This window comes from Aegilops tauschii, chromosome 5 (genome assembly GCF_002575655.3).
Source record: "Aegilops tauschii subsp. strangulata cultivar AL8/78 chromosome 5, Aet v6.0, whole genome shotgun sequence".
NCBI classification, from domain to species: domain Eukaryota; kingdom Viridiplantae; phylum Streptophyta; class Magnoliopsida; order Poales; family Poaceae; genus Aegilops; species Aegilops tauschii.
In genome coordinates, this window is record NC_053039.3 from 551,071,348 (window position 1) to 551,215,526 (window position 144,179).

A 144,179-nucleotide genomic window follows, 5' to 3' on the forward strand; every position below is an offset into this window, starting at 1 on the left:
TTTAAGCTTAGGGGAGTTGATACGTCTCCAATGTATCTACTTTTCCAAACACTTTTGCCCTTGTTTTGGACTCTAACTTGCATGATTTGAATGGAACTAACCCGGACTGACGTTGTTTTAAGCAGAACTGCCATGGTGTTATTTTTGTGCAGAAATAAAAGTTCTCGGAATGACCTGAAAATCCACGGAGACATGTTTTGGAATTAATGAAAAATATTGGTGAAAGAACCAGCATCAGGAGTCCACACCCTCTCCACGAGGGTGCAGGGCGCCCCCCTGGGGCGCGACCCCCTGCCTCGTGGGCCCCCTGGGACTCCACCGACCTCAACGCCAACTCCATATATTCACGTTCGGGGAGAAAAAAAATCAGAGAGAAGGATTCATCATGTTTTACGATACGGAGCCGCCGCCAAGCCCTAATCTTCCTCGGGAGGGCTGATCTGGAGTCCGTTCGGGGCTCCGAAGAGGGGAATCCGTCGCCGTCATCGTCATCAACCATCCTCCATCACCAATTTCATGATGCTCACCGCCGTGTGTGAGCAATCCCATCGTAGGCTTGCTGGACGGTGATGGGTTGGATGAGATTTACCATGTAATCGAGTTAGTTTTGTTAGGGTTTGATCCCTAGTATCCATTATGTTCTAAGATTGATGTTGCTATGACTTTGCTATGCTTAATGCTTGTCACTAGGGCCCGAGTGCCATGATTTCAGATATGAACCTATTATGTTTTCATGAATATATGTGAGTTCTTGATCTTATCTTGCAAGTCAATAGTCACCTACTATGTGTTATGATCCGGCAACCCCGAAGTGACAATAATCGGGACCAGTCGCGGTGATGACCGTAGTTTGAGGAGTTCATGTATTCACTAAGTGTTAATGCTTTTGTCCGGTACTCTATAAAAAGGGGGCCTTAATATCTCTTAGTTTCGAATAGGACCCCGCTGCCACGGGAGGGTGGGACAAAAGATGCCATGCAAGTTCTTTTCCATAAGCACGTATGACTATATTCGAAATACATGCCTACATTACATTGATGAACGGGAGCTAGTTCTGTGTCACCCTATGTTATAACTGTTGCATGAGGAATCGCATCCGACATAATTATCTATCATTGATCCATTGCCTACGAGCATTTCACATATTGATCTTTGCTTAGTTACTTTTCCATTGCCACTGTTACGATTACTACAAAAACTGCTACTGTTACTTTTGCTACCGTTGCCGTTACTTCCATACTACTTCGCTACTAAATACTTTGCTACAGATATTAAGTCTTTCAGGTGTGGTTGAATAGACAACTCAACTTCTAATACTTGAGAATATTCTTTGGCTCACCTTGCGTCGAATCAATAAAATTGGGTTGAATACTCTACCCTCGAAAACTGTTGCGATCCCCTATACTTGTGGGTTATCACAATGCACCGCATACCGGGCATGTGTTCAAATCCTCGTACGCACCGCCGTAGAGGATGCAGTCATTAGGGTATGCATGTATCTTCTGCACCTCCAATCCTAGAGGGCATACGACCTTCTTTGCTGCGTACGTACTGTCGGGCAATTCGTTATCCTTTGGAAGCTTCTTCTTCAATATTTTCAGTAGCTTCTCAAATCCTTTGTCAGGCACATCGTTTTCTGCCTTCCACTGCAGCAATTCTAGTATGGTACCGAGCTTTGTGTTGCCATCTTCGCAATTGGGGTACAACCCTTTTTTGTGACCCTCTAACATGCGATCGAACTTCAGCTTCTCCTTTTGACTTTCGCACTGTCTCCTTGCATTAACAATGACACGGCGGAGATCATCATCGGGCACATCGTCTGGTTCCTCTTGATCTTCAGCAGCTTCCCCCGTTGCAACATCACCGTATTCAGGGGGCACATAGTTGTCATCGTCCTCTTCTTTTTCGCTGTCTTCCATCATAACCCCTATTTCTTCATGTTTGGTCCAAACATTATAGTGTGGCATGAAACCCTTATAAAGCAGGTGGCTATGAAGGATTTTCCGGTCAGAGTAAGACTTTGTATTCCCACATATTGGGCATGGACAACACATAAAACCATTCTGTTTGTTTGCCTCAGCCACTTCGTGAAAATTATGCACGCCCTTAACGTACTCGGAGGTGTGTCTGTCACCGTACATCCATTGCCGGTTCATCTGCGTGCATTATATATAATTAAGTGTGTCAAAAACCATTACAGAACATCATGGATAGATAAGTGACCAAATTAATAGAAGTTCATCATCACATTAAAACCAAAGTACATACATAGTTCTCATTGAACAACATATAGCTCTCCGGAGCATCTAATTAAACCATACATTGAAACTATGTAAAACATTTCAATGCAACAACAAATGCGATCATAATCGCAACCAAGGTAACAATTGATCCAACGGCATAATGCTACCAAGCCTCGGTATGAATGACATATTTTCTAATCTTTCTAATCTTCAAACGCATTGCATCCATCTTGATCTTGTGATCATCGACGACATCCGCAACATGCAACTCCAATATCATCTTCTCCTCCTCAATTTTTTTTATTTTTCCTTCAAGTAATTGTTTTCTTTTTCAACTAAATTTAACCTCTCGACAATAGGGTCGGTTGGAATCTCCGGTTCACATACCTCCTAGATAAATAAAATCTATGTCACATTGGTCGGCATAATTGTCATAAATAATAAATGAACCAAATAGTTATAAAAGATAATATATACCACATCCGAATCATAGACAGGACGAGGGCCGACGGGGGCGGATACCAAAACCATCGCACTATATAATAACAAGCAGTAATAGAAGTAAGAAAATTAGACAAGTATGTATCTAAAGTAAGAAATTTTTTCTTTCAGAAAGAAGATAAGAACAAGAGGCTCACCACGGTGGTGCCGGCGACGAGATCGGCGCGGGCGATCGACGGCGGTGAAGACGGGGATGGGACGTGACGGACCGCTAAACCTAGACAAATCTCGAGGAAAATGGAGCTTTGAGGTCGAGCTTTGAGAGGAGAAAGCTTAACTAGTGTGGCTCGGGCATTTCATCGAACACCTCATGTGCATGGAAGGTGAGCTAGAGCACCACAAAGCTCTTCCCTCGCCGACCAGAAAAAACAGAGCAGTGTGGAGTGCTCTGCTCGCCGGCGATGGGGTATATATAGCCATCTCATTGGTCCCAGTTCGTGGCTGGAACCGGGACAGAAGGGCCTTCTGTCCCGGTTCCAGCCACGAATTGGGACCAATGGCTGTGGGCCAGGAGCGAGGACCATTGGTCCTGGTTCGTGCCTGGAACCGGGACAAATGAGTCCAGACGAACCGGGACCAATGCCCCACGAGGTCCGGTCGGCCCCCTGGGCGCACGAACCGGGACGTATGCCTCCCATGGGTCCCGGTTCATGACTGAATAGGGACTAATGGGCTGGCCAGGCCCGAACCAAAGCCCTGTTTTCTACTAGTAATAGACCATTCTTGTGAATAAACCGACTTCACGCTGTCACGACCCAACGTGGTCCTAGTGAAGCTAAGTATATGGTCACTGGTTGTGTAGTTGTTAGGGTATCGAAGAACATTTGGCCTTGGTTGGGCGCCGTTAGGCGTGTATCCTTCCTCCCACCCCCTGGCTCTTCTCCTGGATCCTATTCTTGCTTCTATCGCTAACTTAGATTTGGCAAATAACAATGATTAATCGAGTGGTAGTCTAGTGAGGGTAGTAGATCCGTGTCAATTTGACAGTTGGAAGTTTTCTTTGTAAGGAACAAATTAATCCCAAATATGCGGACTTGAGGTTACAGATTCTTGAACATAGAGGGTCAAATAAGATAATCAAGGCAATCCCTAAAGCAAAACCGTTCGCTTCAAATAAAAATAATGGATCTAGCATATCAATGTTCTCTATCAATGCTGGCAAAGAAGTTGTATAGTAATGGAGACATGTAATAAGTTTTGACCTTTCAAATCCTAAAATCACCTGCATATGCACTTGGACGGATCCGCCCGCAGTCGTCCAAGCGGCCGTGTCTAGTACTGCTGCGGCACCTCCATTGGGGACAGCCTAGCCGGTGCGTGTACGGAAAACAGAGGTCCAACCTGAGAACTTGCTCTTACCATAGTCGTTGCTCCTGGGCTACCTCTGTGGTGTTGAAGCAGTGGCCCTGGCCGTGACCTGCATCTCCGGCGTGTTGGTCTCTTGCTTGGCTCGGCCGCCAGGTCAAGGTGACACCGTGAATCTGGCCAGCATGCCGCTGGGCGGTCTTCGGCCAGGCGGTGGTCACCTCAAGAGGTTTGGACCTGTATGATCTGTGTCTGGCGAGGACGACACGGAGTTAGTGGCCGCGAGTCTGCTGTCGTCTCATATAGATCAGCCTACGCTGCCATTTGTGAGGATGGTGCATGGCCTTCGGAGTGTCCCGAACTAGGGATTTCGTGGTGCTGCTGTCCTTCGTCTCCGTCAAAGACTTCTTCGAGTGTTGGCGAGTGGCTCTTGTCGAGTCTCGTCAGCCTACTCGTCCGGGCATGGTCATCACTCGCCGTAAGGACCGTGCACACATGCAACTATTGGGATCGAGGCAAGTGGAGGAGACAACATAAAATGATTTCCATTGGGTGGTACTTCTCGAGTACCCAATCTAGAGCTCCGGGGTGAAAACTTTGGTCTGACCTAGTTGGTTATACCTGGCAATGGCGGCGTTCTTTACGTCGTTACCCTGATGACGGCATTGCTCGGAGTTTGCTCAGATTTGCTTCAGTGTGAAAACCCGTGAGCCGACCCTTGGTGGTTGGATTTGGCGACGGCGGCGCTTGTGCGCCGTTCCCTTGTTGGAGGCGTCGCTTTTGGAGAACCCTTCTCGGAGTCTTTATGATGTCAAGAGATGACTGGGGCCGATGGTCACCGTTGTACATCGTCAATCGTTGTTTTCATTGCTTCGGTTGTTTTTTTCTTTTCTTCCTCCGCCTAGGCATAGCTTTGGTATTTGCATGACTTTGCCTTTGCCGGCGTGATCATTTGTGTGTGTGTGTGTATTGTGCTGGCTGTGTGCATCTTAGTTATGCAGAGGCCGGGTGTACTCATCATGATTGTATCCCTCGATGCTACTGTATGAGTCAATAAAAACACCCTTTTTTGAAAAAAAAATGCACTTGGACGGAGTAGTAGTTCATAATGTTCTTTTGCTAAGCATGGACATCACGTTTCTGCTCAAGAAAGCATTAGTATGTACAATGCAACATGACATTTGGACCAGACAACGTTGACTCTATTCATCTTGCTAAAGAATGAAACTTAGCAGCAAGGTTTTATTTTCCATGATAGTTGGCTAGGTGCATCACTATAATGCAGTAGGTTACAAGTTCAATGAGGTCCGAGAAGAAAACTCCCAGGAAATTCTCTCTTTTATTTTTAAAAGCTTCGTAGCCTCTCACCTATCAGAAGACCAAGCAAATAATCAAGGGACGCTCGGCTATTGATGTACCGAAGGACCCATAACTTCATGTCGATGCTACCATGCCAATCCTTTATAAGAGGTGCGCTAGGCTTCCCTCAGAAAAGATGAATAACATATTCCTCATTTTACTTTTTGTCTTAGAAGTTAGAATTACCCAATCCAAATTGTCCATCATTTGTTGTGTCTTCACATAATAAGGATCCGAGTTTGGTAGTGTGGGCATAGAAGGCACTGGGAATTATCCATCGACCCTCCAAACTAAAGCATGCACTTGTTCATCGAATGTGCCTTCATCACATCCAGTTGGGTGCCTAGGTCTGCTCAGCCGGTTGTTCACCTTTCGCTAGCCGATGTGTCCTCCTGTATCATACGTTCTATACGCCATGTTCTCACGCCATATGACGCATCAAGGGGGCAGGAGCTACGCCTACAGTGGTGACTACATATGGAGGACACATCCAGTGTAATGAGCCAACTCATGCACCAGAAGCACCGGCTGCACATGAGCCATTAGATTGGAATGGGACGGACAAGATCCATCTAAGAGATTGGCTGCTAGTACATTTTGCAAAGGGGACCATGTAGAATGCTATGAATTGTCCTGCCCTATCTTGTACTGATGTATTTATCGAGTTAGGAAATATCCTGTACTGCTTGATTTTGAGGAGATGTGATCAAATCAAACTTTTTAAGGTTGAATCAAGTTTTCAAAAGACATTTTCTTCTGTAGACTTGGTCACGGTGACCAAGCGATTATTTCGCAGTTCCGTATATACATTAGAGTAAACCTATAAATACTTCTACACATGCATGGGCACTTGCTGCATGTCTGTTGTGATTTCATATGGAGGAAGTAGGAATGACCAGTACCCACCTTTGAACTGATAGAACGAGTATATAGCACAAAACTGAACAAACAACTGCAAACTAGGTTACACTCAGCTATGAGGTCACCAATTGCAAACGTACATTAACATAGCTAACTGTATCCATCAAGTGTGATTATCAGGTAACATGCAGCAGAGTCCTGCTGTTTTCCTCAACAAAAAAATTATCAGGTAACATCATCTCAAGATTTAACACTAATCTAAACGAGCAACAAGTGTCCGAGATACCGAAACCACACAAACCAACCCCAGTTACATCAACTCACGGCTTAACACTAATCTAGGACTGCATGGCGTCATCACGTTTGCGTCCCGTTGCACTTCATTGAATATGTACTAGCTGTCTGGCTCTGAAACTCCAAGTACGAACAATCCATCTGCCAGGAATTAACAATCCATCACCAAAATTATAATGTGCACAGATCGGTTCAAATTGTTGGCTTTGCCTCCTTACTTTGCTGTTTCAACCCTTCGCACCGCTTGCTCTGATGATCGTTGCTCCTACTCAGGCCGCGATGTACGCGACACTCTTATGCCATCTTGAGGAAGTAATGGCGTGATCTTTGTTTTGTTGTACGGGTTGGAATGGTGACTGGTGGGGACTTGTGCATGCGAGTGCGGATGATGATAGAATTTTTTTTTTAGAAAAGGAGGATGACCCCCGGCCTCTGCATCTGGGAGATGCATATGGCCACTTTATTGATTATTCTCGAGGACCGTACAAAGTATTACAACAATGTGTCTGAATCCATCATCTTGGCAACATATGCCGCTACTCCTATCCAATATGATGAGGGGTGCTAGCTGGGCCACTATCCAAACCACTCACCTAAGCCTAACATCAAAAGCCGGAAGCCGAAACTCATTCGGAAGCCTCAGCCGAGCCACATACCGGGTCTGGGGCACAATCCGGTCAGACGCACTCGTGTGTCGTCGCCGCCATCTTCCACAGGTCCGTCTTCAGATCATATTGAGGCTTCTACCTTGTCTGGCCACTCTGCCATCGACGTCCCCATGACGCCAGACAGCTTCCTCCTCCTGCACGAGTCCATCTCCGCATCAGACGCCGAGTCTCCACAGCACCATGCCGCCGAGATCCGCCACCATCAATGTGAAAGATGAAGCACCGCTCCACCAAAGTCGCCGTCCTCTAGTCCCTCGAGCCCGTGTGCACCTCCAAGAATGACGCCCCCAGGGGGAAAACGACACCAGAGAGCCGCCGTCATCCGATCTACTGATCTAGGGTTTCCCCCGGAGGTAGCAGAGAGTGGCCTTGAACTTCTCCACGACGATGCCTTCAGGAAGTGAACGACGCAGATAGCGTCGCCATCGCCGGCCTTGGCAATAGCCAATAGAAAGTTTTCACCCAGATCTGATCGAAGACCTCCATCTCTCGTGCACGGGTCGCCGCCATCCTTGCCGGGATCTGGAAGATCCCGCAAGCCAGATCTCAGCAGGGAGAAGCCCCCTCCCACCGAGACTCGCCGGCCGAGCAGGGGAGGCCGAGGCCGCGCCCACAGGAACAGATGATGAATCCATGCCCGCGCCGCCGCCCCGGAGTCAGCCCGCGCGCCAAGAGGCGAGAACCACCACCATGACGCCCGCCGCACCGCCGCCAGGAGCTCGTCGCCGACCACTCCGCAGCACGCCGTGCCGCCGCACCCGCCAACCAGTCCGGCGCCCAGGCCCGGCGAATCTGGCCCGCGCCTGACCACCTGCGCGAGGGGACGAAGGAAGCCCCGCCGCCGCCTACGCAGACCGGGCTTCGCCCGGCCGCGCCCTCCAGCGGCGGCGAGGGGGAGTAGGGAGGGAGAGGGGGCCGAGCGGAGGAGATCGGGGCGCCCTCCCCGGCCGCCTCGCGGGTGGCGGCGCGGGAGGGATAGGGTTTTCCTCCTCAAGATATGTCGAGATGGATAAAAAAATAAAAAAAATAAAAAAAATCATGGTACACGAGAAAAAATGGCAGTTCTTTTTCTTGATGGTTCACGAGAAGCAACACAGAGGACATCATGGTACAAAAGTGTGGAGTGAGCTATAAATCTACTAGGCGTTAGTCACCGCTCATGTGAAATATGAAAGCTTCCACTCATTAGAACTTTATCACTACTGGCATTTCAAATTATAAGGCCGTGGCTATCAATTTGAATATAGTGTTGGTTAACATTTGACAAAGCATAGGCTTTCATACACCCCCTTAGCTAGCCATTCATGTCTGCATCAAGATTCATGCGAGCACTTTTATCTTTTTTATTTCTTCCAAATAAAACAACATATGAACTTCAAACTTTGGACGACAGCAAAACATTCTAACTATCATACACCCCCTTAGCTAGCCATTCATGTCTGCATCAAGATTCGTGCGAGCACTTTTATCTTTTTTGTTTCTTCCAAATAAAACAACATATGAACTTCAAACTTTGGACGACAGCAAAACATTCTAACTAGAATGTTGGAAAAAACTTTCAGATTTTTTTGTGAAACATATATACTAAAACTAATATTTCTGACCCCAAAAAAATATCTCATTTGGTATATTTATGTCGTACCAAAAAATCTTTAAGTTTTTTTCCACATTGTAGTAAGAATGTTTTGTTGTCCTGCAAAGTTTAAAGTTCATATATTGTTTTGTTTTGAAAAAGAGAAATTTTCATGTAACAAGTTAGTTGTGTAGCACAGATCTTAAAACAACATTGTAAGGTATGGATCGGAGATGTCCAGAAGCCTGAGATTTATAAATCCATATTCCTTAACGGAGGACACGGTCGGCCAAGTCTGCGAGCCGTCGTCAACACCGTCTTCTTCCCCGCGCATCACTATTTCGATACCACTGCGCCTATGACTAACACGACGCCTCTTTGCGCCTGCGACTCCACGGCGACTACCTCGACACTGGCTACCCCGACTCAACATCGACCACGGTGTTCTTCGCACGGCTACCTCAACCACGGCTACACCACCCTACGCTCTCGGCTATCTCGACATCGGCACAAAGGGCTATCATCCGCTTGAGCAACTCGTCGGCTTCCTCTATAGTCAACGCGTCCGTGACGCGACACCGTCCACGACGCTACCGCTATAACTGCGGGAGATGTTAGCCTGTTGGCTGCTATTCTCTCCATTCTGACCGTCCGCGACGCTCCTGTTGTCTGCACCGCTACCGCTATGACTGCGGGGGATGTTAGAGTATATAGGAATATCTTGGTATATGGTAGACTATGATTTGTAATCATGTCTTGCCTTATCTCTAGGAGAGGCTTCTTGCCCTCCAAGCCTTGTACTCTATATAAACCGCCCGAGAGGCTCAATACAACATTCATCGTATTCCGCCAATCCCTTCCCTTCTAACAGTAAGTAATGTTTGTTCGCTAAGTATTGTTGTAATGTTCTTATTTAGGAAAAACTAGAAGGGTATTTCTTGTGCTAAGTATTGTTGCGATATTTGGTTCATGTGAAATTGTGTCTGTTTGGAGATGCAGCAGGGGACACTATCTGGCAGGCAGGTCTCAATCTCGCGCGGCTTAAGCAAGGCACTAGTTTGTAAAATGCAACTTTGACAATTGGAAAGACAATGTTTGATCTGCAATCATTCCTCAAGGACAAAACACTAGATGGCCGGTTTTAGTTTCCATGAACTTTGTAAGCTTAATAAGTTGTGTGTTGGGTAGGTGTGTCATCTTGATGCAGAGGCCGGAACTTCCAAAAAGGTTTTCCTTCTCAAAAAGAGAAGGTTTAGAAACTTCAATGTTTATTTAAGGCACCGTAGACCTACCGGATAACCAAGTTCATAATTAAGGGATTCTTAGTTATTCACCTACTGGAGGATATATACATAATATCGTGCCAATGCTATGACTCAAGTCCTTTATAAAGAGCAAACTAGGCTTTCCTAACCAAGAGAGGATAACATGTTCCTTATAAATCGTTTTTGTGCATTATTTGTTGAATTGTACCCGCATAGTCTGGACCTGAATTTGATAGCATGGGCGTGAGATGCACCAGGAATTACCCATGGATCCTCAAGATTACATCTTGTACTCTGACACATCTGTGAGCTCCATAGTTTCCTATTATTGTGCTGGCTGGGCGGTACTCCTTCCTCTAAGAACCACGCCCTCCTGCCCCGGTCTCATGCCATCTATAGAAAGTAGTGGCATGATCTTTTCTTGATTGGTTCGTCGTGGTGACTTACAAGAGAAGAGGACGCGACCAGGATCCGAGACTCTACCTTCGAGTGGATCCGGTGCGTGCAGGAGTGGAAGATGGCGGATCGGGCGGTTGCGGAGGCGACCACACCGGAGATGAGATCCGCGGCCATGAGGGTCGCCGAGATCCAACGACGAAGGGCGGATGTGGAGCAAAGGAAGATAGCACGGAGAATCTTTGAGGAGGCCACGCTGGAGGAGAGGGCAAGGATGCCCCCGTTTCCGTCTTCCCCGCCGGCCGAATTCGTGGTTTGGGCGAGGGCGGAAGCAAAGTCAACAGAGCCGCGGCGAGCCCTCCGATGGGAGTGCATCCTCGGCGTGATTCCACCGAGCGCCTGAGGATCGTTACGGGTGGGGTGGATCTACTGCCTCGCCGTAGCACGCTGGAGCCACCGTGGTTTGGAGACCGTGGCGAGGTTCCGCCAGGAGACCATTCGAGAGCTAACAAAGGGATTTGTATCCCAAAGGGACAGGTTAGTCAGCTGTTTTCACAATCGATGATACTGTTAGAACCAGTAGAGGTTGAGCGGAGCTTGTGCTCGGAGAATCGAAAATCACCGTCGGCGGTGAGGTCCAAATTGCCGGAGTTTGGGGATTTTTCCCCTGAGTTGCGAGGGGATACATTTGGGCGGGATAATGCGGGGCCCGTTGCCACATCTCTCCCACCAATCCGATGCGAGAAAGTGAAAACGCCTTTGGCTAATACGCTTCCTCCTCGAGACAACGCAGATGAAAGTATTTCTAGGGTTTTTGGACAGCTCTGGTCCATCCCCCCCCCCCCCCCCCCGTCGTCGCCAGCCTCACCCCCTTCCACCTAGCAAAACCACCGCCACTTTAGGATGGCTCAGGAAAGATCTAGCTCGTTCGGGATGTTTTTCTCCCTCTGATTTATTCCCAGTCAAGCATCTCCGCCCGTTTGATCCTCCTCCGACGCAACTCAAGATCATCAGGGAGGGGATTGGGGCGGGATCCAAGTCCTTTGCACAGACTGTCATGGCGGACAAGAATACGCCGCCGGGGGGCTGAAGCAACGCGGCCCGGCTCCGCCGAAGATCCCGGGGCGTCGCCAAGCCACGGGGGGTGCGTGTACTGCTGCTGCGCCTGGTAAAGGTGCTGCCCCTCCTACACAAACTACCGTCGCTGTGCTACCGCCACCGATCCCTCCTACCCCACCGGTGCAAGTCTTCGACGAGCGCTACAAAGATATGGTTTGCTTTACCCGCGGAGGCCCTGGCCACTATGTTGGTAATTGCATCCAGAAGAAAGATTGCTTCATCTGTGGATTGGAGGGTCACAATGTTAATAATTGTGCAGCCTGGGCACAACCTCATCCAGTTGCCACTTTCTTTGGGGGTTCTGCTCTGGGACTGGGGTTCTATCACATCGACGCTCCTGTGGGTAGAGAAGCAAGTTGGCTGAACTTCAGGAACTGCGGAGAAGTTTGGATCATGAAAGGCGAAATCAACAAGTCAGATCTAGTTAAGAATCTCTCTGGTATATTTTGCAAAAACAAACAATGGACGTGGCAGATCAGGCCACTATCAGAGAAGAAGTTCCTGGTCAGATTCCCACCCTGGAAAGATGTCGAAGAACTGATTGAATTCCCTGCCTTTGATCTGCTCATCGATGGAGTGTCTGTGTCTGTGGAAAAGTGGACCGGTTCAATTGACCCATTCAGCGAGCTTACTGAAGCATGGGTAGTTGTTGAGGGTCTGTCATCAAAATGGTGCACATGGAAAGTCCTATCTCAAATTGCTTCCTGCTTTGGAATTCTTGTGGATGTAGATTGGAATGGTCTGATGAAGAGCTTCTATGAGAAAGTGAGGGTCAAAATTGCTTGTAGGGACCCAGCTAAGATCCCTTTCGAAAGGATTATGGAGATGAGGAAAAAACTCTATATCTTATCCTTTACTGTGGAAGGTTTTCACCAGATAGGGGCTGATGATCCTAATGATGATGATGGACCTACTAACATAGCTGTGGATGATTACAACAAGGTAATTGATGAGGAGGAACTGGATAAAGACATCCTGGATGATGGAGAGGAACACATAGATGACCTAGACCTTGCCAACAGAGCCCCCACAAAAACTCCAGCTAGGAAGAAAGCGACTGATGATGGTGCTACATTCCATCCCCCTACTCTGTTGGAGGCATGCATCTCTCCTGTGAGAGCTAATAAGAAGACTGAAGAAGAAACTGTGGCCCAGAGCGTGTGCTCTTCGATACCCTTCTCTGAGGCAATCAAAATCCTTAGCACTCCCCACAACAAAGCAAATGAGGTCAGTATGCTTGCTGCATCGTCAAGTGGTGAAGCTGCTATCACTTCCCCAGTGTTTGCTCAGAAAATATACTGTTCTTGTATGCTAGAAGAATTGGAAGACACTGCTTCTGATACTGACAGTGAATCTGTTGAACCTGATGAGGAAATGGTTACTGTTGAAGCTCCAATAGCTAGTGGCTTGAAGATAATGGAACTTATGGAGAAAACCAAGGAAAGGGCTACACCCAAGAACAAGTGGGGCCCGGTGGTTGCTCCAAGACTGAGCTCCAGGGTCCACAACAGGCAAAATATCATGGAGAAAGCTGCAGCTTACAAGATGAAACAAAACCTGGAAATCGCCCTTACATTTAAAAGTAAGTCCTTTACTACTGAATCTACATCTAGTTTAGAGGCTTATGCTTCTGCAGTTGACATCAAGATTGGTGATGGTGAGATAGATAAAAACCAGATCATTAATGACATTATTAGAGATGAAACTGAAAAATGCCTTGTATTTGCCTCTCAGAATCCTGAAATATCTCTGCCTGGTAGTCTAGATACTGGATCTAGTGCTAATAATGGAGTTTGTACTCCAAAAAGAGACATTCCCAACACCAACACACTAGGGGGCACTGCTGGTGCTGAGGGTGGTTCTGGGAATGCTGTGAGAGGTAGACTTTTTAGTCTGACACATCCATTCAAAATCCCATGATTGGTATCTTTTGGAATATTAGAGGTTTGGGCCAAAAAGGGAAACTACAGTGCCTGTCTGACTTAGTTAACAAGTATAAGCCTGATTTTTTTGGCTTTCAAGAAATTAAGAGAGAGACCTTGTCTGACTCTTTTCTCAATGCCCTAGCTGGCTCTATTGATTATGATTGGCATATGCTACCTGCTGTAGGCTCTCCTGGGGGTATCCTTGTGGGTACTAAATCTATTCTTTTTGAGGTGCTTAGTGTTAGTAATAAGAATTATTGTATTATCATAACCTTAAAAAACAAAACTGATGGTTTCTGCTGGCATTTGATTGTGGTTTATGGCACAGCTTATGCTGTAGACAAACTTGACTTTATTGCTGAACTACATGAAAGTATGGATGACTTGTGCTATCCTGTTCTGTTTGGGGGTGACTTCAATCTGATTAGAGAGGCTAAAGATAAATCCTCAGGCAATATAAACACTTCTTGGACATTCTTGTTCAATGACTGGATAAATAAATGGGGCCTTATGGAGTATAAGCTGTCTAACAGGGTTTATACCTGGAGTAATAATCAGGAGAATCCCATCTTTGCCACTATTGACAGAGTTTTCTCTGCTACTAGCTGGGACAGTCACTTCCCTCTCACCACTTTGTGTGCACTACCTAGGGTGGGAAGTGACCATGCCCCAATTCTCCTTGACTCTGGGGTGGGTACTTGTAACCCATCCATACCCTTAAAATTTGAGAAGTGGTGGCTGGAACAACCAGATTTTCGAGCCTTGGTAGAAAAAATTTGGGCCACACCTTCACCATGCACAACTGCTATTGGGACCTGGTAGTTTAAAACCAAGCTATTTAGGAAAAGTGTTAAAGGCTGGAGTATAAACCTAGAAGCAGCCATGAAGAAAAGGAAAAAATACCTACTTCAGGAATTTGATATCCTTGATGTCTTTGCTGAACAAAATAGAACCAATGCTGGGGATGTCCTTAGAATGAAACAAATCAGGGGAGAGCTTGAAGAGATCTGGAGAAAAGAGGAAACTGCCATGTGGCAGAGATCTAGAGATAGGAAGATCAAAGAGGGGGATAGAAACACAGCATATTTTCATGCTGTTGCTAACCAACGAAGAAGAAAAAATCAGCTGTCTATCCTGGAAGGGCCAAATGGGCCTGTATACTCCACTAAAGACATGTTGGATGTTGCTACTGACTTTTATAAAAACCTTTTTGGTTATGAACCCAGACCCAATATCCATCTAGATGACCAATTTTGGTCTGAGGAAGAAATGGTGACAGAAGTAGAGAATGCTTCCCTGGAAAGGCCCTTTTCAGAAGAGGAAATTAAAGAAGCCATCATGGGCTCATATGCTAGTGGGGCCCCGGCCCTGATGGCCTCTCATTTCTTTTTTATCAACACTTCTGGGAGGTTATCAAACATGATTTTATGGTACTCGTGAGAGATTTTGAGAATGGGACCCTGGATATCCAGAGATTAAATTATTCTATTGTTACCCTGATCCCTAAAGAGCCAGATGCCAAAAATATGAGGAAATTTAGGCCAATTTGTTTGATTAACTGCTCTATTAAGATCTTTAGTAAAGCTATGACAAACAGGGTTGGCCCTGTAGGTCATAGGCTTCTATCTCCATGCCAATCTGCTTTTGTAAGAGGAAGATTTATTTTAAAAAGTGTGGTTACTGCCCATGAGGCCATTCATGAAGTTCATAAATCAAATGAGTCTGGGATTGTTCTCAAAATAGATTATGAAAAAGCCTATGATCGGGTGAACTGGGATTTCCTAGTAGAGATGCTAACTTCAAGGGGTTTTGGAGCTAAGTGGATTAGATGGAACCTCTCCATTTTGCAACAAAGCTCTTTCTGTGTTAAAATTAATGATGTCCTAGGACCTTAGTTTGTAGGGGGGAAAGGACTCAAGCAAGGAGATCCAAGCTCCCCCATGCTTTTCAATTTGGTGGCTGACGTGTTCTCTCGTATGCCGGCCAAAGCTGTTAACAATAACATTATCTCTGGGATTGTTCCCCATATCATCCCACAAGGACTGATATGTCTGCAGTATGCTGATGATACAATCCTCTTTCTTAACCCTAAACCTGAATATGTTAGGAATTTAAAATGGCTCTTGGCATGTTTTGAAAACCTTTCTAGGTTGAAGATTAACTATGACAAATGTGAGGTAGTGCCAATTAATATGAATGAAGATGATGCTAAGCTACTTTCCCAAATATTTTGCTGGAAGTTGGGGGATTTTCCTCTGAAATACCTAGGAGTTCCATTACATTACCTCAAGTTGAGGAGAGAAGACATTCAGTATATCATAGACAAAATTATTAAGAGAATCTGTGGCTGGAAAGGGAGACTACTTAGCTATGAAGCAAAGTTAGTCCTCCTCAAAGCATGCATTGCCAGTGTCCCTATGTATCTAATGTCTGTCATCAAATTCCCCAAATAGGCGATCAAGGCCATCACTTCACAGATGGCTCACTTCTTCTGGGGGAACCTGGGAGATGAGCATAAGTACCATCTTGCTAACTGGGGGCTAATCTCTCAGAAAAAGGATTTTGGTGGTCTGGGGTTACCCAACTTAAGGGAATTTAACATGGCTCTGCTAGCCTCCTGGGCAAAAAGGTACTTTATGGACAGTGATAAAAACTGGGTGAGGCTGGTTGATCACAAATATAGAACTGACAAACCCAATGTAATGTGGGCCAAACAGGGTGTGGGCTCTCCCTTCTGGAAAGGGGTTACCTGGGCTTTTGAAGGGATTAGACCTTTCTACAAATGGAAGTTGGGAAATGGCGAAAAGATCAGCTTTTGGAATGACGTTTGGGTGGGGGATTCTTCCCTAAAAACCCAATCTTGGGATGTTTATGAAATCTGCCAACAACAGCATTGTACAGTTTCTGAGGTGTGGGATGGTTCTACTCTAAAACTTACCTTCAACAGATGTGTGGAGACTAAGTTTATGGAGAGATGGCATGATTTGATCCGAATCATATCTAACATGACCATTACTAATGAGGTGGACCAACCTATTTGGGTGTTGGAATCATCAGGGATTTACTCGGTCAAGTCCTTCTATAACATGATTAACTGGGGTGGGGTTTCTACCCCTATTTGGAAAAAATTCTGGAAAATTGCTGTGCCCCACAGATATTTAGTTTTTCTGTGGTTAGCTTTCCATAATAAGATTCTTACCAGAGATAATCTGAATAAAAGGAGGGTGGTGGAAAACTTAAAGTGTTTGTTTTGTGATGAGGATGAAACAGTTTGTCACCTATTCTTTGAATGTGTGGTTGCCAAACAAATCTGGAATGATGTGTCTGACTCCTTTGAGTTTAATAGTCCTAATAATATGACTGAATTATCTTCCTTCTGGAACCTGAATAATAAAAATCTGTTGTTAATATTGCCTGTGTTGCTACCATTTGGAGCATTTGGACTATGTGTAATGACATGTGCTTTCAGGGCGCGCCGTGGACAAGCACCCGTGCAATCTTGGCAAGGATCAGCTTATCGCTACATCAATGGAAGCTTCTCTGTGTGGGCGACCAATCGGTGCTGCTGAGAAGATGCATTCAACTCCTGGATCGGCGAAGAGGCGAGCTGCTCAAGATTGCGTGGGCATTGGGCTGAGAGCTTGCGTGAAGAGGACCCGAGACGAGGCGCTGAAGGCTCATTCAGAGTGAAGGAATGTGGTTGCGCAAAAAAATGAACGATCCCCTGCATATCGTGGAATGCCTCTGTCTTGGCTCGGGCGAGGGTTGTAGTCTGTCTATTCTGTTAGTAGGCACTTTCCATTTCGGCAGTTTTTGCTATAGCTATGTCGCGTGAATTTGAAACTTTTAGGCCGTAGTTTTCTCCTGCTTTCAATTTACTCCGGTCTGCCACTCTCGGGTAGGCCCGATTGCTTGTAACAGTCTCTGTTGACTAGCGCTTTGCTCCGTTTCTAATAAAATGGGGCGGGGGGAAATCCCTTTTGATAAAAAAAACAAGAGAAGAGGACGACAGAAAAAGGAGGTAGCCTGTTCCCTCGATAGTTCACAAGAAGCCACACCGATGAGCATATCTCCGTTGTTGTTCCAACGTGGTCGGAGGGCAGAGGAAACTCTGGTTTGAAGTCACAGAAAAGTGGTCTCAGGAAACTGCTGAGGTCTTCAGTTGTGTGGATCTCTTTTTCTGGTGCAAATGTTGTGCTATGCGATGTACCGACTTTTTTTGTGTGTTGAAAACCTCACAAGTCGCATGCACCCGCAATCCCTTCTGTTTTCGGCTCGAATCCTTCTTCCTCCTCCAGAACATCCCCACTCCCTCTCACACCTCGATGTCTTGCCCACCCCCACTGCACTCCTCGATCGGCGGCAACAAGTTACAACAAAGAAAATTCTCTCCTCATCGTCCTCCTACTCTTCACACGCACAAACGGCTTGATCACTCGCACATACGAGATACATGTTTGCTCTGCTCGACTGCTGCACGAGTCCTCGTGCTACTCGGTTGAGACAATTGTACCACACCGCGTCTACAACCATCAATCAATCGGCACGGCGCCAACGGGGCGAGACGTTAACGGAGGACACAGACGGCGAAGTCTGCGTGCTGTCGGCGGCCTTCACATCCTGCCCACACTATCACCAGTCAACGCATCGCGCGCACTTAGTCGATCAGTACCTCATCCTCGCCCTATGTACGCACGCACCTTAGAGCATCTTCAGCCGTTGGCCCCTCAGGAGGCATAAAAATCACCGCCTGGGGCGAGCCGGCGGTAAAATCAGCGCTGGGGTGGTTGGGGGAAAATCCTATTGGCCGCTCATTGGGCAAACTCCCGGCGCTTCGAACAAGGGGCGCGACCGAGCGATGCTTTTGGGCGGGCCCACTTACGTACATAGCTTACACACTGCCCACTCCGATGTTTCTCAAAAAAAAAACTGCCCACTCCGATTTTGTGAACTTTCCAGAAGGTTGCATGAACCGGTTTTTTCCTTTTACTGGTTTTCCACCTTTTTCACTTTTCTGTTTCTTTTTCATTTTTTCGTTTTTCGTTTTTTGTTTCCTTTTCTTTTTCAGTACACGTTCGCAGTTTTACAAAATGTTTAGGATTTTCTTTTTTATATCTTTTTCTTTTTTATTCTCTTTTTCAAGAAAAATCGAAAATTTGAAATTTTGTTCGTGTTTCCATCAAATTTTCAGTTTTTGAAAAAATGTTCTCAAAATTCAAAAATTGTTCTCGTTACACAAAAAGTTCAAAACTTTCGAAATTCAGAAAATGCCCAGGATTTCAATATTTTGTTCATATATTCAAAAAATGTTCGTGCTTCCAAATTTGTTTGGTATTTTTTTTTAAAAAAATTCTCCATTTCAAAATTTGTTCTCAAGATTCAGAAAATGTCCGTGCTTTAAAAAATTGTTCACGCTTCCAAATTTGTTCAGGATTTTTCAAAATTGTTATCCATTTCAAAATTTGTTCTCAAGATTCAAAAAATGTTCGTGCTTTAAAAAATTGTTCGCGCTTCCAAATTTCTTCGGGATTTTTAAAAATTGTTATCGGTTTCAAAATTTGTTCTCAAAATTCAGAAAATATTTGTGCTTTAAAAAACAGTTCGCGCTTCCAAATTTGTTCTCAAGATTCAAAAATCGTTCGTGCTTTAAAAAATTGTTCACAAATTCCAAAGATGTTCACGTTTTAGAAAAATGTTTGAGAAATTCAAAATGTTTGGGTTTTCAATTCTGTTCTTTTTTTGAAAAAAGTGTTCACAAATTCGGAAAATGTTCTGATACTTTTTCTCAACAAGAATTTGTGCCCAAATGTTTGAAAAGCATTTTGGATCAGCGCTGGCGTTTTGTTCTTAAGGTCTTGCGCGGCGTTCTCACCAGGGAATGATCGTAGCTCAATTGGTATTGTCGCATTGCCTTTTCTACGAGATCCTGTGTTCGATCGGCGACCAGCGCGTTTTTTTTTGTGCCCAGCTGTACATACCCCTGTGCGTTCGGGCGACAGTAGCTATAGTACGCGATTGCTGCCTGTCTGTACGTCATGGGCCGGCCCAGCTGTAGATACCCCTGTGCGTTCGGGCGAAAGACTGCCGCAGAGAGTGGCACATAGGATCTCCCGGTTCGGCATCCAGCCGTCGCCCCGAGGTGCCGATATTGGCTCAGTTTTCGGCCCACTTTCAGCGAATAATGGCCCCATATGGACGAGAATTGGCCCATATTCGTCGTGGTTCGGCTTTGAATTCTTAACATAAATATTTTTTTATCACATAGTTCATCACAGAAAATCAAATAGTTTGACAAAATAGTGCAACAACAAATAGTTCAATACAAATTATATAGTTCAACAAATAAAAACTCATATTCCATCACACGTCGAGCCCGGCGTCACCCTTGAGCCTCCACAGGTGCTCCACCAGATCCTGCTGCAGTTCATGATGCACCTGTGCGTCTCGGATCTCCTGACGCATACTGATGTAGGCAGTCCAGGTTACCGGTAGCTGGTGATCAACTTCGGCTAGAGGACTCTGCCTGTAGTATGGTTCAGTGTCAAACACTAGCTCTTCCTGCTCGCTCTCGACAATCATGTTGTGCAAGATGACACAACAAGTCATGATCTCCCACATTTGATCTTTCGACCAGGTCTGAGCAGGGTACCGGACAACAGCAAATCAAGATTGGAGCACACCAAATGCCCGCTCAACATCCTTCCTGCAAGCCTCCTGCACCTTGGGAAAGTGAGACTTCTTGCCTCCTGGCACAGCGTTTGAGATAGTCTTCACAAATGTAGACCATCTCGGATAGATGCCGTCAGCTAGGTAGTACCCCTTGTTGTAGTGCCGCCAGTTGACCTCGAAGTTCACCGGAGGAGAATGACCTTCAACAAGCTTGGCGAAGACAGGGGAGCACTGCAGCACGTTGATGTCATGGTGAGTTCCTGGCATACCAAAGAAAGAGTGCCAAATCCAGAGGTCCTGTGTGGCCACCGCCTCAAGTACCACACTGCAACCACCTTTGGCGCCTTTGTATATCCCCTGCCAACCAAATGGGTAGTTCTTCCATTTTCAATGCATGCAGTCGATGCTTCCAAGCATCCCAGGAAATCCTCTTGTTGCATTCTGTGGTAGGATCCGAGCAGTGTCTTCTGCATTGGGTGTTCGCAAGTATTGCGGTCCAAACACTGCCACCACTGCCCGACAGAACTTGTAGAAACACTCAATGGTGGTGGACTCGGGCATGTGCCCATAGTCGTCGAGTGAATCACCGGGAGCTCCGTATGCAAGCATCCTCATCGCTGTCGTGCACTTCTGGATCGAGATGAATCCAAGTTTGCCGGCGCAATCCATCTTGCACTTGAAGTAGCTGTCGAACTCCCGGATGGAATTGACAATTCTGAGGAAGATCTTTCGGCTCATCCGGTAACGGCGCCGAAATGTTTTGTCACCGTGCAGTGGAGCGTCGGCGAAGTAGTCGGAGTAGAGCATGCAGTAGCCTTTGAGACGATGCCGGTTCTTTGCTTTCATCCGCCCCGGCGCCGAGCCACCTCGCCGCGGCTTTTCATTGCTCGCCAGCAGGGCGGCGAGGCCGGCGAGGACCATGAGATGTTCCTCTTCTGGACTTCCTCTTCCTGGACGTCGGCCTCGGCTTCCTCCTCCAGCAGCGCGGCGAGCGCTTCCTTGTCGTCTGAGTCCATTGCCCAGGCAGGCAAATCGCCGAACACCTTGCGGGCGCGGTCGGCGTGCACCCGCCGCTACACCGCCCTCCGCGGCCGGAAACGCCGAAAATCACCCAGCCGGTGGCGGAGAGGCTAACTCGACGAAACCTCTGCTCTTTTTCCGGCGGGGAGGGGCTATCTAGCGGTGGCGGGCGGTGGGCGGCGCCGGGATACAGTCCGTTGGCGGCTGAGCGCGCGGGGGGTGGGAGGCGAATCTGGAAGAAAGACTTGACTTTTCGCCTGACGGTGTGGGCCAGACGTGATTTTCCCTTGCGCTGGAGCCCCCGAGCGCCCCCCAGTGCGTCGGGTTCGGCCTGCGATCGCCGGGCCCCAAAACAGGCCGAACCGGCGGATTTCGGCATCCCGGGGACGCGACTGGGGCGTTTTTTCGGCGCCGGGGCCGAAAAAGTCGCCGGGGGGGGGGGGGGGGGGGCTGTTGGGGGTACGGCTGGAGATGCTCTTACTTCCATAAACGTGCTCACTTCTCTTGATTTTATTCGTGTCACCTTGCGTCTCTGTTAATGTCCTCATTGCAGCTAGGTACGTGCATGCATCACACACGTTTAATTGTTGTGATTAATTGGTGGTCCAATCTTATTCATGCATTATCCTACATCCTACTACTTTTGATTATCTCAACATGCATGCTTCCACATCATCAGATTTGTTTTACACCCTAGATTTACTACCTTGATGAACTACCATCCGTCTGATGTATGCATGGGAATTCTCTACCATGCAACATGCATTAATGCATTCTAAGTGGGTTTGGAATCACGTTGTTTCCACATCAACATGCATAAGAAAAATTTCCATCACAATATGCAACCATGCACAGAAAAAAAAACTATCTCAACATGCTATAATGCATTCGAATTGTCATTCTATTATCCTAGATATTTTACAATTTACAATAATCAAACACAGTAAATTATAAGTATTTTCAGTTTTAGCTCTCAATATAATTACTTCAAATATTCATGTCCTTTAAAATCAAATCGCATTGAAATGTACTACAAAATATTTCTACAACAACGTGTGGCGTATGATCTAGTTTGTTTAACTATGGATCTCCGAAACTACACCATGTTTATTTTGTTTAGATTAGATTACCACCATTACCTCCCGCTTAGTTTGCAACTTGATTTTTGACTCTTCTTTGCAAACTGTTGCTCCTATTTAGTTATCTTCTACGTCACACTCTTATGCCATCTTGAGAAAGAAATTGCGTGATCATTTTTTTGTCTAGGATGGAATGGTGATTGGAGGATGCGATAGGATGATGAAATTCCTCATTTGTCTAAAGTTTTCATAGAGTCCGACCTACCAAAGGACCAAGCTCATAATGAGGAGATGCTTAGCTATTCACTTAGATCGAAACATGATGCTTCGAGAAAGGATAATGTATCTAGTAATATCAATTTCATAGATAAATGTTGGCAAAATAAAAAGAAATTTAATAAGTGTTCGCCTTCAAATCCGAAAATTTAGTCTATTTATCCACGGAGGAAGTAGTAGTTTCTAGTTTGTAATGTTCTTTTGCTAATTATTGATGTAATGTTTTTATTAAGCAACAACCAAAAGAGCATTTTTTGACTAAGTATTGTCGTAATACGTTTTTCATGTGGTACCGTGTATCATCGCACTCGTTCGGAAACCAATGCATGTAGTGTGTCTTGTGGATCGCACATGGCTCAAGAAGGCACCAATATGTACAATAAAATGTGACATTTGGACCACGTGTCGTTGGTTCTACTTAGCGTGATTTTTCAAATATTAGCCTATGATCTTTGTAACAAAATTGTGTGTTCGCTTGGTGTCTCATCTTAATGCAGAAGTCGGAAGTTCAATAAAGTCCTTCCTTCTAAAAACAATAAGTTCGTGAAAGCCTTTGTTTGTAAAGTTTTCATAGCATGTAACCTACCAGAGGACCAAGATCACCATAAAGGGATGCTTAGCTATTGACATACTGAAGGATCCATCATCCCATAACAATGCTACATAAATATCAAGCTAGGTTTCCTAAGCAAACAATGAATAGTTAAGTTCTCATTCTACTTCTTTGTCCTAAAGTTATCCAATCTTATTTGTGAATTACTTTGTATCTGCACAATAGTGATTTGAATTTGATAACATGGGCATGGAAGGCACCGGGAATTTCCCATTGATCCTCAGAATTACAGAAAGGTCTCCTTCGTGTTGGATACCTCCATAGTTAACCTGGAAACATATGTCAGTAGCAAAATACAACACCTAGATCTTGATATGTTGAAGCTGTAATCAGGAAGCGAGTAGCACTAAAATAGTGTCATCGTGATATTGGATGACAGGAAAATAAGGGGAAACTTCAGAGGGGATGGGAGATGCAATCAAACGGTTTTCCATGGCTTCATTCTCGATGAATTAAAAGAAATCAGTAACTCAAAAAAGGGGTGGAGATGATAAAGGGTCACTCGATCTAATCCTCCTCTTACAATGAAACTATTTGATAATGACCTTAAGTAGAACTCAGTAGGTACCCGAGCCAAAGATCAATTTCATTTAACAATATTGACAAAAAAATGTATAGTCATAGTGAAACTTATTGTTTTTTTTAGCTTTCTAAATCACAAAATCACATGTGTTTCCCTTCGGAGGGAGTACTTCGCAATATCATTTTTGCTATATAATACCAATGTTTTTTTATTGAGGAAGAACAAGGAGGGCATTTCTTTTTCCATATAATATCATGATATTTGTTCGTGAATCTATTTCAAGATCCATGCAGGGAGGCTATCAAGCGGGCCTCACATGGCTCGAGAAAGGCACTGGTTTGTTTAATGCAACACGTAATTTCGATCACTCGGCACTGGTTCTATTTATCATGATTTTATTAAGGATGAAACATTAGCTGCCAAGCTTTATTTTCATGAACTTTGCAACGAATACGTTGTGTGATGGCTAAGTGCTTCATATTAATGAATAGTTTGGAAGCTCAATATAGTTTATCCCTCTCAAAAGGAAAAGAACTTAAAGAATTATTATTATTTTAAAGTTCTCATAGCCCCTGACCTAGTAGAGTATCAAGCTCATAATTAAGAAATATTTTCCTAGTGACCTATCCGAGGATCCATGACTTCATGTCAATGCTATCACTCAAGGGATTTATATGGAGCAGTGCACACTTCCCTATGAAAGAAATGAATATCATGTTCCTCATTTTACTTCTTTGTCCAAGAATCATCCAATCTTATCAGTGCCTTATTTGTTGTTCCATGCCATAGGGATCTGAATTTAATAGTGTGGGCATGGAAGGCATTCATAATTATCAATGGATTCTTAAAAATACAACTTGTGCTGGTTCGTGCAGAACACCTCCATGCCTTTATTCTTATTCTACTGACGATGTAGCTCTACTTTCTTCCATCTTCTAAGCATTGTGCCCTCCAGTTCGGCCATTCTATACACCATGCTCTCATGCCATCTAGAAAACACAGTAGCATCATCATGTCTTACTTCACTCAAATAGAATGTGATCGGAGGAGATCGGTTCACCCCAGCGAGGCTAGGGGAAATAGGGTAGGTTCATCTCAGCGAGTATAAGGAAAATACGATACAATGCAAAGGAGGCAACATGTTCGCTCGATGGATCACAAGAAGCAACACCGATAAGGACATCATTGGTTGCTACATCGTCAAGATTTTACTGCTACAACTATTGCATCTTCGCCGGCTGCATAGACTACACACATGACTTCTACTCCGGCTCGTTGCTACAACACCTTCTAACATCAAGTGCCCGAAAAAGCAGGACAAGTAGCAACTCAATACACTCACGAGCCAAAAATTCTAGCATACTCCCTAATTCCACTAAAATAGGCGGGGTATTCTTATGTTTGAAGTCACTACAAACGTGGTATGAGGAAACTAATAAGCATGGAAGCCTGGTCGTTTGGGTATCACTTTGTGGCTCCACCCCTTCGTCCTTTTAGAACCACTCCCATTTCCCCTCGGTCTCTTCATTCTCCCACTCCATTAGACGGACAAGAAGTTACAACAATAATGACTATTTCCAAGTTCACACACACAATTATTTTTTCATCATATGTGTGTGCCATGCTCCGTCCTTGCAGCGAGCGGTTAATACCATATTTTTTAAAATCGGATCGGACCACTGGTCAAACTAGAACAAACGATCCAGCCAGTTTTTGAAGAACAAAAGGCCGACCTGCAACACTAGACCGGCGAGAACTGGTCAAACCGGGCGTTTTTGTAGCACGGGCTAATAAACCGGGCGGTCAAACCCATGTAGAGAGAAACTCAGAAAAATATATCCTTGGGCTGATAGCCAGCTCAACCACCATTCTTTGTTGTCTAATATAGGAAACTATTGCTATTTGAACCTATTTTAATTCTATATATTGCATATATTATTGCTCAAAATATATTATTTGATTGTAAAAAACCAGCAATCGAACCGATGAACTAGCGGTCCAACCAATAAACACCAGAACTGAAGGCCTTACTGGTTCGACCACCGGTTTGGTTTTTTAAACTATGGGATTAATACCCACTATATCATGTCGAAAGGCACATGCCTATCAATTTGGGTAAAATAGAGTGCTAATGGTGAAACTTCATAAAGTTTTGCTTTTACTAGTATGGGAGTCTTTCGAAACATTTGTTTCCCATGAACTTATGGACCATTGCATTATGCTTGGTAACCTATGTCGGGATTACGATGTTTGAAGTGAATGCAATGTGGTCCGAGAGAACTAAGTTTAGTGGCTTTGTCATCTAGATCTCGATTTTTAGCCCTGTTTAAGAATTCGTCCGATTAATCAGTTAACTTGCCGATTAATCCCGACTCCTAGGGTCACCAAGTAACCGATAAAGTGATAAATCATCCGATCAATTGATTAAATGGCTGACTAACTTGCCGATTAGCCCGTTAATCCCCTACTCACCAGTCAACCGAGCAGCTACCAATTAATGATTTTCTCAACAATAATTTTTAGTGCAAATGAGAGACTCTTTGTTTTGGTAAGTGCAAAACAGGTTCCGGGACTACATCTTAGGAAATACTAATAAATTAAATTATATGTCTGTGCATTTGTGGGTTATATCATATTCTTTGATCAGATGCGCAATTCTTTTTTATATCAACATGATATCTAAATTAAAGCATGTTGCTTAAAATACAATAATGGATCAGGTAATAGTAATGTCAAATACTAATGTTGGCATTAGAGATGGTAAAACCTAATATTTTTTTATCTTTATACCCTAAAATCGAGTGCATTTACCCCCTGAGAGAGCATTAGTTCAATGTTCTTTGCAAAGTATTTGATGGCCTGCAAGTGCACATTGTTTAGTTGTAATCTTTTCAAAGTAAGAGTATTGATCCCAAATTATGAATCAGACTTTTGCTTCTTGTAGTGAATTATGTATTTTATGCCTGTAGATAATCCTAGAGTTAAAGCAAAGTGAGGGCGGAAACAAATTGTGATTGAGTAGTGGAAAAAACTTTGAAGTAAATAACATAAAAATATATAGAGAACATTGACTGGAACGACTGATGGAACAACAAAGGAGCAAGACGTTCTCAGGGAGTCCGGAATCCACATTGGTATGTTTCCAGCTCACCTATTCTTGGGCATAAACTACTAGGGAAAACCCTAGTAGTAGCGTGGGTTAAAGGCCTCTGCTACTGCTAGCATGCTGCAGCGAACTAGTAGTAGCATGGGGTAGGCCCTGTGCTATACCTGCGTATTTCATTTCTACATATTTATATACCCTTATACAAATTCTTATATAGTAGGAATGATATACAACTCATCTTTATCATAATGATATAATAACTCATCATCATCGTAGTGATGTAACAACTCATCATCATCGTAGTGATATAATGATGTCTCACCATAATGATCATCATAAGTTAACCACTACTAGCTAATTGTTATCATCCTAGGTAAATAACATCCTAGCGCATGACAAGTACTAGGACCTACTCCTCTCTCTTAGGTAAAATAGAATAAAACAGGAAAAAAAACCTCCATCTCCATTATGGAGCATAGAGATCCACCGGTCTCCAATTTGTGGGTTGCGCTCTTCACTATTTTTCTCCATCCTTTGATTTTGAGGCCTCCATCTGTTTGAGAAGTCGAGTATGCGCATTCGAAAGCCCCCATCCATGGTCATACGCTAACAGTTGTCATCTCACCTTTGACATACATCAGCGAAGGCACAACATCATTCAGGAGCTTCTGTTAAAGAACATAATAGTAATGTAGTTAGCAATGTAGTTTACTTAAGAAGAATGTATGAAAAAAGATGGACTAGTGACACAATACTAAAAAAATCTTACCATGATATTTGCATGAATGTTGCCATCGCTCAACCTGTGGACTAGTGGTATGTATCTACTATAATTTTGGCTAGCTCCATAAATGATCTTAAAAGTCAAAACATCATTAACAAAGGAGACAAGATAATTCTTCCGCTCCCAATTTAGCTCTGAGTCATAACTGTAGTAGGTCTTGTCTACTATCTTTCATAGTAGGTCTCCCAAGAGACCGGTATAGTGAGCATGTGTATCATCAAGGATACCAATATATCTCACCTCGGGTATTGTAAAGTATCGCGAAGTAAAGGGAACATTACATGATAACCAAAGGTACACTCAATGTTATTCGTGTAATAAAAGGGATCAATATGGACGTCGACGATTCCTCTATCGGTCATTGAAGGAAGGAGTTTCGTTCATGCCTATGATTTACCGAACCTACGGGGTCACAAGCTTAAAATAATCATGATCTGCTGAGCGTTAGTAGGATGATAATATCAATGATTTATTTGTGGAATTGTTTCATTAATATTCGGAATAGTTTCGAGAGGAACTGGAAGCGTTTCGGGGTCACCAGTAGGGGTTCAGAGTTTATCGGGCAATACCGGGTATTATCAATAAATAATATAGGTGGAAAATGTTTTTGGAGATGTTAAATTAATAATAAAAGGCTATAGTAATTGTTAGAAGGCTTTTATATTTAATTTAATATCAACGGGGCTTAAAAGGCCAAGCGGTGGAAGGAATAATGGGCTACCATGGCCCAATAGGAAAGGCTCCCCACTTTTCCAAGTGGGGAGGCCGAATTAGTGTGTGTGTGTGGCGGCGGGGGGGGGGGGGGGGGGGGGGGGGATTCCTCCCCCCTCCCTTGGCCGGCGCACAAGTACGGGCTTTCCCTCCTTTTCCAAGAGGATTTTGCCGTTTGGGATATACAAGTTTTGGAGCCTCCTCTAGCTCATCTAGTTCTAGTTCTAGTTGATCCTAGTTGATATACTTAGAGCTAGACCTAGTTTCTCGAATCCTCATAATTAGAAGCCCAGTGTGGTTCTAATCTCCTCCCTCTAATTCTTCGGCGATGATTAGCTCTGGACGGTGAAACGCTGCAGGATTGTGAAGACCGTACGCTTGCAACCAAGTAGGGAGGCCGTGCTTTCGTTCTTCCGTTTGAGGGACCGTTCAAGGGCACTTCACGGGATCATCATCGACGGTTCGAGAGACTCCAGATACAATTTGCACCGACTCGTCTAGTTCCGCTGCACCCTGGAGTCGGTCACGACCGTGATCCAAACCGTTTATGCATCTTCATATTGTCCCTGGGTGTTCGTAAGGCGAACTTTTTAGTTTTCTATCACGTTTCCTAACAGCCACCAATTGCAAGTGTACATTAACACAGCTAAGTGTATCCATCAAGTGTGTGATTATCAGGTAACATGCAACAGAGTCCTGGTGTTTCCCTCAGTTTTTTATCAGGTAACATCATCTCAAGATTTAACAATAATCTAAACGAGCAACCGGTATCCAAGATGCCGGAACCACCCAAACCAACCCCGGTTACATGAACTCACAGATTAACACTAATCAAGGACTGCATGGCGTCATCATGTTTGTGTCCCGTGGCACTTCACTGGATATGTACTGGCTGTCTGGCTCTGAAACTCCAAGTACGAAAAATCCATCTGCCAGGAATTAACAATCCATCACCAAAATTACAATGTGCACAGATTGGTTCTAATTGTTGGCAATGCCTCCTTACTTTGCAGCGTCAGCCCCTCGCGCCGCTTGCTTTGATGATCGTTGCTCCTACCCAGGTTGTGATGTACGCGACACTCTTATGCCATGTTGAGGAAGTAATGGCGTGATCTTTATTTTGTTGTATGGGTTGGAATGGTGACTTGTGAAGACCAGTTCATGCCAGTGAGAATGAGGATAGGATGGTGAGAGAAAAATATGGCATTTCTTTTGCTTCATGGTTCACGAGAAGCAACACAGACGACATCATGGTACAAAAGTGTGGAGTGATTAATAAATCTACTAGGTGTGAGTCACTGCTCATGTGAAATATGGAAGCCTCCACTCATTAGAACTCTTTCAGTAGCACCATTTTAAATTATAGGATTGTGGTTATCAATTTCAATATAGTGTTATCCTCGATCAGTATCTTTTAAGAACCACAGGACACTCTTTCTATACGTCTGTACATACTCATTGTCTGTTCTTCCAACATTTCTAGTTTATTTATGTGAACCATCAAAAAACATCACTACTCCCTCTCGAAGAGAGTAGGAAAAATTACAAGTGTTGAGAACTATAAATATCTACATTATATTCCTTTGGTTTTACTATTCTACATTACACCTCCCCCCCTCCTCACTCTCTCTTCCGCACAAAGGGACATTGAAACGCAACAACGGGACAATTCTGGAGCTTTGACCATATGACGCACAAATTGTTTTTTCTTTTAGACCAGCGACATGACATTATTGATTCGGAAAAGTGCAAAAGAGGTGCTTAGAGCGTATCTTAGTGAAACCGCAATCTTCTAAATTATGTGTCTCTACCTGTGTGGGTTTATATCCAACTCTCTAATTAGAAGTGTAATTACTTGTGGATATCGACACGATCCCTACATCGAAACATGTCGCTTCAAGTAAAAATATTTTTATCTAGTAATACCAGTTTCATTTATCAATGTTGGCTAAATAACAATTCTATAGTGACGGTGATGCTTAATATTTTCCGACCTTTCAGATCATAAATATTACACGCATTTTCCCTCATATCAAGGACCAATAAGTAATTTTTGTTTGCTAAATATTGTTGTAATGCTTTATTGAGGAAAAACTAGAAGGGTATTTTCTTTTGCTAAGTATTGTTGCTATATTTTTTCATGTGAAATTGTGTCTGTTTGGAGATCCATGCGTTGTCTCGCAGGCAGCCTCTCAATCTCACGCGGCTTAAACAGGGCACTTGTACAATGCAACGTGACAACCGGACAAGACAATGTTGGATCTACCGCTCAAAGGACGAAACATTAGCTGGCCGACCATATTTTCCATGAACTTTGTAAACAAAATAATAAGCTATCTGTTGGGTAGATGTGTCATCTTGATGCAGAGGTCGGAACTTCAAAAAAGGTTTTCCTTCTCAAAAGGAAAATGATTTAGAAAATTTAATGTTTGTTTAAATCGCCTCAGACCTACCGGAACACGAAGCTCACAATTAAGGGATTCTTAGCTATTCACCTACTGGAGGATATATTACATGATACCATGCCAATGCTACGACTCAAGTCATTTATAAAGAGCAAGCTAGGCTTTCCTAAGCAGCAGAAGAATAGCATGTTCCCTTATCAAGTCGTCTTTGTGCATTATTTGTTGTATTATATCCAAACGTCTGGATCTGACTTAGATAGCGTGGGTGTGAGACGCATCGGGAATTACCCATCGATCCTCAACATTACGCTAGCCAACACTACATAAGTTCCTCGTAAATGTAAGAGTGAAATACACAACGGGTGGCTTAACTTGTCATGTGCGGCCAATTTGGTGCCTAAAGTTGTAAAATACACGAAAGTGGTGCTCTAACCTGTCCGTCCCTGCAAATACGGTGCCTCCTACCGTATTCAGGTGTACGCCTTGCCCGTGTCAAGTGCTAGCGTGGTGGCGGCCCACATGTTAGTGGCTTGAAGTGGATGAGTGATTTTTTATTTTTGCTGGGATGGAAATTTGAACTCCTACGTGCTGGCCACCCGGCCAAACTATGTTATACGTTGTAGTATTAGCTAGAAATGTATATATACCAATTCGGCTTATCGGTCTGCAATTGTTCAACACATTTTCTACATGTTTTTATTTTTTTCAAGTTCCGGTTTTAGTTTTATGTTATGTAAATTTTATCAAATAAAAATGCAATAATTATCAGTAGGGCATTATTGTGTATTTTAAATCTTTATTCTATTTTTATTATTGTGTACTTTGAAGAGGTTGACATTAACATTTTCTAAAATTTATGTGGATTTAGACCGTTCAACTATATTGAAAATTATTGTGTAAGTTTATGTATCTTCATGCAGGACCACAAGCACGGACATTTATTGTGTATCTTCATTGTATTACTCTATTTTTGAAATACACAGTTACCAAAAGAATGACATTGTAATTGTTCAACGTGTATTGAAATTTATTGTGTAATAATAGTAATTCTAGAAATATATTAAAACATGTTAAAGATGTTTGTAGAAATGCACGAATAATTTTACACAATTTTCGAATACACGTTGAACATTTTTTTAAATACATGTTGTCAATTTTCGGAATGCATGACAAACACCTTTCAAAGATAAGTTTACAATTTTATAATACACGTGAAACATGTTTCAAAATCATTTTTTTTTCAAATGCACTAGCATATTCCCTAAATCTCCCTCGTTATTAAAATGTTTAAGAACTAAATTATCTCATTTAGGCATCAAATGGTGTCTTGTCTGTTGGTTAGCACAAACACGTGTTGGTAGCATCGAGAGGTCCCTCGGCGAACAATATAACCACGAGGCAGGACACCACATGATGTGTAAATGGAGAAATAATGCTTACATCTTTAGAGGATGAGACAAATAAATGTGTAGCAAAATTCTAACTAAATGCTCTAATTAAACATAACATCTTGCTTAGTTTATCGGCTACTCCCTCCGTTCCCAAATATTTGTCTTTCTAGCCATTTCAAATGGTAACATACGAATGTATGTAGACATATTTTAGAGTGTAGGTTCACTCATTTTGCTTCGTATGTAGTCACTTGTTGAAATCTCTAGAAAGACAAATATTTAGGAACGGAGGTAGTAGATTGCAAGGGTGGCACACATAAGCTCCTGGGTTCGACTCTTTGGATCCCCTTTTCTTTCTTATTTCTATTTATTATTTCACATGGTATAATTATTATAAATTGTGTTATATCTGTGATTTGGACATACCGCCGTGCTTGGTGCAGCTGATATGTGGGACCCAAACCTGACAGGTTGGACCTATCAATATGCATCTATATGTGATACAATTATGTGTAAATAAATAAAATGTGAGGGGGTTGGCTGTAAAAAATTGCTCCCGGTCACTGACATGCAGCTGCCACCATACTGGTTCGCCATGCGGGGCAGGGCGTATGCCCGGATACCGTAGGAGGCACCGTATTTGCACAGCCAGACAAGTTAGAGCACCACTTTCGTGTATTTTACAACATTAGGCACTAAACTGACCGGACATGATAAGTTAAGGCATCCATGGTGTATTTAACTCTAAATGTAATGGCTCGGCGGTCCTCCTTCCTCCAAGTGCCATGCCCTCCCGCTCCATTCAGTCAGAAAGCCCCGGTCTCATGCCATCTGTAGAAAGCGGTGGCGTGGTCTTCTCTTGCCTAGCAAGGATGGGATGGCGGTTCCCGGAGAATGGTTGGTCCGGCTGAGGATTAAGAGAAGAGGATCACAGAAAAAGGAGGCAGCGTGTTCGCTCGATGGTTCACGAGAAGCGACAACAATGAGCATATCACCGCTGTTGTTCCAACGTGGTCCGAGGGCAGGGGGGACACTGGTCGGAAGTCACAGTAATTTGTTCACTGGGAACTGCATTCCCTGTTCGCGCAACTGTTGTGCTATGCGATGTACTGACCTTTTTTTGTGTATCAAAAACCTCACAAGTCACATGCATCCGCAGACCCTGCTTTTTTCGGCTCCACCTCCACCCCATCCCCCCCTCCAGAGCATTCCCACTCCCTCTCACGCCTCGATCTCTTCCCCACCCCCACTGTACTAGGCGGCAACAAGTTACAACAACGGAACTTTTGTCCTCATCCTGCTCCTACTCTACTTCACACCACAAACGGCTTGACCAGTGTCTCAGAGCCAACGTGATCACTCGTATACAGTGTGCTCTGCTCCGCGCGTCCTCGCGGCGCTCGGTTGAGACCAGCGTAGCACACCACATCTGTGGACATCGATCAATTGATCCGTAAGGCCTGCAGGGTAGGACGCCTCCATGGCGTCCTGCCAGCACTGCCGCTCGTCATCGTGAACCATCCCGAAGACCTTTCGATGAGTACCGTCGTCGTGGAGTTGCAGAAGGACGTTGCAGAACAACAACCACCCTCACCGGGCCAACCGGAACTGGATCACCACCTCCAACCAGTCCAGATCTGAATGACCACATCCGCGCGACTACGGATGACGCCAACGTTGCGGCCACCTGACAGATCTGACCGCCGTGCCATCCGCATGGTTGAGGACAGTCTGAGACCCAACAACAGGACAATAACCAAGTCTTTGTCATGTGATGCGCAAATTATTATTATTTTAGATCGGCATTTCCATGATTGATAAAGAAAAGTGCAAACGAAGAGCTTAGAGTACACCTCAGTGAAACATTAATCTACTAAATTATTTGTGTCTATCGTATGGGGTTATATTATACTGTCTAATCATAAGTGAAAGTACTTTTGGATGACGATGTAGACCTTATATCAAAACATGTCGCTTCAAATAAAAATAAATGATCCAGCAATATCAATTTCATTTATCAATGGCAAAACAAATTCCATAGTGATGGTGAAACATAATATTTTTTGACATTTCAGTCCTAAAATTACGTGAATTTTCCCTCAGCGGGAGGGCTAGTTCATAATTTGCTTTTGCTAAATACTGCCGTAAAACTTCTATTGAGGAACAACAAGAAGGGCATTGAAGGCCACGATACCGGACACCATTGGGGAAACAACGTGATGCTGAGCTAATGAAGGCCACGATGGAGAAGATCAGCAGTAGTATCCCGCGGCTTCGGCACTCGGCTGGAGCTGGTTCTTGACTCTTTTGGCTTCGGTGGTGTTGTGGGGCGACCTGGTGTGATGCTGCAGTTGTCTTGGGGTCGCCTTAGTTGGGGCTTTTGATATTTGAACTTGGTTATGTAATGAGCGTGTGGCCTGTGTGGGCGGACTTTATTTGGTGTGTAAGCGACGTGAACCTTGTGGTGCCGCCAGTTGGCTTTATTAATTTATTTAAAGCCGGACACTTCTAGCGTGTTCGTTTCATAAAAAAGGCTTGTCTTTTGCTAAGTATTGTTGTGATATTTGTTTCATGTGGAGTTGTATCGTTTTGGAAATCCATGCGGGGGCGGGGGGGGGGGGGGGGGTGTATCAGGTTGGTCCGACGCAGCTTGAGAAAGAAACTAGTCTCTCAATGCAACAGAGTAAATTGTATAAAACCATCACTTTGAAGGTTAGGTTTGCGAAAAACACTACCATACATTTTCTTTGGAGAAATCACCACTTCTTGCGTAATGGTTTTTTAAAAGCCACTGATCGGTAGATTTGGATCGATTGAGCATGTTTATGACAGATGGGGCCTACCCGTCAGGCTGACATGGCACCGCTTAACATATCACATGTAACGGCGTTGTTTGATAACATTTATCGTCATGTGTTGTCCTGTGGGGTCCACTTCCCATCGGAAGAAAAAAAAGAACTAGTTCATCCTATCTTCACCACCCGCTGCAAATCGTGTTCACCAGTCGAGCCGCCGCCGGTCCTGCTAATGGCTGAGGCAAACGCCGCTACCACTGTTTCCTAGGTAGACGCAGAGGCCACCGCCGCCTCGTCGCCCGCGCCCGCATCACGTGCTAGGTCAACCTCCTCGCTAAGATCAGGGTCGTCTTCACCTACGTCATCCCCAGTAGTGGCGTCTGCAGGAAGCAGGTGCGCCGCAAGGGGGAGCAGCCGCGGCCTAGGGACTTCTTTGGCTCCCTCTCTGTTGGTGGCGACAAGCCGTCAAGAGCCGCTCTGCGCCAGGCCTCCGTGGCCCAGGCCTTCTTTCGCCCCCTCTCCGTTGGTGGTGGCAAGTCATCACGAGCCGCTTCGCGCGCTAGGCCGTCGCGCCGCCGCGGCCCAGGCCTTATTCCGCTCCCTCTCCGTCTGTGGCCGCAAGCACGTGACGCCGCCGCCCGCTCCATACCCCGCCTGCCCTCTACCGGCGGTGTCGTCTCGCCTCGCCCCCCAGCCGAGGGGCGGCCTTACGCCACACGCCAGTGAGAGGGCTAAACGCCCGCTTGTGGGTTGCTACCTCTTGAGTATGCGTTGGTTTTCCCTTAAAGAGGAAAGGGTGATGCAGCAAAGTAGCGTAAGTATTTCCCTCAGTTTTTGAAAACTAAGGTATTAATCCAGTAGGAGACTACATGCAAATCGCCTAGTACCCGCACAAACAATCAAGAACCTTACAACCAACGCGATAAAGGGGTTGTCAATCCCTTCACGACCACTTGCAAAAGTGAGATCTGATAAAGATAATAAGATAAATATTTTTGGTATTTTTGTTATATAGATTGGAAAGTAAAGATTGCAAAATAAACGGCGACAGAAATAGCTAGTTGACGGGAAACTAATATGATGTAAAATAGACCCAGGGGCCATAGGTTTCACTAGTGGCTTCTCTCAAGATAGCATATATTACGGTGGGTGAACAAATTACTGTCGAGCAATTGATAGAAAAGCACATAGTTATGAGAATATCTAGGCATGATCATGAACATAGGCTTCATGTCCGTGTCAAGTAGACCGAAACGATTCTGCATCTACTACTATACCTCCACACATCGACCGCTATCCTGCATGCATCTAGAGTATTAAGTTCATAAGAACAGAGTAACACATTAGGCAAGATGACATGATGTAGAGGGATAAACTCACGCAATATGGTATAAACCCCATCTTTTTATCCTCGATGGCAGCAATACAATACGTGCCTTGCTGCCCCTGCTGTCACTGGGAAAGGACACCGCAAGATTGAACCCAAAGCTAAGCACTTCTCCCATTGCAAGAAAGATCAATCTAGTAGGCCAAACTAAACCGATAATTCGAAGAGACTTGCAAAGATATCAAATCACGCATGTAAGAATTCAGAGAAGAATCAAATATTGTTCATAGATAATCTTGATCATAAACACACAATTCATCGGATCTCGACAAACACACCGCAAAAAGAATTACATCGAATAGATCTCCAAGAAGATCGAGGAGAACTTTGTATTGAGATCCAAAGAGAGAGAATAAGCCATCTACCTAATAACTATGGACCCGAAGGTCTGTGGTAAACTACTCACACATCATTGGAGAGGCTATGGGGTTGATGTAGAAGCCCTCCGTGATCGATTCCCCCTCCGGTGGAGCGCCGGAAAAGGCCCCAAGATGGGATCTCACGGGTACAGAAGGTTGCGGCGGTGGAAAAGTGGTTTCGTGGCTCCCCTAGATGTTTTCAGGGTATAAGAGTATATATAGGCGAAAGAAGTAGGTCGATGGAGCTACGAGGGGCCCACGAGGGTGGGAGCGCGCCTACCCCCCTGGGCGTGCCCTCCTGCCTTGTGTCTTCCTCGTTGCTTCCTTGACGTCCACTCCAAGTCTCCTGGATTGCGTTTGTTCCAAAAAAGATTCTCGCGAAGGTTTCGTTCCGTTTGGATTCCGTTTGATATTCCTTTTCTGCAAAACACTGAAATAGGCAAAAAAAACAGCAATTTGCACTGGGCCTTCGGTTACTAGGTTAGTCCCAAAAATAATATAAAAGAGCATATTAAAGCCCATTAAACATCCAAAACAGATAATATAATAGCATGGAACAATCAAACATTATAGATACGTTGGAGACGTAGCAAGCATCCCCAAGCTTAATTCCTGCTCGTCCTCGAGTAGGTAAATGATAAAAACAGAATTTTTGATGTGGAATGCTACCTAACATAATTCTCAATGTAATTTTCTTTATTGTGGCATGAATGTTTAGATCCGAAACATTCAAGACAAAAGTTTAATATTAACATAAAAATAATAATACTTCAAGTATACTAACAAAGTAATTATGTCTTCTCAAAATAACATGGCCAAAGAAAGTTCATCCCTACAAAATCATGTAGTTTCGCTATGCTCCATCTTCGTCACACAAAATATTCAAATCATGCACAACCCCGGTTTCAGCCAAGCAATTGTCTCATACTTTAGAATTTTCAAACTTTTCAACTTTCACGCAATACATGAGCGCGAGCCATGGACACAACACTATGGATAGAATAGAATATAATGATGGGGGTTGTGTGGAGAAGACAAAAAAGAGGAGAAAGTCTCACATTGATGCGGCTAATCAACGGGCTATGGAGATGCCCATCAATTGATGTCAATGCGAGGAGTAGGGATTGCCATGCAACGGATGCACTAGAGCTATAAATGTATGAAATCTCAACAAAAGAAACTAATTGGGTGTGCATCCAACTTGCTTGCTCATGAAGACCTAGGGCATTTGACGAAGCCCATTGTTGGAATATACAAGCCAAGTTCTATAATGAAAAATTCCCAGTAGTATATGAAAGTGACAATATAAGAAACTCTCTATCATGAAGATCATGGTGCTACTTTGAAGCACAAGTGTGGAAAAAGGATAGTAGCATTGCCCCTTCTCTCTTTTTTTCCTCTTTTTTCTTTTTTTGGGCCTTTCTTTTTTTATTTGGCCTTTCTCTTTTTTTTATTTCCTCACACGGGACAATGCTCTAATAATGATGATCATCACACTTATATTTATTTACAACTCAAGGATTACAACTCGATACTACAACAAAATATGACTCTATATGAGTGCCTCCGGCGGTGTACCGGGATGGGCAATGAATCAAGAGCGACATGTATGAAAAATTATGCATGGTGGCCTTGCCACAAATACGATGTCAACTACATGATCATGCAAGGCAATATGACAATGATGAAGGTGTCATAATAAACGGAACGGTGGAAAGTTGCATGGCAATATATCTCGGAATGGCTAGGGAAATGCCATAATAGGTAGGTATGGTGGCTGTTTTGAGGAAGATATAAGGAGGTTTATGTGTGATAGAGCGTATCATATCACGGGGTTTGGATGCACCGGCAAAGTTTGCACCAACTCTCGAGGTGAGAAAGGGCAATGCACGGTACCGAGGCTAGCAATGATGGAAGGGTGAGAGTGCGTATAATCCATGGACTCAACATTAATCATAAAGAACTCACATACTTATTGCAAAAATGTACAAGTCATCAAAAACCAAGCACTACGCGCATGCTCCTAGGGGAAGGGTTGGTAGGAGTTAACCATCGCGCGATCCCGACCTCCACACATAAGGAAGACAATCAAAGAATAAATCATGCTTCAAATTTGTTACACAATGGTTACCATACGTGCATGCTACGGGACTTGCAAACCTCAACACAAGTATTTCTCAAATTCACAATTAATTCACTAGCATGACTCTAATATCACCATCCTCATGTCTCAAAACAATCATCAAGTATCAAACTTCTCAAAGCATCCAAAGCACTTTATATGAAAGTTTTTATCATACCCATCTTGGATGCCCATCATATTAGGACTAATTTTATAGCCAAAGCAAATTACCATGCTGTTCTAAAGGACTCTCAAAATAATATAAGTGAAGCATGAGAGATCAGTAATTTCTATAAAATAAAACGACCACCATGCTCTAAAAGATATAAGTGAAGCACTAGAGCAAAATTATCTAGCTCAAAAGATATAAGTGAAGCACATAGAGTATTCTAATAAATTCCGATTCATGTGTGTCTCTCCCAAAAGGCGTGTACAGCAAGGATGATTGTGGTAAACTAAAAAGCAAAGACTCAAATCATACAAGACGCTCCAAGCAGAACACATATCATGTGGTGAACAAAAATATAGCCTCAAGTAAAGTTACCGATAGATGAAGACGAAAGAGGGGATGCCTTCCGGGACATCCCCAAGCTTAGGCTTTTGGTTGTCCTTGAATTTTACCTTGGGGTGCCTTGGGAATCCCCAAGCTTAGGCTCTTGCCACTCCTTATTCCAAAGTCCATGAAATCTTTACCCAAAAACTTGAAAACTTCACAACACAAAACTCAACAGAAAATCTCATGAGCTCCGTTAGTATAAGAAAACAAACCACCACTTTAAAGTACTGTAATGAACTCATTCTTTATTTATATTGGTGTTAAACCTACTGCATTCCAGCTTCCCTATGGTTCATACCCCTCGATACTAGTCATAGATTCATCAAAATAAGCAAACAACACACGAAAAACAGAATCTGTCAAAAAGGAACAGTCTGTAGCAATATGTATCAAACGTATACTTCTGGAACTCCAACAATTCTACCAAATTAGGACGATCAGGGTAATTTGTATATTAATCTACTGAAAAAATAATCAGCGTAAAAGCTCTTTTCTGTAATTTATGAGAATTATTTTTGTGAGCGCAAAGTTTCTGTCTTTGACAGCAAGATCAAACAACTATCATCCAAGAAGATCCTAAAGGCTTTACTTCGCACAAACACTAATTTAAACATAAAAAACACAATCATAACACTAGCATGATGAATTATTTATTACTAAACAGGAACAAAAATCAAGGAACAAAAATAAAATTGGGTTGCGTCACAACAAGCGCTATCGTTTAACGCCCCTAGCTAGCCATAAAAACAAGAATAGATCTAGGTATTGTCATCCTTCGATTTTATCTTTTTAGCGGAGTCATGCTCGAATGCGGGAGGTTCTTTGCGTTTCGCTTCATATTCGGAAATTTTTAGATCTAAAGAATCCAACCGCTTATTGCAAAGGGTGATCAACATATTCATGCGGTGAAGGTTTCCGCTGACACTTTTGAGAGGTTCAAGAGACTTTTGTAAGATTTTCGTTACTTCACAAATTTTCTCAAAAACTTGTGTCTCTTCCTGAGTATGATGTGATCTCTTTTTTAGGGGTAGTACTCCTACTATTCCTTCTATAATTTCATACGCAATACTGGGATCAATTTCGATAAAATTTCCTTTGGCAACGAAATCCAGGAGTTGTCTATGGGACATATTTAGCCCAACATAAAAATTGCGAAGTAAGATTTTAAAATTTACCTCTAGGATGCAATTACGATAAGATTCCGTCATCCTATACCAAGCTTCTTTTAATTTTTCTCCTTGTCTTTGTTTGAAGTGAAGGGCTTCAAACTCGAGAGACGAAGGAGGGGATAAAGGACTCGTCATGAGAGCGAAATAAACGATCTAACACACGGACACACAAGAAGCAAGCAAAAAGAGGCGAACGAAAAAGGGTGAATAAAACGGCAAAGGTGAAGTGGGAGAGAGGAAAACGAGAGGCAAATGGCAAATAATATAATGCGAGGGACAAGAGTTTGTGATGGGTACTTGGTATGTCTTGACTTGTGCGTAGATCTCCCCGGCAACGGCGCCAGAAATCCTTCTTGCTACCTCTTGAGCATGCGTTGGTTTTCCCTTGAAGAGGAAAGGGTGATGCAGCAAAGTAGCGTAAGTATTTCCCTCAGTTTTTTAGAACCAGGGTATCAATCTAGTAGGAGACTACACGCAAAGTGCCTAGTACCTGCACAAACAATCAAGAACCTTGCAACCAACGCGATAAAGGGGTTGTCAATCCCTTCATGGCCACTTGCAAAAGTGAGATCTGATAAAGATAATAAGATAAATATTTTTGGTATTTTTTTATATAGATTGGAAAGTAATGATTGCAAAATAAACGACGACAGAACTAGCTAGTTGACGGGAAACTACTATGATGTAAAATAGACCCGGGGGCCATAGGTTTCACTAGTGGCTTCTCTCAAGATAGCATTTATTACGATGGGTGAACAAATTACTGTCAAGCAATTGATAGAAAAGCGCATAGTTATGAGAAAATCTAGGCATGATCATGAACATAGACATCACGTACGTGTGAAGTAGACCAAAACGATTCTGCATCTACTACTATTACTCCACGCATCGACCGCTATCCAGCATGCATCTAGAGTATTAAGTTCATAAGAACAGAGTAACGCGTTAGGCAAGATGACATGATGTAGAGGGAAAAACTCAAGCAATATGATATAAACCCCATCTTTTTATCCTCGATGGCAACAATACAATACGTGCCTTGCTGCCATAGCTGTCACTGGGAAAGGACACCGCAAGATTGAACCCAAAGCTAAGCACTTCTCCCATTGCAAGAAAGATCAATCTAGTAGGACAAACTAAACCGATAATTCGAAGAAACTTGCAAAGATATCAAATCATGCATATAAGAATTCAGAGAAGAATCAAATATTGTTCATAGATAATCTTGACCATAAACTCACAATTCATCGGATCTCGACAAACACACCGCAATAAGAATTACATCGAATAGATCTCCAAGAAGATCGAGGAGAACTTTGTATTGAGATCCAAAGAGAGAGAAGAAGCCATCTAGCTAATAACTATGGACCCGAAGGTCTGTGGTAAACTACTCACACATCATTGGAGAGGCTATGATGTTGATGTAGAGGCCCTCCGTGATCGATTCCCCCTCCGGCGGAGCGCCGGAAAAGGCCCCAAGATGGGATCTCACAGGTATAGAAGGTTGTGGCGGTGGAAAAGTGGTTTTGTGGCTCCCCTGGATGTTTTCAGGGTATAAGAGTATATATAGGCGAAAGAAGTAGGTCGGTGGAGCTACGAGGGGCCCATGAGGGGTGGGGCGCGCCTACCCCCTGGGCGCGCCCTCCTGCCTCGTGGCTTCCTCGTTGCTTCCTTGATGTGCACTCCAAGTCTCCTGGATTGCGTTTGTTCCAAAAAAGATCCTCGCGAAGGTTTCGTTCCGTTTGGACTCCGTTTGATATTCCTTTTCTGCGAAACACTGAAATAGGCAAAAAATAGCAATTTGCACTGGGCCTTCGGTTAATAGGTTAGTCCCAAAAATAATATAAAAGAGCATATTAAAGCCCATTAAACATCGAAAACAGATAATATAATAGCATGGAACAATAAAAAATTATAGATACGTTGGAGACGTATCATGGGTCTTGACAAAGCCGGCACTTAGCTCCTCGGACCAGCTACCGACAGCGTAGAGCTCGTCCCCGACGCCGACACGTGGCCCGACCCCGAACGGGAACGGCCACGGCGAGCGCAAGGTCTTCCCATGCAAGAGAAGCAGCTGGGGCGCAACGGCGAGGTATCTCTAGTGCCTTTACATGCAGCATGCGGCGAGGACCTAGCCGGCTCAGCACCATCTGCTTCCGTGCATCTCATTGCCACCCACCGATGTGCTGCATAGGGGCTACTCGATAAAATGATGCGGAGAGGAAATGGTTCCAGGGAGAGAGAGAGAGAGGAGTGTTACGCTGACAAGCAGGGCATGCGCGCAGCAAAATGATACGATGTAAAGGTGTGACAGATTCATGCCAAGTCAGCCTAACAGGCGGGCCCCATCTGTCAAAAAAGTGCTCAATCGAGCCAAATCCTCCGACCAGTGGTTTTTGCAAATCAATTACACAAGACGTGATGTTTTCTGCAACAAAAGTGTAGCGTAGTGTTTTTCACAAACCTAACCTTCAAAGTGGTGGTTTTATGCAATTTACTGCAATGCAACATGACATTTGGACCACACAACGTTGGTTCTACTCAGGTTGCTTTTTCTCTAGGATGAAACATTAGGCGCCAAGCTTTCATTTCCATCAACTTTGTAATAGTAATTTGTGTGTTGGCTAGGTGCATCATCTTAATGTAGAGGTCAGAAATTCAATAAAGTTTTTCCTTCCAAAAAAAAAGGCTTGGGGAATTCCTCGTTTGTTTAAAGGTCGCATAGCCTCTGACCTATGAGGAACAAGCTCATATTCAAGGGATGCTTAGATGTTCACCTACCGGAGGATCCATGACTTCATATCAATGCTACCACTCAAGTCTTATAAGGAGAAAGCTAAGATTTTGTAAGCAAAAGAATAACATGTTTATCATTTTACTTCTTTGTCTTAGATTTATTCAGTCATATTCACACATTATTTGTTGAGCACCAACATAATAACTATATGAATTTTTACAGAGTGAGCATAGAAGGCACCAAGAATTAACAATCCATCACCAAAATTACAATGTGCACAAATTAGTTAAAATTGTTGGCATTCCCTCCTTACTTTGCAGTTTCAGCTCCTCTCACTACTTGCGCTGATGATCGTTGCTTGTACTCAGGCTACGATGTATGCCACACTCTTATGCCATCTTGAGGAAGTAATGGCGTGATCTTTTTTTTTGTAGGGGTTGGAATGGTGACTGGTGGAGACCAGTTCATGCTAGTGAGGATGAGGATATGATGGTGAGAGAGAAAGGAGGTAGTTCTTTTGCTTGATGTTTCATGAGAAGCAACACAGACGACATCATGGTACAAAAGTGAGGAATGAGTTATAAATCTAATAGGTGTGAGTCACAACTGATGTGAAATATGGAAGCCTCCAATCATTAGAACTTTTCACAAGCGGCATTTAAAATTATAAGGTCGTGGTTATCAATAATAATATAGTGTTCCCAAAGTGTCGTTTTACTGGACAATTAGTGTGGGCTCAAACATCGATTTGTATCTTTTAAGAACACAAACACACTCCCTCTATACATCTTTACATACTCATTGTGTGTTCTTCTGAAATTGCTAATTTATTTATCTGAACCATCAGAAAACATAGTTACTCCCTCCTTCCATGTATATAGGGCCTAATACTTTTTTCGAGGTTAAGTTTGACCACATGTAAAAGCAATAATATATGACATGCAAATTACACAAAGCACACCATCAAATTCGTAAGTGGAAGGAGCTTCTAATGATATAATTTTCAGATTATACATCTCATATATTATTAATCTTATCAACAATCAAAGGCAACCTCGAAAAATGTATTAGGCCCTATATATATGGAAGGAGGGAGTAGGAAAAATTACAAGTGTTAAGAACTATAAGCATCCACATTATGTAACATCATGTTCCTTTGGTTTTACTATTCTACACTACTCTCTCTCGCTCTCTCTCTCTCTCCTGCCCAAAGGGACTTCTAAACCTAACAACCGGACAATTTATGAACCTTGACCATATGATGCACAAATTCTTTTTTTATCAATGACATGACATTATTGCTTCGGAAAAGTGTGAAAGAGGTTCTTCGAGTATATCATGGAGAAATGGTAATATACTAAATTATGTGTCTCTACCTATATGTGGGGTTATATCAAACTCTCTAATTGGAAGTGTAATTACTTGTGGAATCGACACAAGAACGGAAACATGTCGCTTCAAATAAAAATAATTTTATCTAGTGACACCAATCTCATTTATCAATATTGGGGAAAAAAATTATAGTCACGGTGATACTTAATATTTTCCAACCTTTGAAATCGCAATTATCACACGCATGTTCCCTCAGAAGGAGGACTAGTAAGTTGTTTGTTTGCTAAAGATTGTTGTAATGTTTTTATTGAAGAAAACCTAGAAGGGTATTTTCTTTTGCTAAGTATTTTGCGATACTTGTTTCATTTGAAATTGTGTCTATTTGGAGATCCATGCACGGGAGGTTGTGTAGTAGGCTGGTCTCAGTCTCACGCTGCTTAAGCAACGCACTAGTTTGTACAATGCAACATGCCAATTTGACGAGAAAATGTTGGATCTACCAGCATCACTCAAGGATGAAACATTAGCTGGCCGGCTTTATTTCCATGAACTTTGTAAACATAATAATAAGTTGTGTGTTGGGTAGGTGTGCCATCTTGATGCAGATGTACCAACTTCAAAAAGGTTTTCCTTCTCAAAAGGAAAAGATTTAGAAAATTCAATGTTTGTTTAAAGCACCTCTGACTACCAGAATACCAAGCTCATAATTAAGGGATTCTTAGCTATTCACGTACTAGAGGATATGTACATGATATAATGCCAATGCTACGACTCAAGTCCTTTATAAAGAACAAGCTAGGCTTTCCTAAGCAGTAGAAGAATAGCATGTTTCTCATCCAATCGTTTTTGTGCACTATTTGTTGTATTGTATCCAAATACCTAGATCTAATTTTGATAGCATTGGCGTAAGACGCACCAGGAATTACCCATCGATCCTCCAGATTACATCATGCACTCTGTCGCACCAAGGCACTACATCATTTCCTCATTACTGTGCTGGATCGGCGGTTCTCCTTCCTCCAAGTGCCACACCCTCCTGCTTCATTCAGTTAGAAATCCCCGGTCTCATGCCATCTATAGAAAGTTGTGGCGTGATCTTTTCTTGCCTAGCAAGGATGGGATGGTGGTTCCCATAGATTGGTTTGTCCAGATGAGGATCAAGAGAAGAGGAGGGTAGGAAAGGCAGGCAGCATGTTTGCTCGATGGTTCACAGCGACACCGATTAGCATGTCTCCGTTGTCATTCCAACGTGGTCCGAGGGCAGGGGGAACTCTGGTTTGAAGTCACTGAATTGTGGTCACTGGGGACTACGTCGCATGATGTCTCTGGTTGTGTGGATCTTAGTTTTCGATGGAAATGTTGTGCTATACGATGTACTGACCTTTTTTTGTGTGTCGAAAACCTCACAAGTCGCATGCTGCCCATCTTCCTCCTCCAGAGCATCAATCTCTGTCTACGATCCTATAGTTTACATCGCCACTCCCTCTCACGCCCCGATCTCTTCCCCACCCCCACTATCCTAGGCGGCAACAAGTTACAACAACAAAAATTCTCTCCTCATCCTGGTCCTACTCTGCTTCGCACGCACAAACGGCTTGACCAGCGGCTCGGAGCCAACGAGATCACTCGTACATACGATATATGTGTGCGCTCTGCTCCGCGCGTCCTCGGGGCGCTCGGCTGAGACCAGCATAGTACCCCGCATCTTCCGCCATCGATTAATTGATCTGTATGGCCTGCAGGGCAGGACGTCAACGGAGGACGTTGGCCCGGAAAGTCTTCGTGGCGGCGGCGGCCTTGGCGTCCTGCCCGCACAGCTGCCTGTCACCGCGCTGCACACACTTCATCGACCAGTTCAGTAAACGTACTGTCAATCTTCCACATTTCACCTCGCGTCTTTGTTGATGTCTTCATTTGGACTACATATTACTTTTACTTAATTTTCTTTTTCACAAGGATAAACATTAGCCCTCGGGCTATATTTATTGTTATAAGAATAAGTTGTGTGCTAACTACGTCCATCATCTTAATGCAAAGGTTGGAAGTATCATAAGGTATCTCATGCAAAAATAAAAGGCTAAGGCAAATTGTCGTTTGTCGAAAAAATGGCGCATCATCTTAATGTTGAGGTCGGAAGTTCACTGAAGTTTTTCCTTGTAAAAGAGAAACATTCTACGTGTTTTTTGTATGTCTGCAATGGAGGGCTCCATATTGAGTTGATTGAAATACTAATCCATCAAGGAATATGCAATTCACATGATACGAATTTGCTTGTTTCGATGTTCACTGAAATGTCCCATGGAATCATAGTGAGGTTTTAATATTAAGTCCTTTTTGGATGAGAAACTATGAAATTTGCATAGTAACATGAGTACGAAAATAATTCTTTGTTCAATATGCATCAAAACAAAATTTGTACAATGCGTGACTATAACTGAATAATTATATAGCAATAGTGAGTGCCATCAGGGCTTCCATCATCCACAATAATGATTTCACACATGGCGCTGCTACAGAAGAAAACTCGCATCATCACTTAAAGTTTAGTAAAACTAATGCAATATCCTTGCCATTTGAAATAAACCAACATAGACAATACCAATACACAGTAGCAACAAAACATGTCAATGATACGTCTCCATCGTATCTACTTTTCCAAACACTTTTGCCCTTACTTTGGACTCTAACTTGCATGATTTGAATGGAACTAACCCGGACTGACGCTGTTTTCAGCAGAATTGCCATGGTGTTATTTTTGTGCAGAAATAAAAGTTCTCGGAATGACCTGAAACTTCACGGAGAATATTTTTGGAATTAATAAAAAATACTGGCGAAAGAATCAAGGCCAGGGGGCCCACACCCTGTCCACGAGGGTGGGGGCGCGCCTACCCCCTGGGCGTGCCCCCTGCCTCATGGGCCCTCTGGTGCTCCACCGACCTCAACTCCAACTCCATATATTCACGTCCGGGGACAAAAAATTAGAGAGAAGGATTCATCGCGTTTTACGATACGGATCCGCCGCCAAGCCCTAAACTCTCTCGGGAGGGCTGATTTGGAGTCCGTTCGGGGCTCCGGAGAGGGGAATCCGTCGCCGTCGTCATCATCAACCTTCCTCCATCACCAATTTCATGATGCTCACCGCCGTGCGTGAGTAATTCCATCGTAGGCTTGCTGGATGGTGATGGGTTGGATGAGATTTACCATGTAATCGAGTTAGTTTTGTTAGGGTTTGATCCCTAGTATCCATTATGTTCTGAGATTGATGTTGCTATGACTTTGCTATGCTTAATGCTTGTCACTAGGGCCCGAGTGCCATGATTTCAGATCCGAACCTATTATGTTTTCATGAATATATGTGAGTTCTTGATCCTATCTTGCAAGTCTATAGTCACCTACTATGTGTTATGATCCGGCAACCCCGAAGTGACAATAATCGGGATATTACCACTGGGCGTAAACCGGCCAGGAGAGGCCGGGTTAACCCCGTAAGTAGTTCATTATATCTGAAGCCCATGAAGACAGACGGTGACGCTTTATGAAGGCCTAGAGCCCAGAGCCGGTTTAAGGCCTGTAGACATAAACCGGTATTGATATGTAAACTTGTGTTGTAAGATAGAAAGAGCAGAGACCGAGCCGGACACGTTTATGAGCTGGCCTCGGGATTCTGTAAACCGACGGGCGTCAACCCATGTATATAAGGGGATGACCCGGCAGCGGTTCAAGGACAACAGACAACAACTCGAGACTCAGGCAAATCGTATTCGCTCCCTGATCATCGAAACCCAAGAAATCCCACAACAACTGGATCGTAGGCTTTTACCTTCACCGTAAGGGGCCGAACCAGTATAAACTCTCTTGCGTCCCTTGTCCGCTTTAACCCCTTTAAGTGAACCCGTAGTGATGGCTCCACGACTAAGTCCTTTCTCTAGGACATCTGCCGTGACAAAACCACGACAATTTGGCGCCCACCGTGGGGCTATCGCACGATGGTTTTGAGGTCTTAGTGGGCAGCTTCGAAGGACTCAAGGGCTACGCTGTAGGCCGGATGACCAAGAGTCGTCGCGGCAAGCTCTACATCGACGATGCAGGCTGGGGCCCCGAGGCTGGCTCAATCGAGTACGGGTACCGGGTCCCCTTTGGTGGCATACATGTTTTCATTGGCAAGGTCGGCGAACCGGGCCCTGAGCCGGACATCTGCACCGACCTCGTCGAAACGGCTCAGCGTGCGAGATCTGCCCGGGTCAAGCCTGTCATGAAGCGTGCCTTCGTGGGAGTCATCCACGGACGGGAATCTGAGGATAGATCGGACTCTGGTGGTGAAACCGTCGTTTATTCCGGCGATGAGTCATCGACTAGAGAGACCGAATCGTTATATCAGTTGCAATATGGCCGGATTAGGGGCAGTTCCGATGGCGACAGTATTCCGGACCCTTTTGATCTGCCAAACCGGGTTGCGATCTTCATGGCCGGTACACAACCAGCGCTCCACTCTTCGACCGTAGCGGCGATGATTTCCGGATCAACAGCGGCGACAGCGGCCGGGGCAGGAGGCCCTATGCGACCGCCGGCTCAGGTTCTGTCTGATTTTTTTTGACGCTTTGGCAACACTGATGGCGGAGGTTAACCCGGCGGACCAAGACGCACATAATGCGGAGATCGCGAAGGTGAAAGATCAGATCACCCAGGCCAAGGCCGACTTGGCAGCAGATGATACCAGGATGGCTGCGGAACGGGCCGCATTGGATGCACAAGCTTACCGACTTATGCTGGATCAGAGTGCGTCGAACGATGTCCTGAAGAGGAGGTACCAATCTCGCCTGCCGCCGGTTTATGAAGCTAAGAACCTCTTTAATACCCCAGGAGCAGGGACCAGTAATCCGCCGGTGGTAAACCGGGCGGAGGCACCTGGAGCGGGGGCGCCGGTTCAGCCGCGATCGGTGGATCCGCCTCGCCAGAACAACATTGTGACACAGCATGTCCCGACACCACCAGGTCATTACTCTAACCCGATGGACAACATTGTTGCTGCCGCTTCACGGCTGGCGGCCATCCCGATCGAAGGCGAGTCTCCGGCGGCGGTCGAGACGCGTCGGGTCAGGGAGCTTCTTCAGACAGCCTTGGTTCAGCAGGAGGCTTATTCATATAGTCACGATCGGATCCATTCCACTCCCCGCCCAAGCCGGAGTTACAGCAGGCATATGGATGAACCGGCAGTGTCAAGCAACGCGCGGAACCGTGATCCGCCCCGTGGCAATAACCCGGCGGGTGGTGCTGGTGATGCTCAGGAGGTGGTGGACCGGGCTCGGGCACGTAGAGAGGCCGAGTTAGCGGCGCATCATGAAGCCCGTCAGCTTACTCCGGTTCGTCCAACCACGTCGGTGGAACTAGGAGTTACTTCTAGTTCTTTGGGAGTACCGTTTCTCGTCCCAGCGTTGCGCAATGTGCACCTGCCCAAGGATTTCAAAGGCCCGCGCAAGGTGCCGAATTACACCGCCGATTTGTCCCCTGAGACATGGGTCGAAATCTATGAGATGGCCATGGAGATGCTGGATGTGGACGATGCGGCGTGTGCGAAATACTTCACCATGATGCTAGAGGGGACGGCCCGCACTTGGCTGAAGAGCTTACCGGCTAATTCTATCGGGTCATGGGCCGAGTTGAGAGCCCTGTTTATCCAGAATTCAAGGATACATGCAAGCAGCCCATGTCGATTGTGGATTTAGCTGCCTGTGTCCAGGAAGAAGGAGAGTCAACAACCCGTTGGGTGTGCCGGGTTTCAGAGATTTTGCATTCATCAGACCGCATCAACGCTGATATCGCAGTTTTAACATTGGAAGGCAATTGCCGGTTTGAACCCCTGAAGTTGAAGTTGGGATGGCTCAAACATCATTGTAATGACATGGAACTCTCATGGCCGCTCTGGTGAAGTATGCTGACTCTGATAGTACCAAGGATCCCGAGTCTGACGATGATAAGACAGGGAAGGGAAAAAGGAGTGGCAACGCCAAGGGGCAGCACCACAACCCGGCGGGTCATGGAAACGGCGGCAAGCGTAAGGCGGACCACAGTTTAGACTTTGTGGCAAATACCAACACACATGACAAGGGTCAGCGGCGTAAGGGTAAATCACCCCAGCGCGGTGGAGGGCCAAGTCCTAACCCGGATCGCCTGTCTTATATGTTGAACCAGCCTTGCCCGAACACGGGACAAAGGAGAACCCGTCCACGCACCTATGGAAAGATTGTTACATCATGCAAGAGTTCAAAAATTCTGATTCTTTTCGGTATGATCATGGACCGAGTGGCGGTTCAGGCCCCGGATCTCATGGGCCAGGTTATGACGGAGGAAATTCCGGTTCAGGATTCCACGGTAATCAGGGTGGACATAACAATCAAGGTAATCAGGACAGCCAAGGTGGTTATAATCATCAGGGCAATCAGTAGCAACAGCAGCAGTCGGGTTATCAGAGCAACCCAAAGCAGTTGAATAGTGGGCAGTATCATGTCTTCACCACTAGTTTGTGCAAACGCAATCAGAAGCTTCATAAGAGGGCAATGAACTCCGTTGAACCGGCGGTGCCCCGTTACTTGCGCTGGTCTGAGCAGCCAATCATGTGGAGTAGAGAAGATCATCCACCCCGGGTTGACAATCCGGGTCATCTGGCATTGGTGGTGGCGCCTCAGGTGGGAGGTTATAAGTTCACTAAGGTACTCATGGATGGGGGGAGTAGTATCAATATCCTTTATTATGAAAACCTTCCGTCGCATGGGGTTAACAGATAAAAATCTTAAACCGTCCAATACGGTGTTCCATGGCGTGGTGCCTGGTAAATCGGCATATCCTGTTGGTAAAATAGCTTTGGAGGTGGCTTTTGGAGATGAGCATGACTCGAGATCAGAAACTTTGACCTTTGAAGTGGTGAAAAATCAAAAGCCCGTATCATGCCCTGTTTGGACGGCCAGCTTATGCTAAGTTTATGGCACGACCTTGTTATGTCTATCTGCAGCTCAAGATGCCGGGTCACAAGGGAACTATAACAGTGCATGGGAGCGGCAAGATCGCTCTGGAGTGTGAAGAAGGTGATGCGGCTTATGCTGAGTCAGTTTGTGCAATAGAAGAGTTGAAGTTTTACAAAGACAATGTTGATCCGGCAGATATGACTTCATTGAAGAAACCAACTACAGAGCATGATCCGGCCCTGAAGTTTAAGTCGGCTCATGAGACTAAGCTTGTTGACTTCGTGCCCGGCGATTCGTCCAAGCAGTTTAGCATCAGCGCTAACTTGGATCCGAAATAGGAAAGCGCGCTCATCGAGTTCATCCGTGAGAATCGGGACATCTTTGCGTGGAAGCCTTCTGACATGCCAGGTGTACCGAGAGAACTCGCTGAGCACACTCTCAATGTTGATCCCAAGTATAAACCGGTCAAGCAGTTTCTCCGCTGGTTCAATGAATAAAGACGCAAGGCTATTGGAGAAGAAGTAGCCAGGCTCTTGGTGGCTGGATTTATCATTTAAGTATTTCATCCTAAGTGGTTGGCTAATCCGGTGCTGGTCCTTAAGAAGAACGGCACTTGGCGTATGCGTGTGGACTACACAGATCTCAACAAAGCTTGTCCAGCAGATCCTTTTGCCCTCCCCCGTATTGATCAAATTATTAATGCTACGGAGGGTTGTGAGCGTTTAAGCTTTTTGGATGCATATTCTGGTTATCATCAGATCAAAATGGTAGTTAAGGATCAGGAGAAGACAGCCTTCATAACTCCCTTTGGAGCCTTCTGCTATGTGTCCATGCCCTTTGGGCTCAAGAGTGCCTAGGCGACTTATCAACGGTGTGTGCAGAATTGTCCTCATAAACAGATCGGCCGCAATGTTCACGCCTATGTGGATGATATTGTGGTGAAATCAAGGAAGGAGACATTGATTGATGACTTGAAGGAAACCTTTGATAACCTGCGGGTTTATAAAATGATGCTTAATCCGGCCAAGTGCGTCTTTGGTGTACCTGCAGGCAAGCTCTTGGGTTTTTTGGTGTCTAACAGGGGCATTGAAGCTAATCCGGAAAAGATCAAAGCCATCACCTCTTTGGCCAAACCGAAGTGTATCAATGATGTTCAACGACTGGCAGGCCGGATTGCCGCGTTGAGCCGGTTTATTAGTCGCCTGGGCGAGAAGGCCATCCCTTTATATCAGATGCTGAAGAAAACGGATAACTTCATCTGGAGTGACGCCGCTAATGAAGCATTTGAGGACTTAAAACGGCAGCTGGCTAATCCGCCGATTCCCGCTGCTCCGGTTGACAAAGAACCATTGTTGCTATATGTGGCAGCTAACGCCCGGGCTGTTAGTGTGGCTATTGTGGTGGAGCGCAAGGAGGCAGGAAAGGAATATCCGGTTCAGCGGCCGATTTACTATATCAGTGAGGTAGTTATTGAGTCCAAGCAGAGGTACCCGCATTGGCAGAAATTGGTGTATGGAGTTTTCATTGCAAGCTGGAAGCTTAAGCAATATTTCCAAGATCATCCCATCACGGTGGTCAGCTCTGCTCCTTTGGGGGATATAATCCAGAACAGGGAAGCAACTGGCCGGATTGCTAAGTGGGCCATCGAGCTCGGGCCTCACGGGTTGAAATACATACCCCGAACGGCGATCAAATCTCAGGCACTTGTGGATTTCATCAATGATTGGACAGAACTACAAGCGCGAGAAGAGAAGCCGGATCATACTTATTGGACTATTCATTTTGATGGGTCCAGGCAATTGGAGGGCTCGGGGGCTGGAGTCGTATTAACTTCCCCACGAGGTGATAAGTTTTGTTATGTTCTCCGTTTAATGTTCCCTTGCACTGACAATGCAGCTGAATATGAGGCTTTATTCCATGGTCTTCGGATGGCTAAGGAGATGAACCTAAGCCGAGTTAAGTGCTTCTGGCGTATATGAACCGGGGCGAGTTACCAGAGGATGAAACTTTGGCCTGGCAGGTAATCCGGTGGTCCAAGTCCATGACTATTATCATTGGAGAGTTACATCATTGCAGTGTGACAGGGGCGTTTCAACGCTGTGTGTCTCCTGAAGAAGGCCGTGAAATTTTGCGTGAGATCCACGAAGGAGATTGTGGTCACCACGCCGGTTCAAAGTCTTTGGTGGCCAAGGCGTTTCGTCACGGTTTCTATTGGTTGACAGCTCATGCTGATGCCGAGGACTTGGTTAAAAGATGTGATGGCTGTCAGAAATTCTCAAGGCGCGCTCATGTACCGGCTCAAGAATTGAGGATGATTCCAATCACCTGGCCGTTTGCAACTTGGGGGCTGGATATGGTTGGGCCTTTCAAGAGATCCAAGGACAAGAAGATCCACCTTTTGGTGGCAGTTGATAAGTTCACGAAGTGGGTGGAGGCAGAGCCAGTTAGTAAGTGTGATGCAGCTACGACAGTTCAATTCATCAAAAAGGTGATCTTCCGGTTTGGCTTTCCACACAGTATTATAACAGACAATGGTACCAATCTGTCAAAGGGTGCCATGAAGGAGTTCTGTCAACGTGAGCACATCCGGCTTCACGTGTCATCAGTGGCTCACCCCCAGTCCAATGGTCAAGCGGAGAGGGCCAATCAAGAGATCTTGAGAGGCATCAAACCCCGGCTTATGGTTCCTTTGCAACGGACGCCGGGTTGTTGGGTTGAGGACTTACCTTCTGTGTTATGGAGCATCAATACCACACCCAACAGATCGACAGGATACACACCGTTCTTCATGGTTTATGGAGCGGAAGCGGTTCTTCCTAGTGACATCCGTCATGACTCACCTCGTGTAGCGACATATGTTGAAGCTGACAACGAGAAGGCACGGCAGGAAGCTCTTGACCTGTTAGATGAGGAGCGTGACATGGCGGCGGCCCGTTCGGCGATTTATCAGCAAGATCTGCGTCGTTATCATAGCCACCGGGTTAGAACCAGAACCTTTCAAGAGGGCGATTTGGTGCTTCGGCTCATCCAGGATTAGACGGATATGCACAAGTTATCCCCTCCTTGGGAAGGACCCTTTGTGGTCAGCAAGAATCTGCACAACGGGTCATACTACCTTATAGATGTTTGAGAGCGCAAAGACTCACGTAAATCGGAGGAGGAGACCCATCGGCCGTAGAATATCGCTCATGTTCGGCCCTACTATACTTGAGCCATAGGCTCTGCTTATGTACATATTATGACAATGTATATATTATGATCAATATAACAAACCGGAACCTCAGCTAAAGCGGGGTATCTGTTGTTTTTCTTACATCGTGTGTGGTTACATGGAGCTTTTGTTTATAAAGCGGCGTCCGGTTTACCCCTTGATTTAGCTTCTCAAAGCTTTATATTACATCCTTGGGGGCTTGGTCGTATCCGAACCATAGCTACAACTCTTGATCGGCGCAATGCCACAGCATCACTTGGGGGCTTGGTCGTATCCGAACCATAGTCACACCTCTTGATCGGCTCAAAGCCAAATCAATCCGGGGCCAAAGAGAGTGTTGTAAAACAACAACTCAAACATAGGCACCCACTGAGCACAGCTCAAAATGTTACTTGGGGATTCTTTGCTGTCGAAATGAACTAAGAATCTACACTTGTAATAGGCTATCAAGCCATGGCTTGGAAGCCTGGTGTATACACCTAAAACCCCGGGTTAACCTGCCTATTTAAGTAAGTCACTCCGCCCAGGTAAACCTGGTATGACCCTTCGAACTTTGACAAGTTACTCTAAAATAAAGACCCTGAACTTGTCAAGTTAAAACGATGATTGGTTAAGGATTGAGGACCATCTTAAAAGGCTTTGCAAAAATGGTTTAGCTCAGTGGCCTGACAGCCCATGAAAAGCCTCGAATTTGGGGCCTGGCAGCCCGTGAAAAGCCTCGACTACAACGGTTTTTCTTTGCCTTTTGCTAAGTTGTTCTTTCTTTTGATAAGATTTGTGATGTTTTCAAACCGGTGTTTATCAACCCGGTTAGGCTGTCAACTACAAGTTGTCAGTACACGATCAAGTTATAATCCGGAGACTATCAACCCGGTCTGGTTTTGACTCAAAGTCACTAGTATAGAATAAACCGGTGTTTATCATAACCCGGAACGGTTTTATTGTCAACCAACATCATATAACAGGAGTTACTTATACTCCAGATTAGGGTTATGACCCTCACTATGAAGTTGGTCAGCCAACATTATGCCTAAAGGTCACAGGTATCATATATTTCCATATTTGGCTATCTTTTACAACCTTGGTTATAAACCTTGGTCATATATATGTATTTGGGTACCATGACCCGCCCGGTGGTGAACCGCCAGGGCGCTTTAAGCTTCTTATCTGCAGGAACAGCTTGAATAAATGGCTATGGATTATGAACATCATATCTTAAGCATGTCGGATTAAGCAAGCATCAGTCACAGATAAATATGCACGAAGGCATACCAGACCAAGTGTTTTAACTAGCCTATTACAAGGCGTTTCAGTACCCAAAAGGATAATTGTTTTCTCAAATACGTGTTGCAGCATGTAGAAGACTAAACCGGACTCCGGGTCATGATTCGTCACCAGCTTGGCCTGACGGCTGCGGATCATCTCGCACCGGTTCAACTCCCTCCTCTATACCCAGTGGCTGGAAGTCAACAGTTGCCCAGTCGATCCCAGTTAGGGCTTGGAATACAGCTTCATCGCTTATAAGCGTGGACGGTTCAATGTTAGGGGCATACCTGTGCTTACGGATTGGTGGGGTAAGATTTTGCGCTTCCGGAATTGGTGCAGCAACCCGTCTGTTCTTGTCATCATAACTCGCCTGGTAGTACGAGAGATCCGCCTCTTCAGCCAGTTGACAAGCCAATTGACGTACTTCTTGGTTTATGGTTCGGAGATCATCATTGCCAAATTCTGTTCCGTCTTCTTTCAAGCTGGGATAGCCTTGGGCCGCTTCCACTGGATCAAAGTTAGGTACCCATGCTTTTGCCCGGATTAGTGCGGTTAGAGCGCCCGTTCTTGCGGCAGACTTTTTAAGCTCTTCTACCCGGGCAGGAAGCATAGATAACCTTTCTAAGGTTTCTTTGATCAAGGTGGGAGGAGGATTATTGTGTGAAGCGGTATAGATGATCCGCTGCGCGCCGGTGTACAACTGTTCTATCAGAGTGTAGGCAGCCTTCAACTTCTTCTGTACATCAGAGCCCAGATGGCTAATGCGAGTTCCTGCACCATTGTACACATCAGTAAACCGACAACACATGGGAAGGCATGTTGAAAGTATAAGGAAAAGATGTTTACCGAACACAGCAGCAGTCATGGCATGAATCTGCCGCTTTACACCGGTCAGTTCATCAACCACCGGTTTTAGAGCTGCTTCTGCGTCCTCGGCCCTTTTTCGCAAAGCGGATTTTTCTGTCTCCCAATCCGCCCGCTCCTTATTGAAGCCCTCTTTCAGTTTCTCCATAGCGCCTAGAGCGCTGGTCAACTCTTCCTTGGCTTTGGAGGTTTCGGCTTGCTGAGATTTGAGGTTCTCTTGTAGATCAGCGGTTTGGCTTTCCTTTTTATTCAGCTCAGCCTATAAAAGAGACAGATATATAATGAGTTGACAGTACATATTTGAAGTACCAAGCACATAACAAGTTATGCCCTTGGTACTTGGGGGCTAATGCATATTTGCTCTTTATCAGAAATTTTTACAAGTCCCAAGCACAATACAAGTATTAATCTTGGCACTTGGGGGCTAATGTGTGTTTGCTCATAATTGCTGATATAGGAATTTTTCTACAGTCCCGGTTCATCTTTATAAAGTTAAACCGGCCCCTGGGGACTATACCAGTGAAAAAAGATGCAGTGTTGCAAATATAAAGATTGTTATTAAAAGTCCCGGTTTAGATTGATATCATAAACCGTCACTTGGGGGCTGCTGGAGTTGATATTCGGAATTCACAAGAGAGACAGTTAAGCAGAGTTGAGGATTAATTACCTCATATCGCTCTTTCATCAAATTTACCAAACCGGCTTCGTAATCACGACTGGTGTACAGACGGTTCAAGAAGCCGGAGTGAAGGTCTTGAGCATTGAGATGGGCATAATTTGACAAATCGGCGTTACATTTGCCTTTGCCAATAGCAGAGAGCTCGTCCTTGGCAGTATGCTTTGACAAAGCAACAGGATTGCCAGGAGTGGTGTGGCCAGTGCCAGTAATCATAATGTCATCATCCTTGTCATCAGCAGCCGTTACTGGGGTTGGCGGTTTGTCAGTATCTTTAACTGGACTGACCGGTTTGTCATTAATTCGGAAAGGGCTGGTTGGCTGGTCAGCATGGCTTGTGGTGTCAACTTCTACCTGCTCAGCAACAAAGTCATGATCTTGAGGCGGTGGGTCCTTAAGCATGGTGTCAACATCGGTCTCTTCAGGATCTGGAGTTTTTTCTGGTTCAACAGCCATGTTATCATCAGCCGGTTTATTCAACCGAGCCTTCTTGCTGGGTCTGGGCTTGGCGCTGAGAAAAATAAACATGAGGATCAGTGCAGTATATAAAAATAACACATCAAGGATAAAAACAAGTATATAGCTCACCCAAGAACTGTTTTGAGGGGTGGAAGTTTTGTGGTAGATGACTCGCCAGAAGATGAGTGAGAAGTACCCTGATAATTTGAATCAGACGGGTTAAGAGGATGGCGGAAACAACCCGCTTTGGGGCATGAAGTGTCTAGGGGATAAGAGACCTCTGATCGGTGTTTCCGAACCGGAGTTTTCGGTAAACCGGCAGAGGTAACTACCTGGCCACTGTGCCGGGTTGTGCGGCGAGCCTCGTGCTGCAGCGTCTTCAAAAGAAAGTTTGGGTCCAAGTAAGCAAGGGGGTGAGAAAATTTTACTTTCCGGTTTGCTCGACGGATTTTTGATGTTGGCCGAGGATCTGAATCAGAGGAAAGAATGATTACCTCTACATCATCAGCGTGACTGCCTTCAGCGTCGTCCTGATAATAATCATTGTCAAGGAGGTGTACGAAAAATGAACCAAGAGAGTCAAGTTCTACCTCTAATTCCGGGTTACCCACATCGTCATCAGCATTTATCTCGGAGGATGCAGTGGTCCTTTTCTTGGCAGGTGTTTTAACAACCTTGGTCTTTGGGCGAAGTGGCTTGGCCGTTTTGTCTTGCGGCTTTGCCGGTTTGTCTTGTGGTTTCTTGTTACAGAACGGATCATTACCCTGTCAGAAAATAATCACAGTTTCAGAGAATATTTGGACAGAAGCAACTTCAGATAAAAATATTATATGATTCTTACAGCTGGCGATTTGTTGAAGGTGCAGAAAGGGAGTAGTCCGGTCTGGCCACAGACAGCCTCTGGTTCGTTCAGCATCTTCTTTACAGCCTCAGTAACTTCCACATCTGTAAGCTGAATGTCAATGTGTCGTTGAGCATCCTTCAAGCTCCCTATGTACTCACACATCAAACCAGAGCGCCGGCTTAAGGGCAGAATACTCCAGCTTATCCAACAACGAGCAAGATCAACTCCTGTCAAACCGTTCGCCATGAAGGCTCTAAGCTTTGATAGTTGAGGGGCATAGTTGGCCCTTTCTTTTGCAGTCAACCTCTGAGGAAAAGGATGTGTATTACTAAGGCGGTGAGGGCGGTAGCCTGACAAAGGGTTCTCATCGGTTAGAGATGTATCTTTGCAGTAAAACCAAGTCTGGTTCGACTCTTTGGGTGACTGTGGAGCTTGGGATGAGGGAAAGTAACTTCCTTCCTTTTCTGAACCGCCATTCCACCCAATTCTGTATTGGGTCCATCCGTGAACTCTGTGTGACGGTTTAGGTGAAAGAAATCCCTAAACAGTTCGACTGTAGGTTCCTCTTGTAGATAAGCCTCACAGAAGACTTGGAAGTGGCAGATGTTGGTCACAGAATTTGGACCGATGTCTTGAGGGTGCAGCTGAAAACTGGCCAGTACATCTCGGAATTTTTTTGAACCGGGAGGGCTAAAACCTCGACCCAGATGATCAGCAAACACGACTACCTCTCCGTCTTTGGGTGTAGGAGGATTTTCCGGCCCAGGGACCCTCCAGTGGATGACATCTTTCTTGGCTAAAGCGCCCGTTAAAACACAGTTGTTTAACTGCTCTTCGGTTACTCGAGAAGGAGCCCAATTGCATTCATAGACTTGCTTGGCCATGGCAATGAAAATCTGAAACATGATTATTGCCGGTTTAAGATTTACAGTGGACAACTATAAGGCGGTATAAGGATGTAAGCATATTGTTAAACTAGAGTTGGTTATTTGTAAACCGGAGTCTGACAATGGAAACAGTACAATGATAAATGCATTGGCGGTTCAACAGGGGACTAATGGTATCTACTGGGTCATCATTTTTTCTATGAAGTTAAACCGCCTAATCTGGTATTAAAGGTATAAGTCTAAAGATGTATAAGTGAAGGAAAAAACAAGTTTCATAGTTTGGCATGGGAATTTCAGATCTGCCGTGCGTTGGATAATCAAAATATATTCTGGTCTAATCTCAAGCGCTCAAAAATTTCAGTAAGTTCAGATGAGTTTGATATCAAGCAGATGCCTTAACAAGAAGAAAGGAGTTTAAACTACAAAAGGCGCTGAAAACAATCAGATCTAACTGGCCATTGGTATTACTGAAGGAGGAACAACTTCATGCTATGAAGAACACCGAACCCTAATGGCGGATCTGGGGTGAGAAGAAGAGGAACTTACTGGTGCAGGAGGAAGCAGCGGAGGATCACCGCGTTTCTCTGATACTGTCAGGTTGATGCAGCGGCCTTTGTCAAAGCAGAGGTGAAGGACGACGGTGGCGGCAGAGCTCGAGGGTCGGTCGGCGCGAGGAAGACGATGACACGAAGAGGCACGAGGGGGAAAAGTGAAAGTGACCCCTCGGCCTTATTTATAAGATGAATGGATAAAAGGCAGGTGCGAGAATCGAGGAGCCCGAAAAATGGGGTGTGTGACAGCTCTGTTGCCTCGATCCTCGAAGGCCCATTAATGAAGATGGGTTATACACAGTTTTAAATAACAAATGACGTCATGGCGGTTTACCATGGTTCTGGAAGGTGACGTCACGGCGGTTTACAAGATTATGTGAAGATGTTGAAGAAGAAATTTTCTTAAGTATTGAGGATTGACATGAACCAGTTCAAATCAATCTGGGGCCTAATGTTGGGGATATTACCACTGGGCGTAAACCGACCAGGAGAGGCCGGGTTAACCCCATAAGTAGTTCATTATATCTGAAGCCCATGAAGACAGACGGTGACGCTTTATGAAGGCCTAGGGCCTAGAGCCGGTTTAAGGCCTGTAGACATAAATCGGTATTGATATGTAAACTTGTGTTGTAAGATAGAAAGAGCAGAGACCGAGCCGGACACGTTTATGAGCCGACCTCGGGATTCTGTAAACCGACGGGCGTCAACCCATGTATATAAGGGGACGACCCGGCGGCAGTTCAAGGACAACAGACAACAACTCGAGACACAGGCAAAGCGTATTCGCTCCCTGATCATCGAAACCCAAGCAATCCCACAACAACTGGATCATAGGCTTTTACCTTCACCGTAAGGGGCCGAACCAGTATAAACTCTCTTGCGTCCCTTGTCCGCTTTAACCCCTTTAAGTTAACCCGTAGCGATGGCTCCACGACTAAGTCCTTTCTCTAGGACATCTGCCGTGACAAAACCACGACAATGACCGTAGTTTGAGGAGTTCATGTATTCACTAAGTGTTAATGATTTGGTCCGGTACTCTATTAAAAGGAGGCCTTAATATCCCTTAGTTTCCAATAGGACCCCGCTGCCACGGGAGGGTAGGACAAAAGATGTCATGCAAGTTCTTTTCCATAAGCACATATGACTATATTCGGAATACATGCCTACATTACATTGATGAATTGGAGCTTGTTCTGTGTCACCCTATGTTATAACTATTGCATGAGGAATCGCATCCGACATAATTCTCCATCACCGATCCAATGCCTACGAGCTTTTCACATATTGTTCTGCGCTTAGTTACTTTTCCGTTGCCACGGTTACAATTATTACAAAACTGCTACTGTTACTTTTGCCACCGTTACCGTTACTTCCATACTACTTTGCTACTAAATACTTTGCTGCAGATATTAAGTTATCCAGGTGTGGTTGAATTGACAACTCAACTTCTAATACCTGAGAATATTCTTTGGCTCCCCTTCTGTCGTATCAATAAATTTGGGTTGAATACTCTACCCTCGAAAACTGTTGCGATCCCCTATACTTGTGGGTTATCAGTCAACAACAACATGCCATACATAAAATGGGGTACTTCAACCTCAAAATAAGATGTTGTACTCTTATTAACCAGTTGACATAAAATTAGGTCTTTCAGCGGAGCACGGAGCCCCTAGCATTTGGCAGCTCCACATGATGAGATATGGTAGGGATCATATCTCATGGCCTGAATCCAACAATAGTAATTAGTTTGCTCCAAATGCTTGTTATGAAGTTGGACATTGTGAGTGGAGAATTGGAGAATCCCAAAGCTATTAACAGTAACTTCTGCACCTGGTACTCGAGAGGTTGAGCCCGATGCCTCCCAGATCCCCTCCCATCTCTATCCCCACCGCTGCCCGCCTCCATCGAGTTGATTTCCCTCCTGCCCTGGATTTGGGCTGCCACTGTTTGTTGTCGCCTTTGCGGATGGGGTGAGATGGGATGGGGATGGGCCAAGAAGGAGGAGGGGATGGGGCGTCAGACCAAGGGAAGAGGGAGAGGGGAGGAGCGCCGGTCGAGATTTGGGCGGGCCATGGAGTAGATGGGAGGAGGGGTAGGACATGGAGTGGAGGGTCGTGGCGGCCATGGGAGGAGTGGAGCGAGCTGCGGCAGAGGGGCTATAGGTGCCGGAGTACAAGGAAGAGGAGGGTTGGGGAGGGAAGGTTTCCTGTGCTGCCCCCTCTTTTCGTGGTCGCGGCGGGGAGAATTGCTTCTATTCGTAGTCGAAGCATTATATTTTTGCGGGACTCGGTGAGTTCCACGCAAATCGGAGTGGCGGGCTCTGCATCACAGGATGGAAGGATGTGTCTGAGCGATTTTGGTGATGTATTCATTTTATTTCCTTTTGTTGTTTCCGTGCGCATCCAAAACAGCCCAATTGGGAGTTGGGGAATACCAAATTCAGTTTGGACCCCAACAGAGGCATCCAAAGGGCATCTTGGAAAAAGCTCACATAGCCTCTAAACTATCAAAGTGTCAAGCTCGTAATCGTAGAATTCTTTGCTACTGGCCTACTAAAGAATCCATGACTTCATGCTAGTGCTACCACACAAGTGCTTTATATGGAGCAAAAAGAAGAAAATAATTCTTCTCGCTTTACTTATTCTTATTACAATTACCCAATCTTATTGTTGTATTTAATTGGAAAGAACAGCCCATTGCAACACCAAGTGGAATAATCTCTTCCAATAGTTTGATGGTTGAAGTTCTCTTTGGAGGCAATAAATTTAATCCCAAAGCTAGCTACGGATTTGAGGCTTGCGATTCTTCTAGAGCTAGATAGGGGTTGGGTGAGAATCAACGCAATTCCTAGATCAAACCTGGTTATTTGGAATAAAAATAATGGATCTATTATATAAATTTATCTATCAATGTTGGCAACATGAAATGTATAGAAATGATGAAACCTAATAATTTTGTACCATGCAAATCCCAAAACCGCTTGGAGGGAGTACTAGTTCGTGATGTTTTTTTGCAAAGTATTATTGTAATGTTGGTGTTCAAGCAGAGATTAGTATGTACAATGCAACATGACAATTGGACCTGACTACATTGGTTCTACTTAGGTTGCTGATGGATGAGACATTTGTTGTTGCGCTTTATTCTCCATCAACTTCATGTTCTTTTGGCCGAGTGCACCGTCTTAATGAAGAGGTTAGAGGTTCAATAAAATGTTTTCCTCTGAGAAAGAGAAGGCTATAGAATTCGTCGTTTGTTTAGAGACTTCATAGCTTCTGATCTACTAGAGGACCAAGCTTATAAATAAGGGATACTTATCTATTCACCTACTGGATGTACATAAGTTTATGACAATGCTATGACTCACGTCCATTATAAAGAGCAAGCTAGGCTTTTCTAAGCAAAAGGTCCATAGCATATTCCTCGTTTACTTCTATGTTTGCCAATCTTATTCTTGTTTTGTTTTTTCTTAGCACAAAAAGGATTTGAGTTTGATAGCATGGGCACAAAAGGCACCGGGAATTATTCATTGATGCTCTCAGTTAAAGCATGCACTTGTCTGTTTCAGATGTCTCCATCGAAACAAGAAGGGTCTGCTCGGTGAAATGTGCACCATCCGCTAGCTGATGTGTCCTCATGCATTAGACATTACGTAGGCCATGCTCTCACGTCATACGCCTAATGGAGGAAACAGTAGGGCAATCTACTTCTTTGAATATGTACATTGTGTGCATTGGGATGAGACACTACAGCGTCGTCCATTCCCACTGTCAGATAGCACGCTGCCAGGAAAAGCAGGGGTAGTAGATGGGTTTGTCACTCTTGTAGTAATCCATCAAGAGGACGGGATAGGAAAACTCTGGTGCAAAGTCACTGCAATGTGTAAAATCACTGCAACCTGGTCGTGTAGGTCCCGATTTCCAGTGCAAATGCACTGTGAACAATTTTTTTTCTCCTTTTGGTTTTGAAAAACAAACCTTTGGCAAGTGGCAACACGACTCGCATAGTCGCATGCACCCGTAATCCCCGCTCTTTCTGGCTCGACCTAGTATTCCCATTCACGAAGGAGAACAACACCGAGGAAGTTGACCAGCTCGCCGACCACCATATGCCAGCACATGACGTCATATTAAACCCGCATGCACCTCACGTAGGCGGCCCAAACCAGTCTCGTGCTTATGAGCTTACACCCCAGGAGCCGGGAATGAAGAAGATGTTTTTTAAAGAAAAGGCATACCATTGTCTACCTTATGCCTTCAAAACGGGCAAGAGCCCAAGTGGTGACCAGAGGTCAATTACATGAGTTTGAGTTTTGTGCAAACAAAGAGCTTGCAAGGAGAGCTACAGGAAGAGGGGGTGGAGAAGGAGGGGGGTTACAGAAGATTGGAAAATCAACTACAAAAGCGTATTAGCCCACGAAAGAAGCCTCTCCTTGTCCAACTGTGGCTTAGCTCTATGGCTCCAAAGAAGATGTTGGGGAAGATGGCTCCAAAGAAGATGGCCCAGCCTTGTTCAATATTCTCAAGGGCCAAATCTTCCGACGCCTCCCTCCACCACGGCCGATCTGACCTCGAAGGTTGGGCCATCCACCAAACTCATCATCAGCGCAGCTCCACCTCGCCCGCTAGTGGTTCCCAGCACCTCGGATGGTCCCGTCATGGTGCAGGGGCGCCAAGACGAGATGTATGTGGCACAGTCTGAGGCTACGTCTACCCTGCATAACCGGGCTGTCAGGAAACCCTGGCAAAACCCCTTTTTGACGGAGCTGTAGAAGGACGCCCTCAAGTCCATGAAGGAATGCACTGATGGCTTGAACAAAGGTGTGAAGGATGCCGACGGCAAGTGGGCGGTGACATAGGTGCATGTAAATCGTGTGCACTGAAGCAAGACACTATGATAGCTTCCATTCCCAACAAAAGCCGGCATGCTACTAGGAAGAGCAGGAGTAGTAGCTCGATGCATCGTCCTGGTAGCCCATGAAGAGGAGGAGGTAGAAGTCTCAAAACAGGTCCTCTGAGTCCGAAGTCACTATAATGTAGTCAGATGGAGCTAATGAGCATCTCAAATTCCAGTGTAGATGTGATGGGGCCTTCCTTTTCCCGGTATTATCGTGTTGTCCTTTTTAATTATGGAACAACCAGGATTTTGCTAAATGTTCGCTTCGTAATATTTGTTCTTGTGGAAGTTTGGATGATCACATTCCATTTGGAAAACCATGTAGAGGAGACTTCCATGCGCTTCTAAAACGTGTGCATGTGATGTGTGCTTTAGGTTTGTTGGACCGGGTATATGCTCCTGGTATGTCATGCGGGTAGAGCGGATCGGTGGTGATCCTGGTTCTAGATGGTGTGGAGTGATGGTGTTCACCATTATGGAGTTTCTAGGTCTGAGTGGTGGATTCGTCTTATTATATTTTTGTCGGATCTTTGTTAAATAATTCAATAAAGATGCATGCGTGCATGTATTGATGCAGAGACCGGCAGTTTCAACCTCCTTTTCAGGAAAAAGTTGACTCTCATGTGAACCGGGGTGGCACTAGTGTGTGCAATGCAACATGACATTTGGATCAGGCAACATTTGTTCTGCTTAACTTGCTTTTTCTCCATGATGAATCATTGCCGTTAGGATTTATTTTCATGAACTTTGAAACGATAATATGTTGTTGTGTGAGCTATCTGCATCATCTCAATGTGGTTCAACAAAGTTCTTCTTTCTCAAAAAGAAGTTCGATAAATTCAACATGTGTATAAAGCTTCGGTCATCATAGCCTATGACTAAGTCCTTCATAAAGGCCCCTAATCTATTCACCTACCGGAGGATACATACATCATGCCAATGCTACGCTCGAGTCCTTTATAAATAAAGAGCAAACTGGTTTTCCTGAGCAAAAGAAGAATAGCATGTTCCTCGTTTTCACTTCGTCTACTGCTTTGACTACGTACATAGTGTGCGGTGGAACGAGAACCACAAGGCCTTACACTCCAGAGTTCAAGCATCAGGCGGCATGCTGCCAGGAAGAGGAGAAGGTAGAAGAACTCTAGACAAAAGAAACTGCAATAACCGTGGTTTGTCGTTTGAGGGAACTGATGAGCGCGGTTTGGCTTGGGTGTGTGGGTCTCGGTTCTCGGTGCAGATCCGATGTGAGTTTTTTTTTCCCTTTTGTCGGTTTCGGAAACAAACCTCATGCTATAGGATGGGGAGAGAATTTAGTTAGTGGCGACACGAGTTTAGTCTCTTTGATCTCTTCGTGCCTTGATCTCTTCCCCACTCCGCTCCACTAGGCGGCCAAGAAGTACGCACACACATAGGATCACTCGTACATACGTGTGAGCTCTGATCTGTCCTTCCGGCGCGTGCACACCGCGTCGATCGATCGATCAACAGCAGACGCGGTGGGCAAGCGTAGGAAGCAGGTGAGGTGTGCGGCGTCGTCAGCGGCCCTGGCGTCTTGCCCGCGCCGCCGCCGCCTGCACTTCGTCAACCGGTACCTCGTCATTGTCGTAGATGCACATGTACGACGCACTTCGATACACGTACCTTTTTTACATAAAGGGTGCTTTACTATCTCGCATGTAACTTCAAGTGAATACAAAGCATTATGAGTGGCATCCCGCCTGTATCGATACACATACCCTCAATCCGTGCGTGGGCATGCTTGCAGATCGGCGAGAAAGAGCTGATGAGCTAGAACTTAGATCAAATTCAAGAATGCTCTTGCGGCAGAATCAGGTACGTGTTGCCGATAGTTTTTTTTTTTATTTGCACCCGACTTTACAGAAACTAATAAAGTCCTAGCAGGCAACCAAGTAAAAAAAATGTTACAAGTTACAAGACATCTCTACATACGAGAAGGGATGCCTCACAATACCAATGGCACTTGATCGCTGGCGATCCTATTTGTCAGCCGGAAAAAGTCCATTTTAAACTAGGAACTCGTAGAGCTTAGGCGAAACGAACCCCACGTTGAAATCCCTGTCGATTGAACCATGAACTATGCAATCTTGGTCTACGAAGAAACCTGGGTTTGTTTTCCAAATGGGGATTGTGGACGTTGCCAGGATTTGGTGTAATGCGAGGCACACAAGTGGAAAAGACTGGGCCAACCCGGTGACGCCCAGCTTGCTCTCTACGCCCTGTTCTCCGTGAGGCCCAGCGACCTACAGAGAACTCAAAAGCATTGATGGCTGTACCCATAAACCACTAGGTCAACTTGCCTTGTCGTTTCACCCTTCTTTAGTTCACAGAAATGAAACAGATCGGTAGAAATTTTAAAAAGTTCACAGAAATAAAAAAAATGTGAGGAAATTTCATGAATTTAAAAAACCATGAAATTTAGAGAAAATTTTCATCAATCCTTTTTCAAGTTCATGGATTTTTCATCAATTTTGAATAAGTTCCTTGTTTTTTTTAAAAAGTTCATCCATTTTAAAAAAAGCTCAAAATTTTCATAAAAAGTTCACAGATTTGGAAAAAAAGTGCATCATTTTAGATTAAAAAGTGAACGAATTTTGAAAAATTAATCACAGATTTAGAAAAAGTTCAACTATTTTAGAAAACATTTCACAGTTTTGGAAAAATAATTGTGAAGCCCTGAGGTTATTTTTTTACGTAGAAAGCACCTCAAATAAAAAGGAAAAAATTATGGATTTTTAAGTTCATGGAGTTTTCATCAATTTTGAATAAGTTCCTTATTTTTTTCTGAAAATTTCATCCATTTTGGAAAAAGTTCATAAATTTTCATAAAAAGTTCACAGATTTGAAAAACAATGCATTAATTTAGATAAAAAAGTTAACGGATTTTGAAAAATTAATCACAGATTTAGAAAAATTTCAACGATTTTAAGAAACACTTCACAGATTTTGGAAAAAAAATTGTGAAGCCCTGAGGTTATTTTTTTACGTAGGAAGCACCTCAAATAAGAAGGAAAAAATAATGGTACAGGTGGGTTTTGAACAAATGATGTACTGCCACTCGGCTGGCGTGAAGACCACCATACCAAAGATGCTTCTCGTTAAGGTAGCAGGACAATTCTTTATATAGTATGAACGAGGACCCAAGAAAAAGACGAAAATACATGATCAGCAATTTAACTTTCCCTCAATATAATTTTCGTATAGATTGGAAAAAATTATACACATGTCTATTTTGTTCACACGCATTGCTCATTTTTCGAATATATTGGAAATATTTTTATACACGCTCTACACTCTCCAAATACATGATTATCAATTTTTTAAATATGTATTTTAATGTCTATTTTTTCATACCCATTCACCGTTTTTGGTATTTAACATACATTTAACATTCTTTTTTCAAATACAAGTATTAGAAACTTTCTGCAAAACCGTGGTAAACATTTTTGGGATGGTATGAAACATTGTTTAAAACTACGTGACATTTTTGTACATTGTATACATTTTCTAAAATGTCCCGACCATTATTTTGAAATGCATGAGCATTTTTCAAGTATTTGAAATGCATGAGCATATTTACAGTATCTAAATATATTTTGAAATGGCACGTATTTCCTTTGTAACGCTTGAATATTTTTGAAATGTCACAAACACCAAAATATAAGTGTAACCCAAAAAGCGACAAATGGGCTGGCCCAACATGGAGGACGGGTGCGCGCCGTGGTCAACACTGACGCTCCTTGGCCCACCAGTTAGACGAATCCCGGTTGACATTTTGCCAAGGTTCGATTTAGACCGGGATTGCATAGTTTAGGGTGCAATCGACAGGGATTTTGACGTGGGGGTTCGGTTCACGCAATCTCTACAAATTCAAGGTTTAAAATGGACTTTTTCCTTGTCTGCCTTCACTATTCGCACATACCACCTCAGCTTGGCATGCTTGGAACAGTATTTGACCACGCCGTTGCAGCATAAGGCCCTCATCAAATTAATTGGGCTTCAATACATTGTTGAGTACCGTAAAGGAGCACCAATCTTGCGGCCGATGCCTTGTCTCGCCACGATGAACAAAAAGGGAAGCTATGCGTCGTGGCCGTGCGTGTGCCTAATATAAATGTCTTGTCTCGTCACGGCATGATACCAAAAGGACCCATAACTCGGTTGCTCGCAGTCGCAGTGGTTTAGGGTCCCTTGGAAACCCTTTTTACTATGCAAGAAGGTTTGATTACCGAAAAAGGTTTCCGCCCCGCATTATATATAAAACAGTGACCAAAGATACAACATTCCACCACCACATACTACACACACCCAATGCATGAAATGGTAGCGATGCACAAATCAATCGACCACCAAGCATACTACCGATCAGTCAAAAAGAACAACCTGGGGCCGACGAGGACCTCCCGGGAACTAGTCACTGAGAAGTGAAGCAGGACAATGACGAAGCATGGACTCCAACGCGGTGCCTTCAGGAAGGGCACGGCACCGGACTGTCGCCACCACCCAATCTCGAAGATCAAGTTTTCACCTGGAGCTAAACGAATGGAAGGAAACACCACAACGGAGCCTTCATGAAGGAAGCGATGCCTGCTGATGCAATCATCGACAGAAAATCGATGGCGCGAACGCTTTTCCGAAATCTTTCACAGTACAAACTCAGCAACTCGAAGTACAATCTCCAGACACGTACATCCTCACGCAGAAGAAGTGCATGGGCGATTCAACAAGAATCGGCAGCAAATTAGAGGCTGGCCCGTCTAATCTCCTCGCCAAGAACACAAACCCTAGCTGGATTCTGAACAAAAATACGCAGAACTTGGCCGCCGAAACATGGCGAGTTTCTGGTTTAACTCACGCAATCAAAACTGACCCTATTAATAGTGCTCGCAGGCACAAGGTACAATCTACCTGGACATCTGTTATGGACCGAACACTAGTTGGACTCAAACCTGATCATAGCCACGTACTGCTACTAGTATTAAACCAACTCTCTCTCTATCTTATTTAATCACAAATTAACTAATTTAAATATACGACACACTGATCACAAAAGGACAAACAAACTAATACTACTCCGTTGTATACTCACGTACATGTGTTTGCCTGCATGGAGTTCTAAATCATAACTCGACGTCCTCCGGTGCAACAAGTTGAACTGAAATATGTCCAATGGAAATATGTGTCTTGCTACAATGTACATCAGTAGCTTGTTTCTTTTCCTCGTAACGTCTGGCAGGAACTATATACTTTTCAGTATTTCTCTGGTCAACTTCCCAACAATATTTTTAGCGGCGGCATTTGGGGTCACATCATCCTCCCTTCCTTGAAAGGAAACCGTCCTCGGTTTCAACCTATACCTTGCAGATTTTTTCTTCAACACCTCAACGGTACACTTTATATTCTTTGCGTCCTTGGGAAAAATAGCATAGAACTCACCCTTATGCACAAAAATGTACTTGTTTGTCCGTCCATGATGAAGAGCGTTAACATCATGCTGCCACAGACGCCCCAATATAAGATGATAGACATGTAGTGGCATAACGTCACATTCCACTTTGTCAACATAGCCATCAACCGAAAAAGGCACCTTCACTCTATGTGTTACCTTCACTTTGCCCACATCATTTATCCACTTCATATAGTATGGTTTTGGGTCCTCCCATGTTGGCAATGAAAGAGACTCCACCACATCCTTGCTAACCATGTTGCTAGCACTGCCGCCATCAATTATCAGTTTGCACACTTCTCCCTTGATGGTACATGCCACCGCCACTGTCGGCCAGAGAAAAACCCGTGCAAGTAATGTACCCCTGTGCTCTTCCCTTCCGCCAAACCTACACGCTACGCCGAAAATCACCAACCATGTCACCCGCATGACCAACACTGTCGTGGTTCTAAGTCTGACAGTAGAATGGGGTGTGGGGATGTAGAGGCAAGATCTTAGCTATGGAGAAGTTGTACGCAAGAGTTTTACGAATTCAGGCCCTTCTCGGAGGAAGTAACAGCCCTACGTCTCGGAGCCCGGAGGCGGTCGACTGGATTATATGCGTGTGTGTGTGTGTGTGTGTTACAGGGGGTGCGAACCCTTGTCTCAGAGGAAGGGGGGTGGCTTATATAGAGTGTGCTAGGACCCCAGCTCCCCTCCGTTACACAGGATTCAATGTACATAAAGTGAGAGCGTTATAGGTAACGTCAATAACAAAGTGCTATAAATGATCATTAAGTCCATGAATGAACGGCCGACCGTTGCTGCGAAGATGTAACACCCCGGATGTAACTTTCCATATTTGTAACTCCAACTCTTGCCATTTTCGGCTATGTGTTATGATATTCCCTCCGTGGTTGGGTTTTGTCTCTAGTTTTGCATTTTGTTCATGTCATGCATCTCATATCATGTCATCATGCGCATCTCTTTTGCATACGTGTTCGTCTCATGCATCCGAGCATTTCCCCGTTCTCCGTTTTGCAATCCGGAACTCCCACATGCACCGGCGCACCCCTCTTGTTTCTTTTCGTGAGCGGGTGTTAAACGTTCTTGGAATGGACCGAGTCTTGCCAAGTGGCCTTGGTATACCACAGGTAGACCACCTGTCAAGTTTCGTTCCATTTGGAGGTCGTTTGATGCTCCAACGGTTAACCGGGTAACCGCAAAGTCCTTTTGTGTGTTGCAGCAATACCCCCCTCCAAACAGCCCAATAACCCATCTAAGTCCTCTCCATGCTCTAGGTCGTTCGATCACGATCGTGTGGGTGAAAACCGTACTCCATTTGGAGTCTCCTAGCTCCCTCTACCTATAAATACACCCTCCCCCGAAATTCGCGGATGATTCCACACTAACCCTAGGCCCCTTCTTCCTCCGCGCGCCGGACACGTCCGCCCCCGCGCCGGACAGATTTCCGCCCCGAGGCCAACCGGACCGTGCCACGTGGGCGCCACCGCCGTCCCCGCGCCGCGGCCCGCCGGGGCCCGGATCGGGCCCTCCCGGCCCGTGCGCGCCTCTCCCCGCCGCCTGGACCCCGAGCCCGCGCCTCCGCTCCTCCGCGCCGCCCCGCGCCAATCCCCGCCGCCTGTTCGCCGTCCCCGCCGCCCAGTCGCCTCCGCACGTCCGCCGCCGACCGCTCCGCCGCTGCCCCGCCGTCCGGCGACCCTCGCCGCCGCCCGTGGGACCGCGTCCGCTTCGCCGCCCCGTCGCCGGATCCGCGGGATCTCGTGGCCCCCGTCGCCTCTCCTTCATCTCCGGCCGTCGCGCGCTCGATCTCCGGCGGAATCCCGGCTGCCTCGGCTTCCGTGCAGAACCCTAGATCTGGGATAGAGGTTGACCCCGATTTCTCTAAGTCTTTTCTGTCATTTTATGTTCCCCTGTTCATCGCATCATATCTCATCGCATACTGCTCCGTTTTGCATGCAGGATATATCAAAATGTTCGTCTCGAGATGCTCTTCATTTTATTCCATTGTGCCATGCTCGTTTGAGTTCATATTGATGCCCAAATCTCTGATGCAAGAGTGTTATATGATGTTTACTGCTGTTACTTATCAGAACTTGGTGTTTTGTTATTTTTGTTGCAATTGATGTGTGCATCTTATGGGCATTAGCTCTACAGGTGTTTTGATCTATGCCATCCCATCTTTACAGAGATGTATTCCATGTATTTTTGTGATCTATGTGGTGACTAGCACAAGCACGCAAACCAGCCTTCGTGATGTTCCTGTTTTCAGGGACTTGGAATTTTGCTAAGTCTGTGATTGCTGTTATTTTGTTACCATGTATTCATGTGGCTACAGAGAGATCCATGCTTCTTTTGGGCATGTTCAGTAAGGATGTTTTGTATATATAGTTATGCTCTATCCATCCAGGCCCCTGTTTGCAATTATGGAGTGTCCTAACATGACTCAATCTTGCTCTACTTTTGCTATAAAATATTCCTGGCAGATTGTTAACATGATATTCAATTTTTCCAAGGTTGTTGTAGTTGATCCTTTCATGCTATGTACCTGCTCTTGCCATGGTTAGCTTTATAAACATGCCATCTTGCTGTAGGTATACTATTTTTGTCATTCGTTGCTTTGTGATGAGTGAATCGAGCTCACAAAGGTCTCTTCATAATGTTGTGAATGCCATGTTCTGTTTTCTGCCAAGTCTGAAACCTGTTAACGAAACTTGCTATGTTTACATGGGTGCCATCATATCTTCTAATCCTTTTTGGCCTAGGGTCAGTAAGGGACTTTTGTTCTACGCATTTAGTAGGTTCATGCCATGCCTTGTATTGCTATGTTAAGTTCCTGTAGCATGTGTTTTTGTTGCTCTGAACATTGCTACCTGATGCTGTTTCAGCCATGTCCAGTAAGTTCACCAAGTCTGTGAAGCTGATATCTTTTTCACTTTTGCCATGCTTGTTTGAACCTGTTATGGTGTGATCTAGCTGTATCTCAATGTTCATCTTTTGTCAAGCATCTCCTGTAGATCACTGCCATATGATATGTTGCTATGTTGGGGTGCTGTAGCATAGTTACTTGATGTATTCTAAGTGCTATCATGCTGTTAATCGCAGAATCATGTCATTCTTGTTTTGCTTGCCATTTGCAAACCGTGCATCCGTTTCCGGTGGTCTTTATATCAATTTCGACCGAAATCATCTCATCTTTCCAATGGCATACTTGGTTTGCCAAGTTACTGCCTTGTTCATTCTTTTTCTTCCGGAGCACGCATACGCATCGCATATCATATCTTGCATATCATGCATGTATTGCATCATGTTGTTTGTGCATTTCCCGTGATTGATTGTGGTTCCATTGCTTGTGTTCTTGCTATGGGTAGAGCAGGGAGACGAGTTCGTGAACGAGGAACCTGTTGAGTACGCTTACGAGGATCAAGGTTTCGACAACTCTAAGAACCTTGCAGGCAAGATGACCATACCCTCGAAATCACTTCTATCTTTGCTTTGCTAGTTGTTCGTTCTATTGCTATGCTGCGCTACCTACCACTTGCTATATCATGCCTCCCATATTGCCATGTCAAGCCTCTAACCATCCTTTCCTAGCAAACCGTTGTTTGGCTAAGTTACCGCTTTTGCTCAGCCCTTCTTATAGCGTTGCTAGTTGCAGGTGAAGTTGAAGTTGGTTCCATGTTGGAACATGGATATTTTGGCATATCACAATATCTCTTATTTAATTAATGCATCTATATATTTGGTAAAGGGTGGAAGGCTCGGCCTTATGCCTAGTGTTTTGTTCCACTCTAGCCGCCCTAGTTTCCGTCATACCGGTATTATGTTCCTTGAGTTTGCGTTCCTTACGCGGTTGGTGATTTATGGGACCCCCTTGACAGTTCGCCTTGAATAAAACTCCTCCAGCAAGGCCCAACCTTGGTTTTACCATTTGCCACCTAAGCCTTTTTCCCTTGGGTTTTTGCGAGCCCGAGGGTCATCTTTATTTGAACCCCCGGGCCAGTGTTCTTCTGAGTGCTGGTCCAAACTAGAGCCCTTTGCAGCGCCACCTCGGGGAAACTTGAGGCCTGGTTTTAGTTGTACGGACTGCTCATCCGGTGTGCCCTGAGAACGAGATATGTGCAGCTCCTATCGGGATTTGTCGGCACATTCGGGCGGCTTTGCTGGTCTTGTTTTACCATTGTCGAGATGTCTTGTAAACCGGGATTCCGAGACTGATCGGGTCTTCCCGGGAGAAGGTTTATCCTTCGTTGACCGTGAGAGCTTATAATGGGCTAAGTTGGGACACCCCTGTAGGGTATTATCTTTCGAAAGCCGTGCCCGCGGTTCTAAGGCAGATGGGAATTTGTTAATGTCCGGTTGTAGAGAACTTGTCAATTGAGTTAAATTAAAATACATCAACCGTGTGTGTAGCCGTGATGGTCTCTTCTCGGCGGAGTCCGGGAAGTGAACAGGGTTCGGGTTATGAATGAACGTAAGTAGTTTCAGGATCACTTCTTGATCATTTCTAGCTTCGCGACCGTTGCGTTGCTTCTCTTCCCGCTCTCATTTGCGTATGTTAGCCACCATATATGCTTAGTGCTTGCTGCAGCTCCACCTGATTACACCATCCTTTCCTATAAGCTTAAATAGTCTTGATCTCGCGGGTGTGAGATTGCTGAGTCCTCGTGACTCACAGATTCTACCAAAACAGTTGCAGGTGCCGACGAGACCAGTGCAGATGACGCAACCAAGATCAAGTGGGAGTTCGACGAGGAGCGTGGTCGTCATTATGTTTCTTTTCCTGATGATCAGTAGTGGAGCCCAGTTGGGACGATCGGGGATCTAGCATTTGGGGTTATCTTATTTTCATTTGTATTTGACCGTAGTCGGTCTATGTGTGGATTTTGGATGATGTATGAATTAATTTATGTATTGTGTGAAGTGGCGATTGTAAGCCGACTCTCGTTATCCCATTCTTGTTCATTACATGGGATTGTGTGAAGATGACCCTTCTTGCGACAAAACCACAATGCGGTTATGCCTCTAAGTCGTGCCTCGACACGTGGGAGATATAGCCTCATCGTGGGCGTTACAGCAGAGTGGCTTTAAGTCTTCTGCACGTCGAGTGGTTGAGTGGTCGAGTGACTTAAATAAGGAAATATTATTCCGAGTGAAAGGTAGGTCGAGTGGATTGCACTCGACACCTTTGTTGAGCCCTCTCTATTTGCTCTTGAACTTCTTTGCTTCTAGGACAAGGACCTTAGGTAGGACGTATAGGTCAGGCCTATCGGCCTACCCTAGGTCTATGTCCTCATCATTAGCCCCCGAATGGATTGAGGTCCGAGTGAAAAGAAGGTTGAAGTTGATCTTGCTTTGACTCTTGCCTTTCTTAAGAACTCATTTCTGAACGGAGGATAGTGTTGGTACTTCGGCTTCATTTCAGTCGCCTCGATCGATTCAGGAATTGCCGATTGGTTTTTATAATGTCACCCGCCGAGTGATGTCTTTGACGCGAAATCTTTGGCATGATCGGTTGCAGAGGATCCCGGATTTCGCGGGATTCGAAATTTCGGTGAAAGCGCGCCAGGCGGAGCGTGCCGTGGTAAGCGGAGCGGATAAACAGGACATTTCGATTTCTGCGCCACCTTTTTCGCCACGTATCCCATGTCCGACTGTTGCGGGATTTGACAGGATCGCCCGGACCCACGCGTCAGCCACTCGGAAGTGGGCCTTTAAAAGCGGCGAGGCCGAGGCGTCCGCACTTTGCGTGCCCATTCCCCTTGTTCTTCCTCTTGCTCTTTTGCCCCATCCAACTTCTCCACTCTCGACGCCTCCGCTCCGCCGCCATGGGGAAGGAGAGAACGGTGGCGGTGGAGTGAGCGAAGAAGGCGACGGGGGCGGCGAAAGGCAAGAAGACGAATCGGGGATCTTCATCTCGCTCGGGGCTGCCACGGGGTTGGATCCAGGGAGATTGGATCCGTTCCTCGCTTCAGTAGGAGGACTTGGATGATATGGCTGAGTCAGGGCTGATCGTCCATGGGTCCGCGCGGCTGCCGGAGGGGGAAACGGAGCCACAGCCGCAACTGGGTGAGTGTGTTCTGCTTGCCACCCATGTCGACCGCGGTTTCTCGCTTCCTCCACACCCCTTCTTTCGAGGTTTCTTGAATTTCTTCGGTTCTCAACTCCACCATTTCACTCCCAACACCATCACATACCTTGCCGCATTCGTGTCCATGTGCGAAATTTTTTTGGGGTGTCGACCGCACTGGGGTCTCTTCAAACACATTTTCACCATCCGCTCCCAAACAGTGAAGAAAGTGAACTCGAACAACGAGAAAACCCATGTTATCCAGATGTGTGGGGGTCTGGGTATTCAGAAGAGGAAAAGGAGTTCCTTCACCTCGATGACTCTTCCTGAGTCGGTCAGGGGCTGGCAGTCGACCTGGTTCTATTGCCAGGATATTGCGACTCCAGGCCAGTCGTCTGGACTTCCCCCTTTCTCTCTTGATCGTGTTCGAACTCCATCTTCGTTGAAAGTGACCGCCGCGGAGAAGTTGGAGACGGGTATGCTGGTCGAGAGAGTAGTTCAACTGATCAACCAAGGTGTCACCGGCAAGGATCTGCTGGAGGTGTTCCTCAGTCGACGCATTCAACCACTCCAAGATCGTGACCACTCCATGTGGATGTACTCTGGGGCTGGTGATACCGCTCGGGTTCATCCGGAGGAGGTGGAGGCCAAAACAGTGGCCGAGTGGTTGAGGGGCATCACCGGGAACAAGGACAATCCCAGGGGTGCCAGGAGGGTCAAACCTTTCAGCGAAAGCAACCAGCCAGACAAGGTTTGTCCACTACACTTGATTGAATTTGGATGTGTTTTCCGACTGTTAATTGATCCGACTGATTTCCACTCGGCTCCTTGTTTTGTAGATTTATACAGAGATGTACTCAATGCCCAATGGCGAGCAAGCTCTGGAGCAGGACCATGAAGGCGAGGACAGCGCGGAGGAGAGCGGCGAGTGGGAGTCACCAGCCGACGGTGATGAGGATGAGAGTGATGAGTCGGACGACAAGGAGGTAGTCGACTCACCACCTCGTTCCGAACGTCGATCCAAGCAGCACCATGATCCCGCGGGCAAGCGCGGCAAGGCTGTGGCCTCGAGCACTCCATCTCAAAAGCGTGCTCGGTCTTCGACTATAGAATTGGTTGAGAAGGTCACCAAGCAGCCCAAGATCAATCCTTTGAAGGCTCGGAAGACCCTGCCTAAAATCAAGATGGATGTTCCTATTGCTTCTGGGTAAATGTTCTCCCTGTATTTTCTTGTTCTGACCGATTCTCTCGTACTGACCGAGTGGATGATGAACCTTTACAGCCCGGCCTCGGCTGCGACTGATATGGATATCGACAAGACTCCAGTCGACGAGGAAACCGCCGATGCAGCTACCTCCAAAGCCAGTAAGTCTGCCCGACTCGAATTTATTTGGACGATTGGATTGTTTGTCAGCTATCTCTTTAACTTTCTCTGTCTGTTGCAGCACCACGAGACGTTGTTGTGCTCCCGGACGATGAAGAAGAAGTACCGCTGAGGGGAAGGAGGAGGAGGGACGCGGAACTGAGCAGGAAGACGCTTGAGGTCCAGGTTCCTCAGTCGACTGAGATGCCTGAGCCGGCAGTCGAGCGATCGACAGATCCGGCTCGTACCAATGTCACTTTCGCTATCCCGCTGTCGACTGATTGCCCATCAGGATCAGCTGCTCAGACTTCTGCTGCGCCAATAGCGATTGCTCTGCCATCATCACTTTTCACTGCGTACCAGACTCCGGACGACCTACCGGCTGCTTCCAAAGAAGCTCTTCTCCAATTGAACCTTGTGATGGGGCAAATGAAAGTGGTGCATGAGGCCAGTCAGGTGGCCTTCAACGCCGGAGTAGCTCTGCAGACCAATGTCCAGGTTAGTTGATTCCTGATTGATCATACTTCTCATCCGATCACCCACTGGGTGTGACTGTTATGAAGTTGTACGAGGCAATTTGAGTCGTCTTGAATTGAATCTTTGAACTAGTGGGGGAACTCTTAGTGCACCCACTGCGTGTAGTCCCGGAGACCATAGTTGACTGCGGGCAGTCGACTGTGGTCTGAGAATCTAAATTTTTTCACTCGGTCTGGACGGACCAGGTCGAATGAAACCAGAACCAGTGGGGGCAGGCTAAGTGCACCCACTGGGTGTAGTCCCCGATACCGTGGTTGACTGCGGGCAGTCGACTATGGTCTGGGAATCTAAATTTTTTAGTCTCAGTCGACTGATATGGCTTATACTGCAGAAATCTTGTGATCTTGGGGCTCAGCTTTCTGCAATGAACAAACATCAAATTAGCCTCAACCTTGATCTGGAATTGGCCAAGAAGAATCTCAAGACCGATCGTGATGAAGTAGCTGCCATGGGAGGTAACCAATCATCAACTGTCTATCTCACTGCTAGCACTTTTCCTTTCCATTTTTTAACCGAGTGACTCCACTCGAGCAGATGTATGTAGTGAAAACCGTCAACTCCAAGCCCATCTGAAGAATGTTATTTCTTTAGAGAAAATGAAGCAGGCTTTGGAGAAGAAGGACCAGGATCTTGTTGGTGCACAGAAGGAAGCGAGAGAGAAGACGACGCTTGCTGACAAGAAACTTGCTTCAGTCGGCAAGTTAGAAGAAGAGAACTCCAAACTGAAGGCTGCAGTTTCTGACGCCAATCGGGAGGTCGAGCGACTGAAGAAAGACAAGGACAAGCTAACAAACGAGCTTGGGAGCCTGAATGCCAAGAAGGGGGAGTTGGAGTCTTGTCTGGGCCAGCTTGCTGCAAAGCTGGTCCTAAAACTTGAAGGTACTGATGATTGACTGACTTATTGCGGTCGACTGTCAAGCCCGATCATATCGTCGACTCATCGTTTACTCAACTGTGCAGAGCTTTGCCAAGATTTTGAAGCAGCAACTGGGCGGGTCAAGACAGGTCTCGACCCCATAAATTGCCCAGTCAAAGATGACGTCGCAATGAATGTGCTGCGATTGGAATCTCGCATGGACAGCGCGGTTGCTTATCTTGCCCGCCTAAAGGCGGCGATCATTCGGGTTGATGCTGCACTCTGGCCTCAGGCGGAACTATCTCATGACCTCGAGTCTCTGATGGCTCGACTGAACCAAATACCTGACCGAGTGCAAGAATGGAAAAAGTCGTCTGCTCGCTGCGGTGCTGATGTCGCCTTGTCTCTGGTCCGAGTGCACTGCAAAGACGTCAAAGAAGACAAGCTGGCGGAGCTCAAGGTTGCTAACACAAAAAGGCATACTTTCCAGTCCTTTATGGACACTTTCCTTGACGCTGCCACTCGCATCGCAGACAGCATAGACCTTGACAGTTTCTGCGACCCAGCCAGTCCTTCTCCCGACGAGTGACCAAAAAACATTATGCTCCACCTTTATTTGCCTCGGAATGCCGAGTGATCGTGTAATCTTTAAACTTCTTTGGGCTCGATGCTCGAGTACTTTTGATATGCGTTCCGGAACCTTAGGATTTATCTGAACTTTGTTTACCTTGAAATATGCTTGCGTTTGTCTTCGAGTGGGTTTTGTTCTTCACTCGGAATAATCTTTGAACTTGAGATGCAGCTCTGAGGAGGAGATTACAGTCGACCTCGTCGTCCTTGCGGATGAGGATGGAGCATACGTTGTATTTGTGGCGTAGCTCCGAGGAGGAGGTTGCAGTCGACCTGCACCTTGTCGTCCTTGCAGATGAGGATGAAGCGTACGTTGTATTTCTGGCGTAGCTCCGAGGAGAAGGTTGCAGTCGACCTGCACCTCGTCGTCCTTGCAGATGAGGATGGACTGTACGTTGTATTTGTGGCGTAGCTCCGAGGAGAAGGTTGCAGTCGACCTGCACCTCGTCGTCCTTCGGATAAAGATATGTTTCAACCTTAGGCGAGTACTGGACTGCAGCTAAGCCCCCGAGTGGGAGGGTTGCTCACCACTCGGTAGGATTTTTCACACTTAGGCGAGTACTGGACTGCAACTAAGCCCCTGAGTGGGAGGGTTGCTCACCACTCGGTAGGATTTTTTACACTTAGGCGAGTACTGGACTGCAGCTAAGCCCCCGAGTGGGAGGGTTGCTCACCACTCGGTAGGATTTTTTACACTTAGGCGAGTACTGGACTGCAGCTAAGCCCCCGAGTGGGAGGGTTCCTCATCACTCGGTGGGATTTTTTACACTTAGGCGAGTACTGAACTGCAGCTAAGCCCCCGAGTGGGAGGGTTGCTCACCACTCGGTGGGATTTTTCACACTTAGGCGAGAACTGGACTGCAGCTAAGCCCCCGAGTGGGAGGGTTGCTCACCACTCGGTAGGATTTTTTACACTTAGGCGAGTACTGGACTGTAGCTAAGCCCCCGAGTGGGAGGGTTGCTCACCACTCGGTAGGAGTTTTTAAACTTAGGCGAGTACTGGACTGCAGCTAAGCCCCCGAGTGAGAGGCTTGCTCATCACTCGGTAGGATTTTTCAAACTTAGGCGAAACAGATTCGTGGCAAAGTTACCCACTGAGGGATTTCAGATGCAAACAAAAGTAACAACAACCATTTAGGAAGACTGTAAAGCTCTTGTCTTTGATAAACAAACTACAATGGTATTTCTTATTACATCTCATCCAAATGAGTACTCAAGTATAGAAGGGGCGGAGCAGCTCCGCGTTCCATGCCCGTGGCTCGTCTTTCTGATGCTCGACATTGTAAAGATGGTATGCTCCATTGTGGAGAACTCTGGTGACAATGAAGGGACCTTCCCAAGCAGGGGCGAGCTTGTGTGGTTTCTGCAGATCCACTCAAAGAACCAAGTCTCCCTCTTGAAAGGCTCGGCCCCTCACGTTTCTGGCGTGGAATCGACGCAAATCTTGCTGATAAATGGTCAACCGGATTAAGGCCATCTCTCTTTCCTAATCTAGGAGATCGGCTGCGTCCTGCCGGGCCTGTTCTGCTTCATCTTCAGAGAAGAGCTCGACTCGGGGTGCATTGTGAAGCAAGTCACTCGGTAGAACAGCTTCAGCTCCATAAACCAAAAAGTATGGAGTTCGGCCAGTCGACCGATTGGGAGTTGTCCTTAATCCCCAAAGAACTGATGGAAGCTCATCGACCCAGGCGCCTGCTGCGTGCTTGAGATCACGCTTTAGATGGGGTTTCAGTCCTTTGAGAATCAAGCCATTTGCTCTTTCTGCTTGTCCATTCGACTGTGGGTGGGCGACTGAAGCATAGTCGACTCGTGTGCCTTGGGAAGCACAGAAGGCTCTGAACTCATCAGAATCAAAGTTCGACCCGTTGTCAGTGATGATGCTGTGTGGAACTCCGTATCTGAATGTCAATTCTCTGATGAAACTGACGGCAGTACTGGCCTCAATATTCTTGATAGGCTTGGCTTCAATCCATTTGGTAAACTTGTCGACTGCTACAAGCACATGAGTGAAGCCACTCCCACCAGTCCTCAGGGGTCCAACCATATCCAATCCCTAAACAGCAAAGGGCCAGACGAGTGGAATAGTCTTCAGGGCTAACGCAGGTTTGCGGGACATATTGGAGTAAAACTGGCAGCCTTCACATTTGTCGACTATATCTTTCGCCATTTCATTTCCTCGTGGCCAATAAAATCCAGCTCGGTATGCTTTGGCCACAATGGTCCAAGAGGACGCATGGTGACCACAGGTCCCCGAGTGGATGTCATTGAGGATCATTCGACCTTCTTCTGATCTTATACATTTCTGGCTGACTCCAATTACGCTTTCCCTGAACAGATGCCCTTTTATCACAGTGAAGGCTTTGGATTGACGGACGATCTGTCGAGCCTCTTCTTCATCCTCTGGGAGTTCCTTCCTTAGGATATACGCAATGTATGGCACTGTCCAGTCGGGAGTGATGACCAAAACCTCCATGATCAGGTCGACCACGGCTGGGACTTCGACTTCAGTCGGATCTGTGGCACTCTTAGGCTGCGGGGGCTCTTCAGTGAAAGGATCTTCTTGAACTGAAGGCGTATGAATGTGTTCTAAAAACACGTAGCTGGGAATGACTTCTCTCTTGGAACCCATCTTTGCCAAATCATCGGCTGCTTGATTTTTCAGTCGGGGTATATGATGGAGCTCTAACCCCTCAGACTTCTTTTCCAACTTCCTCACCGCATTGCAATAACCAGTCATAGCTGGGCTTCCGACGTCCCACTCCTTCATCACTTGATTGACTACCCAATCTGAGTCGCCGTAGACCATGAGGTGACGGACGCCGAGTGAGATGGCCATACCTAACCCATACAAAAGTGCTTCATATTCCGCTTCGTTATTGGAGGAATCGAAGTGAATCTGGAGAACATATCTGAGCTTGTCTCCTCGGGGGGATACCAGTACCACCCCAGCACCGGAACCATTCAGCATCTTGGAACCATCAAAGAACATGGTCCAGTGCTCCGAGTGGATTGGAGTTGGTAGTTGCTGTTCGATCCACTCGGCGAGGAAATCTGCTATTGCTTGGGACTTGATAGCTTTCTTTGCCTCAAACTTAATATCTAAGGGAAGAAGTTCAATCGCCCACTTTGCCACTCGACCAGTTGCATCTCTGTTATTCAGAATCTCTGATAATGGAGCGTCGCTGACGACTGTAATGGAGTGGTCAGAGAAATAATGTGCAACCTTCTTCGTGGTCACATAAATCCCATAAACAAGCTTCTGATAATGTGGATATCTTTGCTTTGATGGGGTCAAAACTTCAGAAACATAATATACTGGGCGCTGAACTTTATAGGCTTTTCCTTCCTCTTCCTGTTCGACCGTAAGTACTGTACTGACAACTTGTCTAGTGGCTGCAATGTAAAGCAGTAAAGGCTCTTTGCTGATTGGGGCAGCAAGCACCGGCTGTGTAGAAAGCAGGGCTTTGAGCTCTGCAAATGCTGCATCAGCTTCAGGAGTCCACTCGAACTTATGAGACTTCTTCATTAGTCGGTAAAGAGGCAATGCCTTTTCACCGAGGCGAGAAATGAATCGACTTAAGGCGGCCAAACAACCTGTAAGCTTCTGGACATCGTGCACACGCACAGGGCGCTTCATTCGGAGAATGGCACCAACTTTCTCTAGGTTAGCATCAATCCCTCGTTCGGAAATGAGGAAACCGAGTAATTTTCCGCCCGGAACTCCGAATGTGCACTTTGATGGATTAAGCTTGATATCGTACCTTCTGAGGTTGGCAAAAGTTTCAGCAAGGTCAGCCAACAGGTTGGAACCTTTACGTGACTTGACCACAATGTCATCCATGTATGCTTCCACATTCCGACTGATTTGAGTGAGTAAACACTTCTGAATCATCCTCATGAATGTGGCTCCAGCATTCTTCAGACCGAATGGCATGGTGACATAACAGAAGCACCCGAATGGAGTGATGAAAGCTGTTTTTATCTCATCGGGTCCATACAGTCGGATTTGATGATACCCGGAATAAGCGTCCAAAAAGGACAAGCGCTCACGCCCTGCAGTCGAGTCGACAATTTGATCGATGCGAGGGAGAGGAAAGTGATCTTTCGGGCAGGCCCGATTGATATGTTTGAAGTCAATGCACATGCGAAGTGAGTCGTCCTTCTTGGGGACCATGACAACATTGGCTAACCACTCGGAGTGATAAATATCTCGGATAAACTCAGCTGCTAGGAGTCGAGCCACCTCTTCACCGATTGCTTTTCTCTTCTGCACGGCGGACCATCGAAGGTGTTCTTTGACCGGTCTCATTTTTGGGTCGACTCGCAAATGGTGCTCAGCCAGCCCCCTGGGAACACCTGGCATGTCAGAAGGTTTCCATGCAAAGATGTCCCAGTTCTCACGGAGGAACTGGATGAGCGCTTCTTCCTATTTGGAGTCGAGTGTTGTCGAGATGTGAGTCGGAGCAGCATTGGGATCGGTCGGGTGAATATGAATCGGCTTCGTTTCACCAGACGACTGAAACGCTGAATCCGTGGCAGGCTTCTTAGCTCGCAACAAATCACTAGGATCTGCACTTTTTTGATACTCTTGTAATTCCACAACTGCCATTTGTGCATCGGCGATCTTTGAGCCCTTCTGGAAGCACTCTTCTGCCTTCTTCCCATTGCCAGAGATGGTAATCATTCCTTAAGGACCAGGCATCTTCAATTTAAGGTAAACGTAACATGGTCGGGCCATGAAACATGCATAAGCCGGCCTGCCCAGAATAGCATGATAAGCGCTCTGGAAATTGACGACTTCAAACGTCAACTTTTCCTTGCGATAATTCTTGGAATCACCGAAAACCACATCAAGGGCGATATGGCCGAGTGACTCAGCCTTCTTGCCAGGAATAACCCCATGGAAACTCATATTGCTTTCACTGATCCTGGACATCGGAATGCCCATTCCTTTCAAGGTCTCCGCATACAGTATGTTCAGACCACTGCCACCATCCATCAGAACCTTAGTCAACCGAGTGCCTTCGACGACTGGGTCGACCACCAACGCTTGCCTCCCAGGGGTGGCTATGTGTGTCGGGTGATCAGACTAGTCGAATGTAATGGTGGTCTGGGACCACTTTAAATAACTAGGTGTCGCCGGAGCGACCATGTTCACTTCTCTGTTGATGACTTTCAGTCGACTCTTGCTCTCAACATCAGCGAAAATCATCAGAGTGGAATTGACCTGGGGGTAACCATCATCGTCCTCTTCCTTATCCTCAACTTTGTCTGATTCTTTCTCCTTTTCTTTGGGTTGTTTCTCTCGGAACTGCTGGATTAGGAGCCGACATTGTCGAGTGGTGTGTTTCGGGTAAATGAGATTACCCTCATCTTTTTTGATGTGAATGTGGCATGGTAAATCCAACGCATCATTTTCGTCTTGATCTTTTACTTTCTTGGGGTTCCATGGCCCTTTGGCCTTCCCCTTGAACTTTCTTTAAGTCACGGCTAAGGTTTCTCCAGGAGCAGCTGGCTCGGCTTTGCGCTTCTGCTTCCGACTGGAGTTCCCTCCCCCGGTTTCGTGGGCGACTGTTTTGTGCTTGCCACTCCGGAGCCGATCCTCTTCTTCACCATTAGCATACTTGGTGGCAATTTCCATCATTCGACTCAGAGACATATCTCCGGTCCGACCAAACTTCAGATTCAATTCTCGATACTTGACGCCTTCCTTGAAGGCACAAACTGCTTGCTGATCAGACACATTTTCCACTGTGTGGTGCAACGTGATCCACCTCTGGATATAATCTCTCAAAGTTTCATTCGACTTCTGTACATAAGACTGTAGCTCAGTTAGCCCTGCTGGTCGTTTGCATGTACCCTCAAATGTTCTAACAAACACTCGGGCAAGCTCTTCCCAACTGTAAATACTGCCAGGTGCTAACTGATTCAACCACGCTCTGGCCGAACCCTCTAACATCAGAGGCAGGTGCTTCATGGCCACTTCGTCATTGCCACCACCAATCTGCACAGCCACTCGGTAGTCCTCAAGCCAAGTGTCAGGCTTGGACTCACCAGTGAATTTGCTGACTCTAGTCGCCAACCTGAAGTTGGGAGGAATCACCGCTGCTCTGATGGCTCTGCTGAAACACTCGGGACCCGAAACATGCACCCTGCTGCCAGTCGGGTAATCTCGATCGTGACCATCTCTGTGTGCTCTGTTCCTGTCAACCAAACCTTGAACGAGAATGGATCTCGCGTCAAAGCCTGGCTCTCGGGGGTCGACTAGATTCCTTCGCCCACCACTGTGAGGCGCCTGTCATCATGTTGCCGAGGTGCGTATGACCCACTCCTTGGGATCATCGTGGTCGAGTCGGTGATCATACTGCTCACGGTTTCTGTACAGATCTCGTCGGTCTCCACGTCCCACACGCCTCGGGGGCGATCTTGGACTGTGAGCCGACTGGACTGTGTCTGCTACCACGGATCTGCTATGGATCCTATTCCGCGACTGAGATACTGCTGTGTTTTGTTCTCCTGCTGCCCGGAGTAAAGCCCTGATCCGCATCAAACCTCTGCCAGCTTCTGACTGGGAGGGCTGGATTGACTCTGCTATTCGGGCTGCAGCTGTGAGATTCTGAATTGGAGTTCGGTATACCTGAGTAGGAGGCGGAAAAATTTGTTGTCGACTGGACTCAGGAATCCGCTGCCGAGCGCGCTCGTCGAGTGCGTGCTAGAGATTCTCCAGTCGAGTGCGCTCAGCCAAGTTGGCCAGGTGCACCTCCTTGAAGGCCCGGGCCTCGGGGGTTTCTCCGACGATAGGAGTGTAAACTGTATCCATGTTGCGACGGTGAAGCTCTTCCCTCTGCTGCGAAGAGAGGGGCTCGGGGTGGTACTCCTCGTGGGCACGCGACGGATCGCCTCCGCCGTCGCCACCATCCTCGCGGGGGAAGCCAGGAGGACTGCACGGTCCGTTGACCATCAGGACTTCCGCCGCGGGGTCACTGCTGTCGCACTCGCACGCAGTCTCAACGAAGCCAGTCGAACAGGCTGTAGAGAGTTTCGTCGGGCTCGATTGCCGCGATTTGGGGGGTGGCCTGATTGGCGAGCCACCGCGTGTCTCACCCACCGCTGGAGCCTCGACCGACCGGAATGCTTGTGCCGGCGGACAGCGGGAGTGAAGACGCCACCGGAGCCGACCGATACTGAGTCGACGGCTGCCGCAGGAGGACGCGGCGGACGTACGCGCGGAAGTGCGTTCCCCCGCGAAAGGGGAGCGCCTCGACATCGAGTGGAGCTTCTTGGAGCCAAGCGGAGTCTTCGACGAAGAACACGAGCACGCCGGATCGGATCTCGCGGCCCTCGGCCAATCCTCCACCTGAAATCATGCTGATGGGTATCGAAAAAATCACAACTTCTCCAACAAGTCGCTCAGACACCTGCCCCACGGTGGGCACCAACTGTCGTGGTTCTAAGTCTGACAGTAGAATGGGGGGTAGGGATGTAGAGGCAAGACCTTAGCTATGGAGAATTTGTACGCAAGAGTTTTACGAGTCCAGGCCCTTCTTGGAGGAAGTAACAGCCCTACGTCTCGGAGCCCGGAGGCGGTCGACTAGATTATATGCGTGTGTGTGTGTTACAGGGGGTGCGAACCCTTGTCTCAGAGGAGGGGGGTGGCTTATATAGAGTGTGCCAGGACCCCAACTCCCCTCCGTTACACATGATTCAATGTACATAAAGTGAGAGCATTATAGGTAACGTCAATAATAAAGTGCTATAAATGATCATTAAGTCCATGAATGAACGTCCGACCGTTGCTGCGCAGAGTGGCTTTAAGTCTTCTGCACGTCGAGTGGTTGAGTGGTCGAGTGACTTAAATAAGGAAAGATTATTCCGAGTGAAAGGTAGGTCGAGTGGATTGCACTCGACACCTTTGCTGAGCCCTCTCTATTTGCTCTTGAACTTCTTTGCTTCTAGGACAAGGACCTTAGGTAGGACGTATAGGTCAGGCCTATCGCCCTACCCTAGGTCTATGTCCTCATCAAACACCGCATCTCCCGCTGCTAGGGCCGCCGATCGACGGAGCAGCCAGCAACAGCCATGCCACGAACAACGCTTGAGCATCACCAGAAGGCACTCGGCCGAGTAAAGAGGGAAGGCGGAGCACACGCATCTAGAACATCGCACCCCTGAATCGGCGACGGGTGGTCGGGGCCTCGCATCCCTCCTGAAACTTCACCCCTGATGCACCCCCATTTCGCCTCACCGTGGCAGCAAATGCAGCTCGACACGAGGCCACCAACGAATGCCCGCCCATCGACAAGGAGAACCAAGCCAACCCTCACACACAACCAAGAGAGCTCACCGGAGGGCCATCCCATGTCGCCCGACCTCGTCCAGGAGATGGACCAGGGAGATCCTGACTGGATGTTGGACAGAATGCACCACCCTCAGCTCCTAGCGTCGGGAAGCGAAGCAGCTGTATCCGGCCGCTAGCCAGCCAGATCCAGCCCCCACGTGACCCTTCATGCATGTGCCGAAGCAGCACACTGGCGCGGCCCCGCACCGCGGCACCCCACACCCGCATCTCACCCTGGCCCGTAGAAGGCGGCTGCGCCACCCCACTGCGTGAGAGGAAGACCGAGCCCCACCGCTGCAGCCGCATGTAGGGCTTTGCCCGGCCGCGCCCTTGGGCAGCAGCAAGGGACGAGTAGGGACAAGGGGGCTAGTAGAGGTGATCGAGCACTACAAAAAAAGAAACATCCGTGACATTTTGGGCCGAACAAAAATCTTTTCTGTCATACTTATGACACTTCTATGACAATAATTGTGACAAAACCCGGTATCATCATAGATGTGGTGGGGTCCTACTTCTATGACAAAAAATCATGACAGAAAATGGGCTTTTCGTCCTGGGCGGGCCGGAGACGCAGCCGCATGACATTCTTTGGGCCGTCCATGATGGAAAACCCCGTGGTAGAAGCGAGGGCGCGGAAAATATCGGGGAGTCCCTGGTTACGGTGGGTGGTCGGGGGCCGAGTGATGCGCATTTCTCTCGTACGTACGCGCGTGTGTGCGAGGCGTTGGGCTCTAACTGAACCCGAGCGATTGCACTGCAGGCTACGCGTTACTGAACCTGAGCGATCGATCGATGGCTATTAACTGAACCCGATCGAGCGATTCCTTCACTACTGCTGCTAACTAAAGCGGATCGATGCTGCCTCTGGATGAACAGTGAGCGTTGCGGGAGGGGGGGGTTGGATGAACAGTCCCGTGGATGAACAGGACCCCGTGGCGTTGCCTCTGGATGAACAGTGAGCGTTGCTGGGGGTTTGGATGAACAGTTCCCGGTGGGGGGTGGATGAACAGGACCCCGATCGTTCGAGCCGGTTGGGGCTGGATGAACAGGACCCCGTGGAGGGCAGGATGAACAGGACCACCCCGTGGAGGGCAGGATCAACAGTAGACGGTGGAGGGCAGGATGAACAGTAGCCCGTGGAGGGGTGGTTGAACAGGAGCCTTTGAAGAGGGCTGGTTGAACAGTAGCCGGTGGAGTAGCGCGCGGTGGAGGCTGGATGAACAGGAGCCCGTGGATGAACAGTCGCAGGTGGAGGCTGGAGGAGGTTGACGGTGGATGAACAGTAGCCCGTGGAGGCTGGAGGGGGTCGACGGTGGAGATGAACAGTATCCCGTGGAGTCCCGTTTTGCGGTACGCCACATCCCTCCCGATGAACAGGACCCCCGTTTCGACCGTAACACTCCAACACAAGTCCATTTCCTCCGTTTTGCGGTACGCCACACCCCTCCCGATCAACAGGACCCCCGTCTCGACCGCAGGAGGTCCGTTTCCTCCGTTTGCGGTACGCCAGACCCCTCCCGATGAACAGGATCCCGTTTCGAACATGGCCGGTCGAACACAAGGCCGTTTCCTCCATTCTGCGGTACGTCAGGCCTCGTTTCCATCGGCTGTTCCGTCCAAGCCCTCCCAATGAACACGATGACGCGTTCCGTTCCGACCTAGCCGGTTGGCTCCCCATGAACATGACGACAACGCTGTTTCTCCGTTCCGACCCCGCCATGTACACAAGCCCTGGCCGTACGTATGCGCAAGTAGGCGTTCGAGACCCTGCCCGTATGTACCTACGTGGCCGTATTTTCTTTCTTGCACACTGGCCGTTGTACGTATGTGTACATGCTACGTGCGCGCCTCTACTATGACACGCGCGCGCCTCTACATCGACCAGTATGTACGTACACGTTCGCGACCAGAATGACAACGCTACGTACGCTTCGACTAGGTGGGTCCCGACTGTAAGGCACTTCCTTGTCTGCGAAGATGTAGCTGGTGAGTCCCAGCAGTCAGGGGGGCGAATCGTTTTTTTTCCCGGACGCACTTCCTTGCGTACGAAGATGTAGCTGGTGGGTCCCAGCATTTAGGGGGAAACGTTTTTTTCGCAAAATACGGTGGCCCGTCCGGTGGGTCCCCGCTTTCAGGTGGAGGAATAATTATTTTGCGCGTAATAAGGAGGCACTTCATTGCTGCGGCCGTGGACCCAGCTGTCAGCCTCTCCATGTACAATCCACATCCGATGGAAGCCGTTCCTTGACCACGTTGACCACGCCGTGCCGAGAGCACCAGGGCGGTGGACGACGGCGAGGCCTAGGAAGGGGATGACGCGGAGCCGGGGAAGACGCGGCGGTGGATGCCCACGCGTAGAGGAGTACGAGGGTTCACTGGTTCGCTGCGGTGTGAGGCTGCCGTCGCCGCAGAATAACAGGGGGTGTGGGTGAGTAGAGGGATGGCCTGGCCAGCGGTGGGAATAGTAGGGGCGGTGAGGCCTCCGCGGCAGCATAGCCGGCCACGGGAGGTAGGAGCATGCGGCACGACCGGCGCAGCTTTGGGCGGCTGGAGCAGCAAGACCAGAAGTTGAAGAAGCACTACGGCCGTTGGATGGACATCGTACGGTCACTGGAGCTAGAATTATTCATATTGACTAAGTTGACAAAGCACTCCGTCCCCGTCAACTTAGTAGGCCCACAAGTCAGCCTCCCACCAAGGTGGGTCCCAACCAGCAGGGGGAGTATTCATTTTTTTGTGCGTAATAAGGAGGCACTTCCAGTGGGTCCAAGCTGACAGTGGGGGGAACGTTTTTTCGTGCAATACGGTGGCCCGTCCGGTGGGTCCCAGCAATCATGGGGGAAACATTTTTTTCGCGAAATACGGTGGCCCGTCCGGTGGGTCCCTACTGTCAGGTGGAGGAATCATTATTTTCCGCATAATAAGGAGGCACTTCCTTGCTGCTGTCATGGACCCAGCTGTCAGCCTCTCCACGTACAGTCCACGTCCGATGGAAGCCGTTCTTTGACCATGTTGACCACGCCGCGCCGAGAGCACCAGGGCGGTGGACGACGGCGAGGCCTAGGAAGGGGACGACTCGGAGCCGGGGAAGACGCGTCAGTGGAAGCCCGCGCGGAGAGGAGTACGAGAGTTCATCAGTTCGGCTGCGGTGTGAGGCTGCCATCGCTGCAGGATAACAGGGGGTGTGGGTGAGTAGAGGGATGCCCTGGCCAGCGGTGGGAGTAGTAGGGGCGGTGAGGCTTGCACGGGAGGCCGGAGCAGGCGGTTCCGCCGGCGCTGGATTTGGCGGCTGTAGCAAGAAGATCAGAGATTGAAGAAACACGACGGTCGTTGGATTGACATCCAACAGTTACATCTGCTAGAATCGTTTGTTGACGTATATAATAACTAAAAAAATCTTGCATACGCGTCAACTTAATAGGCCCATAAGTCAGACATTCCCTCTTTTTTAATAATTTATATATAGCTCACTACGACTTCTTATGCAATTTATTGCAGTCGGTTTTTTTGGTTGGCTAGGGCCAATTTCGCATATTTTTGTGGGTTCCAAACTATTTTTAATACCGAAATGTCGAGCCAGATTTAAAGTACTTTGAAGATATATTTAAATTAGGTTAATGCCCAGTGAAATAGGAATCTGAAAATGTGAAAAAATTCAGAAATTATAAAGTAATTGCCAATTTGTCATCTGTTTTTATATTTACATCCCATTTCATATTACTTTGAAGATTTGCAGGCGTCTTGAAAGAGTTGCAGCCCATCAGGGCGTAGAAAAATAAGTAGGCCTGGATTGGGTATTCTTCAGAAAAAATAAACTGGGCATATTTTCACAAAGAAAAAATAGCTGGGCTGGTCACATGGTGAACATAAAATATAAACCTGGGCTAGACGGGCCACAGCCCAGTTCAAACCCTGCTCCGTCTCAACAATAACAAAAAAAGTACTGCTCGAGCTGCTACGTCCCAGGTGTCAGCCGATCTTGTGCTGTTCTCTTGTCTATTGACTATATACGCTCACAATGTCGTGGGTCCCAGATGTCAGGAAAACACTAGGAGGAAGCATTTTATTTTTCCATACGCTGACATGGTGGGCCCTAATGTCATCCTCTCCGCGTACTTCTGCCGATTCCTGTTGTTTGTTGACCATGTTGACAACGAGAGAGGGCGGCGCCGCGGCGAGCGCACCAAAGCACGCGGAGGACGACGGCGAGGCCTCGGACGTCGGTGTTAATGATTTAGGAGACGATGGGGCGGCGATGCGTGCGCTGAGGCGCAGCCAGCCGTGGGAGGCGGAAGCAGGCGGCCCCGCCGGCGCTGGTTTGGTTTTGGCGGCTGGAGGAAGACATGACTCAAGAAACACGACAGACTGTAAAAGTAGCAGGAGTACTTAACAACCTTAACTGAAACCAGCAGGGGCACTTAACAACCATAGCTGAAAGCAGTATGAGTACTTATACAGGTTCAACAGTACAAAGCACACCTCGAACAGTGCTACTTTGCCTACAGTTAACCAAGGGTGAGGCCGCCAAGCCCCAGGACAAGGCCCAGGCGCCACCCCGCGCATCCACAACCTTCTGAAAGCGGCTTCATCTCGCAATGTGGTCAATAAATAGTATATTCGCCTTAGATCCATGGAAAAGCAGGAACATAATCTTCTGTCCTATTCTCCAAGATGGACGGGCCTTCATTATTTGAGACCACCCATGAATAAGTATCTTTTCACCTCCAAGGGGAATGGAGTAGGTCGACATAAACATCATGTTGTGACCAAGAGCAAGTCTGACCCGACCATGGTCAGGCATCTGTATAGGAACAATAGAACTAGGCAGTTTCCGTTTCAAGAAGATCACAGCTGTGGAACTGTGTATAAGCAATAGTTTATGAACACCATATATAACATAAAATAGCTCGTACCATAAGTTTCTCGACACAGTTTGACCTGTTCAACGAGTGCAGCAGTGGCACACATATCCCACATGGCCTTCCACCACTGAAACGCCCCACAAGGACCTCAAGATGATCAATAAACTGTAGGAACTTGTGGATGTCGTCCCAGTCAACTTCAGTGCCATCAGTAACAGCCGAGTTGTTACAGAATAACAAACGAGTAGCCTGCTTAAGTCTGAAAAAACCTAGATGTGCCACCAATTATAAGAAAATATTAGTTAGAAGTAGCATCTTCGTGAGAGATTCGTTGCTACTTCTAAAGTTAAATTGCGATCAGTTAGATAGAATAGGTGGATTAAGAAGTAATCGAGGCAACAAGCAAGAACCAGATACAAAACTAGCATGGACGAACAATTGGAACGACGTCGGGGTGGAAGATCACAGTGAAGATGAGACCAGGTTCTGCTATTTCCATCAACATTTGTGCGCCAACTTTCAGTCCGTAACACTTGAGAAAGCAGCAATCTCCTTGGTTCATGAACCCAACTCGAAACTTATATCCATGGCTTGTCTTCACTGCTACCATTCAGTTATGGCAAGGCCGACCATCTTGAGTACATGTGTTCTGGCAGAGGAAGGAATGCACTGCAGGAAAAATAATATGAGAACACAATGTATTCCCTATATCCAAATCTAGAAATACTTTCCTCCTTCACGTCAGTGTTGACCATGGTACTAGTACCTTTTATCCAAATATAGCAATCCAAATTTCCAAATTAGTCGACATCATGTTCAAAAAAGCCCACCCTCCCGGATAGAAAAGAGGATTCTAGGAACATACTGTGCGCGTTTTAGAATCCTGTGTTAGGATGAGAAGGAACAAGTGTGGCGTCTCGCTGAGGGCGTAGAAACCTGTAGGGTCCTCGCACTTTGGGAACTGCAAATGAAACACACTAGATTCAGTAGGAAGAAAAATGCATCAACGGCGGCGGCTGCCATCCTAGGAGTACCCGCGACCAAGGGGCTTGGATTTATCGGGGATGGATGAAGAATTCGTACCAGGTTCTCCATGAGAAAACCCTATGCAATCGCCGGGCGGGGGTTTTCTCTGGACAAGCAGACAAGGGAGAAGGGATTCAGGCCGAGTGAAATATTGACGCTTCGTCCGTCCAGCTTACTGCTAAAGCTGGAAAGGTGGTGGTTTTTGTGATTTGACGGCTCATTGGGCATTAATGCGGCGCTACGACTGGGGTGTGTCTACCGTGCAGTTGTGCACTCTAATTTGGTGCATATGGCATGTGGACCCCGTTGCCGGATGTCCCACATATCATCGCAAAGAAGTAGAAAGACAAGAGTAACTAGTTATTACACATAAATATATTTTTGACAGAGAGATATTCCCTCTGTAAAGAAATATAAAGATCTTTTATATCACAACTTTATACATAAGAAAAATCAAGGGGAATATATATAACATATATAATTATAAAAAACAGAGTTTTTTTAACACGGCATAGACAAGTTGGTGATGATGGTGTGCCTGTCATCCTGCAATATAGGCCGTCCGATTTATATCTGACGGATAGGAAGGAAACTATGGCGATTTTGCAAAAAGGTACCCACACACCTCTCCGCATTTGCAAATAAGGCCTTCCCTCGTTCATCCTTTTCTCTCACAAGATAAAATACTCATACAAATGCATCTTGATGTTACGTGCAACGCACGGACATTATGGGGGTTCAGCTGAGAAATACTCAGACAGGCTCACGGTTCTAGACATTGGGCCATAGTCCGGTGGGCCTGCATGTTTGGGGGCCCATGTGTTCTACCTCAGCGCTTTTCATATTGCAAGCGGTCAGTACGGCGCTGGTTTTAGATGCTGTCGCAAGGCAAATACACAAAATTGAATAAAGCACAGCAGCTGTTGGAATGAAATCAAACGACAGTTCCTAACCAGTAATCAGAGTTTCAATTCTATCAATGATACTGTCGTACTACTTATACACACATGACACTTGTTTCACCATACCAGAGTATTACATCAAAATCTCTCGGCGGATAGATCAGTTCGGCAGTACTGAAGAATTTCAAAGTTGATTTGGACCAGCTCTCCTTGCCGAGAAAGTTCGATTTTGACATCATCCCCTACCGTAAGATATGATTTAGATTTGAACCTTGACCACCTTTAGCATCAATCATCATGCGACCATCCTTTGTACTTACGGTATATTGAGCAGGTTCATTCACACCAAGGCTGCACATGGTAAGAGAAACTTGGCCGCTGTCGCCCGGATTGTTGAACTCCCTCGTTGCTCTAGGAATTCTCTGTTTGCAAACAAGAAGACATACCCAAACAGTTAGATCAACACAGTGAATCATGCGAAACAACATGGAAATAAAAAAGAACGAAACACTTGGGCGGCCAATGCTTACCAAGAAGGTGGACATGTCGGTTTTTGTAAGGACTTTGGTATATGAAGTGCGAACTGCAGCCCAGTCTGTTGCCGGTGCAACTGCTCGTTCAGTTGCCACTACACGGGCCGGAGCAGATGCAAGTGCAAGTGTTGGTGCAGGTGCCGAAGCCGCTGCTGCTGCCGGAGATGGTGCTCCTTGTAGAGCTGGTGCCGGTGTCGATATACCCGAACCTCCGATAGATCAGCCTGATCCGCTGACGCGGTCGGTGCCCAATCCTCAGCTGGATCAGACTGAGCTGCTGCCGCTGTCAGCGCTAGAGCAACTGCCAGTGCTCGATTCATTGCTGAAGGTGGTACCGATGTGCGAGACAGCGGCGATCGTGTCTAGTCTGGTTGATCAGCTTTCTAACTTGACTAGGCTTCGTGACCGTGATCCAATTTTTTTCTTCATTTCTTTTAAACGCGAGAAGGACTAATTGTGGCATTTTTGTTAAAGCAAACTGCAGTTCATCATAGGGATTCAGCTTGTACTCAGACAACAGACTGATCCAATATTTTCCAGTAATATAAGTGATGGACAGTGCCTTCGTTACTGACACGACATAAGAAGTGAAACCTGCAAAAATAGCCATCGTAGAGCAAACCAAATAGTTTATTCTGCGATGAATGTCACATGGCAAAACCTGCATCGTAAAATTGCAGGAAAAGAAAGAAAACATGACATTAAATCAATAAGATTTAGACAGTAAATCAATAAGATTTAGACAGTAAATCAATAAGATTTACTTGATGTGACACGAGTCAATCCTTACCAGGAAATCACTATGTTGAAGTACTAAACAGAAGATTGATCGTCCAACTACGGGTGGCATGCAGGTGCCCCGCCTACTCCCACAAGCAGGACAGTCCAAAGGTCGTGACAAATCGTATGGACCGAACATCCATGGGACTAGAAATCCTGGTGGGTGCGATAAACCCTGCAATGCATAAAGATATTGGAGTGTAACCATAATTGATAAACCGTCCTCACAAAAAAGATGATCTGGATACTTCAAAATATGCAGACTGAATTGAGTGGACAGACATTAACATAGACCGTTCTCAGGACCGACCACTCACCAAAAGCGGCAGTACTAATAAACAATACAGGGTTCACAAACACAAATCAAGTACTGAACAATAGTACTTACTACAGACAAGCAAAGTTGCACTAATTATACTCTACAGACTATTCTTGCCACCGACGTCCGGGATGAACCCCGCATAACTGACTAGGCCATGGACTTCATGAGAGATGTCTACATGCACCATCACCATCTTGTCAACCTTGGAGAACCTAACAGAGTGGTCTTTCCACTCATCATAAACATGATCATGAAGACATGACGCATCAGATTTGTTGGGAAGCTTTACAAGAACCACACCCTTCGTAATCGAAGGCACAACCAGGAAATTGTTGTGGTCAAGTACAGACTCGAGAACACGCCTGACAACAATGCTACAGGAAAACACTAGTTCAGGACACGTGGCGACAAGGACACAGCAGCTGGATAGTTTAGCAGTAGAACTCATCCTCAGGTCTTCCAGTTCACACGTCATGACTTTGAGAACTTCATCTCCACCACGGACCTGGTTCTAATTCAAACAGAAACCATATTTTATTACTACCTCCATTCAGAAATATAAGATGATTTTCGATATTATACTCCATATATGACTACATATACGCACCGAAATGAGTGAACAATGACACTAGAACATGTCTTCAAAGGCATGAGAGCGGAGGGATTACTTGCAATATCCATAACACAAGTTACTGATGCAAATATGCCCTCTTCAAAGGTAGCATTGATGTTCATAAAGTACTCCCTCCATCCCAAAATTCTTGTCTTAGATTTGTCTAGATACGGACGTATCAAGTCACATTTTAGTATTAGATACATCCGTATCTAGACAAATCTAAGACAAGAAATTTGGGACAGAGGGAGTAGTTGAAATTAATCTATAAGAAATCAGTGTCAACCTCTCGCATGTTTTGGTCAAAAGAGGAATTTATAACCGTCATTTGGCACACAAAAATCACATGCAAGATCACCCAGAAAGTTCTACTACTAGTACTAGTTGCGTGTTAGATGAAAAAACACGATCAAGATCGAGAAAAAGATCATCAAGAAGAGATATTACCTGGACTTGCTTAATGAGGGATCCCGGAGAGGGGGGCTTGGACAGGGCGATGGCTTTGAGCTTGTCTGCGGTAGTCTCGGCGGGGTGCTTGCGCTTCTTCGTGCCATGAGCCTCGACGGTTTTGGCCAGAGCCATAGACATCACTTCGGCCGGTGCTCCAGCGTCCATCAAGAAACTGTCAAATACAAATAAAAGAAAAGAAACCATAATCACAAACCCAAAAGAAGAAAAGAGAGGGAGTTATAGGATCAGTCTCGGGGTTGCAAGACCGGGCCTTGGCCAGAATCAACACCATTGATGCGCTCACCTTTCCTTCTTTGGGAGAGCAGAACAATGGCAGAAGCAGCTCGGGGTTTTATTGAAGAAATGAGGAACAAGATGAGGGAGAAGCGAGGGTTGGGTAGAGAGGAAGCTGAGAGAGAAGAGTGAAATGATGGTTGCTTCGTCCGTCCAACTTACTGCTAGAAAGGAGGGGGTTTTGTGATTTGACGGCTCATTGGGCATTACTGCGGCGCTTCGATCGGGGTAGCCTACCGTCACTCTACTACAGAGTAATTTAGTGCATGGCTGGTGGACCCCGATGCTGGCTGTCCCACACGTCGGCGAAAGTGAGTAATTTAGTGCATGGCTGGAGGAGGATCCGCACGGTAGAGCGTGTCCACTATTTTTCTGAAGAAAAAAATGATTACAACAAGCGTTTCCACTCTTACGACGGAGGAGTGCGAAACACGGCAGCCACTTGAACATACACAGTGCTCCTACTACTAGGCATGTGCAGTGGTTCATACGTCAGTACTACATAATCTTGTTGCTAGTGTAGTAAGATATGACGACGGTAAATGATGTTGTGCGCATGTCAACTATATGAACAGTAATGTAGTAACATAGTACCGCTTTCTCGACTATCCGGTCCAGAATGAACGGTGAGATCAATGTTAACAGAACTAGGTCTACAGCGCACGGAGAGTACGGTGCTACAGTACTCCACGAAACATGAACCATATGAAGCACGAATAGTGTTAGGCAGGGTGTGTGAAGGGTGCACGGGATAGGAGCAAAAGTTCCCTTCTCGACCCACTTTTGGGTGTTTGGCAGAGTGCATGAAGGGTGCATGAGTCCACACTAGTAGGTTAACACAAATACACGAAGAGGAAACAACTACTCCGTCTAGGTGTCTAAGTCATCTTATGTTGTGCACTGCGACCAAGGCGGAGAGGAAAACGAGAAAACTTAATGTCTTTTTGCTAATTAATACCATTGCATGCAATGAACTAACCACTCCATGTCATGTTTATTAGTCTCAAGTCATTGAAAGCATGCACGGCCCACGTCTCTTATTGGTTGATATGTCACAAAACAAGAAACGGGGAGAGAGTTAATGTACCGTGCCTAAGTGTTTTGGCATTATTTGGTTTTCGTAAGGTGACTTACACACTATATTGAGATGAGAATGCAACCAAACACACCCACACACTTTGTGCTACAGTGACTGATCTGCACTGTCTGAGTTTGATCCAACGGTCATGTTGCGCCGCGACATGGACATGCCCATGCAGAGGGCGCCTAAACACCACCGAAGTCCCTCTGCTTCTCGAGGCGCACGACGTTGGTCATGTAGGGGGCAAAACGACTGAAAGGCAGTGCAATCTACGGGAAGGCGGAGGGAGCCAGCCAAGGAGCAGGGAACCTTTTGGTTTTCACCATGGTAAAACACCAGTCGACGACTTCTCACATCAGGGAGCAGTGGGTTTTACAGGGGGAGTCATCGTGACTAATTGCTGCCGCGCCTGCTCCCGTCAATCAAAAATTAAAAATCCTGCCGCGCCTGCTCCCATCAATCAAAAAATTAAAAATCCTGCCGCACTCAAACACCAGAGCAACGCCGCGGTGGATGTTTAAATTTACCTGCCGGCAAGTAGATAAAAAAGGGCTGAAAAACAAATGTGGCGGCGGCCTAGCTAATCGGTCGGACTAGCCCAACTAGCTAGCCACCGTGCTTCACTGATGTACTCGGCGGGAAAAGTGGTCTTTCGTGATTTGACAACTAATTTATTTACTTGCTTCGGCGAAAATGCACGGTAGGGCGTCCCACGTCAGGAAGAATATATGCGTGCACCACCCGGGAGGACCCCGAAACCGCGCGGTAGGGTGTGCCATGTCTCGGCATAGAGGAAAAATGTGCATGTAAAAATTTACTATATCAGACGTAGTACCTATGGTTCGACCTCGGGACCCAGCCAGTCAGTCGAAAACATCCCACTAGCCACAAAACTTCATCATGCTAACATGGCACGGAGGATAGGTGTGATTACTGTTGGGGATCGTAGCAGAAATTTAAAATTTTCTACGTATCACCAAGATCAATCTATGGAGTCATCTAGCAACAAGAGAGAGGGGAGTGCATCTACATAACCTTGTAGATCGCGCGCGGAAGCGTTCAAGAGACCGGGTTGATGGAGTCGTACTCGTCGTGATCTAAATCACCGATGATCCTAGCGCCGAACGGACGGCACCTCCGCATTCAACACACGTACGGAGCGGGGACGTCTCCTCCTTCTTGATCCAGCAAGGGGGGAGGAGAAGTTGATGGAGATCCAGCAGCACGACGGCGTGGTGGTGGAAGTAGCGGGATCCCGGCAGGGCTTCGCCAAGCGCAAGCGGGGAGGAAGAGGTGTCACGGGAGGGAGGGAGGCGCCAGGGCTTGGGGTGCTGCTCCCATGCGCCTCCCCGCTATATATAGGGGTGGAGGGGGCTGGTTTCTTGCCCTCCAAGTCCATTGGGGCGTTGGCAAAGGTGGGGGGAAGAAATCCCATCATTTCCCTTCCCCACCGATTGTTATCCCCCCTTTTTAAGGATCTTGATCTTATCCCTTCGGGATATGATCTTATTCCTTCTAAGGTGGGATCTTGGTGCGCCTTGACCAGGGGTGTGGGGCCTTGCCCCCACTACCCACGTTCATGTGGGCCCCCCCATGCAGGTGGGCCCCACTTCGGAACCTTCTAGAACCTTCCCGGTACAATACCGAAAAATCCCGAACATTTTTCGGTGGCCAAAATAGGACTTTACCTCCGGACCATTCCGGAACTCCTCGTGACGTCCGGGATCTCATCTGGGACTCCGAACAACTTTCGGTTTACCGCATACTAATATCTCTACAACTCTAGCGTCACCGAACCTTAAGTGTGTAGACCCTACGGGTTCGGGAGACATGCAGACATGACCGAGACGACTCTCCGGTCAATAACCAACAGCGGGATCTGGATACCCATGTTGGCTCCCACATGTTCCACGATGATCTCATCAGAGGAACCACGATGTCGAGGATTCAATCAATCCCGTATACAATTCCCTTTGTCAATCGGTACGTTACTTGCCCGAGATTCGATCGTCGGTATCCCAATACCTTGTTCAATCTCGTTACCGGCAAGTCACTTTACTCGTACTGTAATGCATGATCCCGTGAACAAACACTTGGTCACATTGAGCTCATTATGATGATGCATTACCGAGTGGGCCCAGAGATACCTCTCCGTCATACGGAGTGACAAATCCCTGTCTCGATTCGTGCCAACCCAACAGACACTTTCGGAGATACCCGTAGTGCACCTTTATAGCCACCCAGTTACGTTGTGACGTTTGGCACACCCAAAGCACTCCTATGGTATCCGGGAGTTGCACAATCTCATGGTCTAAGGAAATGATACTTGACATTTGGAAAAGCTCTAGCAAACGAACTACACGATCTTGTGCTATGCTTAGGATTGGGTCTTGTCCATCACATCATTCTCGTAACGATGTGATCCCGTTATCAACGACATCCAATGTCCATGGTCAGGAAACCATAACCATCTATTGATCAATGAGCTAGTCAACTAGAGGCTCACTAGGGACATGTTGTGGTCTATGTATTCACACATGTATTACGGTTTCCGGATAACACAATTATAGCATGAACAATAGACAATTATCATGAACAAGGAAATATAATAATAACCATTTTATTATTGCCTCTAGGGCATATTTCCAACAGTTACCTCCGTCTCGACCAGCCACAACGTCTCTTGTTCTAGGCGATTCTTCTATTTTCCAAGCTTTTTTTAGTTGTAATAACACCACGGCAAGCTAGCGTCGCTCTTCGTGTGTGCCCGTGCGAAGGTTAGACGATGGAGAGAAGAGAGAGATCGCAGACCTGGGACCCACCAGTAAGTGAGTCAACGGTCATGCATGTGTAGACGAGTCACTCCCTCTACTCTACTCAACGTAATACTGTATAAAATCAAGTTATGGGACAAAGCCAACAAACGTTGTTGTTTCAGGCTATCGACTTACGCTTTGTAGTCCAGGTTGCCAGTCCGAATCCCGTCTTTCAGATTTGTTAGTTTTAGGTCCAAATTTGATTAATGACAAGTGGGACCCCCGTGTGTTGTTCCGATATTTCAGTGTAGGATGGTTTTTTTAACAAAAACTTTGTGCGGTTAGACAAGTAACGGCACAAGTTACACGTATTTTGCAAGTTTATGAACAAAAATGACAGTGGCATAGAATATCACATCCACCCCGCAGCTTAGATGCTATGGTGATACGAGTTTTTACACCGTTGGAAGTGAGATCCAATGGCTTGGGAGTAGTCTTTGTAATTATGCGCAATTTCCAAACTCTCCAAATGTTTTTTTGCAAATAAAACATTCAGGCCTCGTGTGTGCCACTGCATCTTGGATCCAACGGCTCCCCGTTGCTCATATTAGGTGCTCCCCATAGCTTAATTACCCGCTACGGTGATATGAGCATCTAGGTCATATGATCAGTGATCAGATGGCACATGCGTCGTACTTGTACTTTCTGCGCAATTCCCAAACTCTCTCAGCCGTATATTGCAAAAACATTCAAACCTCCTACTGTGGGCCGTTAGATCTCCGTGAACACGTATCACCATAGAATGTACGGTGCGGGATCACCTCATATTCTCCCGTCCGAGAAAACATAAGGTGCTCTCGCAGCTTGGATGCTACGATGATACGAGCTTCGAGGTCGTTTGATCTGAGATCCAATGACATCTGAGCAGTCTTTGTACTTGTAAGCAGTGGCCGAACTCTTTGGGGGCTTTTCTGCAAAAAAACATTCGAACCACCGAGGAGGCATTGGGTCACAAATCCAACGGCTCAGAAGAACTTGTATCACCAAAGCATCTAAGGTGTGGTAGCACATGATATTCTTACATACAGGAGAATATGATGTCCTCCTTCATCTTAGATGCTATGGTGATACGAGCTTCGTGGTCATTTGATCTGAGATTCAATGGCATCTGAGCAGTCTTTGTGCTTGTAAGCAGTGGCCGAACTCTTTGGGGGATTTTCTGCAAAAAACCATTCGAACCACCGAGGAGGCGTTGGGTCACAAATCCAACGGCTCCGAAGAGCTTGTATCACCAAAGCATCTAAGGTGTGGTAGCACATGATATTCTTAAATACAGGAGAATATGATGTCCTCCTTCATCTTAGATGCTACGGTGATCCGAGCTTCGAGGTCGTTTGATCTGAGATCCAATGGCATCTGAGCAGTCTTTCTGCTTGCAAGCAGTGGCCAAACTCTTTGGGGGCTTTTCTGCAAAAAACCATTCGAACCACCGAGGAGGCGTTGGGTCACAAATCCAACGGCTCCGAAGAGCTTGTATCGCCAAAGCATCTAAGGTGTGGTAGCACATGATATTCTTACATACAGGAGAATATGATGTCCTCCTTCTGTTGGGGAACGTAGTAATTTCAAAAAAATTCCTACGCACACGCAAGATCATGGTGATGCATAGCAACGAGAGGGGAGAGTGTTGTCCACGTACCCTCGTAGACCGAAAGCGGAAGCGTTAACACAACGCGGTTGATGTAGTCGTACGTCTTCACGATCCGACCGATCAAGTACCGAACGCACGGCACCTCCGAGTTTAGCACACGTTCAGCTCGATGACGTCCCTCGCACTCCGATCCAGCCGAGTGTTGAGGGAGAGTTTCGTCAGCACGACGGCGTGGTGACGATGATGATGTTCTACCGACGCAGGGCTTCGCCTAAGCTCCGCAACGATATTATCGAGGTGTAATATGGTGGAGAGGGGCACCGCACACGGCTAAAATATCATATATCAATTGTGTGTTGAGAGGTGCCCCCCTACCCCCATATATAAAGGAGCAAGGGGGAGGCCGCCGGCCAAGGGAGGAGGCGTGCCAAGGGGGGAGTCCTACTCCCACCGGGAGTAGGACTCCTCCTTTCCTTGTTGGAGTAGGAAAAGGGAAGGGAGAAGGAGAAAGAAGGAAGGGGGCGCCCCCCCTCCCTAGTCCAATTCGGACTAGTCCATGGGGAGGGGTGCGGCCTCCCTTTGGGGCCTTTCTCTCCTTTCCCGTATGGCCCATTAAGGCCCAATACGAATTCCCGTAACTCTCCGGTACTTCGAAAAATACCCGAATCACTCGGAACCTTTCCGAAGTCCGAATATAGTCGTCCAATATATCGATCTTTACGTCTCGGCCATTTCGAGACTCCTCGTCATGTCCCCGATGTCATCCGGGACTCCGAACTCCTTCGGTACATCAACATAAATAAACTCATAATAAAACTGTCATCGTAACGTTTAAGCGTGCGGACCCTACGGGTTCGAGAACTATGTAGACATGACCGAGACACCTCTCCGGTTAATAACCAATAGCGGAACCTGGATGCTCATATTGGTTCCCACATATTCTACGAAGATCTTTATCGGTCAGACCGCATAACAACATACGTTGTTCCCTTTGTCATCGGTATGTTACTTGCTTGAGATTCGATCGTCGGTATCTCGATACCTAGTTCAATCTCGTTACTGGCAAGTCTCTTTACTCGTTCCGTAATACATCATCCCGCAACTAACTCATTAGTCACAATGCTTGCAAGGCTTATATGTGATGTGTATTACTGGGTGGGCCAATGATACCTCTCCGACAATCGAAGTGACAAATCCTAATCTCGAAATACGCCAACCCAACAAGTACCTTTGGAGACACCTGTAGAGCACCTTTATAATCACCCAGTTACGTTGTGACATTTGGTAGCACACAAAGTGTTCCTCCGGTAAACGGGAGTTGCATAATCTCATAGTCATAGGAACATGTATAAGTCATGAAGAAAGCAATAGCAACATACTAAACGATCGAGTGCTAAGCTAACGAAATGGGTCAAGTCAATCACGTCATTCTCCTAATGAGGTGATCCCGTTAATCAAATGACAACTCATGTCTAAGGCTAGGAAACATAACCATCTTTGATTAACGAGCTAGTCAAGTAGAGGCATACTAGTGACACTCTGTTTGTCTATGTATTCACACATGTATTATGTTTCCGGTTAATACAATTCTAGCATGAATAATAAACATTTATCATGATATAAGGAAATAAATAATAACTTTATTATTGCCTCTAGGGCATATTTCCTTCACCTTCATCTTAGATGCTACGGTGATACTAGCTTCGAGGTCGTTGGATATGGGATCCAAGGGCATCTGAGTAGTTTTTGTACAAATTGTGTGCAATTCTCAAACTCATCAAGGTTTCCTGTAAAAATATTAAGACATCATGTGAGCTGCTATATCTCAGATCTACAAGCTCCAAGCAACTCGTATCGGCATATAGCATCTAAGGTATGGGGGCACATGGTATTCTCCCGAGGAGGAGGGGTGGGGGTGCACAACCAATCGATGGTTGGGAGGGTGGGGACAAATATAATCTAAAAAACCCTAAACAGAGCTTCACAATTTTATCTAAGGTCGAGGGGGTGACCCCCGACAATCATAGCTCCGCCTAATTAAACACAACAATTGCATGTACTGTAGTACTAGACTTAATATTCATGTTTCAGTTTCATGTTCGTTTTAAATATTCAATAGAGGACCATGCATGTCTTACATTTTACTCCCTTCGTTCCTAAATATTAGTCTTTTTAGAGATTTCAAGTGGACTGGCACATACGGATGTATATAGACATATTTTAGAGTGTAGATTCACTCATTTTGCTCCGTATGTAGTCGCTTGTTGAAATCTCTAAAAGACTAATATTTAGGAACAGAAGGAGTATTTTTGAATTCGTGTCATACATGCATGGTTTGGAAAAATAGATGCACTATACTTATTGGATTGTTGTTGTGTTCGTGTCTGGGTGTCATTTGCATTGAAAAACTTAGCAGGGATACCATGAAATGTGAAATCCACGTTGAGATCACTATATCACAAACTCACTTTAATTCAACAACTCGTCATAAATCAATTACCACGTTGAGATTAGTATTTGCAAGGAAAATACGGGCATTGTAATATACATAGATTCGTTCGGCAACTTAAAAGGTTCCTTTCGTATTCTCGAATGGTAGGACCCACCGGCGAACCAGCCAGACCTTGGCTCGTGTTGATACTAAAAAAAATAAAAAATAAAAAAACCGGGCTCGTGTCCTTCTGGTGGCGTGCGTGGTACGCACATTAGGCAACCCCAACCAGTCGAGCCTCCGCGTTTCGAGTCGAAATATCTGGCGGCCAGAATTCCAGCCCTAGGAAATTCCCCTCATGTTCCCGATCCATAATGACTACCAATGAACAACGGAGGGATGCTTTAGTAACTAGACAACGTTACCTACCGTGCCGAGCACGGTTCAAATCCCCCGGTCGCCGCTCTCCAAGGTCACCCGTCAACTGCATTGCCTAGTAGTAGTACTACTACTACTACACCAGGATGAGCACAGAATTGAGCCCGTTTGTTTGTGCCTAGTACTTGAGTTAATATATCAGGTAATGCACTGGTACGGAGGGATTATCCTTTTGCTCTGCATATATAACTTGTCTGAAGTCTAACTAAGCAAAATGTTTGACCAAATCCTTTCTTAAGAAATATAACAGGACAGATGTATGGCTTGAAAATTTATTGCATGATGCAGGTTATGATATTGTTTCGAATCCTGGATCTTAAATTTCAGAAAATCCAAAAGTGACTATAAATTCTTGAAACTGAGCATGGTCACGTGATATGGCACAAATATTACTTTGTAATTTTTTTCTTCAATTTGAGACAAGCTGCTTATGACAAGTTGCACAAATGAAGAGCCAAGGTATTTTGGAACAAACACCTGTCACGTTAAGGCGAACGCTTTCACTGTTGAAACCATGGGCGTTTACGTGCCGCCACGAGTCCGGCTTCTCATCGGCAGGTGTCGTCCGAGCAAGCGTGTGAGTCGACGGGAGGCGTGCGAGCAGACCGCTGCGCCGGCTGACAGGGAGGCGTGCGAGCAGACCGCTGTGCAGGCTCACCGGGAGGCGAGCCCTTTGAAGAGGCTCCGGCGCCCACCTTCGTCCCAACTTCTCCACTTTTAATGTCGCCGGCGCCGTAGTTTAAAATCAACCCCGCACTACCCGGTATCGCTACCATCTTCTCTCTTCCACTCCGATTCTCCTGTCGTCTACCTCCAACCAGCCTGACCTAAACGTACGTCATGCCGCATCATGATGGTCTACCCTTAGTCTTCCAGTTTCCTGAGGAAGACACCCAGCCGGAGTCTCAAGAATATAAGGCGCTCTGGGACGAGCTTGAACTGGCCTTGCGGGAAGGCGCCGCGCCTGTCCTCGCTCCCGTTCCGGCTCCCGTCACCCCGACTGCGCCAACGCCCATCCCCGTGGCATTGATGTGCTGGGAGCCGCACATTGTCGGCGAGCTTGATGCCATGGGGTTCCACGAGGTCCCCGCCGACTTACACGCGCCCGTGCACCTGCCAGCGCCTATGCGTGCACTGGCGCGCACGCCCGTGCCGCTGCCCGTGCACCTGCCAGCGCAAGCGCCTGCGCGTGCATTGACGTGCGTGCCCGTGCCGGTGCCCGTGCACACGAATGTCTCCGCCGTGCCGTTGATAGCGCCTGTCCCCGCATGGGTGCCAGTGCCCCCTCAGCGGCATGGATGGCCGCCGTCGACCGCTTTCTTGCACCAACGCCAGTCACCTCCTCCCGCAAGTTGACTCGCTCCTGGAGACCGAAGTCCAGAACATTGTGGCCTTCCTTGAAGCTAGGGCCAACGTCCACGAGTACGCCAACAACGGCGCAAGACGCCGCCGTCGCCGTCGGTCAGTGGCCCGACGACACACAGAGCACGGCAGAGGAGCCGCTTCCCACCGCAAGACGCCCCCGCCGCCGCCGCGTAATCTAAATTTTCCATGAAAAACGTTCGGATTGCCATGCTTAAAATCCGAACGTTTATCACTTCCGTTTATTTTAGATCGATCTCGTATAATTTAAAGTTGGAGTCAGACTGAACGAGATCTATGGTTTGATCGATTGAATGTTCTGCTAGAGCCGTATCAAATTAAATATAAAACGTCATCAAGCCACATGTATTCCTTGTCATCCAACGACCTAGACTGCTTCAATGTCGAGCGCTCAACACGTTTAGCGTGTAGTTAATTTCATGCCAAAAATAGTGCTAATCACATAATAACACGCAAATAATATCCAACTTAATATCCGCATGCACTTAATATACTTCCAAATTAATGTGCATTGCCGTAACTTATGAATGCGTCCAGATATGGTCAACGGCAACATCGCCCACGAGTTCTTCGTGTATGCCCGTGCGTCTAAACGCAGAAGGGGAGGAGAGAGAGAGCACACATGGAACCCACCAGTAAGTAAAGGTGAATAGTACTAAAAATAATATTACATATTATCAATTAAATAGGTTGTGGTAATATAAAAACATTATGTGAACAAAGGGAGGTACAACAAACATTGCTGTTCTACGTATGTTGCCTATTGACGTGCGGCTTGAAGGCCCTGGTCGCATGTTTGATCCTCGTCCTTTATTTTTTAATTTGTATATGGGTCCAAATTTGTTTCATGACATGTGGGCCCCTCGGTGTGTAGTTTGTAGCACTTTAATTTGTGGGTCCAAATTTGTTCCATTCCAAGTGGACTATCGGTGTGTAGTCTTGTAGCTTATTTATAATAATTAAAGAGAACAACAGAGGTTTTTTGCAATAATACCATGGTGCGACGTTGAAGCCGAGAAAGGACGTGCGAGAGAGCGATGACCGAGCTAGAGGGAAATCAACTAGGGGAGTTGCGGGGGTTGCAACGGTGTTTCGAGTAGTTGTGGGCCGAATGCTACGGAAATATAATCTAAACCGACCGGAATAAATGCCTACACAAATTAATCCAAGGTTGGAGTGCCCCTCGCAATGTAAATAGCTCCGGCTTTGCGAGGGATGGAGAGGTAGCTTCAATGTGTGGAAGATACGGTGTGAGAAAGCGAGTTCAATCGAGAAACATATAGATAGAGAGACAAAGTGAGTGTGGTCCGACATTCATGGAACAAATGTATATGCTCTGGAGAGATATTGTCCGATTGAGCTTTTGGCAAGGGTGAGGGCTGCAAGATAGAGCTTGAGAGATGATCCAGTCACAGACGTGTAGATATATTTTGTGCATGGGAGGAAGCAAGGTCGATCGATCACATAGGGCCGTCGTGCGATCGAAAGAGTGAGACAGGTTGGAGAGAGTGACCTAGATAGACAATGTGCATGAGAGGTATACAATGTGAATAAGTCGAATTGGGCTCAAACATGGTGATATATCGTTTTTGTCCGAGAAAGAGCGAGGTCAATCGAGACATACAAAGAGAGAGAGAGAGAGAGCGAGCGTGGCCCGCCATGAGGTCAAAAGAGTGGGGGCGGCTTTGATGGACTGACCTAGATAGACAATCTGTGTGAGAGAGTATAGAGTGTGTCGATCGAGGCCCGAACATGGAGATATATCATTTGTGTGTGAAAGAAAACGAGGTTAAACGAGACTCAGATAAAGAGAGCGAGATTGAGCGAGTGTGGCCCACCGTGCGGAAGAAAGAGTGAGACAGTCTCGAGGGAGTGACCTAGATAGACAACGTGCGTGCGTGCGCACGAGAGGTTGGGGGCCTAGATAGGCAATGCATGTATTTAGCGCGAGAGGGTGAGAGGGAGAGGGAGAGGGAGAGAGAGAGAGAGAGCTCGACATGGGGTGCAATGGCGGGTGTGTGAGGTAAATACATTTCGTAACAGAGTGGAAAAAGGGGCTTGTGTAGTTGAGAGAGTTAGAGATCGAAACATGGAGAGAAAGAATGGATGTGTGTTGGAAACCGATAGCTTCCTAAGGTGGTTAGGAGAGGAAAATTGACCGATACAGGAAGTATGTAGCGTGTGTGCGGGGGGGGGGGGGGGGGGGGCTAAAAACAACATTTGAATGTAGATAGTACGAGACTTAATATCGATGTTTCAATTCGGTGTACATTGTAAGATTTGAATTGAGGACCATGCATATGGGTAATTATTTCGAATTCATGCCATACTAGGTTTCGAAAAGTTGACATTGACTCGATTTATTGTGCTATTTTGTAGGTCATATGTTTGAATCCATCCAAAAGTTTTCTCACTAACATGGTGTTCATCATATACATATGAATTTGTATTAAAAAAGTAGCGGGGATACAGTGAAATGTGAAATCCACGTTAGAATTAGAGATCGCTATGTGACACACACTCTAATTCAAATAACTAATTATGTGACACAAACTCTAATGCACGTTAGCGTGGACACCGTTTCGATTTTTTTTAAATAACTCCTCATGAATTAATTTATAGTATCTCGTTTCGAATCACTAATTATTGCAAGGAATACACGGGCATGGTAATACATACAAATTCGTTTGCAAATGAAAGAAGATTCGTTTGCATTCTCAAATGTAGGCGCACCAGGGTCGTGTCGTGGTGGTCGCCTGTGTCGGACGGACGCGTAGCACCCAACCACCAACCCAAAAAAAGGACGACGACAAAATAAGTTCGTGCTTCCACGTTTCGGATTGAAATATTTGGCGGCCCCAATTCCAGCCCTGCAAAATCTCCCTTCTCCATCGTCCCCTTCCGCGCCCAGATTGCTCAAATCCCTAATTCGGTGCCAACCCAAGCAAAGTTCGAATCGCCCGTCGTCTCGTCTCTTTCCCCACCTCTGTGTCGGACGACGACGACGAAGACGACGGTCGCGCTTCACCACCGCACTGGAGCTACCTCATCTACGCCCTCGTCCACCGCACTGGGTGGTCCACCGACAACGTCGGCCGCCGCAAGCAATCTGCCTCACAGACACCGACTTCCACCGCATCAGGTGCGCTTCACCGACGCCGTCTCCCAGCTCACCGGGGCTACTTCACTGAGCACATCGTCGCGCCTCCGCCCCCCGGGGCCGCTGGGGCTTCACCAACGGTCTCGTCCACCGCATCGCAGCGCTCCGCTGCCACACAAGATCTGCATCCGCGCACGGCTAGCCAACGCCAGCGCATCACCCTCAACGGCTCTAAAGTGACCCGCACTCTAGCTAGGCGAGCATGCCCAAACGCCGGCCGAACTAGGTATCCACACATCACTCCCTTCACTGTTCTGACGATGTTTGGATATCCTTTCACTGCTCTCTTAGCTTACACGCCTATCCAACTCTGACTTTAACTCTTATTTCTTCCGGAGATATCATCTGAAACAAGCAAATCCATTTTTTAGCGAAGCATGACGGCACTACGGGATCTGGTACACATCCTGCACACCCGTATAACCTTGTAAGTATCTGTCCTCCGGTACAAGAGCAAGGTCGATTCCTCTTATTTGATCAGCCATTCGCCGTCTCAAAAATGCAGAGGGGGATGCAAGGAGCACAAGTCCTGCACATCCAAGCAAGTGGTAACATGGACTTGAACATGGAACATCCGAAGCGCAAGCAGAGCTGCAGTGAGCCTGTACAACGAGCTAGCGTAAGTCCCTGCATTTCATTTAATTCGTACTGGCATTCGTGTATGATTTGTGTGCAGTGGCGGATCCACGAATTCAAGTTACCAGGGGCGAACATTTAACTTCAAAAATACGAAGGCACTTGCACTCCGGAAATCAACATAACTTGAGAAATGTGAAGCTACATGCACTTTGAAAACCAGTTAATGATCAAAAGTAGTTCAGATTATAAACACTAAATGATGCAAGCACCAAAAAACACAAAATGCAACATGGTGTAGAAGGACTACAAACATGGTCTGTACCTTCTTGAATTATTCGTTCTCTGGCTGCAAATATCGAAGTGTAATTGCACCTATAACCAGTGCACAAACTGCATATCAATATATCTATCCTACACAAGTATGCCAATAGTTTCAAACAACAGATTAGAAAAGTATTTATGCTACGTTGTCATGATACGGGGACTTTCTGGTAGATGGCCTCGACGTTTCCTCAAGCCATGAAAATGCACTATAATTTGCTTGTCATCAATGCCTGCAAATCTCTATGTCTCTCTCAACATAGCAGATCATCATTAGACACTAAATCCGTTAATGGGAGCTTGCAAAATGCTTGCATTAGATGCCTCATTAGACACTATATGTTCATCACCAGGAGCATGTAAAATGTTTGCATCAAATCCTTCATTATCAGTCTGTTCATTAGACACTTCAGGCTCAAGAACAACATGAGCTTGGATGTTTGCACCGGAAACTTGATTAGATACATCAGATTCAGTCAGTTCAGTATTGATTGGGGGAGTTATAAAATTAGTAGAAATTGGTTTCATTTTCTCATAGATTCCCTACATACAAGCAGTTTTACAACACCGTCAGGTTTAACTATTGGCCAGAAATTGAAGAGTTGAATTAGATATAATCAGGGCTGTGATGCACCTGCTCGTTGCGCATGCTACTCTTGCAAGCTGCGACCGTCCGTTTGCGCAAGCTCGATGCCATGCCCGTGCTGCCGCCGCTGCCTCCCACGCAGGCTACACCCAGGGTTGGATCTTCATCTTCTTGTCCTTCCGTTCGCTTGAAGCCCGGCGATCGCCCTCCAACGAGGGCGCGAGGAAGTGCTGTGTCGATCTGTCCAGTGGCGGCTAGGTTAGGAGCAAACCAGACTGGAGGCTGGAGCAGATGAATTGGGATTTTTCCTGCTGTCGATCGATATGGGAGGCGCTCGTTTGGACCGCGAGCCTGCTATAGGGTCTGCCTTGCACTTATGTTATTGGCCTATCCAAATTGAAACATTTTTCTTCATTTTTACATTGCCTGCTTGTGCGTTGGGACGAACAAAACTAGCATGGGCCAACCTGGACGACTCAAACTTGATGCACACTTTCGAGCCACCCGAGGCGGCCGCCCATACCAGCCCCTATGGTGGCGTCGCCCCTTTTTGCGTGTATGATAGGGGTAGTGAAAAATATTCCAGTGGCGCTTTTGATTTACCCATAGAATGGTTGAATTGCTTGTTTCTATGAACTGAGTTCGCCAATAATGTGAAGGATGACAATATTTTCATCCTATTGTAGATTGCTTAGATCTCGATATGCCAAAAGTAATCGCATGAAATATACAGTAAAAGCCAGTGTGATGTGTGTGGCTACAAATAGTTTGACTACACGTCCTCATATAACATATCATGGACGCACCATCTTACCAGATTAACCATTCGACTTACCAATGCAGCGTGGGAAGAAAAAAGTATTGGGACTGCGTATCCAAGCAAGTGATGCCATGGACTCCTTCGTACAACCTTGTAAGCGAAAAAGAAGTTGCAGTGTGCCTGTACAAAGAACTAGCGTAAGTTCAGTTACCTGCTTCTCGGAATTTTAGTTAGCCACTTATTGCAAAATTGTTCAATTATGTTGCTTGGCTTAATTTAGTTTGCTACTGATTACATAATGCCACAGCCTGTTAATCCTATTATAGACTGCACCTATCTATGTGTTTGATACTTACTATTAAGAATTACCTATTTGCCTGAACTTAAATAGCTACTTGTTTGTTTAACTGCTTTGCTTCTGCAACAACGGGTTACAATGATGTTAATAACTACTTTTCAGCATCAAATTGAAACTCTTTAATTCCTTGTTTGTTTAACTGGTTTGCTGTTATAACTCCCAGTTGAGATGTTTTGCTAACTTCAACTTTTCTGAATCCAATCGGAACTTTAATGGCAAAACAGGTTAGCCCAAGATCAAAGAGCGAGGTCCCCATGGACGTTGTATCATCCCGCAGCAGTGGCACCGGCCCAAACATGCATTATGAATTGCCAACTGCTGATGCTCTAGAGGCTAAACTTGTGGTAGAAAGAGATTCTGCTTCTGCACTTAGAGATGAAGTTGACATGTTGAGGAAGCAAACAGCACAATCAGTAGCAGTACTTAAGACAACCATTAAATATTTAATGGATTTCAAAACGAAGCAAGCTGAGACTGACCACATTGTTAAGGTCCTGAAGGAAAAAAGGAAATTAAATTCCCACTTGGTAAATCATAGGTGAAATGTTCTTTCCATCGTTGAATAACCTTTGTGTTGTTTATTCATGTAATCAATCAAACCATTTGTTTTAGAGATCATGTAATAATTGTTTTTTGTTTTTTGTTTTTTGGTTTGTAATTTTATTTGAGCACAAGTCTGTATTAATTGATAAGACTCGGAGACATTTCATTTTGATTGCTGTTCCAGACCTACAAATATGCCAATCGGGCTAAATGTGCATTCAGCAATAATAGTAGTATAGATGCACCATAAGTGGCACGCATCGGAAAGGGCCAAGATGTTGTAGTAGCTTGGCTAAAAAAAGGATGCTGTTGTAGCAAAGAAAAGTACAGCGGCCTGGCTTATGTATGTTAGTTGATATTATTGATCCATATACTCTATAAGTGTTTATATGTCTGTTAGTTCTGTACATTCTGGGTTGATTCACTCGGTATTTGAATCTTGATACATCGCTTGTGTACATATCTAAACGGGAGTACACATTATGCTGCGTGTGACATTTGAGTTGGACATGAAGTGTTCCAAATATTCAAATTCACCTTAAACTGGATTCTAGCTTCTGAATTTGAGTATCGGCATTTGTAAACCATATTCATATATGACAGTGGAATACATCTTTGTCGTCCTTTTGAAGATATATAAAAACACATAGAATGATTTATAAAGATTCATATAGGAATACAAAATGGATTCGAATTTAGTTGCCAGGGTAAATGTGGATGCTTATTGTCCCAAAATTCGAAAGAAGCGGCAAAATGTCCACTCCCACGTCGGCTGCCCGAAGGCAAGTGTTTGGGAGATGGAAATTACTGTCTACCCATTACACGGACAATCCATCGACCCGATTTCCACTGCTCTAAATAGGGGTAGGATAGTAACTTCAATAAGACGTGACACGACCGCCTCTGAGCCCATTCCGACACGGTGGGCGCCAAACATGGGCGCAAAACACATTTGATTCAAGCCCGTCCGAAAGACCTCTGTTTCTCCCTCCATTTCCCCATTCATACACGGTGGGCGGCAAAACAAAGTCGACTCGGCCGAAATCGATGTAGGCAAATATTTTCAATAGGGGCAGGTTTGTAACATCACTCAGACGTGACACAACCGCCCTACCTGTCAGCCCCGTTCATACACCGTGGGCGCCAACCATGGGCGCCAACCACCCTCTCCTCGTCCGAAATCGCTCTGGGCAAATATTGGCGAGATGCTAGATTACCTCGTATCCCCAACCGACGAGACGTCCAAATTTTAAACGGGGGCTAAGTTCATAACTTTCCCATATTTCAGACAGGCGCGTCCCAAAAACATGGTTCCCCGTACCTCTCCCTCCATTTTCCCATTCATACACCGTCCACGCTAGAACACCATCCCCACACCAGCCTCCGTCCGCCACCCTATCCATCGCCGCCGTCCTCCACCACATCCATCGCCGCCGTCCTCCACCACATCCATCGCCACCGTCCTGCACCACATCCATCGCCACCGTCCTCCACCATGCCGGAGCGCCTACCAAGACCGCGTCGTCCACTGCTAGAGATGGACGTTTCTCATCCACGGCGACGGACCAAGAGCCTTGCATCACGTCCTCTCGCTTCATCGGCGCCGTCGTCCTGTTTGCCGGGGCCGCTCACACGACCTTCTCTTCCACCGCAACGGGACTTATCCCCCGATGCACCAGTCTACCGTCGCAGATCTGCTTCAACACCACCGATAGCCATCGCACCCCCGATGCCTACACGGCGCCGCAAGAGAGGTGGTACTTCATATCTCCTCAACTTTTTGATCTCAACCAGAAAATAGATCTTAACTTGGTTACTCTACTTTCTTTTCAGCTCTTAGAATTTAGTTCTTAGTTCAAAGCAAACAATGGCTGCTAAATATCGTTTCTCCGGTTTCCCCCTTTTATGATCACTATACGATCAGAATACGTGCTTCGTGTCATAATAACACTGCTCGACCCATCAAGCTAAACACGCTTAGTTGTTCAAATACGAATATGATATTATTAAAACAGATTCGTTTAATTGTTCAGCTAAATGTTCCTAAATTAGTTTCGAAAATGCATGTTCGCCGCTCGGGTGTGTATCTCTACAGGGTGCCCACGGTGGGCCGGCCCACCCTGGGATTTTGGGTCGTCCCAGGCCCCGATTACCCTCTGTTCTGCTGCGCGCTTCCGATCTCTTCTCGCCCCCAGCCGCCTTCCTCGCCGGCGACTTGCCGTTCCCGGACGGCATGACTCTAGGAGGAGACACCGGACTAACAGGAGGTCAGGAGCCGTTCGCCCAACAACGTCACCGCTGCCCGGGCGCGCCGCCGTGCCTACCTTCCCAGTCCGTTCAGGGCTCAGGCGTACAGCACCCACTAAGCCAACCCGATTTATCCTAAGATAAGTCCTCAACACTCAGCAGCCACTCCTCATCACCCATTTTCTAATTGATTCATTACTCATTAGGCAGGACTGTCATTAGGGTTTGTTGTGTGCTTAGTGCTACCTACACTTAATGGTTCAGATGTATTTCGGTAATCTTTAGTACCTGTAAAGTTCACAGGGTTTTCAAAATTCCGGCCCTAGGAACAGACACTAGTCATTTGGATTGTTGGTCGTAGTGACATTGATCCAGATTACTACTGCAAGCCAGGTTTGTTGAAAATTTTACTTGTCTTTCTTACTCATTCGATATAATATCCAGTTACTCATGTCGATTAGTTGCAAACAATAAGTGCTAGACAAACTTCTTGATTCATATTTTGGACGGTCTCTTACTACAGTTTCAATTCTGCATACTTGTCCTAGTGAGCTCACAAGTAAATGATTGATTCACTACATCTATGCTTGCCTTGTCATATTTGTTGTAAATATTCTTTTAGGGTGGACCACCCTGTTTCTAAATACTGCAACCGTAGACATGAGTGAGTAGTATTTCTCTATGTGATCTCTTCCATCATGTGTGGGCAACGAACACTGCATTGTATTGAAAGAAAGTGTCATTTGTAGCTTTTACATAGGCTTCGATCTTTTACAGGGAATACAATTTGCCTACTTGCTTTGTGTCGCACTACCAACACTCAACCCTTGAAGCTAAACATTATGCCACTCATAATTCCTTAGTTTATTTGTTCAAATATGAATTTCATATAATTCTAATGTTCCTACTTCAGTTTTGAAATGTGTGTCTGCCTGTTATAGAGACATAAGGGGTTTGTATTTCTGTTTGTGGTCTAGTCAGCACGGTTGGGGGTGAACTTTGCATATGCAGGGGTTTATAGCGAGACACTCTTCGAGTTGAATCCGCAATGCATTCCGTAGATAATCTGACTACTTTTTATGTTTTCATGAATCTCAGATTCTGAACAGCATCATAATGAATATGAGCTTGCGCACATGAAAAGAATAAAGCAGAACAATGCCATGGCTGTCAAACTTGGCATTAAGGGACTGAAATCAAGTCTGGATGCAATGCAATGCAAACGCTCTCCACCTACAGATTCATGCTCAGAATATGATCCTAACAGTGATTCTGAGCTAGAGGGAGACCTAAGTCAATGTAGCTCCCTGTCAATGTAGCTCCCTAGTGGAGGAGTCAGAGGAAGATGCCCTATCTTATTCACCCATCAAGGTGCTTGCTCTAACTTTCCAAGGTTATATTTGTCGCACATATCTTGCAACTGATGCTTTGCATTGCTTCTACTTTGTTGAACTGCCATTAGCTTAGTTTACACATCGTGTATGTGAATACGGCTTGCCTATCCATTTTCAGTACATATTCCATCTGTCATCATACCATATTTATCCATTCAAATGTTGTTCTTGTGTATCAGACGTTCAAAAGGAAGAGGGCGATTGCTGATCATGGAGGAGCGCAAGCAAAGTATTTGGAAAAGGTAGTGGCACCTGATAAATCAAATATCCCATTAGGTGTAGTTGCAATATCACCTGACCCACAAAACACCACAATATCACCTGATGGCATGCACAAGTCTGCTGAAGGCTATGCGACAAACCCAACATATATTGCAGCAAAGAAGGAGAAACATCTTGAAGATAGCGAGAGAACCCCAAAGTCTTGTCTTGATGCAGTGTTGAAGTTACTTGAGACTAGCAGTCAGACAAGCTCACAGAACTCGTTGTATGAATCAGTTCGACTTCTTCAGTCCCAAGTTCTAGCAGAAAGGCATTCTGCAACTCAACTTCGAGTGAAGTCCTATCCCTGAGAAAGATTGCGGAGAACACCAATGAGAACCTCATCGCTAAACAGCTACACCTGGAAGCCATGACCGACATGCTAGGCCGGACTCACAGCCTTGCTCAGCAGTTCCCACCCAAGGCTAACCTTTCTTGAACTGTCTTGGAAGTGGTCTCGGTTCAGTATTATTTTGTTATGCTGCAATGGTGCCCAGTTTTTGTAATATGCTTCTTCGTTGCGCTTTATGATCACTGGTGGCGAACTTCGATGCCCAGTGGATGTAATATACCATAAATCCTTTATTGTATGGTGTAGGTTTATTCTTAGTTACTATGCCATAATTTATTTATTGTATAGAGTAGGTTTGTTCTTAATTCCTACTAGTTACTGCCATCATTCGCTATCTGAAAAAAAAATCAGATGTAGTCGACCGGGCCGAAACATTCGCCTCTAACGGGCCTGGAGTTTAGCGGGCCACAATTGGGCCGGCCTGCATCATTCTTGGGCCCGAATGATTGGGGCCTTCACACTTTGCGCGAGGCCCACAACTTACACCGGCCTATATTCTAGTTGGGCCTTTTGTGGACCCAGCGCTTAGTTTGGCCCAGGTAGCGTTGGGCCATTAACAAGCTGAATATTGTACTGGCCTGTTACGGTCCAGATGAAACCATGGGCCTTTAGCAGGCCGAAATGCATATTAGGCCTCAATTTTCACTAGTCGTTGACGGGCCTTCAGCAGGCTGAAATGTCAACCGGGCCTTTTTGGGCCTAGTTATATCACGGGCAGTTACCAGGCCGAAACATATCTCGGGCCTTAGTTGGCCCACTGATATCATGGGCCTTTAAGAGGCCGAAAGCTTAGTATAGACATCAACGGGCCGAATTATGCGATAGGCCTTTAACAGGCCCAAAGTCACGTTGGGCTTAACTGTTGCCACCTTTATCACGGGCCGTTAGTGGGCTCGATGTCCTGTTGGGCCATATATGGCCCATGGGCAGCACAGACCATTCCCAGGCCGAAAGTCACACCGGGCTGAAATGGGCCCATGTCTACACCGGGCTGAAAGTCACTAGGCTGTAATTGGGCCAAAATATTCGGCGAACAATTAATGGCCCAGATCTGGCTTCGGGCCGTAAATGGGCCCAAATATTCGGTGAACAATTAACGGGCCAGATCTGGTTTCGGGCCGTAAATGGGCCTTTATTAAGCAGGCCGTTATTTGGCTGGCCCACTAGTACCTGAGTAAGTACTACGGGCCTTTGACTGGGCCGACCTTTTTAACCTATATGGGCCTCTGTTGGGCCGTGCCACGTGTCGATGTATCATAGGCGCTTTGGGTCCAATGAGTGGATGACATCTGTCCCAACGGTGAGCCGACACGTGTTTCCTCCAGCCAATGATAATTTTACACGTGGAAAATCCCCATTGGTCGGGGCTGTTAACGGGTTATCGGATCCAAAACCGGACCCGATAGCTTAACGGCGTTCCATTACGGTGGATGCCACGTGTCGGTCACCCTTGATGAAAGCACTTCTGTGTCACGCGATTTATCGTCATGGAAGTGGACACTTCCGTGATGATAATTTTGGTAATGTCATGGAACACTTCTACGACAGCACAGGTATGACTATCTTGATTCTGTCATAAATTTGTCATGGATGTACATGCATGACAGAAAACGCGACCTACTGTGACAAACACGTATCATCACGGAAGTGTCTTTTTTTTTGTAGTGGAGGATCCCTCCCTGGCCGCCTCATGGGTGGCGGGGGAGAGGGATAGGGTTCGGGGGGGGGGGGGATCTCATGGTTTGATTCAATACAAAGCCTGGCAAATGGTGATGTAGAATTTCATGGAGGGGCTGCCTACCTCTCATGGCTACAATTTAATTCTAGTGGTGGATAAGTTGACGAGGTATGCTCACTTCATACCTCTTCAACATATCTTCTTGGCTAAGGAGGTGGCAAAGGCACACATGGATTATATCTTCAAACTCCATGGCCCTCTAGATGCCATGGTCCTAGATCGAGAGTGGATCTTCACCAAAAAAGTTTGTCAGGAGCTCTGCAAAGCTGATCCAATACCACTCTCAATATCTGCTCAACTCGGCACTTGTAAACAGATGGCTCGATAGAGTGTGTCAATTAAGACACCAAGATCTATCTGCGTTACTTTGTGCATAAATGTCTGTCACGGTGGATGGAGTGGCTCTCATTGGTTCAATTTTGGCACAACACCTCCTACCATTCTACCGTCGAATCCACCCCATTTGAAATATTGCATGGACACAAACCTCAGTTCTTTGGCATCATCAAGACAACAATGTGGCGGATGTGGTGTTACCGATCTCGTGGCATGGACAAAAGACAGAGCTACATGGTTGCTCTACTCCGCCAACACTTGAATCGTGTTGGACAATATATGAAAGACAAGGCAGTGGGAGATTGGTGTACTTAGAGGATATTGGGTAGTGTTCTTAGAGGGCGTTTGTAGTGGGCAATTGGTGTAATTGAAGCACCAGCCTTATTCCTAGTCCTTTGTGGTTTCGCGTGCTAACCAAAAACTAGCATTCTATTTTTTTGGGTCCTTTTGAGCTGCTCCAACGCGTCAATGAGGTGGCTTATGAACTGGCACTGTGGAAACATGTCAAGAACCACCATGTGATAAATGTGTAGCAACTCCATGCAGGCTTTCCTCCATTAAGTGAAGCAATACCAAAGCTTCCAGTTCTCGAAGAAGACCTGCTACCTTTGCAAGGTCTATTTGTGGTGCAACAGAGGCGGCAAGTTCAGCGCGGATATTGTCAAGTGGAGCAAGTCCTGGTTCACTAGTCATGATTCCCAGCATCCCTGTGAACCTGAGAGGATTTCATTCCCTTTTCGGGCTCGTTTCCTTCGAGCGCTGGCTTGGGGTCAAGCAAAGACTAATGAAGGGGCAAATTTCACGGGAACGGCTGTGGACCACAACACAAAGATATCCTAGGAAGGGTCCAGGGGAGGCCCACTCCACGCTGTCACGGCCCAGTGTGGTTCTAGTGAGGGTTGTGTGTATGGTCACTGTTTGTGCAGTGGTTTGGGTATGGTTGGCCGCCGTCAAGCGTGTATCATTCTCGCCATCCCCTGGCTCTCCTCTTGGATCCCCTGGCGGCGGCCAACCATAGAACATGTGGCTTACTATCGCTACCTTGGTTTTGGAAAATACTAGTGATTAATCCAGTGATAGTCTAGTGATGGAAGATCCGTATTACTTTGACAGTTGGAAGTTTTCTTTGCATGGAACAAATTAATCCCAAATCTACAGACTTAGGTTGCAGATTCTTGAACATATAGGGTCAGATAAGGTAATCAATGCCCCTATATCAAAACCGCTCGCTTCAAATAAAAATATTGAATCTAACATATCAATGTTGGGAGAAGAAATTTATAGTAATGGAGACACGTAATAAGTTTTCACCTTTCAAATCCTTAAATCATGTGCATATGCACTTGGAGGGAGAAGTAGTTTGTAATGTTCTTTTGCTAAGTATATGCATCACATTTTCGCTCAAGAAATCATTAGTATGTACAATTCAACATGACATTTGGACCAGAGAACATTGACTCTATTCAGCTTACTAAAGATGAAACTTCGCAGAAAGGCTTTATTTTCCATGATTTGTACAGTAAGTTGTACGGTGGTTAGGCGTATGATCACAATGCGGAGGTTATTGACCAGATAACATTGACTCTATTTAGCTTGCTAAAGTTCAATGAGGTTTGAGATGAAAAGGCTGAGGAAAGTCACTCCTTTCTTTATAAGTTTCGTAGACTCTAACCTACTAAAGAACCAAGCAAATAATCAAGGGATGGTCGTCTATTGATGTACCAAAGTACCCATGACTTTATGTCCATGCTACCACACATGTCATTTATATATGGAGCACGCTAGGCTTCCCTAAGAAAGATGAATACCATGTTTCTCATTTCACCTTTTGTTTTAGAATTACTCAATCCAAATAGTGCATCATTTGTTGCGTCTTCGCATAATAAGGATTCGAGTTTGGTAGTGTGGGCATAGAAGGCACTAGGAATTATGCATCGAACCTCCGAACTAAAGCATGCACGTGCTGGTGGAATGTGCTTCCATCGCATCCAGTTGGGTGCCTTAGTCCGATAGGTCGATTGTTCACCTTCCATTAGCCAATGTGTCTTTCCTGTATTGGACATTCTATACGCCATGTTCTCACGCCATATGCCATATCAAGGAAGCAACAAAGGCATCTACATTGGTGACTGCATACATGGTGTGCACGGGAACGCGACAGTACAACACCTTCCATTCCATGGTCAAGCGCCACGCTGACCGGATAAGGAGGCCAAGCAGCATGATACACCTTCTCGGTAGCCCATGCAGCAGAGGTAGGAGAACTCTGGATCGAAGTCGCTGCAATGTTGCTCGAGGTAGCTGTGATGAGTGCGGTGGCTTGGTCGAGACAAGTGTAGCACCACTCCAATTGATCAATCAATGGTGGACGCAACCGGGTAGGCGCGGGCGGCATGCGAGGGGTGTGCAGTGTCAGCCGCCATGGCGTTTTCCCTACACCGCCACTTCCTACATTTCTTCAACCGGTAGCTTGTCCTTGCCGTATCTATGTATGCATGACGCACATTTGGTACACGTGTCTAGCTTGTCCCCCTCGTATCGTGTTGATCGCTTCTCTACAGATTAATTCGATGACGACTGTCTACCAGTCCATGTGTGGGCATGCTTATAGGTCGGCGAGAACTAGCACAAGAACAAGAACTATAAGAGATCAAATCCATGAATGCTCTTGCGGTAGAAGTAGATATATTTTGTCGATCAGGTGTTCTTTTAGAACTGAGGCGTGGTACGCACCCAGCTTTTTAGGAATTAATAAAGTCCCATCAAGAAAGTAAAAGGCTCTCAAGGCTATAATAGCAAACTGAAAACACAAGAGCGATGTGGATACACAACATCAGCTCCAAACTAGTATGCAGACTTAAAAGTCAAAATACTACTGGCTTGTTTGATTGCCTACATTTCCCTCAGCCATACCTACTCGATATAACTTTGGCCTGTTTGGTTGGCTGGACGGCCCGAACGAACCTCGAAGCAGTCTCGGGCCAAGCTGACTGGGAACGGCCGAATCAACCATTTTACTTGAGCCAGACCTGGATGAGCCGCACGTGTCGATCGCCTGCATGCCCGAGGAAGCACATGAGACCAGCGTGATGCTTCATAACTCCCCAAGTTCTCTCCCCTCATCGCTCACCCTTGTTTTCACACAGACTCTTCACTCACACACACTCTCTCTCTCTCACCATCCACTCGGTTTCTCCCAGGGCTGACCCATGAGCTTGCCTCCCCCACCCCTCCCCCTACTCCACACCCCAACATGACTGGTGGGTTGACGGTGATTAGGTCGGGTGGTAATCTTTTGGCCAGAATCGGGTCGTCCTCCCCATTCTGGTTCTGACGGACGCGGTCCGCGACCATTGACTAGCCGCCTACTACGGCGGTTCATTGGCAGTGATGGGAGTGGGTACTGCTTCCACCTCGGCAGCGGCTACGAGGGGCGCCTCGGGCCAGCCCGAGGTAGTGATTTTTAACCCCATTCAAGGGTTTTCTTCCCTTGCTCTAGTCCAAGACCAAGGTTTTGTTGATGGCGGCAGCCGATACATGCGGTGGCCGGTACCTTTCTTGCGCACATGACCAGGAGCATTGCAGTGGCATCTTCGGCGGCCCTAACATTGGTCGGGTCCTCATCGGCGCCGGATGGTCTGTCCTACCCGCCTGGCTTATGACCACCTCCACCGGCAGGATTTCTTCGTCCATGTGCTCCACCTCCGCGGCCTGGTAAGCACCTCCAACCCTTCTTCTGCGGTTAGGATTTTCTGATTCGATTTGATTCGAAACAAATCGGATGAGTTCCGCGCCCAATTGATTCGGTTCAATTCACTTTGATTCTAATCTATAATTCATGCATTGTTGTTTAGTGTTTTGTTTCCATCCTCTATTGTGATAGCAAGTTTGCTGACATTGGTAGCATATATGAAGATTCATACGTGAATACATGCAAGAGGTTACTATGAATAGCAAATTTCTTGCATGCATGTTATGATCAGTGCAAGGGGTTACCATGAATAACATGTTGACTATGAATGTTTGCTAGTAGTGTATGTCTGTGATCTGAGTAGGACAGATTTGCATGCTAGTAGGACAATGAAAGCGTGTTAAACTATCATTCGTTGGTGTTAAACTTGTGCATTTTGGTCAGGGAACACCACCCTGAGGTTGTGCAGGGGCATGGGATGCCCATGCCCCTGTTGTCTACTGCTTTAAACTCATAGTATAAAGTTATTGCCTTGTTTAGACTTGTTAGTTATTGACATGCTATGTGTTTAGCTGCTTATTTATTCTCTTTGTTGTTGTGTAGTGTGGTGATGTGTAGTGTGATGGTAATCCCACCACATTTGAGAGGGGTGAGCACATCAGCATATTTGCACACAGCCAAACAAGTGTGATTTGCATGTGCTCACCCCTAAAGCACATATGTAGGCAACCAAACACCAGCCATGAAAGTGCCTACTGGTGCAATTCGGGGTACCAAAAAATATGCCAAATGTGGCTCGGAGCCTGCATACCCTCAGACAGGTTCAACTGTGTTACAGATGCAAATAGGAAAAAGATCCATGCGAATAACCTAACAGCTCCTAGGCATCGCGATGGAGGGTGTCGCCATGTTGACTACATGGATAGGTCCAAGATGCTTCATCGTCTATGATGTTGCCGTGTTGTCCTTTATGTTCCCCAAAGTAGCATTTGTACCACAAGGGGTTAGTTCTAATTAGCATGTTTTTTGTCAAGAGTAACATTAGCCACGACGGTTCATTTTCCGTGAACTTTGTACCAAATAGGTTGTGTGTTGGCTAGATGCATCATCTTGATGCAGGGATAGAAGTTCGCTTAAGTTTTTCATTCTCAAAAAGAAAGAGCTCAAGGGATTCCTTGTTTGTTTAAAGCTTTCATGGTGTATGGTGATAAGCCACAAGTATACGGGATCGCAACAGTTTTCGAGGGTAGAGTATTCAACCCAAATTTATTGATTCGACACAAGGGGAGCCAAAGAATATTCTCAAGTATTAGCAGTTGAGTTGTCAATTCAACCACACCTGGATAACTTAATATCTGCAGCAAAATGTTTAGTAGCAAAGTAATATGGAAGTAACGGTAACAGTAGCAAAAGTAATATTTTTGGGTTTTGTAGTGATTGTAACAGTAGCAACGGAAAAGTAAATAAGCGAAGAACAATATGTGAAAACCTCGTAGGCATTGGATTGGTGATGGAGAATTATGCCAGATGCGGTTCATCATGTAACAGTCATAACATAGGGTGACACAGAACTAGCTCCAATTCATAAATGTAATGTAGGCATGTATTCCGAATATAGTCATACGTGCTTATAGAAAAGAACTTGCATGACATCTTTTGTCCTACCCTCCCATGGCAGCGGGGTCCTAATGGAAACTAAGGGATATTAAGGCCTCCTTTTAATAGAGTGCCGGAACAAAGCATTAACACATAGTAAATACATGAACTCCTCAAACTACGGTCATCACCGGGAGTGGTCCCGATTATTGTCATTCGGGGTTGCCGGATCATAACACATAGTAGGTGACTATAGACTTGCAAGATAGGATCTAGAACTCACATATATTCATGAAAACATAATAGGTTCAGATCTGAAATCATGGCACTCGGGCCCTAGTGACAAGCATTAAGCATAGCAAAGTCATAGCAACATCAATCTCAGATCATAGTGGATACTAGGGATCAAACCCTAACAAAACTAACTCGATTACATGATAGATCTCATCCAACCCATCACCGTCCAGCAAGCCTACGATGGAATTACTCACGCATGGCAGTGAGCATCATGAAATTGGTGATGGAGGATGGTTGATGATGACGACGGCGACGTATTCCCCTCTCCGGAGCCCCGAACGGACTCCAGATCAGCCCTCCCGAGAGGTTTTAGGGCTTGGCGGCAGCTCCGTATCGTAAAACGCGATGAATCCATCTCTCTGGTTTTTTCTCCCCGAAAGTGAATATATGGAGTTGGAGTTGAGGTCGGTGGAGCGTCAAGGGGCCCACGAGGTAGGGGGCGCGCCCCCACCCTCGTGGACAGGGTGTGTGCCCCCTGACGTGGATTTTTCTTCCAGTATTTTTCTTATTTTCCAAATAGATGTTTCGTGGAGTTTCAGGTCATTCCGAGAACTTTTGTTTCTGCACATAAATAACACCATGGAAAGTCTGCTGAAAACAACGTCAGTCCGGGTTATTTCCATTCAAATCATGCAAGTTAGAGTCCAAAACAAGGGCAAAAGTGTTTGGAAAAGTAGATACGACGGAGACGTATCAACTCCCCCAAGCTTAAACCTTTGCTTGTCCTCAAGCAATTCAGTTGATAAACTGAAAGTGATAAAGAAAAACTTTTACAAACTCTGTTTGCTCTTGTTGTTGTAAATATGTAAAGCCAGCATTCAAGTTTTCAGCAAAGATTATGACTAACCATATTCACAATAACTCTTAGGTCTCATGTTTACTCATATCAATGGCATAATCAACTAGCACGCGATAATAATAAATCTCGGATGACAACACTTTCTCAAAACAATCATGATATGATATAACAAGATGGTATCTCGCCACCCCTTTCTGAGACCGCAGAACATAAATGCAGAGCACCTTTAAAGATCAAGGGCTGACTAGACATTGTAATTCATGGTAAAAGAGATCCAGTCATAGTCATACCCAATATAAATTAATAGTAATGGATGCAAATGACAGCAGTGCTCTCCAGCCGGTGCTTTTTAATAAGAGGGTGATGACTCAACATAAAAGTAAATAGATAGGCCCTTCGCAGAGGGAAGCAAGGATTTGTAGAGGTGCCAGAGCTCGGTTTTAAAATAGAGATAAATAATATTTTGAGTGGCATACTTTCATTGTCAACATAACAACCAAGAGATGGCGATATCTTCCATGCTACACACATTATAGGTGGTTCCCAAACAGAATGGTAAAGTTTATACCCCCCCTCCGCCAACAAGCATCAATCCATGGCTTGCTCGAAACAACGAGTGCCTCCAACTAGCAACAGTCTCAGGGGGAGTTTTGTTTGCAATTATTTTGATTTAGTTTGCATAAAGCATGGGACTGGGCATCCCGGTGACCAGCCATTTTCTCGTGAATGAGGAGCGGAGTCCACTCCTCTTGAGAATAACCCGCCTAGCATGGAAGATACAGACAGCCCTAGTTGATACATGAGCTATTCGAGCATACAAAACAGAATTTCATTTTGAAGGTTTAGAGTTTGGCACATACAAATTTACTTGGAACGGCAGGTAGATACCGCATATAGGAAGGTATGGTGGACTCATATGGAATAACTTTGGGGTTTAAGGGATTGGATGCACAAGCAGTATTGCCGCTTAGTACAAGCGAAGGCTAGCAAAAGACTAGGAAGCGACCAACTAGAGAGCGACAACAGTCATGAACATGCATTAAAATTAATAAACATTGAGTACAAGCATGCGTAGGATATAATCCACCATGAACATAAATATCGTGAGGGCTATGTTGATTTGTTTCAACTACATGTGTGAACATGTGCCAAGTCAAGTCACTTAAATCATTCAAAGGAGGATACCACCCCACTATACCACATCACAACTATTTTAATAGCATGTTGGCACGCAAGGTAAACCATTATAACTCATAGCTAATCAAGCATGGCATAAGCAACTATGATCTCTAATTGTCATTGCAAACATGTTTATTCATAATAGGCTGAATCAGGAATGATGAACTCATCATATTTACAAAAACAAGAGAGGTCGAGTTCATACCAGCTTCTCTCATCTCAGTCAGTCCATCATATATCGTCATTATTGCCTTTCACTTGCACGACCGAACGATGTGAATAATAATAAGATTGCACGTGCATTGGACTAAGCTGGAATTCTCCCAAGCTTAGACTTTTGGCCTAAGTTGGTTCATTGCCACGGATGGCCTGGCGGATATCCATAGTTGTAGCCGGGGTCGTACTGAGATGAAGAAGACTCTGACTGCCACTGGTTGGCAATCATCTCCGGATCCCACTGGTAGTTAGACTGTCGTGGAGGTTCAAATTGTGGTTCCGGCTCTATGGCTGGTGTAGGGTTCCGGTAGGCTTTAATGGCCGCCAACGGAACGAGATACGGACCTTCAAATAAATTAAACAAGGAGGGAGCAGGCAAGGTAATAGTCTCAGGGTGATGTTTATCAAAGAACAATTTGTATTGAAGCGCTCCTTCCCTATTCTCAACAATAAAGTCATGCGCTACCATACTCTTATAATCTAAATAAGCAGTGGGCAGCAATTTTTCTTCTTTTTCAGAATGCCTAATAGGTATGTTATAGTGTGCAGGAAGGCGTGAAGCATAAATACCTCCAAAGATGGGGCCCTTTGTACGGTCTAGACTTAACCGTTTGGCAATAATACCGCCCATAGTAACAGTGTTGTCGCAGAATAAACCATGGAACAAAATGATAATATCAGGAACACTAAGGTTTCCACAGTTTCCGCGACCAATTAAGCAATGACTAGCAAATATGGCAAAGTCGCGTAAAACAGGAAAATGTATGCTAGTGATTCTTGCATCGGAAACCTTCCTGGTTTCCCCCACAGTGATAGTGTCAATAAACCCGTCCACATCTTTACGATGTGGTTCATCTAAACTACCCTCAAAAGGTATTTTGCAAATCTTGCAAAATTCATCTAGTGGCATCTTCTTAACAAAATCATATAAATGAAACTCTACCAAAGGAGGTATTTCCTTAGGATAATAGTAGAAGTTTTGCACAAAAGTATTGGTCAGTAAGAGATACTGATTGCGTTGGTCGCGGAGGAAGTCGGTGAGGCCTGCATTCTCAGCCAATTCATAAAAATCATCATAAATCCCGGCTTCTCTCAAGAAATCATTGGAAGGCCATTCACACGGCCGGACCTCTGCGGTGCGAGGCAAATTATATTTGGGCCTCTGTGCTTCTTCACTTTGCTTTTCCTTCGAGCTTCGGATCGATGAGCCCCTCAAAAATCTGTTCATTATTTTCTGAAAATTTCTGAAAATTTTAGCAACTTCAAATAAAAGTGAACCAAGCTCAACAAAATTGATAGCAACTACTCCTACAAGTGCCTAGAGCCTATATCAAGCATCAGAACTACTTGGAACCATATGAATTTGACATGCAAGCTCAAGAACATGGTCACCTAGGCAGCACAAATTTGCAATGAATAAAGAACTAGAACAAAAACTAATTGGACCAATGGAGGAGTCACATACCAAGGAACAATCTCCCCAAGCAGTTTTTTGAGAGGTGCTTTGAGCAAGGAGATAGAAAATCGTAGAAAATGAGCTAGAACTCGTGCTTGAGCTGGATGGTGATTTTTTTGGGAGGAAGAAGTGTGTGGGTGCAGGAATAAGTGGAGGGGAGCCACCATGGGCCCACGAGGCACGGGGGCGCGCCCAGGGGGGTAGGGCGTGCCATCCACCCTCGTGGCCAGGTGCTTGCCCCTCCTGCTGTGTTCTCAGTGCCAGATATTCCCAAATATTCCAGAAAAAATCATATTTCATTTTCAGGGCATTTGGAGAACTTTTATTTTCGGGGTATTTTTATATTGCACGGATAATTCAGAAAACTGACAGGAAAATACTATTTTTTACTTTATTTCGACTAAATAACAGAAAGTAAAAGAGGGCTACAGAAGGTTGTGCCTTCTAATTTCATCCATCTCATGCTCATCAAAAGGAATCCGCTAACAAGGTTGATCAAGTCTTGTTAACAAACTCATTCCGAATAACATGGAACCGGAGAAATTTCAAATAACACTATGTTACCTCAACGGGGATATGCACATCCCCAATAATAAGAATATCATATTTCTTCTTGACAGTAGGAAGAGGAAATTCAAAACCTCCAAAAATAATCACTGGAATTTTTCCAATAGAATTGATACTGTGGACTTGAGGTTGTTTCCTCGGAAAGTGTACCGTATGCTCATTACCATTAACATGAAAAGTGACATTGCCTTTGTTGCAATCAATAACAACCCCTGCAGTATTCAAAAAGGGTCTTCCAAGAATAATAGACATACTATCGTCCTCGGGAATGTCAAGAATAACAAAGTCAGTTAAAATAGTAACGTTTGCAACCACAACAGGCACATCCTCACAAATACCGACAGGTATAGCAGTTGATTTATCAGCCATTTGCAAAGATATTTCAGTAGGTGTCAACTTATTCAAGTCAAGTCTATGATATAAAGAGAGAGGCATAACACTAACACTGGCTCCAAGATCACATAAAGCAGTTTTAACATAGTTTCTTTTAATAGAGCATGGTATAGTTGGTACTCCTGGATCTCCAAGTTTCTTTGGTATTCCACCCTTAAAAGTGTAATTAGCAAGCATGGTGGAAATTTCAGTTTCCGGTATCTTTCTTTTATTAGTGACAATTTCTTTCATATACTTAGCATAAGGATTCATTTTGAGCATATCAGTCAAACGCATACGCAAAAATATAGGTCTAATCATTTCAGCAAAGCGCTCAAAATCCTCATCATCCTTTTTCTTGGATGGTTTGGGAGGAAAAGGCATGGGTTTCTGAACCCAAGGTTCTCTTTCTTTACCGTGTTTCCTAGCAACAAAGTCTCTCTTATCATAACGTTGATTCTTTGATTGTGGGTTATCAAGATCAACAACAAGTTCAATCTCTACATCATTATCATTACTAGGTTGAGAATCATCATGAACATCATCATTAACAGCATTACTAGGTTCATGTTCATTACCAGATTGTGTTTCAGCATCAGAAATAGAGATATCATTTGGATTCTCAGATGGTTCAGCAATAGGTTCACTAGAAACATGCAAGGTCCTATCATTTTTCTTTTTCTTCTTTTTAGAAGAGCTAGGTGCATCAATATTATTTCTCTGAGAATCTTGCTCAATTCTCTTAGGATGGCATTCAGGATACAAAGGTTCCTGAGTCATTTTACCAGTTCTAGTAGCCACTCTAACAGCAAAATCATTATTCTTACTATTCAATTCATTGAGCAAATCATTTTGAGCTTTAAGTACTTGTTCTACTTGAGTGGTAACCATAGAAGCATGTTTAGTAATGAGTTTAAGTTCACCTTTAACTCTAGACATATAATCACCCAAGTGTTCAAGCGTATCGGAATTGTATTTCAATTGTCTACCAAAATAAGCATTGAAGTTTTCTTGTTTGACAATAAAATTATCAAACTCATCCAAACATTGGCTAGCAAACTTAGTAGGAGGGATTTCAGCTTTATCATATCTATAGAGAGAATTTACCTTTACTACCTGTGTCGGATTATCAAGACCATGAGTTTCTTCAATAGGTGGAGGATTAAGATCATATGTTTCTTCAACAGGCGGTAAATTAAGACTATGTATTTCTTCAATAGGAGGTAAATTCTTAACATCTTCAGCTTTTAGACCTTTTTCTTTCATAGATTTTTTTCCCTCTTGCATATCTTCAGGGCTGAGAAATAGAACACCTCTTTTCTTCGGGGTTGGTTTTGGAATAGGCTCAGGAGCTGGCTCAGGAGCTGGCTCCGGAAGTGTCCAATTATTTTCATTTGTCAACATATTATTCAATAGAATTTCTGCTTCATCCCGTGTTCTTTCCCTGAAAACAGAACCAGCACAACTATCCAGGTAATCCCTGGAAGCATCGGTTAGTCCATTATAAAATATATCAAGTATTTCATTTTTTCTTAAGAGGATGATCAGGCAAAGCATTAAGTAATCGGAGAAGCCTCCCCCAAGCTTGTGGGAGACTCTCTTTTTCAATTTGCACAAAATTATATATTTCCTTTAAAGAAGCTTGTTTCTTATGAGCGGGGAAATATTTAGCAGAGAAGTAATAAACATATCTTAGGATCACCCTTTAATGAGAACGGAAATATTTTAAGGATATGAAGGTAGCGAGATTTTTCATCATTAGTGAACAGGGTGGCTATATCATTTCATTTAGTAAGATGTGCCACAACAGTTTCAGATACATAGCCATGAAAAGGATCAGATTCAACCAAAGTAATTATATCAGGATCAACAGAGAATTCATAATCCTTATTAGTAACACAGATATGTGAAGTAGAAAAAGCAGGGTCAGGTTTCATTCTAGCATTAAGAGATTGCTGCCTCCATTTAGCTAATAACCTCTTGAGCTTGTATCTATCTTTGCAAGCTAAGATAGCTAAAGAAGCTTCCTTTTCAAAAACATAACCCTCAGGGGGAGATTCATATTTATTAGGGGGAGATTCTTCATCATCACTTTCATCAATATTATCAGTTTCAATAACTTCATTCTCTCTAACCCTAGCAAGTTGTTCATCAAGAAATTCACCAAGTGGCACAGTAGTATCAAGCATAGATGTAGTTTCATCATGAGTATCATGCATAGCAGAAGTGGCATCATGAAAACATGCGACATATCAGAATGAATAGCAGAAGCAGGTTTAGGTGTCGCAAGCTTACTCAAAACAGAAGGTGAATCAAATGCAGAGCTAGATGGCAGTTCCTTACCTCGCCTCGTAGTTGAGGGATAAATTGTTGTGTTAGCGTCTTTCAAGTTCTTCATAGTGACCAGCAGATATAAATCCCAAGTGACTCAAAGAATAGAGCTATGCTCCCCGGCAGCGGCGCCAGAAAATAGTCTTGATAACCCACAAGTATAGGGGATCACAACAGTTTAAGAGGTAGAGTATTCAACCCAAATTTATTGATTCGACACAAGGGGAGCCAAAGAATATTCTCAAGTATTAGCAGTTGAGTTTTCAATTCAACCACACCTGGATAACTTAATATCAGCAGCAAAGTGTTTAGTAGCAAAGTAATATGGAAGTAACGGTAACGGTAGCAAAAGTAATATTTTTGGGTTTTGTAGTGATTGTAACAGTAGCAACGGAAAAGTAAATAAGCGAAGAACAATATGTGAAAAGCTCGTAGGCATTGGATCGGTGATGGAGAATTATGCCGGATGCGGTTCATCATGTAACAGTCATAACATAGGGTGACACAGAACTAGCTCCAATTCATCAATGTAATGTAGGCATGTATTCCGAATATAGTCATACATGCTTATGGAAAGGACTTGCATGACATCTTTTGTCCTACCCTCCCGTGGCAGCGGGGTCCTAATGGAAACTAAGGGATATTAAGGCCTCCTTTTAATAGAGTACCGGAACAAAGCATTAACACATAGTGAATACATGAACTCCTCAAACTACGGTCATCACCGGGAGTGGTCCCGATTATTGTCACTTCGGGGTTGCCGGATCATAACACATAGTAGGTGACGATAGACTTGCAAGATAGGATCAAGAACTCACATATATTCATGAAAACATAATAGGTTCAGATCTAAAATCATGGCACTCGGACCCTAGTGACAAGCATTAAGCATAGCAAAGTCATAGCAAGATCAATCTCAGAACATAGTGGATACTAGGGATCAAACCCTAACAAAACTAACTCGATTACAAGATAGATCTCATCCAACCCATCACCGTCTAGCAAGCTTACGATGGAATTACTCATGCACGGCGGTGAGCATCATGAAATTGGTGATGGAGGATGGTTAATGATGACGACGGCGACGGATTCCCCTCTCCGGAGCCCCGAACGGACTCCAGATCAGCCCTCCCGAGAGGTTTTAGGGCTTGCCGGTGGCTTCGTATCGTAAAACGCGATGAATCCTTCTCTCTGTTTTTTTCTCCCTGAAAGTGAATATATGGAGTTGGAGTTGAGGTCGATGGAGCGTCAAGGGGCCCACGAGGTAGGGGGCGTGCCCAGGGGGGCAGGCGCGCCCCCACCCTCATGGACAGGGTGTGGTCCCCCTAGCGTGGATTTTTCTTCCAGTATTTTTCTTATTTTCCAAATAGATGTTTCATGGAGTTTCAGGTCATTCCGAGAACTTTTGTTTCTGCACATAAATAACACCATGGAAAGTCTGCTGAAAACAGCGTCAGTCCGGGTTAGTTCCATTCAAATCATGCAAGTTAGAGTCCAAAACAAGGGCAAAAGTGTTTGGAAAAGTAGATACGATGGAGACGTATCATATGGCTTACCCTACCAGAGGACGAAGGTCATTATCAAGAGATGCTTAGCTATTCGCTTAGATCCAAGCATGCTGCCACAAAAAATAGCGTATCTAGTAATATTACTTTCATAGATCAAAACAAATTTAGTAATTTCTGGCCTTCAAATCCAAAAAATATGTGCATTTATCCACGGAGAGGAAGTCATATTTACTTATGTTCTTTTGCTAAGTATTGATGTAATGTTTTTTATCGGGAAACATCTAAAAGGACATTTCTTTTAGTAGTTTCGTAATATTTGTTTCATGTGGAGCCATGAAACATCACACCCCGTTTGGATACCAATGCATGCATGTCATCGTGTGGATCACACATGGCTTAACGAGGCACTAGTATATACAATACAACGTAACATTTGGACCACGTGTATTTGCTCTACTTATCTTGATTTTTCAAATATTAGGTCATGAACTCTGTAACAATAATTTGTGCAGAGGTTAGAAGTTCAATAAAGTTCTTCCTTCTAAAAAAGAAAAGGCTCATGAAACTCGTTGTTTGTTTAAAGTTGGCATAGCTTGTAACCTATCGGAGGAACAAGCTCACTATCAAGGATGCTTAACTTGACCTATCGAAGGATCCTTAACTCCATATCAATGCTACATAAAGAGCAAACCAGGTTTCCCTAAGCAAAACATGAATAAACGGTTCCTCTATTTACTTCTTTGTACTAGAGCTATCAAATGTTATCCGTGCATTACTTTTTGTATCCACGCAATAGAGATTTGAATGTGATAGGATGGGCATAGAAAGCACCTAGAATTACCCATGGATGCTCAAAATTAAAACAAGGAATCGGAAAAGATTCGGTTGCATCCGGCGTCTTCAGCGAGAAGCAGTCCATCTCGTAGAGCACTGGCTTCAACAGGGGATGCATCATCAACATGCGAATAACCAAGCTACCTCCTGAAATGAAGGATCCGTGTTCATCTCTTATAATTGCTCCAGAATCTCCTATGCCTCATATTCATGCCGATTGATTGATGTACTATCCACTATGAATGTTGTTGCCACCGTGAATAATCTAACTCTAGTGATTGATTCATATCACTTGACCACTTGATAGCCATTGTGATTGTGGTGCGGCAATATATGGCCGCACTAATGCGACATCTCCAAAATTGTACTTTTTGAAGAAAAAATTCTGGCAGGGATAGTCTTAAAAAAAGAATGAAAAGTAGAGCGGCTACGAAACTATTGACGTTTGTTAGTCTCCGTCTCCTCCAACATGCTCCGCTTCTATCTACTACTAAATATTTGGAAATGCAGGGGTGGTTTATCATCCCCTTAAATAATAATACTAAATATTCTTCAACACTATCTGAAGCAAGTACTATGTTTGTTATGTTGTGATTCAAATTCAAGTATAAAGTTGAAGGCTAGCTTCTGACGGGCGGAGCGGAGGCCCGTCGCCAGGAGGCTTCGGCCGTAGTGAAGCCCACCCCCCCCCCCCTCGTGGTACGAATCAATGTTGACCTCAGTCACCGTTGTTATATATACCTCTTGTAAGCCGCCGCATGGGATATGTTGATCAGTTATAAATACCTGTTGTTGGTAACCTCACCCGGTATAGTGAAGTTATGCTAACTAGCGCCCGCGGTTTTTCCCCTTCATGTTGGAGGGGTTTTCCATGTTAAAATCTTGTGTCATCTGTGTTGATTTTGCTCTTCGTCATTCTTGATTGCATGTGGTATCTCTAACATATCTTATAGTGTCTGAGATAAATTAATTAAGGGCCCCGAGTCTAGAGAGATCCAAGTACTAGACAAATGTGCATCTATAAATAAGGCATACATCGCTGATACGTCTCCAACGTATCTATAACTTTTGATTGTTCCATGCTGTTATATTATCAATCTTGGATGTTTTATAATCATTTCATAGTCATTTTATATCATTTTTTGGTACAAACCTATTGACATAGTGCCAAGTGCCAGTTGCTGTTTTCTGCATGTTTTTTACATCGCGGGAAATCAATACCAAACAGAGTCCAAATAGAACGAAACTTCACGGAGATTTTTTATGGACCAGAAGACACCCAATGGGCCAAGGCAGCACCTGGGGGTGCTCCGAGGGGAGCACAACCCACCAGGGCGGGCCAGGAGGCCCAGGCGCGCCCTAAGTGGGTTGTGCCCACCTCGGGTTCCCCCCGGACTGCCTCTTTGCTCTATAAATACCCCAATATTCCAGAAACCCTAGGGGAGTCAACGAAAATCAATTCCAGCCGCCGCAGAGTCCAGAACTACCAGATCCAATCTAGACACCATCACGGAGGGGTTCACCACTTCCATTGGTGCCTCTCCGATGATGCATGAGTAGTTCTTTGTAGACCTACGGGTCCGTAGTTAGTGGCTTGATGGCTTCCTCTCTCTCGTGTTATTCTCAATACAATGGTCTCTTGGAGATCCATATGATGTAACTCTTTTGCGGTGTGTTTGTTGGGATCGGATGAACTTTGAGTTTATGATCAGATCTTTGTTTTTATATCCATGAAAGTTATTTGAGTTTCTTTGATCTCTTATATGCATGATTGCTTATAGCCTTGTATTTCTTCTCCGATATTTGGGTTTTGTTTGGCCAACTTGATCTATTTATCTTGCAATGGGAAGAGGTGCTTTGTAGTGGGTTCGATCTTATGGTGCTTGATCCCAGTGACAGAAGGGGAACCGACACGTATGTATCGTTGCTACTAAGGATAAAATGATGGGGACTATTTCTACATAAATAGATCTTGTCTACATCATGTCATCGTTCTTATTGCATTACGCTATTTCTCCATGAACTTAATACACTAGATGCATGTTGGATAGCGGTCGATGTGTGGAGTAGTAGTAGATGCAGGCAGGAGTCGGTCTACTAATCTTGGACGTGATGGCTATATAATGATCTTTGCATGGATATCATCATGATTATTTGAAGTTTTATCAATTGCCCAACAGTAATTTGTTTACCCACTGTTTGCTATTTTTCTCGAGAGAAGCCACTAGTGAAACCTACGGCCCCCGGGTCTCTTTCTTATATTATTTGTCTTTGCGATCTATTTTCCTTTGCTTTAATTTTCAGATCTACTAAACCAAAAATAAAAAATACCTTGCTGCAATTTATTCTTATTTGTTTTATTTGGCGTTCGATCTATCAATCTACTACAATTTCCTCACGTCCGTTTGCCTATCTTTGGGCGCCGCTACCCGAAAGGGATTGACAACCCCTTTTACACGTCGGGTTGCAAGTAGTTGTTATTTGTGTGCAGGTGATGTTTACGTTGTGTTGCTTGGTTCTACTACTGGTTCGATAACCTTGGTCTCATCACTGAGGGAAATACCTACCGCTGCTATGCTGCATCATCCCTTCCTCTTTGGGGAAATACCGACGTAGCTTCAAGCCGCATCAAAAGGAATTTCTGGCGCCGTTGCCGGGGAGGATCTTGAACATATACCAATTTCCTAATCACAAATCTCATCTACTCGCAATTTACATTATTTGCCATTTGCCTGTCATTTTTCTCTCCCCCACTTCACAAAAATTTGCCGTTTTATTCACCCTCTTTTTCGTTCGCCGTTTTCTTGCCGGATCTGTTTTGTGTGCAATCTTGCTTGCCATTTTTGCTGTTATGGATAGTTGCTCCTCTTGCGTGCTCATCTTCGGCCCTACTATACTTAAGCCACCGGCTCTCATGATGTACATAGTTTGATGATGTATATATTATAAACAGTATAATAAAGCCGGCATCCCTGTTATTCAGGGCCTCTGTCGTTTCAATTCTTCGAAGCTGAGTCTTTATCATCAACTTATATGCTCATTTAAGAGGCTCGATGCCCAAATCACAGGGACCAAAGAGGGTTGGATGCACAACACAACTCAAACATAGGTCCCTGACGAGCACAACTTGTCAGTATGTCACTTGGGGGCTTCCTGTTCAAACATAGGCGTATTCGACCAAAGAGAACATAGCGCTACTACCCTCTTGACCAGGTTATCTTGTTCAAACATAGGCGTATTCGACCAAAGAGGACATAACCTTTCCGGGTCATCCTACCTATATACCAGTTGCTTCAACTCCATCAGGTCATCCTGATTGACCCGCCAAACTCTTAACAATCAATCTTTTACGGTGTATTCACCAAAGATCCTGAGCTTGTTAAGGTTCAAACGGCGGTTTGTCAGGTGAGAGCATGGCTTACAGATAGTCAGGATAGATCCAGGCTTCATAAGCCGCCTTCCTTGAAACTTGGATAAATCGGCCCATGATGCATGCTGCTACTCTGACCCCGCGTACTCCTGATAAGTCTATCTTTATCTGATTTTATCTGGGTTCAAATGTCGATTGGGTACTGTGAGTGCTGGCTCACGGAAAGCACGTACCTTCCAGTGGCTGAGGCTAGTTTCATTGAAGAAGACACTTTGGCTTGTCGGCCTACAAAGCCTCAAATTTTTTGATTTCTTATTTTTTCATCTCCTTTTTTGCCATTTGGTTTTACAAATCGGGCCCAGCTGCCCTATTTATGGCTCATATTTGAAGCATTTTCTGGGTATCTACAACCTGCCAGGATGGCAGACTCTAAGTCGCCAGATTATCATATTCTTGTGTTTGGAGTTATAGCTCTACAAACTCTGACTACATCAAGCTGCAAAACCGGCAGTCTAAACATACACCACAGGTATGATACTTTCTTATGTCAGCATTATGGTCAGAACGACCCTGGTTATGGACTATTCATCCCCAGTGGCTTCAATTGGGTATCATGACCCGCCCGGCGGTAAACCGCCAGGGCACCTGTGATTTGTTTGTGTGCAGGATAATTATCAAATCTGATCTGCATAAGTTAATACTATCATAAGCATAAAATGATAGTTTCTCAAATTGACGGATCAATAGTATTGCGCAAAAATAGAGAACGTGCACAATGGCACGGCAGATTCAAGTTTCACTACCCTATTACATGACTCCGTGAGTCAAATAGATCAAGTGTTTTTAAAAGGATCAAATATTTAAACCACCTGGCGGTTCACCCTTCTTAGCCTTGCTGGCTTGAGGCTTCTGGACCATCCTTTTCCGGTTCTTCGTCTTCTTCCGCCGTCTGTAAATTCGGTGATGACCATTCGAGGCTACATAAAGCTTGAAATTCAGCTTCATCATCTATAAGTTCAGACGGCTCAACTTCAGGGGCAAAAGTATGCTTACGGATTCGAGGGATCAGATCCATCACTCTGTAAGCCGGTGTAGACATCTTTTGATTTTCTTTGTCATAAGCCGGATGGTACATTGAAAGGTCTGAGTCATTGGCAATCTGGGTTGCCATTGGACGTATTTCTTTGACACAGGCCGCAAAGTCCTTTTGGTCAAACGGAGTACCATCCTCTTTTAAGCTTGGGTATCCAGTGGCTACATCAGCCGAGTCTAGTTCTGGTACCCATGCTTTAGCCCGGCTCAAAGCTGTCACAGCGCCAGCTCTTGCAGAAGACCGCTTCATCTCATCAATCCTGGTAGGCATCACAGAGAGCTTTTTCAAGACATCTATCAAGAGACTAGATGCTTGATTAGTTGGAGAAATTTTGGCCAGTACACGCTGAGCTCCAGTGTATAGCTGTTCAACAAGTGTGTACACAGCTTTGAGTTTTACAATCATATCTTGGTCAAGATTGCTACTCCTGGGACCTGAACAAGTCATAGATTGGTTAAAGGTGGTTTATATCATCAAAGGACAAATTCACTTTTGATGGAAAGCAAGGCGACTCACCAAAGATAGTAGAAACCATCTGGGATACACGGTGTTTTAAACCGGTAAGCTCAGTGGTCACGTCTTGAAGAGCCGCCTCCGCTTTCTCAGCTCGCTGCGTCAACGCAGTCTTTTCTTCAACCCAAGTGTTTCTCTCCGTCTCAAAGTTGTTTTTTCAGTTTTTCCGTCTCAGATATGCTAAACTAGAATTTTGACTCAGCCTTCCGGGTCTCAGATTCCTGATTCGACAGCCGGGTTTTTGCATCCGCAATTGCAACTCAAGTTCAGCAGTGGCAGGCTGTATAAAACATAGAATCATAAAAACATTCATATCCGGGTTACAGGAATATAAGTCCCAAGCCTTTTGCAAGCAACAACACTTGGCACTTGGGGGATAATGCATGCCGAAACAATTCTTCCTACAACGGCTCATGTCAGTAAAGTCCCAAGCACTTTGGAAGCAAGAGTACTTGGCACTTGGGGGCTAATGCATATCGCTTGTGTCTCCTTACTATTTTATGATGACCCGCTTATGTTGTAAACAATCACAGTCGGCTCATGGGGGCTACACATATAAGTTCTCCTTTTTTAAGCAATGATAAGCAGGACCGGCTCATTCATGCTGATTAAACCGGCCCTTGGGGACGACGGGTGCAAAGTTAATTGTTTAAGAATCCGGCTCAATTATACAGACGATAGCCAGTTTTGGAAGGATTTTCAAAGATGTTCATGATTTCTGAAAGTCTACAGTATATGTAAATTAATCATACCTAGGAGACTTGGGGGCTGGCAAGATGGACATGATTTATTTAAGCAGGAATTCATACCTCATACTTCTGATGCATCTGCTTCACCATATCAATTTCAAGATCACGGCTGGAGTGTACTTGGTTGAGGTAGCCAGAGAGTATTTCACTGCTGCTCAGTTGTGCATAATGGGAGACATCAAACCTCACTTTCCGTCTTTCAATAACCTCTTGTTTGGCATAGTGTTTGGCCAAAACAGTTGGATTTCCCGGTTCTGTATAACTGGTGCCAGTGATCATAACGTCGTCAGTATGAGTTTCCGACGGCTTAACTGGGCTTGATGGGACAGTGTTCAAAGGGTTGAGTCTTGTTTGGTCACCAGAGAGGTCAGGAATTTCTGGTGGAACATCATAAGCAGGGTCTTGTGGTTGCTTTTCAGAGACAGTTGGTGCTGGAACTTGCTGCTCCGGTTCAATGACTTTAGGGTCTTCAGTCGGCTTGATCACCTTTGTCTTTTTAATAGGCTTTGCTTGGCCGCTGCATGGGTTATGACACGTCAGTACAATTATCAAGGCATAAGGAGATATAGAACAAAAGTAACTATTGCTTACCCAGGGGTAGTTTTAAAAGCCGGCAATTCAGTTTGCGATGAGTCACCAGAGAAAGAACGAGAAACCTCCTAGTTAATTGAATCGGCAGAGTTAAGTAGCTAGCGAATAAGACCCGCCAGCGGGTAAAAATAGTTTAAGTTCGCTAGAAACTCGTTTCGACGTTTTCGTGGAGCTGGAGTGTTTAGTAAGCCGGAGGACAATTTTTCACCTCCACTGGTCTGGGTCTGTCGCCGGTTCTCGTTTTGCTGTTGCTTCAAAAGAAAGTGAGGATCTAAATGAGCTAAGGGATGTGAAAAGCTTACTTTCCGGGTTACTCGTCGAAATTTCTGTCTTGGCAAAGGCTCTGAGTCGGAGGAAACAATCATTACCTCTTCTTCAATTGCTTGGCTGGCACCCATGTCATCCTAATAATAATCAGTGTCAATAAGATGATTGAAAAAGGAGCAAAGGGAATCAAGGGCTACCTCCGACTCAGAACTGTCGTCCAGTTCAAACATATTGGAAGCACTTGGTTTCTTCTTATTTTTCTTGCGGGCTTTTTTGGTGGCTTTCTTGGCAGCCCTGGCCTTTTTGGCAGCTTCATAATCATATTTTACCTTCCAAAAATCAGATTTAGCCTGTGAAAGTCAGCACAATTGAAGTTAATAGAATATTTGAATGATAAGTTAAAGGTAAAGAAAGTTAGAGACTCACATCCGGTGGCAGGTTAAGCTTGCAGAAAGGGTTCAGACCTAATTTGCCGCAGTCTTCTGGATCTTCATTCAGAAGGGTTCTTGTCATTTTGGTGATTGCCTCTTCAGTCAAACGGACAGAGCTGTGGCGCAGTGGATCTTTTACGTCACCCGTGTAAGTGCACATTAAGTCGGATCGGCGGCTCAAAGGTATGATCCGCCAGGCAACCCAACACCGAACCAAGTCAATGCCAGTTAAACCATTACCCACCAGAGCCTTAACCTTCGCAATGGTGGGGGCAAGTTTTTTACGTTCAGCGGCAGTGGGCTTTTCAAGGAGATGATGCTTTGGGTCAAGACGCTGGGCACAGTAACCCGACAGTGGATTCTCATCAGCCGGAGAAGTATCTTTGCAATAAAACCATGTTTTGTTCCAATCTTTGGGGTGACTTGGCAAGTACGCATAAGGGAAGATAGCATCTCTTCTTCGTTGAATTGAGATTCCGCCAAGTTCCAAGCTGGGTCCGTTCGTATACTCGTTTTGGCGGTTTAAATAAAAAATATTCCCTAAAAAGGTCAACACTGGGCTCCTCTTGAAGGTATACTTCGCAGAAGACTTGAAAATTGCAGATGTTTGACACGGAATTAGGTCCGATGTCTTGAGGATGGATTTGAAACAAGTGCAGAACATCTAGGAAGAATTTAGAGCCGGGCGTGAGAAGCCCCGATTCATATGATTAGTAAAAACAATGACTTCGTCATCCTTTGGCTGAGGTATTTCTTCGCCTGGATCAGGGGCGCGATAATGCATGATACTCTTCGCTGGCAAGTACCCAATTTTGACAAAATCTTTGAGTGTGCCCTCAGTAATGATGGAGGGAACCAGTTACATGAGGTGACTGTCTTTGGTGGCATTGTGAAAAGAGAAGCCTAAAAGAGAAGAAATGTTTGCCGGTTTAAGTTAAATCCATTCATTTAAGACGGAAGTAAAAGGCTACAGTCTATAGTCGGAATGGCGGCTTAAATGGGGTCTAATGATATATGGGTAATTATAAGCCGGTGATGTAAGCCGCCATGACAAGTACCGATACTCAAGACCTGACAAGAGCAATTTTACTAAGTGTTGGGACAAACAGGTTTTACAGATTATAGTGATAAGATTGGATCAGAGGCAGTTCAGAAAAAGGAAATAAAATCTAAACCTAAGGTGGCGGAAGCAGAAAAATGGGGGTGCCCAGATGAGATCTATTGCAATGAGGATATAGTCTGATATCAAAAAACAAGTGTTAAAACTGCTACCCCGCAAGACCTGTGCTATTTTCAGACCAAAGCTATACAATCTAGAATGGAGATGGAGGAGCGGTGATGAACACCGGCGAACAAGGAAACCCTAAAGAAAGCTCTATTACGAGGAAAGAGAAGACTTACCGACGCTGATGAGACAACGGAGGAGCGCCGCGATGTTCTGGTCTGTTCAGGGTGATGCAGCGGCCAGAGTCGAAGCAGTGGACGAAGGACGACAGCGGCAGAGCTTGGGCGCACTCGAGCGTCGCGAGGAGGAAGAAGAAGGCGAGAAGGCAAAAGGGGAAGAGTGAAAAGGGGACCCATGGTCCTATTTATAAGGCTGGAAGGATAAGTGGCATGCACGGGAATCGAGGAGGCAAGAAAATGGATATATGACGATGCAGGCGCCTCGATTTTGAGAAGTTCAGTAAAGGAAATGATTTATTAAGATTTGGGCCGGATGTGGTATTAATAGCAGGTCACGTCATGCT